Source organism: Camarhynchus parvulus, unplaced genomic scaffold (genome assembly GCF_901933205.1).
Source record: "Camarhynchus parvulus unplaced genomic scaffold, STF_HiC, whole genome shotgun sequence".
Lineage (NCBI taxonomy): Eukaryota > Metazoa > Chordata > Aves > Passeriformes > Thraupidae > Camarhynchus > Camarhynchus parvulus.
The window spans coordinates 63,591-187,063 of NW_022148402.1; the positions used below are offsets into that span (position 1 = coordinate 63,591).

Consider the following 123,473-nt stretch of genomic DNA (forward strand, 5'->3'; position numbering starts at 1 on the left):
GTTTATACTGGTCTAGATTGGTTTATACTGGGACAGACTGGTTTATACTGGCCTGTACTGGGGCATATTGGGCCAAAGTAGGTTATATTGGTTTGGACAGGGATGGGTTGGGTTATACTGGGCCGATCTGATTTATACTGGTCTAGATTGGTATATACTGGAACAAACTGGATTATCCTGGTCTGGAGTGGAGTATATTGGGACGAAGTACTGGTTTATACTGGTCTAGATTGGTACGTACTGGGACAAACTGGCTTATACTGGTCTAGATTGGTATATACTGGGACAAACTCTTTTATACTGGGACAAACTGGTCTATACTGGTCTGGAGTGGAGTATACTGGGCCAAACTGGTCTATACTGGTCTGAACTGGGACATACTGGGCCAAAGTACTGGTTTGGACTGGGATGGGTTGGGTTATACTGGGACAAACTGGGATATACTGGGCTAAACTGGGTTATACAGTCCCAGACTGGGATGGACGGGAATATAGTGCATGAAATCAGTTTATACTGGTTTGGACTGGGATATACTGGAAACGTGAGGGGAGAAAATGGGCGGGAAAACGTGAAGGGAGAAAAAGGGCGGGGAAAACGTGAGGGGAGAAAAAAATGGGCGGGAAAACGTGAGGGGAGAAAATGGGCGGGAAAACGTGAGGGGACAAAATGGGCGGGGAAAACGTGAGGGGAGAAAATGGGCGGGAAAAACGTGAGGGAAAGGAAAGGGGAAAAACGTGAGGGGAGAAAATGGGCGGGAAAACGTGAGGGGACAAAAATGGGCGGGGAAACGTGAGGGGAGAAAATGGGCGGGAAAACGTGAGGGGAAAAAATGGGCGGGGAAACGTGAGGGGAGAAATGGGCGGGGAAAACGTGAGGGGAGAAATGGGCGGGGAAAACGTGAGGGGAGAAAAGGGGCAGGGAAAACGTGAGGGGAGAAAAGGGGCGGGGAAAATGTGAGGGGAGAAATGGGCGGGAAAACGTGAGGGGAGAAAATGGACGGGGAAAACGTGAGGGGAGAAAAAGAGCAGAAAATGTGAGGGGAGAATGGGGGGGGTCAGTGAAAATAGGGGGGATCAATGCCAATTGAGGGGGGCAGTGACGCTGGGGGGGATCGATGAGACTTTTTCAGGGGGGTCGATGACATTGAGGGGGATCAATGACAGCTCGGGGGGATCAATGACAGCTCGGGGGGGGCGGTCAGTGACGATTTTTGCGGGATCAATATGGGCTCGGGAGGGGTCAGTGACGCCGGGGGGGGGTCGATATCAGCTCGGGGGGCGGCCATGGGGTTTTGGGGGGCCGTGGCGCTGGCGGCCGTGCTGGTTTTGGGGCGGGGGGGCCCCTTCCAGCTGCAGGAGACGCTGCGGGGGCTGCGGGGAGAGAACGCGCGGCTGGAGGGGACCCTGCGCAACCTGAGCCGGGCCCTGGGGGCTCTGCGGGCCCGCCTGAGGGACCCGCCCGGTGAGTGGAACCACAAAAAGCCCAAAATTCCCATCCTGATATCCCTCTGAACCCCTCAAGCCTGGTTGTGGGACACCCACTGTGAGCGGGACCCGAAAAATCTGCCCTGATATCCCTCTGAACCCCTCAACCCCGTCTGAGGGACCCCAGTGGTGAGTGGGACCCCAAAACCCACCCTGGCACCCCCAAACCAACCCCAAAACCCCCAAAACAACCCGAAACCCCTCCCGAACCCCCAAACCAACCCCTAAATCCCCAGAACAACCCTGAAAACCCCCCAAACCCACCCTGAACCCCCGAACCTACCCCAAACACCCCAAAACCCACCCTGAACCCCAAAACCAACCCCCAAAACAACCCCTAAACCCCCCCAAAGCACCCCCAACCAGCCCCTGAACCCCCAAACCAACGCCTAAATCCCCAGAACAACCCCAAACCCCCCCAAAACCCTCCTGAACGCCAAAAACAACCCCAAATCCCCCCAAAACACACCCTGACACCCCCAAACCAGCCCCAACCCCCCTAAACCCCCAAAGCAGCCCCAAATCCCCCCAAAAATCACCGTGACACCCCCAAACCAACCCCAAAATCCCCAAAACAACCCCCAAACCCAACCTGAGCCCCAAAACCAACCCCAAATCCCCCCACCCCCATCCCCCAAACCCCCCGAAACCCCCCAGATCCCCCCCCCCAAATCCCCCCGACCCCCCAAATCCCCCAACCCCAAATCCCCAAACCCCCAAATCCCCTGACCCCCCCAAATCCCCCCCCAAGCCCCCTCGACCCCCCCAAATCCCCCCGACCCCCCCAATCCCCCGAGCCCCCCCCAAACCCCCCCCAAATCTCCCCCAAATCCTCCCCAAACCCTCTGACCCCCCCAAATTCCCCAAACCCCCAAATCCTCCCTGACCCCCCCAGCAGCCCCCAAATCCCCCCTGAACCCCCCAACCACCCCAAATCTCCCCCCGACCCCCAAAACCCCCCCCGACCCCCCAAACCCCCCCAAACCAGCCCCTAATCCCCCAAAACTGCCCCCAAATCCCTCCTGAACCCCCAAACCAAGCACAAATCCCCAAATCCCCCTGAGCCCCCAAACTCTCCCCCGACCCCCCAAAACCCCCCAAAACCACCCTGCCCCCCCCAAAACGCCCCCCAAACCCCCTCCTGAACCCCCAAACCAACCCCCCGACCCCCCCCAAATCCCCCCAAATCCTCCCCTGACCCCCAAATCCCCCCAAAACCCCCTGACCCCCAAATCCCCCTGACCCCCAAATCTCCCCCCCAAATCCTCCCCTGACCCCCCAAAATCCCCCCTGAGCCCCCCAAATCCCCCCAACCCCCAAACCCCCCAAATCCCCCTGACCCCCAAATCCCCCAAATCCCCCCGCCCCAGCCCCCAAAATCCCCCCTGAGCCCCCCAAATCCCCCCAAACCCCTGACCCCCCAAAACCCCCCCCCAAAATCTCCCCAAATCCCCCTGAGCCCCCCAAATCCCCCCAAATCCTCCCCTGACCCCCCAAAATCCCCCCAAAACCCCTGACCCCCCAAATCCCCCCCCTGAGCCCCCCAAATCCCCCCCTGAGCCCCCCCAAATCCCCCCCAAGCCCCCCCTGACCCCCCAAAATTCCCCCCAAAATCTCCCCAAAATCCCCTCTGACCCCCCAAACCCCCAGAACCCCCCCAAATCCCCCCCCCTGACCCCCCAAACCCCCCCGTGCCCCCCCAGACGTGGCCTGGACCCAGGAGCCCCCCCCGGCCGAGCAGCCCCCCCCGTGTGCCCGGGGCTCCCCCTCGGGCGCCCCCCAAATTCCCCCCGGGACCCCCAAACTGGGGGGGCTCCTGCTGGGGCTGGGGGCGCTGCTGCTGCTGCTGCTCTGAGACCCCCCAAAAAAAGGTACCGGGGCATTTGGGGGTTTTGAGTGGAATTTTGGGGTTTTTTTGGGGGGATTCTGTGGGGGTTTGGGGGGATTTTGGGTGGATTTGAGGGGGTTTTGGGGGTTTTTTTTTTTGGGATTTTGGGGTTTTTTGAGTGGATTTTTTGGGGGTTTTATTTGGGATTTTGTGGGGGTTTGGGGGGATTTTGGGTGGATTTGAGGGGTTTTGGGGGTTTTTTTTGGGATTTTGGGGTTTTTTGAGTGGATTTTTGGGGTTTTTTTGGGGATTTTGTGGGGTTTTGGGGGGATTTTGGGTGGATTTGAGGGGGTTTTGGGGGTTTTTTTTTTTGGGATTTTGGGGTTTTTTGAGTGGATTTTTTGGGGTTTTATTTGGGATTTTGTGGGGGTTTGGGGGGATTTTGGGTGGATTTGAGGGGGTTTGGGGGTTTTTTTGGGGATTTTGGAGCGGTTTAGAGTGGATTTTTTGGGGGATTTTTTGGGGGGATTTTGTGGGGGTTTGGGGGGTTTTTGGGTGGATTTGAGTGGGTTTGGGGGGTTTTTTTTTGGGAATTTTGGAGCGGTTTTGAGTGGATTTTTGGGGGATTTTTGGGGGGTTTTGTGAGGGTTTTGGGAGGATTTTTGGGGAATTTTGGGGGGATTTCAGTGGATTTTGAGTGGGTTGGGTGGGTTGAGGGGATTTTGAGAGGATTTTGGAGGGTTTGGGGGGAGATTTGGGGGGCTTGAGTGGGTTTTGGGGGAGTTTGGAGAATTTGAGCGAGTTTGGGGGGTTTTGAGTGGATTTGGGGGGGTGGAGTGGATTTTTTGGGGATTTTGGGGGTTGGGGGGATATTGGGGTGATTTTGAGGAAATTGGAGTGGGTTTGGGGCGGTTGAGGGGACTTTGGGAGATTTTGGGGAATTTTTGGGGGATTTGAGTGGATTTTAGGGAGTTTGGGGGAATTTTGGGGGGTGGAGTGGATTTTTTGGGGATTTTGGGGTGACTTTGAGGAAATTGGAGTGGGTTTGGGGCGGTTGAGGGGATTTTGGGAGATTTGGGGGAATTTTGGGGGGATTTGATTGGGTTTGGGGGGTTGAGGGGATTTTGAGAGGATTTTGGGGTGTTTGGGGGGAGATTTGGGCGGTTTTCAGTGGGTTTGGGGGACTTGAGTGGGTTTTGGGGGGTTGGGGAATTTTAGGAGATTTTGGGGGGTTTGAAGTGGATTTTGGGGTGGGTTTTGGGGGGGATTGAGTGGATTTGGGGTTTTTTGGGGGATTCTAGGGGGGGACTTGGCGAAATTTTAGGAGAATTTGAGTTTGGGGATTTTGTGTGGGTTTTGGGGGATTTTGAGGGGATTTTGGAATTTTTTGGGGGCGTTCTGAATGGATTTGGGGCATTGGGATATTTTTGGGGAGTGTTTGGTGGATTTTGGGGGCGTCTGGGATTTTTTGGGGGGATTTGGAGAGGATTTGGGAGGTTTGGGATTTTCTTTTTGGGTTTGGATTGGATTCCAAGGGTTTGGGGTTGATTTTTGGGAAATTTTGAGGGGATTTTACCTTTTTTGGGGGGGGGGGGGGTGGTTTCGATTGAATTTGGGAGGGGTTTGGGAAGGTCGTGCCCCTCCCCCTCATTAATTAACCTCCCTATTAATTATGGCGGGAAAATGGGGCAATCAATGCATCCCTCGGCAGGGATTTTTGGGGGGTCCCAGGGGGATTTTGGGGGGTCTGGGGTGATTTTTGGGGGTCCTAGGGGGATTTTGGGGGATTTTGGGGGTCCCAGGAGGATTTTGGGGGTCCCAGGGGGATTTTGGGGGTCCCAGGAGGATTTTGGGGGTCCCAGGGGGTGTCTGGGGTGATTCTGGGGGGTCCCAGGAGGATTTTGGGTGGGTTTTGGGGGATTTTGGGGGGTCCCAGGGGGATTTTGGGGGTCCCAGGAGGATTTTGGGGGTCCCAGGGGGATTTTAGGTGATTTTGGGGAGGTTTTGGGGGTCCCAGGAGGATTTGGGGGATTTTGGGGGTCCCAGGGGGATTTTGGGGCTCCCAGGAGGATTTTGGGGGACTTGGGAGGATTTTGGGGGTCCCAGGGGATTTTGGGGGTCTGGGGGGTTTTGGGGGGTCCCAGGAGGATTTTGGGGGGGTCCCAGGAGGATTTTGGGGTGTCTGGGGTGATTCTGGGGAGTCCCAGGAGGATTTTGGGGGATCCCAGGTGGATTTTGGGGCTCCCAGGAGAATTTTGGGGGTCCCAGGAGGATTTTGGGGGGTCCCAGGAGGATTTTGGGGGTCTGGGGAGGATTTTGGGGGCCCCAGGAGAACTTTGGGGGTCCCAGGTGGATTTTGGGGGGTCCCAGGAGGATTTTGGGGGCCCCAGGAGGATTTTGGGGGTCCCAGGAGGATTTTGGGGTCCCAGGAGGATTTTGGGGGGTCTGGGGGGGTTTTGGGGGTCCCAGGAGGATTTTGGGGGTCCCAGGGGGATTTTAGGTGATTTTGGGGAGGTTTTGGGGGTCCCAGGAGGATCTGGGGATTTTGGGGGTCCCAGGAGGATTTTGGGGGGACTGGGGAGGATTTTGGGGGTCCCAGGAGGATTTTGGGGGGTCTGGAGGGGTTTTGGGGGGTCCTAGGAGGATTTTGGGGGATTTTGGGGGTCCCAGGAGGATTTTGGGGTGTCTGGGGTGATTCTGGGGGGTCCCAGGAGGATTTTGGGTGGGTTTTGGGGGATTTTGGGGGTCCCAGGAGGATTTGGGGGTCCCAGGGGGATTTTGGGGGGACTGGGGAGGATTTTGGGGATCCCAGGAGGATTTTGGGGGGTCCCAGGAGGATTTTGGGGGTCCCAGGAGGATTTGGGGGCTCCCAGGTGGATTTTGGGTGGGTTTTGGGGGATTTTGGGGGTCACAGGGGGGATTTTGGGGGGTCCCAGGAGGATTTTGGGGGTCCCAGGAGGATTTTGGGGGTCCCAGGGGGATTTTGGGGGTCCCAGGAGGATTTTGGGGGGTCTGGAGGGGTTTTGGGGGGTCCCAGGGGGATTCTGGGGGGTCCCAGGAGGATTTTGGGGGGTCTGGGGAGGATTTTGGGGGTCCCAGGAGGATTTTGGGGTGTCTGGGGTGATTCTGGGGGGTCCCAGGAGGATCTGGGGGATTTTGGGGGGGGGGTCTCTCCTTGACCCTCCCCCCTCTCTCCACAGGCCGTGCCCACCGTGCCCCTCCCCCACAGCCGGGGATCCCCAAAATTCACCCGAAACCGCCCCAAAACGGCCGCCCCTCCCCCAGGCGATGCGAGGACCCCTCCCCTAATTAAACCTTAATGAGCTTTAATTGAGCCCGGAGTCTTCCTCCTTTGATCGCTCGTTTTTGGGGTAAAATTCAACGTTTATTGCTCATTTTTAATCAAAAATTCAATATTTTATTGCTCGTTTTTGGGGTGAAATTCAACATTTATTGCTCATCTTTAATCAAAAATTCAATATTTTATTGTTTTTGCGGTGAAATTCAATGTTTTATTGCTCATTATTAATCAAAAGTTCAATATTTTATTGCTCATTTTTAATCAAAAATTTAATATTTTATTGCTCGTTTTTGGGGTAAAATTCAATGTTTTATTGCTCATTTTTAATCAAAAATTCAATATTTTATTGCTCATTTTTGGGGTAAAATTCAATATTTTATTGCTCATTTTTGGGGTAAAATTCAATATTTTATTGCTCATTTTTAATCAAAAATTCAATATTTTATTGCTCATTTTTGGGGTAAAATCCGACATTTTATTGCACATTATTAATGAAAAATTCAATATTTTATTGCTCGTTTTTGGGGTAAAATTCGACATTTTATTGCACATTATTAATGAAAAATTCAATATTTTATTGCTCATTTTTAATGAAAAATTCAATATTTCATTGCTCATTTTTGGGGTAAAATTCAATATTTTATTCTTCTATTTTTAAGGTAAAATTGGACATTTATTGCTCATTTTTGGGGTAAAATTTAACTTTTTTTTTCTCATTTTTGGGGTAAATTTGGACATTTTGTTGGGGTAAAATCCGACATTTTATTGCTCGTTTTTGAGATAAAATTGGACATTTTATTCTTCTATTTTTAGGGTAAAATTCGACATTGTTTTGCTCATTTTTGGGGTAAAATTCGACATTTTCTTGGGGTAAAATTCAACATTTTGTTGCTCATTTTTGGGGTAAAACTCGACATTTTTTGCTCATTTCTGAGATAAATTTGAACCTTTTATTCTTCAATTCTTAGGGTAAAATTGGACTTTTTTTCTCATTTTTGGGGTAAATTTGGCCATTTTACTGGGGTAAAATTCGACATCTTATTGCTCATTTTTGGGGGAAAATTTGATATTTTTGGGGGCAGAATTTAATATTTTATTGCTCTTTTTGGGGGTTAAATTTTGACGTTTATTGCTCATTTTTGGGGGTAAAATTCGACATTTTTTTCTCATTTTTGGGGTAAAATTGGAGATTTTATTGGACTGGTTTATACTGGGAGGGACTGGGGGAACCGGTTTGGATTGATCGGGACTGGTTCGGACTGGTTTGTACTGGTCCATACTGGTTTATACTGGTTCCTACTGGTCCAAACTGGTTTTTATTGGTCCATACTGGTTTTTACTGGTTTGGACTGGTTTATACTGGTCCATACTGGTTCTTACTGGTCCATACTGGTTTATACTGGTCTACATTGGTTTATACTGGTTCATACTGGTCCATACTGCTCCGTACTGGTTTATACTGGTTTATACTGGTCCATACTGGTTTTTACTGGTTTTTACTGGTCCATACTGGTCTGTACTGGTCCATACCGGTCCATACTGGATCCTACTGGTCCATACTGGTCTGTACTGGTTTTTACTGGTCCATACTGGTCTGTACTGGTTTTTACTGGTCCATACTGGTCTGTACTGGTTTTTACTGGTCCATACTGGTCCATACTGGTCCATACTGGTTCTTACTGGTCCATACTGGTCTGTACTGGTTCCTACTGGCCCATACTGGTTTTTGCTGGTTTATACTGGTCTGTACTGGTCCATACTGGTCCATACTGGTCTGTACTGGTTTTTACTGGTCCGTACTGGTCCATACTGGTTTATACTGGTTTATACTGGTCCGTACTGGTCCGCACCGGTTTCTTTGCCCAGCGTCGGCCCCTCCCCCCCTTCTTTGTCCCCTCCCCCTTCTTTGGCCCCTCCCCCCGCCCTGATCCGCTCTGATCCCCCCCGGCCCCTCCCCCCCCATCCCAGTCCGTCCCAGTTCGTCCCAGTTCAGCCCAGTTCAGCCCAGTCCGTCCCAGTTCAGCCCAGCCCGGGACGGGAACGGCCGCGGGAGAGGGGAGGGGGCTGCAGGTGAGGGGGGGAGGGGCGGCAATGGGGGTGGGGGAGGGGAAAGGGGGGAAATGGGGGTGGGGGAGGGGCTGGGAGGGGAAAAGGGTGGGGGAAAAAGGGGGTTTAGGGGTGGGGGGAAAGGGGGGATTTGAGGTGGGGGAGGGGCGGGAGAGGTGAGGGGGGAGGGGCTGCAGGTGAGGGGGTGGGGGGGGGAAAAATGGGGGGTTGGGGAGGGGTGGGGGAGGGGCTGGAATGGGGGAAAAGGGGGTGGGGGGAGGGGAAGGGAGAGGGGATTTGGGGGAGGGGGCTGCAGGTGAGGGGGGGAGGGGCGCGATCGCGGAGGTGGGGGGAAGGGGAGGGGGGGAGGGGATTTGAGGTGGGGGAGGGGTGGGAGAGGGGAGGGGGAGGGATTTGGGGGTTGGGGGAGGGAAAACGGGGGAGAAAAGGGGGTGGGGGAGGGGCGGGGTGGGGGGAGGGGCTGCAGGTGAGGGGGGGGGGGCGCGATCGCGGAGGTGGGGGGAGGGGCGGGACAGGTGGGGGGAGGGGATTTGGGGGTGGGGAGGGAAACGGGGGAGAAAAAGGGTGTGGGGGAGGGAAGGATGGGGGGAGGGGCGGCAGGTGAGAGCGGAGGGGGAAATGGGGTGGGGGAGGGGTGGGACAGGTGAGGGGGGAGGGGCGGGAGGGGAAGGGGTGGGGGGAGGGAAAAGAAAAGGGATTTGGGGTGGGGGAGGGGCGGGCGAGAGGAGGGGGGGGGGAAAAGGGATTTGGGGTGGGGGAGGGGAAGGGGGGAGGAAATGAGGGGGAGGGGCTGCAAACGAGGGGGTGGGGGAGGGGCGGGAGAGGTGGGGGGGGGGGGGGGAATGGGGGGTGGGGGAGGGGCAGAAGGGGGAAAGGGGTGGGGGAGGGGAAATGGGGGCAGGGGCTGCCGGTGAGGGGGAGGAGTGGGGGATTTGGGGTGGGGGAGGGGCAGGAGGGGAAAAAGGGGTGGGGGAGGGGTCACAGGGTGGGGGAGGGGCCAGAGAGGTGGGGGAGGGGTTGCAAGGTGGGGGAGGGGTCGCAGCGGTGGGGGAGGGGTCACAGGGTGGGGGAGGGGTTACAGAGGGTGGGGAGGGGTTACAGAGGGTGGGGGAGGGGTCACAGGGTGGGGGAGGGGTCCCATAGGTCCTGACCCCTTCCCCCCCCCCCCCCCCTCCCCCCCCTTTTCGCAGCCGCCCGGACGCCGCCCCCTCCCCACCCCTGGGCTCATTAATTATTCACTCATTCCCCCCCTCATTAATTATTCATTAATGGCCCCGCCCCTCCCCCTCCTCATCCTCCTCCTCCTGCGGCCGCCGCCGCCCCTCCCCCCTCCGGCCCCCTCCGCTTCCTCTGCACGCCCCTCCCCCCCCAAGGACAAGGGGGCGTGGCCTGGCCGGGCGTGGGCTTGGAAGGGGGCGGGGCTTGGGGGGGAGGGGCGGGGCGATGCCGGGAGGAGGAGGGGGGGGAGGGGGAGGGGCGGGGCCGCTGAGGGCCCTGCAGGAAATGCGGGAGCAGCGGCTGCGCGAGCTGCAGGTGAGGGGGCGGGGCCTAAAGGGGCGGGGCCGGGGCCACATGGGGAGGGGCTAAGGTGGGCGGGGCTGAGACTAAAGGGGGAGGGGTTAAAGGGGAGGCGGTTAAAAGAATGGGGGAGGGGTTGAAAGGGGTGGGGGAGGGGCTTAAAGGGGCAGAGTTAAGTGGGCGGGGTTTAAGAGTTGGGATGAAAAGAATGGGGGAGGGGTTTAAAGGGTTGGGGGGTGGGGCTTAAAAGGGTGGGGGGTGGATTACAGATGAGGGGGAGGGGCTAAAGGGGGAGGAGCTAAAGGGGGCGGGGCTAAAGGGGGAGTGGCTAAAGGAAAGGGGGTTAAGGGGGAGGGGTTTAAAGGGGAGGGGTTAAAAGGGTGGGGCAATTTTGGGGTGATTTTGGGGCGATTTTTGGGATTTTTTGGGTGATTTTTGGCTGATTTTTTTGGGTGACTTTGCGGTGATTTTTGGCTGATTTTTGGGATTTTTTGGGTGATTTTTGGGGTGATTTTTGGCTGATTTTTGGGATTTTTTGGGGTGATTTTTGGGGTGATTTTTGGGATGATTTTTTGGGATTTTTTGGGTGGTTTTTGGCTGATTTTTGGGATTTTTTTGGGTTATTTTTCGGGTGATTTTTGGGATGATTTTTTGGGCTGACTTTGGGGTGATTTTTGGCTGATTTTTGCGATTTTTTGGGTGATTTTTGGCTGATTTTTGGGATTTTTTGGGTGATTTTTGGGCTGATTTTTGCTGATTTTTGGGATTTTTTTGGGGTTATTTTTGGGGTGATTTTTTGGGATGATTTTGGCGGATTTTTGGCTGATTTTTGGGTTTTTGGGGTGATTTTTTGGGGTGATTTTTTGGCTGATTTTTGGGATTTTTGGGGTGATTTTGGGGTGATTTTGGGATGATTTTTTGATTTTTGGGGTGGTTTTGGCTGATTTTGGGATTTTTTGGGTTATTTTTTCGGGTGATTTTGGGTGTTTTTGGGCTGACTTTGGGGTGATTTTTGTTGATTTTTGGGTTTTTTTTGGGTTTTTGGGTGATTTTTGGGCTGATTTTTGGGCTGATTTTTGGGATTTTTTTGGGGTTATTTTTGGGGTGATTTTTGGGATGATTTTGCGGTGAGTTTTGGCTGATTTTTGGGATTTTTTGGGTGATTTTTGGGCTGATTTTTGGCTGATTTTTGGGATTTTTTTGGGGTGATTTTTGGGGTGAAGTTTGGGATTTTTGGGGGTGATTTTTGGCTGATTTTTGGGATTTTTGTGGGGTGATTTTTGGGCTGATTTTTGGCTGATTCTGGGGGTGATTTTTGGTGTAATTTTGAGCTAATTTTGGGGCCGATTTTTTGGGGTAATTTCGGGTGGTTTTGGGCAGAGCCGGAACGTGTCCGGGCTGCGCGAGGCCCTGCAGAGGAAAATCGAGGCCCTGGAGCTGCAGCTGCGTCTCCATGGCAACGGCTCCCATCACCACGGCAACCACCACAGTCACCACGGCAACCACCAGGAGAAGCATCCCCACGGTTTCCATGGCAACCACCACGAGGAGAAGCATCCCCACGGTCTCCACGGCAACCACCACGATCACCACGGCAACCACCACCACGAGAAGCACGGGGACCACGCCGAGCATCACGGTTACCACGGCAACCACCACCACCACCACCACCACCAGGAGAAGCATCCCCACGATCACCATGGCAACCACCATGAGGAGAAGCACAGGGACCACCACGACGGTCACCATGGCAACCACCACCCCCACCACCCCCACCACCACGAAGCATCCGCACGGTCTCCATGGCGACCACGACGGTCGCCATGGCAACCAGCACCACCAGGAGACGCACGGGGACCACCTGAGCGGTCGCCACGGCGACCGCCATCACAGTCACCATGGCGACCACGACGGTCACCATGGAGACCACCGTGAGAAGCACGGGGACCACCACGACGGTCACCATGGCAACCACCACGAGAAGCATCCGCATGGTTTCCATGGCAACCACGACAACGACGACGACGATGATGAAGAGAAGCATCCCCACGGTCTCCATGGCAACCACGGCGGTCTCCATGGCAACCACCAGCACGAGGAGAAGCACGGGGAGCACCACGACGGTCACCATGGCAACCACCACCACGAGAAGCATCCCCACGGTTTCCATGGCAACGACGACGATCTCCACGGCAACCACCACCACGAGAAGCATCCCCACGGTTTCCATGACAACCTCAACAGTCTCCATGGCAACCACCACCAGGAGAAGCATCCCCACGGTCTCCATGGCAACCACGCCCCCCACGATCACCACGGCGACCGCGAGAAGGACCACGGCGACCGCCCCGACGGTTTCCATGGCAACCAGCATCACCCCCTTGGTTACCACGGCAACCGCGCCAAGGCCGCCGACCCCGCCCAGCCCCACGGTTACCATGGCAACCGCAGCGGCATCCTCCATAACAACCACCCGCCCGGTCTCCATGGCAACGGCAAACCCGGCAACCGGCTGGAGGGCGGTAACCATGGCAACCGGCATCCGCTCCACGGCAACCACTACAGTAACCATGGCAACCGCCGCCGGTTTGGGGATTTTGGGGGGGATTTTGGGATTTTGGGGGAAATTTGGGGGATTTTTGGGATCAAGATTTTTGGGAATTTTGGGATCTTTGGGGGATTTTGGGGATTTGGGGATTTTGGGGGGATTTTTTGGGGGGTTTTGGGAGAATTTTGGGGGAAATTTGGGGGAAATTTGAGATCAAGATTTTTGGGGATTTTGGGATCTTTTTGGGATTTGGGGGGTTTGGGGGAATTTTTGGGTTTTGGGGTTTCTTGGGATTTTGGGGTCTTTGGGATTGGGATTTTTGGGGTGAATTTGGGGCCATTTGGGTGAATTTGGGGAAGAAATTGGGGAAGAAATTGGGATTCTTGGGATTGGAATTTTGGGGAGAAATTTTGGGCAAATTTGAGGGGAATTTGGGGACATTTGAGAGGAAATTTGGGAGAGAATTTGGGTGAATTTTGGGTCAAATTTGGCCAGATTTGGGGGTCGACATGGATGTGAATTTGGAGAATTTGGGTGAAATTTTGGGGGATTTTAGGGGACAATTTTGGGGGTGAATTTGGGGTGAATTTGGGGGAATTTGGGACCCCTGGGATTGGGATTTTAGGGGATAAATTCGGGGTGTATTTTGAGTGAATTTGGGGAGATTTGGAGCTCTTAGGATTGAGATTTCCGGGGGGACAAATTTGAGGGAATTTGGGGGGATTTGAGATTTATGGGATTCAGATTTTAGGGGACAAATTTGGGGCAGAATTTCATCATATTTAGGGCGATTTTGGGGCAAATTTCAACGGATTTTAGTAGAAAATTGAGCGAATTTTGGGGCAAATTTCAGCATAAATTTCAATTTTTATTCTGAATTTTTTCCATTTTTCCCCCCATGTTGGGAATTGGGAATTTGAGGGGAGATTTGGGAGGGAGAATTTGGGGCAAATTTGAGGGAATTTTGGGGGAATTTGGGTCTCCTGGGATGGGGATTTTGAGGCAAATTTGGGGTAAATTTAGGGGAATTTTGAGGCGGAATTTGGGTGAATTTGGGGCCAAATTTGGAGGAGTTTGGGGGAGAATTTGGGGAGAATTTGCGTACTCGTATTGACACTTTTTGAGGGTGAAATTTCATCGTATTTCGGCATATTTGGGGCAAAATTTCGGGGCAAATTCCAGGATAAATTTCAATTTTCATTCCGAATTTTTCTGATTTTTCCCCCAGCTTCCGGGGCGGTTTCCGCGTGTCCTTCCCCCTGCGCACCAATTACATGTTCGCGAGTTCGGAACTTGGGCGCGGGTCCGCTGTGCAATGTGGGCGGCTTGTGGGGCCCCAACTTGGGCACCCCTTCTGGGGATCTTGCGGGCAAATTTGGGGCAAATTTAGGGCTGCTCTCTTGGGCGGCCTTTCGGCTGCTCGTCGATGACCAGGTACCGGGGATTTGGGGGTTTTTGGGGGGATTTTTTGAGATTTTTTTGTGGGATTTTTTGGGGGATTTTTGTCAAATTTTTTAGGGCAATTTTTGGGCAAATTTTGTGGGGATTTTCGTGGATATTTTTGGGGATTTTTTGGGAAAATTTTGGGGTTTTTTGAATTTTTTTCGGAATTTTTGGGAATTTTTCGCGCATTTTTGGGAATTTTTGGGATTTTTTTTGAGATTTTTGGAAATTTTTTACGCGGATTTTTGGGGAACTTTTGGGATTTTTTGCGGGGCTTTTTTGGGATTTTTTGGGATTTTTTTTTTTTGAGATTTTTTGTGGAATTTTTGTGGAATTTTGGGATTTTTTGAAAGGATTTTTGGGGAATTTTTGAGATTTTTTTTGCGGAATTTTTGGGGATTTTTGGGGGGGATTTTTTTGGGATTTTTGGGAATTTTTTGGGGATTTTTGGGATTTTTGGAATTTGTTTTGAGGATTTTTTGGGATTTTTGGGAATTTTTGGGAATTTTTGGGGGATTTTCTGGGATTTTTTGGGGAATTTTTTGCAGAATTTTTGGGGTTTTTTGGGAATTTTTCGCGGAATTTTTGGGAATTTTTTGGGGATTTTTTTGGGAATTTTTGGGATTTTTTTTGAGATTTTTGGAAATTTTTTAAAGGGATTTTTGGGAACTTTTTGGGATTTTTTTGCGGGATTTTTTGGGATTTTTTGGGATTTTTTTTTTTTGGAGATTTTTTGTGGAATTTTTGTGGAATTTTTGAAATTTTTAAAGGGATTTTTGGGAATATTTTGAGATTTTTTTTTGAGGAATTTTTTGGGGGATTTTTGGGGGATTTTTTGGGATTTTTTGGAATTTGTTTTGAGGGTTTTTTTTTGCAGAATTTTTTGGGACTTCTGAGAATTTTTGGGGGATTTTTTGGGATTTTTTGGGAATTTTTTGAGATTTTTTGTGGAATTTTGGGGAGATTTTGGGGGAATTTTTAAAGGATTTTTTGCGGAATTTTTGGGAATTTTTTGGGAATTTTTTTGGGAATTTTTTGGGATTTTTTGTGAGGTTTTTTGGAAATTTTTAAAGGGATTTTTGGGAACTTTTTGGGATTTTTTGGGGGATTTTTTGAGATTTTTTGGGATTTTTTTTTTTTTTGAGATTTTTTGTGGAATTTTTCTGGAATTTTTTGAAATTTTTAAAGGGATTTTTGGGAATTTTTTGATATCTTTTTGCGGAATTTTTTTGAGATTTTTTGTGGGATTTTTTGGGAATTTTGGGGGAATTTTTTGAGATTTTTTTGCGGATTTTTTGGGGATTTTTTGCGGAATTTTTGGGAATTTTTTGGGAATTTTTGGGGGATTTTTTGGGAATTTGTAAAGGATTTTTTGGGGATTTTTTTGAGATTTTTTGTGGATATTTTTGGAATTTTTTTTGAGGTTTTTTTTGCAGAATTATTTGGGACTTTTGAGAATTTTTGGGGAATTTTTTGGGATTTTTTGGGAATTTTTTGAGATTTTTTGTGGAATTTTGGGGGATTTTTGGGAATTTTTGGGGGATTTTTTGGAAATTTTTAAAGGGATTTTTGGGAAATTTTTGGGATTTTTTGCAGGATTTTTTTGGGATTTTTTGTGGGTTTTTTTTGAGATTTTTTGTGGAATTTTTGTGGAATTTTTAAAGGGATTTTTGGGAATTTTTTGATATATTTTTGCGGAATTTTTTGAGGTTTTTTTGCAGAATTTTTGGGAAAATTGGGGGGATTTTTATGATTTTTTTTTGAGATTTTTTGCGGGATTTTTTGGGATTTTTGGGGAATTTTTTGAGATTTTTTTCGGATTTTTTGTGGAATTTTTTGAAATTTTTAAAGGGATTTTTGGGAATTTTTTGATATCTTTTTGCGGAATTTTTTTGAGATTTTTGTGCGATTTTTTGGGAATTTTGGGGGATTTTTCGGTAATTTTTTGAGATTTTTTGCGGGATTTTTTGGGATTTTTGGGGAATTTTTTGAGATTTTTTGCGGATTTTTTGGGGGATTTTCTGGGATTTTTTGGGGAGATTTTTTGCAGAATTTTTGGGATTTTTTGGGAATTTTTGGGGAATTTTGGGGGATTTTTGGGAAGTTTTGGGATTTTTGGGGAATTTTTTTTGTGGGATTTTTTGGGAAATTTTTTGAGATTCTTTGTGGATCTTTTTTTTGGGGGAGAAATTTTTAAAGGGATTTTTTGTGGAATTTTTGGGGGATTTCTTGGGAATTTTTTGAGGTTTTTTTGCAGAATTTTTTGGGATTTTTTGGGAATTTTTAAAGGGGTTTTTGGGGAATTCTTAAAGGGATTTTTGGGCAATTTTTTGAGATTTTTTGCGGCTTTTTTGGGGAATTTTTAAAGGGATTTTTGGGGAATTTTAAAAGGGATTTTTTGCGGGATTTTTTTGGAATTTTTTTTGAGATTTTTTGCGGGATTTTTTGGGGGATTTTTTAAAAGTATTTTTTGGGATTTTTTTCAGATTTTTTGGGGAATGTTTAAATGGATTTTTTAGGGAATTTTTGCAGATTTTTTGAGAGTCTTTTGGGGTCACCTGGGCGGGGTTTTTGGGATAATTCCGGGATAATTTGGGATATTTCGATGCTGTTTTTTGGGTTAATTTTGGGTTAATTTGTGATTTTTTCTGTCCCCCCAGGCGGTGGCGCTGTCGCTGTCCCCCGCCCCGGGCAGGTGGCAGCACCTCTGTGTCACCTGGGCGGCCTCGGGGGGCACCTGGAGGAGTTTCCAGGACGGGATCCCCCGCGGGAGGGGGGAGGGGCTCGCCCCGGGCCACCCCCTGAGACCGCACGGGGTGCTGGTGCTGGGCCAGGAGCAGGTGAGCGAACACGTGGGAGCTCAGGTGTGCCCAGGTGTGTGCCCAGGTGTGAGCTCAGGTGTGTCTGAGTGTGCCCCAGGTGTGTCTGAGTGTGACTCTGAGTGTGCCCAGGTGTGTCTGAGTGTGCCCCAGGTGTGTCTGAGTGTGACTCTGAGTGTGCCCAGGTGTGCCCAGGTGTGCCTGAGTGTGCCCCAGCTGTGTCTGAGTGTGCGCAGGTGTGCCCAGGTGTGTTACCTGTGCCCTTGAGACCGCACGGGGTGCTGGTGCTGGGCCAGGAGCAGGTGAGGGAACAGGTGTGCCCAGGTGTGCCCAGGTGTGCCCAGGTGTGAGCTCAGGTGTGTCTGAGTGTGCCCAGGTGTGCTCAGGTGTGTCTCAGTGTGCCCAGGTGTGAGCTCAGGTGTGCCCAGGTGTGCCCAGGTGTGAGCTCAGGTGTGCCCAGGTGTGCCTGAGTGTGACTCTGAGGGTGCCCAGGTGTGCCTGAGTGTGCCCAGGTGTGCCCAGGTGTGCCCAGGTGTGAGCTCAGGTGTGTCTGAGTGTGCCCCAGGTGTGTCTCAGTGTGCCCAGGTGTGCCCAGGTGTGAGCTCAGGTGTGTCTGAGTGTGCCCCAGCTGTGTCTGAGTGTGCGCAGGTGTGCCCAGGTGTGTTACCTGTGCCCTTGAGACCGCACGGGGTGCTGGTGCTGGGCCAGGAGCAGGTGAGGGAACAGGTGGGAGCTCAGGTGTGCTCAGGTGTGTCTCAGTGTGCCCAGGTGTGCCCAGGTGTGTCTCAGTGTGCCCAGGTGTGCCTGAGTGTGACTCTGAGTGTGCCCAGGTGTGAGCTCAGGTGTGTCTGAGTGTGCCCAGTTGTGTCTGAGTGTGCCCAGGTGTCCCCAGGTGTCTCTGCGTGAGCCCAGGTGTGCTCACGTGTGTCCAAATGTGCTCAGGTGTGACTGTGGGTGTGCCCAGGTGTGCCCAGATGTGTCCCCAGGTGTGTCCCCTGTCCCCAGGTGTCCCCAGGTGTGCCCACGTGTGCCCAGGTGTGAGCTCAGGTGTGCCCAGGTGTGCCCAGGTGTGAGCTCAGGTGTGCCCAGGTGTGCCCAGGTGTGTCTGAATGTGCTCAGGTGTGACTGTGGGTGTGCTCAGGTGTGCCCAGATGTGCCCAGGTGTGTCTCAGGTGTGCCCAGGCGTGTCCCCTGTCCCCAGGTGTGTCACCTGTCCCCAGGTGTGCCCAGGTGTCTCTGAGTGAGCCCAGGTGTGCTCAGGTGTGTCTGAATGTGCTCAGGTGTGACTGTGGGTGTGCCCAGGTGTGTCCCCAGGTGTGTCACCTGTCTCACCTGTGTCCCCAGGTATCTCTGAGTGAGCCCAGGTGTGCCCAGGTGTGACTCTCTGTGTGCCCAGGTGTGCCTGAGTGTGCGCAGGTATGTGCCCAGGTGTGCCCAGTTGTGTCTGAGTGTGCCCAGGTGTGCCCAGATGTGCTCAGGTGTGTCCCCAGGTATCTCTGAGTGAGCCCAGGTGTGACTGTGGGTGTGCCCAGGTGTCCCCAGGTGTGCTCAGGTGTGCCCAGGTGTGAGCTCAGTGTGTGCCCAGGTGTGTGCCCAGGTGTGTCTGAGTGTGCTCAGGTGTGCCCAGGTGTGAACTCAGGTGTGTCTGAGTGTGCCCAGGTGTGAGCTCAGGTGTGCCCAGGTGTGTCTGAGTGTGACTCTTGAGTGTGCCCAGGTGTGCCCAGGTGTGCCCAGGTGTGTCCGCAGGTGTCCCCAGGTGTGCCCAGGTGTGTCCCCAGGGTATGTCCCCTGTCTCACCTGTGTCCCCTGCCGTTCCAGGACACCCTCGGCGGCCGTTTCGACGCCACGCAGGCGTTCGTGGGCGACCTGGCCGAGCTGCACCTGTGGAGCCGCGCGCTGGCCCCGCCCGAGGTGGCGGCGCTGGCCAGGTGCGCCTCACCTGCCCGCGGGGACCTGCTGGCCTGGGCCCAGGCGGGGCTGGAGCTGCACGGCGGCGTCACCACGCTGCCCTTTGACCCCTGCACCTGAGCACACCTGGAGCACACCTGGAGCACACCTGGGACATCCAACAACTCACCTGAGAACTCACCCGGAACACCTGAGGACCCCAAAACCCACCTGAGATACACCTGAGATACACCTGGACTACACCTGGGACACCTGAGAGATCCAAAAACTCACCTGAGAACTCACCTGGAACACCTGAGGACCCCAAAACCCACCTGAGATACACCTGAGATACACCTGGACAACACCTGGACTACACCTGGGACACCTGAGAGATCCAAAAACTCACCTGAGAACTCACCTGGAACCCCAAAACTCACCTGAGAACTCACCTGGGGGCGTCACCACGCTGCCCTTCGACCCCTGCACCTGAGAGACACCTGGACAACACCTGGGACATCCAAAAACCCCCCTGAGATACATTTGGGACATCCAACAACTCACCTGAGAACTCACCTGGAACCCCAAACCTCACCTGAGAACTCACCTGGGGCATCACCACGCTGCCCTTCGACCCTTGTACCTGAGAGACACCTGAGAGACACCTGAGATACACCTGGACCACACCTGGACCACACCTGGGACACCTGAGAGATCCAAAAACTCACCTGAGAACTCACCTGGAACCCCTGAGAGCATCTGGACACACCTGGAACACACCTGGAGGTGTCACCACCCTGCCCTTCGACCCTTGTACCTGAGAGACACAGAAACTCACCTGAGATACACCTGAGATACACCTGAGAGACACCTGGACACACCTGGGACACACCTGGGACACCTGAGAGATCCAGAAGCTCACCTGAGAACTCACCTGGAACCCCAAAACTCACCTGAGAACTCACCTGGAACACCTGAGAGCATCTGGACACACCTGGAACACACCTGGAGGTGTCACCACCCTGCCCTTTGACCCTTTACCTGAGAGACACCTGGACCACACCTGGGACATCCAAAAACTCACCTGGAGGACTCACCTGGAACACCTGGAAATCACCTGACAGATCCAAAATTCACCTTAGAGACCCAAAACTCACCTGAGAACTCACCTGGAACACCTGAGAACCCCAAAACTCACCTGAGATACACCCGGGACACACCTGGGACACACCTGGACAACACCTGAGAACTCACCTGGAACCCCAAACCTCACCTGAGAACTCACCTGGGGGGTCACCACGCTGCCCTTCGACCCCTGCACCTGAGAGACACCTGAGAGACACCTGAGATACACCTGAGATACACCTGAGATACACCTGGACCACACCTGGACCACACCTGGGACACCTGAGAGATCCAAAAACTCACCTGAGAACTCACCTGGAACCCCAAACCTCACCTGAGAACTCACCTGGGGGCATCACCACGCTACCCTTCGACCCCTGCACCTGAGAGACACCTGGACAACACCTGGGACACACCTGGGACATCCAACAACCCCCCTGAGATACATCTGGGACATCCAACAACTCACCTGAGAACTCACCTGGAACCCCAAAACTCACCTGAGAACTCACCTGGAACACCTGAGAGCACCTGGACACACCTGGAACACACCTGGAGGTGTCACCACCCTGCCCTTTGACCCTTTTACCTGAGAGACACCGAAACTCACCTGAGAGACACCTGAGAGACACCTGGACACACCTGGGACCCCAAAACTCACCTGAGACACACCTGGACACACCTGGAACCCCAAAACTCACCTGGGACACACCTGGGACACACCTGGGACCCCAAAACTCACCTGGGACACACCTGGGACACACCTGGGCACACCTGGGCACACCTGGGACACACCTGGGCACACCTGGGCACACCTGGGACCCCAAACCTCACCTGGGCACAGCTGGGACACCCCAAACCTCACCTGGGCACAGCTGGGACCCCAAACCTCACCTGGGCACACCTGGACACACCTGGGACACACCTGGGCACAGCTGGGACACACCTGGGACACACCTGGACACACCTGGACACACCTGGGACACACCTGGGCACACCTGGGCACACCTGGGACACACCTGGGCACACCTGGGACACACCTGGACACACCTGGGACACACCTGGGCACACCTGGACACACCTGGGACACACCTGGGCACACCTGGGCACACCTGGGCACACCTGGCGCTGCCCCCACCCGCCCCTCCCCCCTCCCCGACGTCTCCCGGCTCCGTCAGCGCCCCTCCAGTGTCGCCTCTGGTGTTAATGAGACAGAGCGTGGATTAATAAACCGTTAATTAATAAACCATGGGTTAATACATGACGGGTTAATAAACGATGAGTTAATAAATGAGGAATTAATAAATGATGAGTTAATAAATGATGAAATAATAAATGATGACTTAATAAATGATGAGTTAATAACTAATGAATTAATAAATGATGAGTTAATAAATGATGAGTTTTAATAAATGATGACTTAATAAATGATGAGTTAATAAATGATGAATTAATAAATGACTTAATAAATGATGAGTTAATAACTAATGAATTAATAAATGATGAGTTAATAAATGATGAGTTAATAACTGATGAGTTAGTAAATGATGAGTTAATAAATGATGAGTTAATAAATCACGAATTAATAAATGATGAGTTAATAAATGATGAAATAATAAATGATGAATTAATAAATGATGAATTAATAACTGATGACTTAATAAATGATGAGTTAATAAATGATGAGTTATTAAAATAAAAGCAAACAAAATAAAAAAATAAAATAATAAAATAATAAAATGAAAAGCTTCCAAAAAATTAGAAAAACACGAAAATGAAAATGAAATTCTAAATCACTTAAAATTTAAAAAAATGAAGTTAATTAAAAATAAACGAAAAACAAAATAAAAACCGCGCAGTGCTGGAAGGGGAAATGCCGTAAAAACCCCGGCCCCTCCCAGCGCTGCCCAATGCCCCCAAAATTGGCCCAAATTTGCCCCAAAATTTCCCCCCAGAATTTCCCCAACCCCTCCCGAATTCCCAAAGAAAATTCCGGAATTTTCGCAGTTTTGGGTTTTTTATTTTGGGGTCATAAATAAAGGGGGGGGGGGGAGGGGCCGGGACCCCCTGGAGCCCCAAACTGGGGGGGAAATTCCCAAATTTGGGGGATTTTTGGGGAATTTTGGGGAATTTTGGGATTCCTGGGGGGATTTTTGGGAGGATTTTGGGGGATTTTGAGATTCCCATTGGGAATTTTGGAGGGAATTTTGGGATTTTTGGGGAATTTGGGGATTCCCAAGGGGGAAATTTTGGGGCTCCCAAAGGGAATTTTGGGAGGAATTTTGGGAATTTTTGGGTCTCAGGGGGATTTTTTGGGATTTTGGGGAAGAATTTGGGGTTCCCAAAGGGAATTTGAGGGCTCCCAGGTGGAATTTTCAGGGGAATTTTGGGGATTTTTGGGAATTTTGTGGCTCCCAGGGAGGATTTTTGGAAATTTTGGGGATTTTTCGGGGATTCCCAGGTGGAATTCTGGGAGGAATTTTGGGGCTCCCAAAGAAAATTTGGGGATTTTTGGGAAGAAATTTGGGGATTTGGGGGGGAATTTTGGGGATTTTTGGGAATTTTGGGAATTCCCAGGGGGAAATTTTGGGGCTCCCAAAGGGAATTTTGGAAATTCTGAGATTCCAGGGATGAAATTTCGGGGGGAATTTTGGGGATCCGGGGGAAAAATTTGGGGAATTTTGGGGCTCCAAGGCTGAAATTTGGGGAATTTTTTGGATTCCCAGCGGTGAAATTTTGGATATTTTTAGGAATTCTGCGGCTCCCATGATGAAATTTGAGGAATTTTGGGACTCCAGGGCTGAAATTTTGGAAATTTTGGGAATTTTCGGATTCCCGGGGCTGAAATTTTGGGAATTTTGGGGCTCCCGGAGCCTCTTGGTCCTTTCCCAGTCCGGAGGAATTTTGGAGGAAATTCCCCCAAATTTTTTGGGGGGAATTTTTGGGAGATTCCAGGTGGGAATTCCGGGGGTCCCGCCCCCTTTGGTTTTTTGGGGAATTTTTCCGTTTTTTTAGGGATTTTCCGGCTTTTTCTTGACCGAAATTCGCTTTTTCCGCGCCGCCAGCATCTCGTAGAAGGGATCCACGCTCACCGCCGCCCTGCGGGGAAATTCGGGAGTTTTTGTGAATTTTTTGTGGATTTTTTGTGATTTTTTGGTGAAATTTTTGGGGATTTTTTGTGAATTTTTGTGGTTTTTGGAGAATTTTTTGTGATTTTTTTGGGGGTGAATTTTTGGTGAAATTTTGGTGATTTTGTGGGTGAATTTTTGGGAATTTTTTGGTGAATTTTTCAGGGAATTTTTTGTGATTTTTTGGGTGAATTTTTTGGTGAATTTTTTGGTGAAATTTTGGTGATTTTTTTGGGAATTTTTTCTAAAATTGTTGTGAATTTTTAATGATTTTTTTGTGAATTTTTTGGGGTTTTTTTGCTGATTTTTTGGTGGATTCTTTCGTGAATGTTTTGTGATTTTTTTGTGAATTTTTTGTGATTTTTGGTGAATTTTTTGCGAATTTTTTTGTGATTTTTTTTGCAAAATTTTTGTGACATTTTTGTGAATTTTTTTGTGAATTTTTGTGAATTTTTGGTGAAATTTTTGTGATTTTTTGGGGGAATTTTTGGTGAATTTTTGGTGAAATTTTTGTGAATTTTTTGGTGACTTTTTGAGACATTTTTGTGATTTTTTTGTGAATTTTTTGTGAATTTTTTGTGAATTTTATGTGAATTTTTGGGGATTTTTTGTGATTTCTGTGACATTTTTGTGATTTTTGTGTGAATTTTTTGCGAATTTTTTGTGAATTTTGGGGGAATTTTTCGTGAATTTTTTGGTGATTTTTGGTGAATTTTTTGTGAAATTTTGGTGAAATTTTTGTGATTTTTTTTTTATTTTCTTGGTGAATTTTTGGTAAATTTTTTGTGAAATTTTTGTGATTTTTGGGGAATTTTTGGTGAATTTTTGAATTTTTTGGGGAATTTTTGGTGAATTTTTGGTGAAATTCTTGTGATTTTCTTGGTGACTTTTTGGGAATTTTTTGTGAATTTTTTGGTTATTTTTTTGTCATTTTCTTGGTGATTTTTTTGGTGACTTTTTTGTGAATTTTTTGGTTAAATTTTTTGGTGAATTTTTGGTGAATTTTTTGTGAATTTTTTTGTGAATTTTTGGTGAAATTTTTTGGTGAATTTTTTGTGAATTTTTTTGTGAATTTTGGTGAATTTTTCGGTGAATTTTTTGTGATTTTTTGGTGAATTTTTTGTGAATTTTTTGCGATTTTTTGTGAAATTTTTATGATTTTTTGCTGAATTTTTTGTGATTTTTTGGTGATTTTTTTGTGTATTTTTCGCGATTTTTTGCTGATTTTTTTGCGTTTTTTGGTGAATTTTTGGTGAAATTTTTGTGATTTTTTTGGTGAATTTTTTAGGACTATTTTGTGAATTTTTGGTGAATTTTTTGGTGATTTTTGGTGAATTTTTTGTGAAATTTTGGTGAAAATTTTGTGATTTTTTTGGTGAATTTTTGGTGTATTTTTTGCGAATTTTTTTGTGAATTTTTTTTATTTTCTTGGTGAATTTTTGGTAAATTTTTTGTGAAATTTTTGTGATTTTTGGGGGAATTTTTGGTGAATTTTTGGTGTATTTTTTGTGAATTTTTGGTGAAATTCTTGTGATTTTCTTGGTGACCTTTTGGGAATTTTTTGTGAATTTTTTGGTTATTTTTTTGTCATTTTCTTGGTGATTTTTTTGGTGACTTTTTTGTGAAATTTTTGGTTAAATTTTTTGGTGATTTTTTGTGAAATTTTTGCGACTTTTTTTGGTGAAATTTTTTGGTGAATTTTTTGTGAATTTTTGGTGAATTTTTCGGTGAATTTTTTGCGAATTTTTTATGATTTTTTGGTGAATTTTTTGTGAATTTTTTGCGATTTTTTTTGTGAAATTTTTATGATTTTTTGCTGAATTTTTTGTGATTTTTTGGTGATTTTTTTGTGTATTTTTCGCGATTTTTTGCTGGATTTTTTGCGATTTTTTTGGTGAATTTTTGGTGAAATTTTTGTGATTTTTTCTGTGAATTTTTTAGGACTATTTTGTGACTTTTTGGTGAATTTTTGGGTGTTTTTGTGCGTCTCACTGGATGGATTTGATCCACTCGTCCTTCTGCTCGCGCGTGGGCGCCGAGATGCGGTACACCACGTGGTTCCCCTCCACCACCCGCCCGTCCGCCTCCGTCTTGCACGCCTTGATCAGCTGCCCCTTGTTGTTGGGGATGTAGAGCTCGAAGCAGTGCTGGGAAATTCGGGAAAAACCAGTGAAAACCAGTACAAACCAGTACAAACCAGTTTGGGAAAAACTGGGAGTTGTGGGACCAAAAATGTGGCGAAAAAAGGGGAGAAATGGGGGAGATTTGGGATCTTAAAATGGTCTGGAAAGGGTTAAAAACCAGTACAAACCAGTTTGAGAAAAACTCGGAGTTGTGGGACCAAAAATGCGCCGGAAAAATGGAAGAAAAATGGATGAAAAATGGAGGAAAAATGGAGGAAATTAAGGGAAAATCGGGGAGATTTGGGAATTTGAAATGGTCTGGAAAGGGTTAAAAACCAGTACAAACCAGTACAAACCAGTTTGGGAAAAACTCGGAGTTGTGGGACCAAAAATGCGGTGAAAAAAGGGGAGAAATGGGGGAGATTTGGGATCTTAAAATGGTCTGGAAAGGGTTAAAAAGTACAAACCAGTTTGAGAAAAACTGGGAGTTGTGGGACCAAAAATGCGCCGGAAAAATGGAAGAAAAATGGAAGAAAAAATGGAGGAAAAATGGAGGAAAATAGGGGAAAATCGGGGAGATTTGGGACCTTAAAATGGTCTGGAAAGGGTTAAAAACCAGTGAAAACCAGTAAAAACCAGTTTGGGAAAAACGTGGGATTTTGGGACCAAAAATGCGGAATGGAAGAAAAAAATGGAAAAAATGGAGGAAAAATGGAGGAAAAATGGAGGAAAAATGGGGGAAAATGGGGAGATTTGGGACCTTAAAATGGTCTGGAAAGGGTTAAAAACCAGAAAAACCAGTACAAACCAGTTTGGGAAAAACTGGGAGTTGTGGGATCAAAAATGCGGCGGAAAAATGGAAAAAAAATGGAGGAAAAATGGAGGAAAAATTGAAGGAAAAAGGAGGAAAAACGGAGATTTGGGAATTTGAAATGGTCTGGAAAGGGTTAAAAACCAGTACAAACCAGTACAAACCAGTACAAACCAGTTTGGGAAAAATTGGGAGTTGTGGGACCAAAAATGCGGTAGAAAAATGGAGGAAAAAAGGAGAAAAATGGGGAAAATGGGGGAGATTTGGGAATTTGAAATGGTCTGGAAAGGGTTAAAACCCAGTACAAACCAGTACAGACCAGTACAGACCAGTACAAACCAGTACAAACCAGTACAAACCAGTACAGACCAGTACAGACCGGTTTGGGAAAAAAGTGGAAAAATTTGGGAGTCATGGGATAAAAACCAGGGCAGGAAAATGGGTGAAAAATGGGAATTTTGGGGGCGTTCTTGGGGAATTTTGGAGGAATTTTGGGGGAATTGGGGGAGAAATTGGGGGAATTTGGGGGAATTTTGGGGAATTTTGGGGAATTTTTGGGCTGATTTTGGTGATTTTTTGGAACAATTTTTGGAGGATTTTTGGGTCATTTAGGGGTAATTTTTAGTTGATTTTTGGGGTAATTTTGGGGTAATTTTGGGCTGATTTTGGGCTGATTTTTGGGCAGATTTTGGTGATTTTTTGGAATAATTTTTTGGAGGATTTTTGGTCATTTTGGGGTAATTTTTAGTTGATTTTTGGGGCGATTTTGGTTGATTTTGGGTTGATTTTTGGGCTGATTTTGGGGTGATTATTTGGGGCGTATTTTGGGCTGATTTTGGTGATTTTCTGGAATAATTTTTTGGAGGATTTTTGGGTCATTTTGGGTAATTTTTAGTTGATTTTTGGGGCTATTTTGGGGTAATTTGGGGCTGATTTTGGGGAATTTTTGGGCTGATTTTGGTTGATTTTGGGCTGATTATTTGGGGCGTATTTTGGGCTGATTTTGGAGATTTTCTGGAATAATTTTTGGAGGATATTTGGGTCATTTTGGGGTAATTTTTAGTTGATTTTTGGGGTAATTTGGGGCTGATTTTGGGGAATTTTTGGGCTGATTTTGGTGCTTTTTTGGAACAATTTTTTAGAGGATTTTTGGGTCATTTAGGGGTAATTTTTAGTTGATTTTTGGGGTAATTCTGGGGTAATTTTGGTTGATTTTGGGGAATTTTTGGGCTGATTTTGGGCTGATTTATGGGGCGTATTTTGGGCTGATTTTGGCGATTTTTTGGAATAATTTTTGGAGGACTTTTGTGTCATTTTGGGGTAATTTTTAGTTGATTTTTGGGGTAATTTGGGGCTGATTTTGGGGAATTTTTGGAATAATTTTTTGGAGGATTTTTGGGTCATTTTGGGTAATTTTTAGTTGATTTTTGGGGTAATTTTGGGCTGATTTTGGGCTGATTTTGGGGAATTTTTGGGCTGATTTTGGTTGATTTTGGGCTGATTATTTGGGGCGTATTTTGGGCTGATTTTGGAGATTTTCTGGAATAATTTTTGGAGGATTTTTGGGTCATTTTGGGGTAATTTTTAGTTGATTTATGGGGTAATTTTAGGGAATTTTTGGGCTGATTTTGGGCCGATTTTTGGGGCGTATTTTGGGGCTGATTTTGGTGATTTTTGGAATAATTTTTGGACGATTTTGGGGGCATTTTGGGCTCATTCTGGTGATTTTTTGGAATAATTGTTTGGAGGATTTTTGGGTCATTTTGGGGTAATTTTTAGTTGATGTTTGGGGTATTTTTGGGTTGATTTTGGGGAATTTTTGGGCTGATTTTTGGGCTGATTTTGGTTGATTTTGGGCCGATTATTTGGGGCGTATTTTGGGCTGATTTTTGGGGTGATTTTGCGGTAATTTTGGAGAATTTTTGGGCTGATTTTTGGGGCATATTTTGGGCTGATTTTGGTGATTTTTTTGGAACAATTTTTGGAGGATTTTTGGGTCATTTAGGGGTAATTTTTAGTTGATTTTTGGGGCAATTTTGGGGTAATTTTGGGCTGATTTTGGGCTGATTTTTGGGCTGATTTTGGTGATTTTTTGGAACAATTTTTTGGAGGATTTTTGGTCATTTTGGGGTAATTTTTAGTTGATTTTTGGGGCGATTTTGGGCAGATTTTGCTGATTTTTTGGAATAATTTTTTGGAGGATTTTTGGTCATTTTGGTGTAATTTTTAGTTGATTTTTGGGGCGATTTTGGGCTGATTTTTGGGCTGATTTTCGTTGATTTTGGGCTGATTTTTGGGGCGTATTTTGGGCTAATTTTGGTGATTTTTTGGAATAATTTTTTGGAGGATTTTTGGTCATTTTGGAGTAATTTTTAGTTGTTTTTTGCGGTAATTTTAGGGAATTTTTGAGCTGATTTTGGGCCGATTTTTGGGGCGTATTTTGGGGCGATTTTGGTGATTTTTGGAATAATTTTTGGACGATTTTGGGGTCATTTTGGGCTCATTCTGGTGCTTTTTTGGAATAATTGTTTGGAGGATTTTTGGGTCATTTTGGGGTAATTTTTAGTTGATTTTTGGGGTAATTTTGGGGTAATTTTGGGCTGATTTTGGGCTGATTTTTGGGCTGATTTTGGTTGATTTTGGGGTGATTTTTGGGGCATGTTTTGGGCTAATTTTGGTGATTTTTTGGAATAATTTTTGGAGGATTTTTGGGTCATTTTGGGGTAATTTTTAGTTGATTTTTGGGGCGATTTTGGGCTGATTTTTGGGCTGATTTTGGTTGATTTTGGGCTGATAATTTGGGGAAATTTGGGGCTGATTTTGGTGATTTTTTGGAATAATTTTTGGAGGATTTTTGTGTCATTTAGGGGTAATTTTTAGTTGATTTATGGGGTAATTTTGGGGTAATTTTGGGGAATTTTTGGGCTGATTTTGGGCCGATTTTTGGGGCGCATTTTGGGCTGATTTTGGTGATTTTTTGGAATAATTGTTTGGAGGATTTTTGGGTCATTTAGGGGTAATTTTTAGTTGATGTTTGGGGTAATTTTGGGGTAATTTTGGGGAATTTTTGGGCTGATTTTTGGGCTGATTTTGGTTGATTTTGGGCCGATTATTTGGGGCATATTTTGGGCTGATTTTGGTGATTTTTTGGAATAATTTTTGGAGGATTTTTGGTCATTTTGGGGTAATTTTTAGTTGATTTTTGGGCTGATTTTGAGCCGATTTTTGGGGCATATTTTGGGGCTGATTTTGGTGATTTTTGGAATAATTTCTGGATGATTTTGGGATCATTTTGGGCCAATTTTGGGGACTTTTTAGTTGATTTTTGGGCTGATTTTGGGGTGGAATATTTTGGGGTTTTTGGTGATTTTTTGGAACAATTTTTGGGCTGATTTTGGGGTCATTTTGGGGCTGATTTTGGTGATTTTTTGGAACAATTTTTGGGCTGATTTTGGGGTCATTTTGGGGTAATTTTGGTGCTTTTTGGGGTTTCCTCTCTCACCGGTTTGCGCGGATCTCGACCTCGCGGATGCTCAGGTTCTCCAGGGGGATGATCCCACGCGGCTCCTTGTCCTGCAAATTCCAACATTTTGGGACATTTTGGGAAACTTTCTGGAATTTTGGGGATTTTTTGGGAAATTTTGAGAATTTTAGGGGGAAATTTGGGGGAGTTTTGGGAATTTTGGGGGAAATTCGGGGGATTTTGGCGCAAATTCCACCTCGGGGATGATCCCTCCCAGCTCCTGAAAATTTGGGAATTTTGGGGGGAATTTGGGGATTTTTGGAGAATTTGGGGAGGTTTTGGGGAATTCCGGGAACATTTGGGGTTTTTTTGGGAAATTTGGGATCCCAGGAGGGATTTTTGGAGAATTTGGGGGATTTTGGGGCAAATTCCGCATCAGAGAGAATCCCTCGCCGCTCCTTGGCTTGAAATTCCAGAATTTTGGAAAATTTGTGGATTTTTGTTTTGGAAATTTTGGGAATTTTTGGGCATTTTGGGGCAGATTTGGGGGATTTTGGGGCTCCCAAGGCGGAATTTGGAATTTTTGGGGTGAATTTGGGGATTTTGGTGCTCCCAAGGTGGAATTTGGGGTTTTTGGGGTGAATTTGGGGATTTTGGGGCTCTCACTGTGGTGCACTCCAAGCAGTAGAGGCAGATTTGGGATTTTGGGTGAATTTGGGGTGAATTTTGGGTGAATTTTGGATGTTTTTTGGGATAATTTGGGTTGGATTTGGGTATTTTTGGGGTCCCAAGGTGGAATTTGGGATTTTCCCCCCTGTAGAGGCAGATTTGGGTTTTTTGGGGTTTAATTTTATGTTTTTTTGGGGCTGATCTTTGGGGTGAATTTTTTTTCCCCTGGATGACCCAAGTAGTAGAGTGCAGATTTGGGTTTTTTTTTTTTGAATTTTAAGTGTTTTTGGGGCAGATTTTTGTTTTTTTTTTTTTTTTTTTTTGTGAATTTGTCCCTTTTGTCTCCCCCCCCCGCCTCCCGTGTGAGGCAGATTTGGGTTTTTTTTCGTGATTTTCTTTTTGCCCCGTTTCGTGTTTGTTAGGATTTTGGTGCTCCCAAGGTGAAATTTGGGTTTTTTGGGGTGAATTTGGGGGATTTTGGGGCTCTCACCGTGGTGTACTCGAAGTAGTAGAGGCAGATTTGGGATTTTTGGGTGTAATTTGGGGTGAATTTTGGGGGATTTTGGGTGAATTTTGGATGTTTTTTGGGTAATTTGGGGTGGTTTTTGGGTATTTTTGGGGTCCCAAGGCGGAATTTGGGGTTTTTGGGGTGAATCTGGGGGATTTTGGGGCTCTCACCGTGGTGTACTCGAAGTAGTAGAGGCAGTTGTCGGTCAGGATGAACCAGCGGCGCTTCCACGTCTTCACCCGCCCGCCTGGGGGATTTGGGGCAAATTTGGGGGATTTTGGGAAATTTGGGGGAAAATCTGGGATTTTGGGGGGGTTTTAGGAGGATTTGGGGGGGTTCTGTGGATTTTGGGGGAAATTTGGGAGATTTTTGGGAAATTTGGGGAATTTTGGGGGGGATTTTGGGGATGTTTTGGGAATTTGGGGGAAATCTGGGAGATTTTGGGAAATTTGGGGGATTTTTTTTGGAATTTTGGGAAATTTTTGGAGGATTTTTGGAGATTTTTTGGGAATTTGGGGGAAATTCGGAGATTTTGGGAAATTTGGGGTGAATTTTGGGAATTTTTTTAAGGAGATTTTTGGGAATTTGGGGAAATTGGGAGATTTTGGGAAATTTGGGGAATTTTTTTTGGAATTTTGGGAAATTTTTTAGAGGATTTTTGGAGATTCTTTGGGGGGGAATTTGGGGGGAAATTGGGGAGATTTGGGATTTTTGTGGAGAGTTTTGTGAATTTTGGGAGATTTTTTTGGGAATTCAGGGGAAATTTTGGGAGATTCTTTGGGATTTGGAAAAGGATTAGGGGGAAATTGGAAATATTGAAATTTTGGGCGGAATTTTGGGGGAATTTGAGGAATTTGGGGGAAATTTGGGATTTTGGGGGAATTTTGGGGGATTTGGGGAAATTTGGAGAAATTTTGGGGGAATTTTGGGGAAATTTGGGGGATTTTGGGGGAATTTTGGGGGGAATTTTGAATTTTTGGGGGGTCCCCAGCACTCACCTCCTGAAGGAATTTGGGGAAATTTGGGGAAATTTGAAGAATTTTTTGAAATTTGGGGAAAATTTGCAGAGATTTTGGGGGATTTTTTTTTAATTTTGGGGGATTTGGGGAGAGTTTGGGGAAAAATTGAGGAAAAAAATTGAAGAATTTGGGGAATTTGGGGAGAATTTGGGGAAAATTTTGAGAAATTTGGGGAATTTTGAGGGAAATTTGGGGGAATTTTGGAGGAAATTTGAGGAATTTTTTGGAATTTGGGGGATTTTGGGGGAATTTTGGGAGAATTTCATGGAATTTGGGGATTTTTAGGGAAGAAAAGAAAGAAAAAGACAAAAAATCCATTAAAATTCAGTAAAACCAAACTGGGAGAGACTGGGGGGAACTGGGAGGGGGCGTGGCCACGAGAGGTGGGCGTGGCCATGCGAGGTGGGCGTGGCCAGGGAGTGTCCCACCCACATCAACCCCATCAATGGTCAGAAAATGCCCAAAATTTGGAATTTTGGGGTAATTTTGAGTGGGATTTTTGGGCGTGGCCAGGTGTGGGTGTGGCCCAGGTGTGGTGGGCGCGGCCTAGGTGAGATGGGCGTGGCCAGGCTCACGCCCCACCCACTTTTTGCTACATTCAAACCCTATAAAACAAAAAAAAATCCCTAAAAATTGGAATTTTTGGCGTCATTTGAGAGGGATTTTGGGGGCGTGGCCAGGTGTGGGTGTGGCCCAGGTGTGGTGGGCGTGGCTCGGGTGTGGTGGGCGTGGCCAAGGGAATTCTCCCACCTACATTAACCCCATAAATGGTGAAAAAATACCCCCCAAAATTGGAATTTTCATCTATTTCCACTGGGATTTTGGGGGGCGTGGCCAGATGAGGGCATGGCCCAAATGTGGTGGGCGTGGCCATGGCCAAGCCCCACCCACTTTGAGCCACATAAAACTTTAATAAATACCTGAAAATTGCGATTTAAAACCTTTAAAAATGCCCCAAAATTTTAAATTTCTCAGTATTTTGAGTAAGATTTTGGGGGCGTGGCCAGCTGAGGGCGTGGCCCAGGCGAGGTGGGCGTGGCCAGGGTCATGCCCCGCCCACTCCTAACCACATTCAAGCCCCATAAAAACAAAAAAAATCCCAAAAATTGGAAAATTTGAGTTTTTTGAGCGGGGTTTTTTGGGCGTGGCCAGCTGAGGGCGTGGCCCGGGTGAGGTGGGCGTGGTCACTGTCATGCCCCGCCCACTCCTAACCACATTCAAGCCCCAATAAAACAAAAAAAATCCCAAAAATTGGAAATTTTGAGTATTTTGAGCGGGGTTTTTGGGCGTGGCCAGGTGAGGGCGTGGCCCAGGTGCGGTGGGCGTGGTCACTGTCATGCCCCGCCCACTCCCAACCACATTCAAGCCCCATAAAAATGAAAAAAATCCCAAAAATTGGAAAATTTGACTTTTTTGAGCGGGGTTTTTTGGGCGTGGCCAGACGAGGGCGTGGCCCAGGTGCGGTGGGCGTGGTCACGGTCATGCCCCGCCCACTGCTAACAACATTCAAGCCCCATAAAAACAAAAAAAATCCCAAAAATTGGAAATTTTGAGTTTTTTGAGCGGGGTTTTTTGGGCGTGGCCAGGTGAGGGCGTGGGGCCCAGGTGTCCGACGCGGGGGCGTGTCAAGAACGTGCCCCACCCACTTTTAGCCATATTGAAGCCCCATAAAACCTAAAAAGCCCCAAAATTGGAAATTTTGACTTTTTTGAGCGGGGTTTTTTGGGCGTGGCCAGACGAGGGCATGGCCCAGGTGCAGTGGGCGTGGTCACGGTCATGCCCCGCCCACTCCCAACCACATTCAAGCCCCATAAAATCTAAAAAAAATCCCAAAAATCGGAAATTTTGAGTATTTTGAGCGGGGGTTTTTGGGCGTGGCCAGGTGAGGGCGTGGCCCAGGTGAGGCGTGTCCAGACGCGGGGGCACTGTCAGAGCGCCCCGCCCACTTTCAACCATATTTAAGCCCCATAAAACACAAAAAAAACCCAAAATTGGAAAATTTGAGTTTTTTGAGTGGGGTTTTTTGGGCGTGGCCAGGCGAGGGCGTGGCCAGTGGGAGGTGGGCGTGTCCCGGGCGCGGGGGCGTGGCAAGCCCGCGCCCACTCCCTTTCAGCCACATTTAAGCCCCATAAAAACAAAAAAAGCCCCAAAATTGGAAATTTTGAGTTTTTGGCGTGGGTTTTTTGGCGTGGCCAGGCGGGGCGTGGCCCAGGTGAGGTGGGCGTGGTCAGTGTCATGCCCCCGCCCACTCCCAACCACATTCAAGCCCCATAAAAACAAAAAAAGCCCAAAAATTGAAAATTTTGAGTTTTTGAGCGGGGGCTTTTGTGGGCGGGGCGTGGCCAATGGGCTGAATGGGCGTGGCCCGGGCGAGGGGGCGTGGTCACGGACGTGCCCCGCCCACTTCTAACCACATTCAAGCCCCATAAAACCTAAAAAATCCCAAAAATCGGAAATTTTGAGTTTTTTGTGTGGGTTTTTGGGCGTGGCCAGGCGAGGGCGTGGCCCGGGGGAGGTGGGCGTGGTCCCGGCGCGGCGCGCGTCTTACCCAGCTTCAGCAGCCAGCCCTAATCCCGGAAATGAAGAAGGTTACTATGCGTGAGGTTGTTGCCGTCGGCCCCCCGGGATCTTGAAGGGGCGCCGTGGGCGGGCTTACCAGCAGCAGGTTCTGCGTTCGGGGTTGAAGCAAATTGGTAAATTGCTGTCGTCGGGGGTTGGGAATCGGCCAGGTTTTTCGGGGAAAAATTCGGGGTTTTGGGGGGAAAATTTGGGGATTTTTCGGGGGGAAAAATTGGGATTTTTGGGGGGGAGAATTTTTGGGATTTGGGGGGGAAATTAGGATTTTTGAGGGAAAAATTGGGGATTTTTGTGGGGAAATTGGGATTCTTGGGGGAAAAATTGGGATTTTGGGGAGGAAAATTGGGATTTTGGGAGAATTTTTGGGGGTTTTGGGGGAGTTTTTTGGGATTTGGGGGGAATTCAGGGGAATTTTGGGAGAACTTAAGGGGATTCGGGGAGAATTTTTGGGAATTTTGGGGGAAAATTTGGGGATTTGGGGGGAATTTGGGAAGAATTTGGGAATTTTGTGGGAATTTGGTGGAGTTATTGGGGATTTTGGGGGGAATTATTGGGAATTGGGGGAAATTTGGGGAAATTTTGGGAATTTTGGGGGAAGTTGTGTGGAATTTGGGAGAATTTTGAGGGGATTTTTGGGTCATTTGAGGATTTTGGGGGGAATTTCATCACAAATGTGACCACGCCCACTCAGACCACACCCCCTGACCACACCCTCATAAGCCACACCCACAATTCATCATCTTAACCCAACCACGCCCCCAAACCCCTCCCAACCACCCCAAATTTTCCCAATTTTTTCCACTTTTTAACCCCAAAATCGCCGTTTTTTCGCCTTTTTCTCCCCAAATTTCACCCTTAATGTGACCACGCCCACCCAGACCACACCCTCATAGGCCACGCCCCCAAATAATCATCTAAACCAAACCACGCCCCACAAACCCCTCCCAACCACCCCAAATTTTCCCAAATTTTTTCACACTTTTTAACCCCAAAATCGCCGTTTTTTCACTTTTTTCTCCCCAAATTTCACCCCTATGGTGACCACACCCACTCAGACAACACACAATGACCACACCCTCATAGGCCACACCCCCAACTCCACTTCTTGGCCACACCCACCCCAAACCACGCCCCAAACCCCTCCCCAACCACCCCAAAACTTCCCAATTTTTTCACATTTTTAACCCCAAAATCGCCTTTTCACCTTGTTCTCCCCAAATTTCACCCTAAATGTGACCACGCCCACCCAGACCACACCCTCATAAGCCACGCCCCAAATAATCATCTAGACCAAACCACGCCCCCAAATCCCCCCAACCACCCCAAAATTTCCCATTTTTTTTCCATTTTTAACCCCAAAATCACCCGTTTTTTCACCTTGTTCTCCCCAAATTTCACCCCTATGGTGACCACGCCCACCCACAGGACCACACGCCTCATAGGCCACACCCCCAACGCACTCACTCTAAACCAAACCACGCCCCCAAACCCCTCCCAACCACCCCAAATCTTTCCCAATTATTTCTGACATTTTAACCCCAAAATCGCGTTTTCGTTCCGTTTTTCCTCCCCAAATTTCCCCGCCAATCCTCTCCCCAGGCCCGGCCCCCCGCCCCGGACCCACCCACCCTCACGCCAGCTCTTCCCAGGCAGGTTCAGCCCCAAAATCGTTGATTTGTCAGCTTTTTCTTCCAGCCTAGCGCTTCGGCGCGGCACTCCCTAGGCCACACGCTCAAGGTTGTCCACGCCTTTCCTTTGAGCCACACCCACACAAGCCCCAACCCACTCCCACCACCCCAAACTTTCAGTTTCTGCATTTTAACCCCAAGTATGCACAGTTTTGGCCCATTTTTCTCCCTGTCCCACCCTAAATGTTGTCCCTGTCCCACCCAGGTCCACGCTTTCATAGTCACCCCCAAGTATCTTCTAAACCAAACCAGTTCACGTGCCCTCCCCCCAGTTTTTCCCAAGTTTTTTTCCACGTGTACCCAGAAGTGCCCCAGGTGTGTTTCTTTGAGCTCCTCAGTGTTCCCTATGGTGTGCACCCCAGGTCTTCCCTTAGTATGCCACACTTATATCATCTATCCCAAACACCCACAAACCCCCCCAAACCCCCAAATTTCTCCCAATTTTTTCCACGTTTTTAACCCCAAAATGTGTTCAAAGCCTTTGTTCTCCCAAATTTCACCCAAAATGTGCCCCTAGCTCCACCCGTACCACACCTCATAGTGCCACGCCCTATAATCATCTAAACCATCCCACGTCCCCAAACCCCCCTCTATCCCAAAACTCTTTTTTTCACATTTTTAACCCCCAAAATACCAAGCTTTTAAGCCTTTTTCTCCCCAATTTCTCCCCTATGGTGACCACCACTCAGACACACACAGACCACACCTAGTCCCATCCCCCTCCACTTCAGCCCACCCCCCAAACCACGTCCGCAACCCTCCCCAACCACCCCAAATTTTCCCAATTATTTCTGCATTTTTAACCCCAAAATGTGGGTTTTTGAGCTTTTCCTCCCCACAATTTGCCCCCGCCCCCCGGCCCCTCGGCCCCCCTGGCGCTTTCCTCTCTCCCCAGGCGCGGCCCCGCCGCTGATGCTCATGCGGGCAGTAAGCCCGGATGCCGGTTACTGTCCGCAACTGGGCTGCGCCCGTGGGTTGTGCAGGCAGTGTGAATACACATGTATCGACCCGGTTGTCACACGGGTAATAACACAGGTGTGTACAGGTGTGGCCAGGTGTGTCCCTGTCCCCCAATTGTGTCCCTTTGCCACCCAGGTGTGTTTTCACCTTTCTACGTGGTGTTTCTGTGAGTTCAGGTGGGTCCCAGGTGTGCCAGGGCCACATGGGTGTACCAGGTGTACCAGGTGTGCCCAGGTGTGCCCAGGTGTGCCCGGTGTGTCCCAGGTGTACGTCCAGTGTTCCCAGGTGTACCCAGTGTGCCCAGGTGTGTCCCAGGTGAGTCCCAGGTGTGCACAGGAGTAAGTGCCCAGGTGTGCCCAGCTGTGTTCAGTGTGAGTACCAGGTGTGTCCCAGGTGTGTCCAGGTAGAGTCCCAGGTGAGTCAAGTCGTCCACGCCCACAGGCCAGCTGTGTCCAGGTGGCCTAGGGGTTTTATCCCAGGTGTGTTTGTTTGAGCTCAGGTGTGCCCAGGTGTGTCCCAGGTGATGCCCAGGTGTGTCCCAGGTGTGTTTGTTTGAGCTCAGGTGTGCCCAGGTGTGTCCCAGGTGTGTCCCAGGTGTGCCCAGGTGTGTCCCCAGGTGTGTCCCAGGTGTGTCCCCATGGGTCCCCAGGTGTGTCCCAGGGTGTCCCCAGGTGTCCCACACCCCAGGTGATCTCACCTGGCGCCTGCACCAGGTTCAGATGGGTGAACTTCGTGCACTGAGTCCCGCGAGGTGGAGGACACCCAGGTTAAACTCCTCCCTAATGGGCGGGGCGGGCTGTCAATCACCCCACGACACTTCCCCTCCATCAATCACCCATGCCACCAGCCCAGTCAGGTCCCTATCCAATCATCCCTGGCCGCCCACATATGCAACAGCCCAGTCCAGCACCTTGTCAATCATCCCTGGCCACTTGTCAATCACACACTTTTAGCAGCCCAGTCCTGCCCCTGTCCAATCATCCTGGCCACACCCACTCTGTCATTCACCCAGCTGTATCCAGCCTGCCCCTGCCAATCATCCCTGACAAACCCCGCCCACACAGGGCAATGCCTGGAGAGAGCCACGCCCACCCACTTGGCTTCAATCATAATGGATCTAGACTTGGCCACACCCACATGTTGGACTAAACCCCGCCCATTGGTTGTCAAAATCATCCTCCCCAGTCCCTCCCAGTAGCTCCCAGTCCCTCTTTAACTCCCACCCTCCTTCCCACGGTCCCTCCCAGATTCTTCCCCAGTTTGTCCCAGTCCATCCCAATCCGTCCCAGTCCTCCCAGTCCCCTTTAACCCCTCCCACTCCCTCCCAGTCCATCCCTGTCTCTCCCAGTCTGTCCCAGTCCTCAGTGGGCGTGGTCGCGGTCATGCCCCGCCCACTCCCAACCGCCATTCAAGCCCCATGAGGTCAAAAAAATCCCAAAAATCGGAAATTTTGAGTATTTTGAGCGGGGTTTTTTGGGCGTGGCCAGGTGAGGGCGTGGCCCAGGTGAGGTGGGCGTGGTCACTGTCATGCCCCGCCCACTCCCAACCACATTCAAGCTCCATAAACACAAAAAATCCCAAAAATTGGAAAATTTGAGTTTTTGAGCGGGGTTTTTTGGGCGTGGCCAGGCGAGGGCGTGGCCAGTGGGAGGTGGGCGTGTCCCGGGCGCGGGGGGCGTGGCAAAGAACGTGCCCCACCCACTTTCAGCCATATTTAAGCCCCATAAAACCTAAAAAAGCCCCAAAATTGGAAATTTTGACTTTTTTGAGTGGGTTTTTTTGGGCGTGGCCAGACGAGGGCGTGGCCCAGGCGAGGTGGGCGTGGCCAGGGTCATGCCCCGCCCACTCCTAACCACATTCAAGCCCCATAAAAACAAAAAAAAAGCCCCAAAATTGGAAATTTTGAGTTTTTTGAGCGGGGCTTTTTTTGGGCGTGGCCAGGTGAGGGCGTGGCCCGGGCGAGGTGGGCGTGGTCACGGTCATGCCCCGCCCACTGCTAACAACATTCAAGCTCCATAAAAACTAAAAAATCCCAAAAATCGGAAATTTTGAGTTTTTTTGTGCGGGGTTTTTTGGGCGTGGCCAGGCGAGGGCGTGGCCAATGGGAGGTGGGCGTGTCCCGGGCGCGGTGGGCGGGGCTTACCCAGCTTGAGCAGCCAGCCCTCGCGGTCGGGGTTGAAGAAGGTGTGCGTGAGGTCGTTGCCGTCGTCCTCGGGGATCTTGAAGGGCTCCGAGCGGATGCTCTCGTACAGGTTCTGCCATTCGGGGCGAATTCCGGCAAATTCGGGAAAATTCCGGGGTTTGGGGGGAAAATTTGGGATTTTTCGGGGGGAAAAATTGGGGATTTTGGGGGGAAAAATTGGGGATTTTGGGGGGAAAAATTGGGATTTTTTGGGGAGAATTTTTGGGATTTGGAAATTAGGATTTTTGAGGGAAAAATTGGGGATTTTTGTGGGGAAATTGGGATTCTTTGGGGAAAAATTGGGATTTTGGGGAGGAAAATTGGGATTTTGGGGAGAATTTTGGGGGTTTGGGGGGGGTTTTTTTTTGGGATTTGGGGAAATTCAGGGGAATTTTGGGAGAACTTAAGGGGATTCGGGGAGAATTTTTGGGAATTTTGGGGGAAAATTTGGGGATTTGGGGGGAATTTGGGAAGAATTTGGGAATTTTGTGGGAATTTGGTGGAGTTTTTGGGGATTTTGGGGGGAATTATTGGGAATTGGGGGGGAAATTTGGGGAAATTTTGGGAATTTTGGGGGAAGTTGTGTGGAATTTGGGAGAATTTTGAGGGGATTTTTGGGTCATTTGAGGATTTTGGGGGGAATTTCATCACAAATGTGACCACGCCCACTCAGACCACACCTCCTGACCACACCCTCATAAGCCACACCCACAATTCATCATCTTAACCAAACCACGCCCCCAAACCCCTCCCAACCACCCCAAATTTTCCCAATTTTTTCGCATTTTTAACCCCAAAATCACCGTTTTTTCGCCTTTTTCTCCCCAAATTTCACCCCTATGGTGACCACGCCCACCCAGACCACACCCTCATAAGCCACACCCCCAAATAATCATCTAGACCAAACCACGCCCCCAAATCCCCCCAACCACCCCAAAATTTTCCCAATTTTTTCCACCCCAAAATCACCGCTTTTTCCCCTTTTTCTCCCCAAATTTCACCCCTAATGGTGACCACGCCCACTCAGACAACACACAAGGACCACACCCTAACATTTTTTTTTTTTTTTTTTTTTTTTTTTTTTTTTTTTTTTTTTTTTTTTTTTTCTTTTTTTTAAAAACTAAGGCCCACACCCCCAACTCCCAATCCACTTCTCGGCCAACCCACCCCAAACAAAAAACCCCCGCGCCCAACCACACACCAAGCCACACCAGCAAACACGCCCCAAACCCTCCCAACCACCCCAAAACTTCCCAATTTTTTCACACTTTTAACCCCAAAATCGCCGCTTTTACCTTTTTCTCCCCCAAATTTCACCCTAAATGTGACCACGCCCACCCAGACCACACCCTCATAGGCCACGCCCCCCAATAATCATCTAAACCAAACCACGCCCCAAACCCCCCCAACCACCCCAAATTTTCCCATTTTTTTCCATTTTTAACCCCAAAATCGCTGTTTTTTCACCTTTTTCTCCCCAAATTTCACCCTAAATGTGACCACGCCCACCCAGACCACACCCTCATAGGCCACGCCCCAACCACCCCTCCACTCTAAACCAAACCACGCCCCAAACCCCCCCCACCACCCCCAAACTTTCCCAATTATTTCTGCATTTTTTAACCCCAAAATCGCGCTTTTTTTTTCCTCCCCAAATTTCCCCCCCCCCCCCCCCCCCCCCCCCCCCCCCCCCCCCCCCCCCCCATTTTCCCCCGCCCCCCAATCCTCTCCCCAGGCCCGGCCCCGCCCCCCGGCCCCGCCCACCCCTGAGCAGCTCCTCGGGCAGGTCGCCGCCGTCGTTGATGCCGCGGTTCATGGCCACGGAGCGCTCGGCCGAGGGCTTGTCGCGCACGTTGGGGTTGTGCAGGCTCGTGTTGAGCATGATCACGGCGAACGACAGCACGTAACACGTGTCTGACACGGGTAACACAGGTGTGCACAGGTGTGGCACAGGTGTGTCCCTGTCCCACCCAATTGTGTCCCTGTGCCACCCAGGTGTGGCTTTGTGTCACCCCAAGTGTGTTTCTGGGAGTTCAGGTGTGGCCCCAGGTGTGTCCCAGGTGTGTACCAGGTGTGCCCAGGTGTGTCCCAGGTGTGCCCAGGTGTGCCCCAGGTGTGTTTGTATGAGCCCAGGTGTGTCACAGGTGTGTCCCAGGTGTGCACAGGTGTGTCCCAGGTGCCCAGTGTGTCACAGGTGTGTCCCAGGTGTGCCCAGGTGTCCCCAGGTGTGTCCCAGGTGTCCCAGGTGTGTCCCAGGTGTCCCAGGTGTTCCAGGTGTGCCCAGGTGTGTCCCAGGTGTGTTTGTTTGAGTTGTGCCCAGGTGTGTCCCAGTGTGCACAGGTGTGCCCAGGTGTGTTTGAGCTCAGTGTGCCCAGGTGTCCCAGGTGTGTCCCACGTGTGCCCAGGTGTGTCCCAGGTGTCAAACGCTAGGGTTGTGCAGGCTCGTGTTGAGCATGATCACGGAACCCAGCACGCAACACGGTTTGACACGGGTACAGGTGTGCACAGGTCACAGGTGTGTCCTCCACCCAGGTGTGCTTGTGTCACCCCCATGTGTTTGTGTGACTTTCCCAGTGCCATTCCCAGGTGTGTCCCAGGTGTCCCCCCAGGTGTGTTTGTGTGAGTCAGGTGTGTCATGTGTCATGTGTCCCAGGTGCACAGGTGCCCAGGTGTGCCCAGGTGTGTACCGGTGTACACAGGTATGGCCCAGGTGTGCCCAGGTTTCCAGTGTATACCCCAGGTGTGCAGGTGTGTCCCAGGTGTCAGTGATTACCCGGGTGTGCCCAGGTGTACCCATGTGCCAGGTCTCACCCTGTGCAGGTGTCCCAACACGTGTACCCGGGTGACACGCCACAGGCAGGCATACGCTTCAACGCCCATCATCCGACGATCTTCAGCGCCTCCCCCGGCAGCCGGAAACTCCACAGGAACTGCCTGGAACGTTCCGGAAAGAATCACACCTGGCCTTACCTGAACCAAACGCACCTGGGACATCCCCAACCCACCTGAGAGCCCCCCCCAGGTCACTCTCAGGTGCCCCAAACCCCCCCAGGTGTGACCCAGGTGTGCCCAGGTGTGTTCCCATCATCCCCAGGTGTGCCCAGGTGTGTCCCCATCATCCCCAGGTGTGTCCCAGGTGTGTCCCAGGTGTGCCCAGGTGTGGTCCCATCCCCAGGTGTGTCCAGTGTGTCCCAGGTGTGCCCAGGTGTGTCCCCATCGTGCCCCCAGGTGTGTGTCCCAGGTTCCCAGTGTCCCAGGTGTCCCCACCCCAGGTGTTCTCAGCTGTTCCCACATCCCCAGTGCCCGTGTACCAGGTTGTCCAGGTGCCCCCCGGTGAACTCGTCGCACCAGGTTCAAGTCGGTGAACTTTCGAGCCAGCTGAGGACACCCAGGTTAAACTCCTCCCTAATGGGCGGGGCCGGGCTGTCAATCACCCCCGGCCACGCCCACTCCATCAATCACCCATGCACCAGCCCAGTCCAGTCCCTATCAATCATCCCTGGCCACGCCCACATATGCAACAGCCCAGTCCAGCACCTTGTCAATCATCCCTGGCCACGCCCACACTGTCAATCACACTTTTAGCAGCCCAGTCCTGCCCCTGTCAATCATCCCTGGCCACACCCACTCTGTCATTCACCCATTTAACAGCTCAGCCCTGCCCCTGCCAATCATCCCTGACAAGCCACGCCCACACAGGGCAATGCCTGGAGAGGCCACGCCCACCCCTTGTCAATCATAATGGATCTAGACTTGGCCACACCCACATGTTGGACTAAACCCCGCCCATTGGTTGTCAATCATCACTCCCCAGTCCCTCCCAGTAGCTCCCAGTCCCTCTTTAACTCCACCCACTCCCTTCCAGTCCCTCCCAGTCCATCCCAGTTTGTCCCAGTCCATCCCAATCCGTCCCAGTCCCTCCCAGTCCCCCTTTAACCCCTCCCACTCCCTCCCAGTCCATCCCTGTCTCTCCCAGTCTGTCCCAGTCCTCCTTTAACCCCTCCCAATCCCCTCCCAGTCCATCCCAGTTTGTCCCAGTCCCCTCCCAGTCCCTCCCAATCCCCTCCCAGTTTGTCCCAGTCCGTCCCAGTTTGTCCCAGTCCCTCCCAGTCCGTCCCAGTCGCACCTCTCCCCCAGGTAATCCCCGATGGCGGTTTTGTTGAGCCCCTCCCAGTCCCTCCCAGTCCATCCCAGTCCATCCCAGTCCATTCCCAGTCCCTCCCAGTCCCTCCCAGTCCCTCCCAGTCCATCCCAGTCCATTCCCAGTCCCTCCCAGTCCGTCCCAGTCGCACCTCTCCCCCAGGTAATCCCCGATGGCGGTTTTGTTGAGCCCCTCTCCCCTTGTAGCGGGCGTCCAGCCCCCAGTCTCCTCCGCTGCGTGTGCCAGCAGCTCCTGCTCCACCAGGAACTGGATCCCCTGCAGAAACACCCAATTCCCCCAAAAATTCCCAAATTCCCCCAAAAATTCCCAAAAATTCCCACCCAAAAACCCAAAAATTCCCGCCCAAAAACCCCCAAATTCCCATTGTTTACCATGAAAATCGGCTTTTTTTACACTGAAAATCGGTAAAAATTCACGTTTTTGAGCCTCAAAACGCCCCAAAGTTCCCCCAAAATTCCTTAAAATTCCCCTCACAATTCTCACCAAATTCCCCAAAATTCCCCAAAAATTCCCACCCAAAATCCCCAAAAATTCCCCCCAAAATCCACAAAAATTCTCAAAATCCCCCACCCAAAAAACCAACAATTCCCACACAAAACCCCCAAAATTCCCATCAGATTCCCTTGAAATTCAAAAAATTTCACCCCAAATTCCCCCGAAAAATCCCCTCAAAATTTAAAAAAAATTCCCAAAACTTTCTCCCCAAATTCCCAAAAACTACCCCCAAAATCCAAAAAAAAATCCTCCAATATTTTCCAGAAAATCCCCAAAAAATTCCCCAAAAATTCCACCCAAAATTCCCTGGAAAATTAAAAAAAATCCCCCAAATGTTCCCAAAATTCGCTGAGATTTTCCCCAAATTCCCACGCAAATTCTTCCAAAAATTCCCCAAAATTCCTTAAAATTCCCCTCAAAATTCTCACCAAATTCCCCAAAATTCCCCTGAAATTCCCAAATACCCCCAAATTTTCCTTAAATTCCTCAGAAAATTCCCAAAATTCAAAAAAATTCTCCCCAAAATCCCCCGAAAATTCCACCCAAAATTCCCTGGAAAATTCAAAAAAAAAAAAAAACCCAAAATTTCGCCAAAATTTCCCCAAAATTCCCAAATTTCCCCCAAAATCCCCAAAATTCCCAAATTTTCCCCAAAATCCCCAAATTTTCCCAAATCTCACCTTTTTTGGGTCCATGTTGAATTTCTTGCGGCCCATCCCCATCTTGCGGTTCCGCTGCAGCGTCTTGCTGGAAATTCCCACAAATTTGGGGGATTTTTTGGGAATTTTGGGGATTTTTGTGAATTTTTTGGAATTTATTTGGGAAATTTTCAGAATTTTGGGGTAAAAAAATGGGAATTTGGGGGGAATTTTTGTGATTTTTGGGGAATTTTTGAGGAATTTTGGGGGTCCCAATTGGGAGTTCGGGGGGGAAATTTGGGGCTGAATTGGGGAATTTTGGGGGAAATTTTTGGGAATATTTTTGGGGAATTTTGGGGAAAATTTTGGGGAATTTTAGGGAATGTTTTTGGGGAATTTTGGGGAATGTTTTTGGGGAATTTTGGGGAATATTTTTGGCAATCTGGGGGTGAAAAATCAGAATTTTTGGGAATCTGGGGGAAATTTGGGGGATTTTTTGGGGGGTATTTTGGGGAATTTTAAAACTATTTTTGGGGATATTTTCAGGATATTTTTGAGATATTTTTGGAATACTTTTGAGATTTTTTGGGGGATAAATTTGGGATTTTTTGGGATATTTTGGGGGTATTTTTTTGGCTATTTTGGGTGTATTTTGGATGAGTTTTTGGTGTGTTTTGGGAAATACTTTGGGGCTACTTTTGGCATAAATTTGAAATACTTTTGAGATATTTTCGGAATATTTTTGGAATACATTTGGAATATTTTTGGGATTCTTTTGGCGATTTTTTTGGGATAAATTTGGGATATTTTTGGAATATTTTCGGGGTATTTTGGGGGCATTTTTGGGGTATTTTGGATGAGTTTTTGGCGTGTTTTGGGGAATATTTTGTGGCTATTTTTGGAATATTTTTGGAATAAATGTGGAATAGTTTTGAGTTATTTCTGGGATATTTCTGGGACATTTTTGGGATATTTCTCGGACTATTGTGGGATATTTTTGGGGCTGTTTTGGGGCTGTTTTGGGGCTGGTTTTGGGGCTGTTTTGGGGCAGTTTTGGGACTTTTTTTGGGGCTGTTTTTGGGGCTGTTTTTGGGGTGTTTTGGGGCTCTTTTGGGGCTGTTTTGGGGCTGTTTTTAGGGGCTGTTTTTGGGGCTGTTTTTGGGGTGTTTTGGGGCTGTTTTGGGACATTTTTGGGGCTGTTTTTGGGGCTGTTTTTGGGGCTGTTTTTGGGGCTGTTTTTGGGGCTGTTTTGGGGCATTTTTGGGGCTGTTTTTGGGGCTGTTTTGGGGCAGTTTTGGGACTTTTTTTGGGGCTGTTTTTGGGGCTGTTTTGGGGCTGTTTTGGGGCAGTTTTGGGACTTTTTTTGGGGCTGTTTTTGGGGCTGTTTTTGGGGTGTTTTGGGGCTCTTTTGGGGCTGTTTTGGGGCTGTTTTTGGGGCTGTTTTGGGGCTGTTTTGGGGCTGTTTTTAGGGCTGTTTTTGGGGCTGTTTTTGGGGCTTTTTTGGGGCTGGTTTTGGGGCTGTTTTGGGGCTGTTTTGGGGCATTTTTGGGGCTGTTTTTGGGGGCTGTTTTGGGGCTGGTTTTGGGGCTGTTTTGGGGCTGGTTTTGGGGCTGTTTTTGGGGGCTGTTTTGGGGCTGGTTTTGGGGGTGTTTTGGGGCTGTTTTGGGGCTTTTTGGGGCTGTTTTGGGGCTGTTTTGGGGCTGTTTTTGGGGCTGTTTTGGGGCTGTTTTGGGGGCTGTTTTGGGACATTTTTGGGGCTGTTTTGGGGCTGTTTTGGGGCTGTTTTGGGGCTGGTTTTGGGGTGTTTTGGGGCTGTTTTGGGACATTTTTGGGGGCTGTTTTGGGGGTGTTTTTGGGGCTGTTTTGGGGCTGTTTTGGGGGCTGTTTTTGGGGCTGTTTTGGGGGCTGTTTTGGGGTGTTTTGGGGCTGTTTTGGGGCTGTTTTTGGGGCGTTTTGGGGGCTGTTTTGGGGGCTGTTTTGGGGCTGTTTTGGGGTGTTTTGGGGCTGTTTTGGGGGCTGTTTTGGGGCTGTTTTTTGGGGCTGTTTTGGGGCTGTTTTGGGGGTTTTTTTGGGGCTGTTTTGGGGCTTTTTTGGGGTGTTTTGGGGCTGTTTTGGGGCTGTTTTGGGGCTGTTTTGGGGCTGTTTTGGGGCTGTTTTTGGGGTTTTGGGGCTGTTTTGGGGTGTTTTTGGGGCTGTTTTGGGGGGGCTGTTTTGGGGCTGTTTTGGGGTGTTTTGGGGCTGTTTTTGGGGTGTTTTTGGGGCTGTTTTGGGGCTGTTTTGGGGCTGTTTTGGGGTGTTTTGGGGCTGTTTTTGGGGTGTTTTGGGGCTGTTTTTGGGGTGTTTTGGGGCTTTTTTGGGGTGTTTTTGGGGCTGTTTTGGGGCTGTTTTTGGGGTGTTTTGGGGCTGTTTTTGGGGGCTGTTTTTGGGGGCTGTTTTGTTTTTGGGGCTGTTTTTGGGGTGTTTTGGGGCTGTTTTTGGGGTGTTTTGGGGGCTGTTTTTGGGGCTGTTTTGGGGGGTTTTTGGGGGCTGTTTTTTTTGGGGCTGTTTTGGGGTGTTTTGGGGCTGTTTTGGGGCTGTTTTGGGACTGTTTTTAAGGCTGTTTTTGGGGCTGTTTTGGGGCTGTTTTTGGGGTGTTTTGGGGCTGTTTTTAAGGCTGTTTTTGGGGTGTTTTTGGGGTGTTTTGGGTGCCTTGGGGCTGCCCTCTTTTTGGGGTTTTGGGGCTCTTTTGGGGCCCTTTTGGGACTGTTTTAAGGCTGATTGGCCTGGCTGTTTTGGTGTTTGGGGCTGTTTTTAAGGCTGCTTTGGGTGATCTCCCCCAGCAGCTTTTGCTACCTGCTCTCGCGGCGCCGAGTGGACTCGCTGGGCCTCGCGAGCTCCTCCCGGGAGCAGGTCCCCGCGGCACTGCGGGCACACCTGGCGCTGAGCAGGGCACACCTGGCACACCTGGGCACAGCTGGGCACACCTGGCGCTGAGCAGGGCACACCTGGGCACACCTGGGCACAGCTGGGCACAGCCTGGGCACAGCTGGGCACATCCCTGGCACACCTGGGCATACCTGGGCACACCTGGCACTGAGCACGGCACACCTGGGCACACCTGGGCACACCTGGGCACAGCTGGGCACAGCTGGGCACAGCTGGGCACACCTGGCACTGAGCAGGGCACACCTGGGCACAGCTGGGCACACCTGGCACACCTGGGCACACCTGGGCACACCTGGGCACATCCCTGGCACATCCCTGGCACATCCCTGGCACATCCCTGGCACACCTGGGCACACCTGGGCACAGCTGGGCACAGCTGGGCACAGCTGGGCACATCCCTAGCACACCTGGGCATACTTGGGCACACCTGGCACTGAGCAGGGCACAGCTGGGCACAGCTGGGCACACCTGGGCGCAGCTGGGCACACCTGGCACTGAGCAGGGCAGACCTGGCACACCTGGGCACATCCCTGGCACACCTGGCACACCTGGGCACATCCCTGGCACACCTGGGCACACCTGGCACTGAGCAGGGCACACCTGGCACACCTGGGCACACCTGGGCACACCTGGCACTGAGCAGGGCACACCTGGCACACCCGGGCACAGCTGGGCACAGCTGGGCACATCCCTGGCACACCTGGGCACAGCTGGGCACAGCTGGGCACAGCCCCAGCCCCAGGGGATGCCCCCCAGGAGCTCCAGTCTGGGCAATGAGGAGCCCTGGCCACGCCCACATCATGTCTGGCCACGCCCACATCATGTCTGGCCATGCCCACATCACACCTGGGCACACCTGGGCACACCTGGGCACAGCCCGTGCCCAATTGGAGCCACCCCAGGAACTCCGCTCTGGAGGATCTGGATCCCTGGCCACGCCCACATCATGTCTGGCCACGCCCACATCACACCGGGGCACACCTGGATCCAGCCCAGCAACTCCAATCTGGGGGAATTGGATCCCTGGCCACGCCCACAGCACATCTGGCCACGCCCACAGCACACGTGGACGCGCCCACCACTCCCTGACCACGCCCACCTCACACTCGAGCAGACCCACACACTTCTGGCCACGCCCACCTCACCCCGACCACGCCCACCCAGCCATGACCACGCCCATTTCACACCTGGCCTTGCTTTCATTGACCACGCCCCTTCTCCAATCAAGCCCCGCCCCCTCATACAGCCTCACCTCACCCTCTCACTGGCCACGCCCCATTTCATATAAAGAAGTTGGGGCGTGGTTGACATAAAGGGGCGTGGCCTTTCCTAATAACAAGTGGCTCGTTCCAGAGGGGTGTGGCCTGAGTTGCATTGGCGAGAGGGCGTGGCTTCATCCAAAGATGGGGGCGTGGTTTGGTATAAGGGGCGTGGTCGCGCCAAAGGGGGCCTGACCACACCCCCCTCATTAAATAAACTGACCCCGCCTCCTTCTAAATTCGCCCCGCCCACCCACGTGACCCACCCCGCCCCATTTTCCCGCCTCGCCCATCACGTGACCGCTCCTCGCTCCGCCATTGGCCGGCGCCTCACGAACCTCCCCGGCCCCCCCCCCTTTCCCCTCACGTTCCCCTCACGATTTTCCCGCCCGGCCCCGTGCCCGCCCCGGTTCCCGCCGCGGTTCCCGCCCCGGTTCCCGCCGCCCTCAGCGGCCTCACCGTAAACTCCGTCCTCCATGGCGGCCCCGGGGCCGCTCGCTCGGCCGCGGCCGCTCCGCTGCTCCCGCCTCGCTCCGCCCGCTCCGCCCGCCCCGCCGGGCCCGGGCCCGCTCCGGCTCCGCCACACGGCGGCTCCCGCCCTTCAAGCGCCGCCACCGCCAATCAGCGCGGCGCTGAGGGTGAGTGACGCGCGGCTCGGCCAATGGGAGGCAGAGGAAGGAGGGATTAATGTGCTAACGAATGAGAACGCGCGGCGGTGTGATTGGCGGCGGTTTGTACCAATCATGAAGTTGAAAGGCGGGGCGGTGTTGTTCTCATATGATTGACATCCAACTCAGTCAATAGCAAAGGGGGTTTGCTGAAGGGGCGGGTCTTCACGCTTTGATCGCCGTTTGCTGCTTGCTTATTAATATTAATGAAACTTATTAATATTAATGAGGTTTCCTGGCGTTCTGCGGGTCCTTTCCGGATTCCAAATGTCCCAAATTCCCCCGAAATGTCCCCAAATGTCTCCAAACCCCACCAAATTACCCAAAATTCCCACAGAATTGCCCCAAAATGGCCCAGATTTCCCAAAATAATCCGAAAATGGACCCATATTTCCTAAACTCCCACAAAAAGGCCCCAAAATTCCCCAAAACGCCCAAATTCCCCAAATTCCCACAATGTAATCCCCAAAAGATCCCAAATTCCCAAACTTTTCCCAAAGTAACCCCAAAATGTCTCAAAATACCCCAAATTCCCGTTTTTCACGCTTGGTTTTTATTGGAAAGAGCGAAATTCCCGTAAAAATTCGCATGCGGGGGGCGGGGCCAGACCGAGGGGCGGGGCTTGAGCCTGAGAGGGGGTTTAAAGGCAGGGGCGTGGCCACCGCGCCAGGGGCGTGGTTTGATCGCAAACGGGGCGTGGCCACGGCCGGGGTGGGGTGGAGGCGTGGTCTGGGCTGGGTGAGGGGTGGGGTTTTGTGGGAGGGGCTGAAGGGGGCGGGGTTTTGTAAAGGGGCGGGGTTTTGGCTAAGGGGGCGGGGCCTGGGGGGGCTCCCGATGATCCCAGCCCCCCCCAGGGGCGGTGGGGAACTGGGAGGGACTGGGAGGGACTGGGACTGGTCCGAACTGGTCCAGACTGGTCCAGACTGGTCCAAACTGGTCCAGGGAACTGGGACAAACTGGGACAAACTGGTCCATACTGGTCTGAACTGGTCCGAACTGGTCCAAACTGGTCCAGACTGGTCCAGGGAACTGGGACAAACTGGGACAAACTGGTCCAGACTGGTCCAGGGAAGCTGGGAGTTACTGGTCCAGACTGTTCCATACTGGTCCAAACTGGTCCGAACTGGTTCAGATTGGTCCAGGATAACTGGGAGTTACTGGTCCAAACTGGTCCAGGGAAACTGGGACGAACTGGTCGAAACTGGTATTGGGAAACTGGGGGATACTGGTCCCATATCAGGCAGTGAACTGGTCTGGACTGGTCCAAACTGGTCCTGGGAAACTGGGACAAACTGGTCCGAACTGGTCCAGACTGGTGTTGGAAAACTGGGCAATACTGGTCCAGGGAAACTGGGAGTTACTGGTGCAAACTGGTCCAGGGAAACTGGTCCAAACTGGTCCGTACTGGTCCAGGATAACTGGGAGTTACTGGTGCAAACTGGTCCAGGGAAACTGAGGCATACTGGTCCCGTATCAGGCAGTGACCTGGTCCAAACTGGTCCAAACTGGTCCAGACTGGTCCATACTGATCCGTACTGGTCCGTACTGGTCCGTACTGGTCCAGACTGGTGGGGGCATCCCGGGGGTCCCAACCCCCCATTTAAGGCACTGGGACCCCCCGGGGCTTAGGGGGGGGAGGGGAAAATGGGGCAAAATTTGGGAGAATTTTGGGGGAAATGTGGGGCAAAATTCGGGTGAAATTTGGGTGAAATTTGGGGCAAATTTGGGAGAATTTTGGGGGATTTTGGGTGAAATTTGGGGCAAAATTCGAGTGAAATTTGGGGGAAATTTGGGGCAAAATTTGGGTGAATTTTGGGTGATTTTGTGGTGAATTTTAGGGCTGAATTTTTGGGTAATTGGGGGCTGATTTTGGACGAATTTTGGGCTGATTGTGGGATGAATTTAGAGTGAATTTCGGGGTGATTTTGGCCTGATTTGGGGGTGAATTTAGGGTTAATTTAGAGTGAATTTTGGGGGATTTTGTGGTGAATTTTAGGGCTGAATTTTGGGGTGATTTTGGGGTGATTTTGGGGTGAATTTAGAGTGAATTTTGGGCTGATTTTGGGGTGATTTTGGGGTGAATTTAGAGTGAATTTGGGGTGATTTTGGGCTGATTTGGGGGTAATTTTGGGGTTAATTTAGAGTGAATTTTGGGGTAATTTTGGGGTGAATTTGGAGTGAATTTTGGGGTAATTTTGGGGTGAATTTAGAGTGAATTTTGGGGTAATTTTGGGGTGAATTTGGAGTGAATTTGGGGGGGAATTTGGGTGAATTTTGGGGGTGGGTGAATTTAGGGAGTTTTGGGGTAATTTTGGGGTGAATTTTGGGGTAATTTTGGGATGAATTTGGAGTGAGTTTTGATTTTGGGGTGATTTTGGGGTGAATTTAGAGTGAATTTTGAGGTGATTTTGGGGTGAATTTAGAGTGAATTTTGGGGTGATTTTGGGATGAATTTAGAGCTGAGTTTTGAGCTGATTTTGGGGTGAATTTAGAGTGAATTTGGGGCTGATTTTGAGGTGAATTTAGGGTGAATTTAGAGTGAATTTTGGGCTGATTTTGGGATGAATTTAGAGTGAGTTTTGAGCTGATTTTGGGGTGAATTTAGAGTGAATTTTGGGCTGATTTTGGGGTGAATTTAGAGTGAATTTGGGGCTGATTTTGGGGTGAATTTAGAGTGAGTTTTGGGGTAATTTTGGGGTGAATTTGGAGTGAATTTTGGGGTGATTTTGGGATGAATTTGGAGTGAATTTTGGGCTGATTTTGGGGTGAATTTAGAGTGAATTTGGGGCTGATTTTGGGATGAATTTGGAGTGAATTTTGGGGTAATTTTGGGATGAATTTAGAGTGAGTTTTGGGCTGATTTTGGGGTGATGAATTTTTTGGGGTGAATTTAGAGTGAATTTTTGGGCTGATTTTGGGTGATTTTGGGTGATTTGGGGCTGAATTTCGCCGCTTTCAGCCCCCCTAGACCGGGGTGGTTTTCCTGTTGAGGGTCCCGGTGCCCCCCCCGGGGGTCTCCGCCCCTCCCCCCGCCCCTCCCCCCCCCTGCAGCGTCAGGAAGGCCCCGGGGGGGGGGGGGGGAGGGGCGGGGCCGGGCGTGCCGGGCGGGGCCGAGGGGGGGAGGGGCGCCGCCCCCGGGGGCGGGGGAGGGGGGGACGAAGCCACGCCCACGCCGGGCGGGGGGAGGGGCCCTTCCCCCCCGGCCCCTCCCCCCCTGCTCAGGGTGTACATGGAGATCTCGGCCGGGGGGGGAGGGGACGACGAGGATTTCCCGCGCTGCTGGGGTGGGGGCGGGGAGGGGTCACGTGACTTGCCGCTGGAGCGCGAGCCCGAGCGGGAGCGGCGGCGCGGGGGGCGTGGCCTGGACAGAGGGGGCGGGGCTTGTCGGGGTAAGAGCGGCGGCGGGGGCGGGGCCGGGGGAGGGGGCGGGGCTTTGCGGTGGCGCTCGATGTAGAGATTGACGGCGAGCACGCCGATGGCCTCGGCCAGGATGAAGGACACGCCCCCGAAATAGAAGCTCCACCCATAGGAGTAGGGGGAGGGGCGGCGCTCCCCGTCCCGCCGGGGGGGGGAGGGGAGGCCCCCGGCCGACCCCTCCCCCCCGGCGTTGGCCGAGATGTAAACGATGACGCCGATGATGTTGGACAGGCCTGGCGGGGAAGGGGTTAAAAAAGTTAATTTAGGCTTGGGCGGGGGGATTAAAAAAAAAAAAAATTAATTGAAAAAATCAATTTTTTCCAAACGGATTTTTAAAAATTTTTAAGAACTTTTGTTCTCAAACTTCGTTTAAAAAATACATTTTTAAAATTCATTTTTAAAAAGTTTCAAAATTATTCTCAACATTCGTTTAAAAAAGAAATTTTTAAAATTCATTTTTAAAAAGTTTCAAAATTATTCTCAACATTCGTTTAAAAATAAATTTTTAAAATTCATTTTAAAAAAGTTTCAAAATTATTCTCAACATTCGTTTAAAAAAGAAATTTTTAAAATTAATTTTTAAAAAGTTTCAAAGTTATTCTCAACATTCGTTTAAAAAATAAATTTTTAAATTCATTTTAAAAAAGTTTCAAAATTATTCTCAACATTCGTTTAAAAAAGAAATTTTTAAAATTAATTTTTAAAAAGTTTCAAAATTATTCTCAACATTCGTTTAAAAAAGAAATTTTTAAAATTCATTTTTAAAAAGTTTCAAAATTATTCTCAACATTCGTTTAAAAAGAAAATTTTTAAAATTAATTTTAAAAAGTTTCAAAATTATTCTCAACATTCGTTTAAAAAATAAATTTTTAAAATTCATTTTAAAAAGTTTAACAATTATTCTCAACATTCGTTTAAAAAAGAAATTTTTAAAATTCATTTAAAGAACAATTAAACAAATGAATCCAAAAGTAATTCAAATAATGTTCAAAATCGTTTTTAAAATGAATTTTTGAAAATGTTTTTTAAAATGACATGTTAAGGATTGATTTTAAAACTACTTTAAAAATGAATTTTAAACTTAATTAAAAATTTAAGATAAATTTACAAATTAGTTTAAAATTTATTTTTTAAATTCATTTAAAAATTAAAATAAGTTTAAAATTCTATTTTAAAATTAATTAGCAAATTTTTAAAATAAATGTAAAATTTAATTTAAAACTTACTTTTAAAATTAAAACTCAAAAGTTAAATTTAAAAAGTAATTTAAAATAATTTTAAATTGAATTTAAAAATTAAACTATTTATTTTGTTTTCAGAAATTAATTGAAATTAATTTACCTTTTAAATTAAATTAACTTCAACTAGGATTTTAAAAAGTTAATTGAAATAAATGTAATTTCAAAAATAAATGAAATTAAATCGTCCTTTAAAAAAATAAATAATTTCTTAAAAATTACTTTAAATTCATTTAATATTCAAAATTGCGTTTCATTAAATTAAATTTCATTTTAAAAAAGAATATCAGTTTTGGGATAATTGGATGGATTTGGGGATGGATTTTGGGGATAATTGGATGGATTTTGGGGATGGATTTTGGGATAATTTGATAGATTTTGGGGGATGGATTTTGGGGATAATTGGATGGATTTTGGGGACGGGTTTTTGAGATAATATCATGGATTTTGGGGGTGGATTTTGGGGATAATTTGATGGATAATTGGATGGATTTGGGGATGGATTTTGGGGATAATTGGATGGATTTTGGGGATGGATTTTTGGGGGTGGGTTTTGGGGATAATTTGATGGATAATTGGATGGATTTTGGGGATGGATTTTGGGGATAATTGGATGGATTTAGGGATGGGTTTTGGGGATGGATTTGGGGATTTTAACCCCTCGCTCACCCGCAGCCACGAAGAGGATGCCGGGACGGATTTGGGGATGGATTTTTGGGATAATTGGATGGGTTTTGGGGATGGGTTTTGGGGATAATTTGATGGATTTTGGGGGATGGATTTTTGGGGGTGGGTTTGGGGGATAATTTGATGGATAATTGGATGGATTTTGGGGATGGATTTTGGGGATAATTTGATGGATTTTGGGGATGGATTTTTGGGGGTGGGTTTTGGGGATAATTTGATGGATAATTGGATGGATTTTGGGGATGGATTTTGGGATAATTTGATGGATTTGGGGATGGGTTTGGGGGATAATTTGATGGATAATTGGATAGATTTTGGGGATGGATTTTGGGGATAATTGGATGGATTTGGGGATGGATTTTTGGGATAATATGATGGATAATTGGATGGATTTTGGGGATGGATTTTTGGGATAATTTGATGGATAATTGGACGGATTTGGGGATGGATTTTTGGGATAATTGGATGGATTTTGGGGATGGGTTTTGAGATAATATCATGGATTTTGGGGATGGATTTTGGGGATAATTGGATGGATTTTGGGGATGGATTTTTGGGATAATATGATGGATAATTGGATGGATTTTGGGGATGGATTTTTGGGATAATTTGATGGATAATTGGACGGATTTGGGGATGGATTTTTGGGATAATTGGATGGGTTTTTGGGGATGGGTTTTGGGATAATTTGATGGATAATTGGATGGATTTTGGGGATGGATTTTGGGGATAAATTGATAGATTTTGAGAATGGGTTTTTGGGATAATTGGATGGATTTGGGGATGGGTTTGGGGGATAATTTGATGGATAATTGGATGGATTTGGGGATGGATTTTGGGGATAATTGGATGGATTTGGGGATGGGTTTTGGGGATAATTGGATGGATTTTGGGGATTTTAACCCCTCGCTCACCCGCAGCCATGAAGAGGATGCCGGGACGGATTTGGGGATGGATTTTTGGGATAATTGGATGGGGTTTTTGGGGATGGGTTTTGGGGATAATTTGATGGATTTTGGGGACGGGTTTTTGAGATAATATCATGGATTTTGGGGGTGGATTTTGGGGATAATTTGATGGATAATTGGATGGATTTGGGGATGGATTTTGGGGATAATTGGATGGATTTTGGGGATGGATTTTGGGGATAATTTGATGGATTTTGAGGATGGGTTTTTGGGATAATTTGATGGATTTGGGGATGGGTTTGGGGGATAATTTGATGGATAATTGGATGGATTTTGGGGATGGATTTTGGGATAATTTGATGGATTTGGGGATGGGTTTGGGGGATAATTTGATGGATAATTGGATGGATTTTGGGGATGGATTTTGGGATAATTTGATAGATTTTGAGAATGGGTTTTTGGGATAATTTGATGGATTTGGGGATGGGTTTGGGGGATAATTTGATGGATAATTTGATGGATTTGGGGATGGATTTTGGGGATAATTGGATGGATTTAGGGATGGGTTTTGGGGATGGATTTGGGGATTTTAACCCCTCGCTCACCCGCAGCCACGAAGAGGATGCCGGCGCCGAGCACCAGGCTGGTCCTGGCGCGCCGCAGCCGCGAGGCCGCCACGCAGAGCCCGCCCAGCAGCAGCAGCACCGCGCTCAGGATCGGGAAAATGCTCGAGGCCCGGACCACGCCTACGCAGAGAAAACGGCCAATCAGGGCTCGCGAGAGACCCGCGGCGGCCAATGGGGACGCTGGGAGCGGGCGGCCAATCGGGGGAGGGTTTGGGAGTCGTGACCAATCAGGGAGCAGTAATGGAGGTCAGTCTGGGAGTTCTGACCAATCAGAGTGCAGTAATGGAGGTCAGTCTGGGAGTTCTGACCAATCGCGGCTCAGCGTTGGAAAGGGATCTGGGAGCTCTGACCAATCAGAGTGCAGTAATGGAGGTCAGTCTGGGAGCTCTGACCAATCAGAGTGCAGTAATGGAGGTCAGTCTGGGAGTTCTGACCAATCGCAGCTCAGCGTTGGAAAGGGATCTGGTCTGGGAGTTCTGACCAATCAGAACCCAGCAATTGAGGGAGGGCTGGGAGTTCTGACCAATCAGAGTGTAGCAATGGAAATGGATTTGGTCTGGGAGTTCCGACCAATCAGGGTGCGGCGTTGGAAAGGGATCTGGGAGTTCTGACCAATCAGAGCGCAGCAATGGGGGAGGATCTGATCTGGGAGCTCTGACCAATCAGGGACCAGCAATGGAGGGAGATCTGTTATCTCCGGCCAATCAGAGCCCGGGGGCTGGGAGCCAATCAGGGAGCCAGGCGTGGTTGCCATGGTAACGCGAGGCTGGGTGCCAGGCTGTTACCATGGCAACAGCCGTGGCAGCACTGGGACAGTTGCCAGGACGGCCACAGGGTTGTTGCCATGGCAACAGCTGGGCCGGGAGGACGCTGGGAGCGTTGCCATGGCAACGGCAGCAGCATCGCTGGCGCGGTTGCCATGGAAACGCATGGCTGGGTACCAGGCCGTCTCCATGGCAGCGGGACGATGCTGGGAGCGTTGCCATGGAAACAGAAGCCAGGGTTCGGTTCCCGCGGTTACACAGGACAAAGGTGGAGGTGGCACGGTCGCCATGGTGACGGTGTCCCCGTTGCCATGGTAACTCACGCAGCAGGCACTGGTGACAATGAGGTGACAGTGACACAGTTGCCATGGTGACAGTGACACGGTTGCCATGGGGACAGTGACACGGTTGCCATGGTGACAGTGACACGGTTGCCATGGGTACGGTGTCCCGTTGCCATGGTAACTCACGCAGCAGGTACTCGGGGCTGTGATGGTGACAATGACAATGACACGGTTGCCATGGTGACAGTGACACGGTTGCCATGGTGACAGTGTCCCCGTTGCCATGGTAACTCACGCAGCAGGCACTGGGGACAATGAGGTGACAGTGACACAGTTGCCATGGGGACAGTGTCCCGTTGCCATGGTAACTCACGCAGCAGGTACTCGGGGCTGTCGTGGTGACAATGACAATGACACAGTTGCCATGGTGACAGTGACACGGTTGCCATGGTGACAGTGACACGGTCGCCATGGGGACGGTGTCCCCGTTGCCATGGTAACTCACGCAGCAGGTACTCGGCGCTGTCGTGGTCGTACTCGAGGTCCTCGGGGAAGTGATTGATGCGCAGGCACAGCCCCCGCTTGAGCCCTGGGGACATCGGGGACATCGGGGACATCACTGGGGACGTTGGGGACATCGGGGACATTGGGGACATTGGGGACATCGGGGACATTGGGGGGGATTGGGAACATTGGGGGGATTGGGGACATTGGGGACATCGGGGACATTGGGGACATTGGGGGGATTGGGGACATTGGGGACATTGGGGACATCGGGGACATCACTGGGGACGTTGGGGACATCGGGGACATTGGGGACATTGGGGGGATTGGGGACATTGGGGACATTGGGGACGTTGGGGGGGATTGGGAACATTGGGGGGATTGGGAACATTGGGGACATTGGGGGGTTGGGAACAATTGGCCACAAAGTGTCCCCAAAGTGCCCCCAATGCCACCACCAGAGCCACCAATGTCCCCAGTGATGTCACCAATGTCCTCAACCATGTCAGGTGTGTCCCCAAGAGTGTCACCGATGTCTCCAACCCCATCCCAGGTGCCACCAACCCTCCCAAACCATGTCCCCAATGTCCCCAGTGATGTTCCTGGTGCCACCAACCCCATCCCAGATGCCACCAACTCCCCTGAACCCCATCCCAGGTGCTACCAACCCTCCCGAACACGTCCCCAGTGATGTCCTTGGTGTCCCCAACCCCATCCCAAATGCCACCAACCCCATCCCAGGTGCCACCAACCCCATCCCAGGTGCCACCAAGCCCCACCACAGTGTCACCAACCCCATCCCAGATGCCACCAACCCCATCCCAGATGCCACCAACCCCATCCCAGGTGCCACCAACCCCATCCCAAATGCCACCAACCCCATCCCAGATGCCACCATCCCCATCCCAGGTGTCACCAAGCCCCATCACAGTGTCACCAACCCCATCCCAGATGCCACCAACCCCATCCCAGGTGTCACCAAGCCCCACCACAGTGTCACCAACCCCATCTCAGGTGCCACCAACCCCATCCCAGGTGCCACCAACCCCATCCCAGATGCCACCAACCCCATCCCAGGTGTCACCAACCCCATCCCAAATGCCACCAACCCCATCCCAGGTGCCCCCAAGCCCCACCACAGTGTCACCAACCCCATCCCAGATGCCACCAACCCCATCCCAGATGCCACCAACCCCATCCCAGGTGCCACCAAGCCCCACCACAGTGTCACCAACCCCATCCGAGATGGCACCAACCCCATCCCAGGTGCCACCAACCCCATCCCAGGTGCCCCCAAGCCCCGCCACAGTGTCACCAACCCCATCCGAGATGGCACCAACCCCATCCCAGGTGCCACCAACCCCATCCCAGGTGCCCCCAAGCCCCGCCACAGTGTCACCAACCCCATCCCAGGTGTCACCAACCCCATCCCAGGTGCCACCAACCCCATCCCAGATGCCACCAACTCCCCTGAACCCCATCCCAGATGCCACCAACCCCATCCCAGATGCCACCAACCCCATCCCAGATGCCACCATCCCCATCCCAGGTGTCACCAAGCCCCATCACAGTGTCACCAACCCCATCCCAGATGCCACCAACCCCATCCCAGGTGCCCCCAACCCCATCCCAGGTGCCACCAACTGTCCTGAACCCCATCCCAGGTGCCACCAACCCCATCCCAGGTGCCCCCAAGCCCCGCCACAGTGTCACCTTCGAGGCAGCAGACCCTCCAGAGGCCGGAGTGGGTGAGCCCGCCGTGCGCCATGGCCATGGAGGTGCCCACGCTGGTGACGTTGCCGCCGGTGGCGTTGCAGACGCGGGCGCGCGCGTAGGCGGACAGCCAGTAGTCGGTGCCGATGGCGATGGCCATGAGGCCGAAGGCCGCGAAGGCGCCCACGGCCGTCAGCAGCACCTGCGCCCCCCGCTCGCACCACAGCGCCCCTCCCCCCGCCCCGGCCCCGCCCCCATCCCAGCGCTTCAGGGACCCCCACAGCGGGGGGAGGGGCCGCGAGGGGGGGGCGGACGAGGGGGAGGGGCTGCGGGGGGAGGGGGGGGCGGAGGGGGAGGGGCCGGCGGTGGCTCCGCCCCCTCCCCCGCCCGCCGAGGCCCCGCCCCTTCCCCACAGGGTGAGGATGCCCAGGGTGGGGGAGGGGTTAGAGGGGGGGAGGGGTTAAAAAAAAGGGGGGGGGGGGGGAGGGGATTTAGGGGCTGGGGGAGGGGATTTGGGGATTTTGTGGCGATTTGGGGGAGGTTTGGGGGGGTTTAGGGGTGGGGGAGGGGCTGTTTAGAGGAGTTTTGGGGGTCCCCGGATTTTGGGGGGGCGCAGGTGCTGTGGGGGAGGGGCTCTTCGCTCTCGGCCAATCAGCTGTGGAGAAATGGGGGTGGGGGGAGGGGTCTTTAATGAGCCCCAACCCCCCCCCCCCGAAATAATGGGGTGTCCCAAAAGGGGGGGGGGGGGGGGGGAAATTGGGGAGGGGTCCGGGATCGCCCCTCCCCCTCCGAGGCACGGGAAACCCCCCAGGGGCGCCCGAAACCCCCCCCAGGACCCCCCAAAATCTCCTCAAGGCCCCCCCAGGACCCCCTAAAATCCCCTCGGGACGCCCAGCACACCCCAAAACCCCCTCCTGGACCCCCAAAATCCCCTAAATTTCCCCCAAAACCCCTCCAGGATCCCCAAAACGCCCCCAACATCCGCCCGGGATCCCCCAGGACCCCCCAAAAATCCTCCCAGGCCCCCCTAAAACACCCCCAGGACCCCTTAAAATCACCCCAAAATCTGCCCGGGACCCCCCAAAATCCCCCTCAAGACCCCCCCCGGCTCCCCCTAAACCGCCCCCAAATCCCTCCCCCCCCCAAACCCATCCAGGACCCCCCCAGGACCCCCCCAAATCCTCCCGGACCCCCCAAAAACGCCCCCAGGACCCCCCAAAATCCCCTCAAGACCCCCAAACCTCCCTCAAAACCCCCTCTGGACCCCCCCAAAACGCCCCCAAAATCCCCCCCAGGACCCCCCAAATCCCCCCCAGGACCCCCCCAAAACCCCCCGCCCCCCCCTTTACCTCCTGCCGGCCCCAATTCTCGCCGTTCTCACCCCAAATTTTTTGGGGCTCCCGCCTCCGATTTTCGCCTTCCCGGCCTCGGTCTCGGGGGGTCCCCACCCCAATTTCGGGTGCGGATTTTGGGGTTCCGAGCCCAAATTTCGCGGTCCCGGCTCCGATTTTGGGGCTCCCCCCTAATCGGGGGATTTTTGGGGGATTTTTGGGGGATTTTTTGGGGGATTTTGGGGCGATTTTTGGGGTTCCCCGGGGGGGGTTTTTAAGGATTTTGGGCGATTTTTGGGGCGATTTTCGGGGATTTTTAAGGGGGGATTTTGGGGTTCCCCGGGGGGGATTTTTTGATTTTTGGGCTTCCTGAGGGGATTTTTGGGGATTTTTGGGGATTTTGGGGATTTTGGGGGGGTCCCGGGGGGGTCCCCGCCGCCGGTGCCGGTCCCGGGTTCGGCTGCGACGTTTGGGGGGGGGGGGGGGGGGGGGGATGGGGGGGAAGGGGGAGGGGCCTGGAAGGTTCTGCGGTGACGTCAGAGGGGGCGGGGCTAAGCAATGAGGGGTTTGAGGGTCTGAGCCCCGCCCCCCCGCGGGGGTTTCCATGGTAACGGGGATGCGGCGCCGTCTCCTTGGCAACGCGGAGGCCACGCCCACTCCAGGGCTAGGCCACGCCCCCAAACGAAGCCACGCCCCCATAGAGCCTCCCCAGGCACTAATTAACCCCCAGAGCACCTTAATTAACCCCCAGACCACCCTAATTAACTCCCCCAGGCACTAATTAACCCCCAGACCACCCTAATTAACTCCCCCAGGCACCAATTAACCCTTCCGGCACTAATTAACTCCCAGACCACCCTAATTAACTCCCCCAGGCACTAATTAAAACCCCCAGGCACTAACTAACCCCTCAGGCACTAATTATCCCTTAGACCACCCTAATTAACTCCCCCAGGCACCAATTAACTCCCAGACCACCCTAATTAACTCCCCCAGGCACTAATTAAACCGCCCAGGCACTAATTAACCCCTCAGGCACTAATTATCCCATAGACCACCCTAATTAACTCCCCCAGGCACCAATTAACCCTTCCGGCACTAATGAACTCCCAGACCACCCTAATTAACTCCCCCAGGCACTAATTAACCCCCCAGGGCACTAATTAACCCCTTCAGACACTAATTAAGACCGTCAGTCTCTAATTACCCCTCGAAATTGTCTGATTAAGCTCCCAGGCATTAATTAAGCTCCCCAGGCCTAATTAACCCCCAGTTCCTAATTAACCCTTTCAGGACCACCCTAATTAGCCCCCTCCAGGCACTAATTAACCCCCCCAGCCCCTAATTAACCCCCCAATCAAGCCCCCAGGCACTAATTAACCCCTCAAACACCCCCTAATTAATCTCCCAGGCACTAATTAACCCCCAATCAAGCCCCTTCATTAAATTCCCAGGGGTTTGGGGGGGAATTTTTGAGTTCCCAGTTTAATTTTGGGGTTCCCAGTTTGATTTTGGGGTTCCCAGTTTGATTTTGGGGTTCCCAGTTTGAATTTTTCCATTCCCAGTTTAATTTTAGGCTTCCAAAGTGAATTTTGGGGTTTCCACGTAAATTTTGGGGTTCCCAGTTTAATTTTGGGGTTCCCAGTTTAATTTTTTCGTTCCCAGTTTGATTTTTGCGTTCCCAGTTTGATTTTGGGGTTCCCAGTTTAATTTTGGGGTTCCCAGTTTAATTTTTTCGTTCCCAGTTTGATTTTTTCGTTCCCAGTTTGATTTTGGGGTTCCCAGTTTAATTTTGGGGTTCCCAGTTTAATTTTTTCATTCCCAGTTTGAATTTTTCCATTCCCAGTTTGATTTTGGGGTTTCCCAGTTGGATTTTTTCATTCCCAGTTTGATTTTTTCGTTCCCAGTTTGATTTTTGCATTTCCCAGTTTAATTTTTTGGCGTTCCCATTTTAATTTTCAAATCCTTTATTGAGGTCGCGTGATCCCTTATTTACATATCGTTTACATATCATACAGCGCCGGGAAGGGGGCGGAGCCTCGGCCCCTCCCCCACATCCCTTCCCCCCCCCAATTTTTTTTTTTTTTTTTGGCTTTTTTTACCCCTCCCCCTCCCATTTAATTAACTAATTAATTTATTAATTATTATATTTTTGGGGAGGGGGAAGGGGTCGCTACATATCGGAGCCGTTTTATTGCCACAGAAATTCAGGGGGGCGGAGCCTCCCCAAAGCCCCTCCCCCACCCCAGCCCCTCCCCCCCTCCCCTCCCCCACCCCCCAAACTGGACCCAGAGCCCCTCCCCCACCCCCCGGGGCGGATTCAGAGGTCACGGGGACACCCTGGGAAATGTGGGCGGAGCCAAAATGGCGGGAAAAGCCCGGGTGGGGTCACGTGACCCCCCCCGAGTGGGTCTGGGGGTGTTTGAGGGGACAAAATGGCCGCCGAGGCGATCGTTGTCTCTCATTGGCTGATTCTAGATGGACAAAATGGCCACCAGGGCGATCCTTATCTCTCATTGGCTGATTCTGCCCAATCAAGATGGTCACCGAGGTGATCCTTGTCTCTCATTGGGTGATTCTAGATGGACAAGATGGCTGCCAGGGCGATCCTGGTCTCCCATTGGTTGATTCTATATGGACAAAATGGCCGCCGAGGTGATCCTTGTCTCTCATTGGCTGATTCTGCCCATCCAAAATGGCCGCTAAGGTGATCCTTGTCTCCCATTGGCTGCTGCTGGCAGGACAAAATGGCTGCCGAGTCAAAATGGCTGCCAGGGCGATCCTTGTCCCTCATTGGCTGTCGCCGACAGAACAAAATGGCTGCCAAGCCAAGATGGCCGCCAGGCCAAGATGGCCACCAGGCCAAGATGGCCGCCAAGCCAAGATGGCCACCAGGCCAAGATGGCCGCCAAGCCAAGATGGCCACCAGGCCAAGATGGCCGCCCAGCCCATCCTCGTCCCTCATCGGCTCCTGCCGCCGATCCAAAATGGCCGCCCAGCCCATCCTGGCTTCTGATTGGCTGCTGCTGCCTGGCCAAGATGGCGACCAATAAACAACCGCTGAGGTGGCGGCTGATGACGTCATCAAGATGGCAGAAGGGGTGGGGCCCAGGTGTCCCAAAATGGCTCCAGGTGTGCCCAGGTGTGCCCAGGTGTGCCCAGGTGTGTCCCCATGTCCCCCATGCATGCCCAGCTGTGCCCAGCTGTGCCCAGGTGCGTCCCACGTGACCCAGGTGTGCCCAGGTGTGCCCAGGTGTGTCCCCATGTCCCCCAGGTGTGTCCCCAAGCCCTTTTCACGCCCCCAGGTGTATCCCAGGTGTACCCCAGATTACCCAGGTGTGCCCAGGTGTGTCCCCAAATCCCTCTGGCTGTGTCCCCAAGCCCTTTTCGCACCCCCAGCTGTATCCCACACCCCATAGATGCCCCCAGGTGTGCCCAGGTGTGCCCAGGTGTGCCCAGGTGTGCCCAGGTGTGTTCTCCAGCCCCCCCAGGTGTGCCCAGGTGCCCCCAGGTGTGTCCCCAAGCCCTTTTCAGACCCCCAGGTGTATCGCACGTGTATCCTGGGTGTATCCCATGCCCCGTAGATGTCCCCAGGTGTCCCCAGGTGCGCCCAGGTGTGCCCAGGTGTGCCCAGGTGCCCCCAGGTGTATCCCAGATGTCCCCAGGTGTGCCCAGGTGTATCCCAGGTGTATCCCAGATGTCCCCAGGTGTGCCCAGGTGCCCAGGTGTTTCCCAGATTACCCAGGTGTGCCCAGGTGCGTTCTCCAGCCCCCCCAGCTGTGTCCCCGTGTCCCCCAGGTGTGTCCCCAAGCCCTTTTCAGACCCCCAGGTGTATCCCACACCCCCAGGTGCCCCCAGGTGTGCCCAGATGCCCCCAGGTGCCCCCAGGTGTGCCCCCAAATCCCTCTGGCTGTGTCCCCAAGCCCTTTTCACACCCCCAGGTGTATCCCACACCCCCAGGTGCCCCCAGGTGCCCCCAGGTGCGCCCGGGCGCGCCCTAGCAGGGCGAGGTGGACAGGTGCGGGTGCGGGGGGGGTCTCTGGGGGGTACTTGATGGCCGGCGGGTAGTTCTGGGTCATCTGGATGGACACGTCCGAGGAGGCGTCCGAGGGGCTGCGGGCGCGCGGCCACGCCCGCGGCTGCAGGAACTGCCCCGAGAGCCCCGAGCAGGTGCTGAGGCGGGGCCGCAGCAGGTGGGGCGGGGCCCGGCACAGCTCCTCCTCCGCGTAGCGCTTGGTGAACAGGTACACCGACATCACACCTGCGCCCTGCGGGGGAGAAAGGAACAGCTGGTCACAGCTGAGTGACAGGTGACACACCTGTGTCACACCTGAGTGACACCTGAGTGACACCTGAGTGACAGGTGACACACCTGTGTCACACCTGAGTGACACCTGAGTGACACCTGAGTGACAAGTGACACACCTGCGTCACACCTGTGTCACACCTGAGTACACCGACATCACACCTGCGCCCTGCGGGGGAGAAAGGGACAGCTGGTCACACCTGAGTGACAGGTGACACACCTGTGTCACACCTGGGTCACACCTGGGTCACACCTGAGTCACACCTGAGTGACAGGTGACACACCTGTGTCACACCTGAGTGACACCTGAGTGACACCTGAGTGACAGGTGACACACCTGCGTCACACCTGTGTCACACCTGAGTGACAGGTGACACACCTGTGTCACACCTGTGTCACACCTGAGTACACTGACATCACACCTGCGCCCTGTGGGGGAGAAAGGGACACCTGGGTCACACCTGTGACACACCTGGGTCACACCTGAGTGACAGGTGACACACCTGTGTCACACCTGTGTCACACCTGGGTCACACCTGGGTCACACCTGAGTGACAGGTGACACACCTGCGTCACACCTGTGTCACACCTGAGTACACCGACATCACACCTGCGCCCTGCGGGGGAGAAAGGGACAGCTGGTCACACCTGAGTGACAGGTGACACACCTGTGTCACACCTGTGTCACACCTGAGTACACCGACATCACACCCATGCCCTGCACGGGGAGAAAGGGACAGCTGGGTCACACCTGTGTCACACCTGAGTGACACCTGAGTGACACCTGAGTGACAGGTGACACACCTGTGTCACACCTGTGTCACACCTGTGTCACACCTGAGTGACAGGTGACACACCTGAGTGACACCTGAGTGACAGGTGACACACCTGTGTCACACCTGGGTCACACCTGGGTCACACCTGTGTCACACCTGAGTACACCGACATCACACCCATGCCCTGCACGGGGAGAAAGGGACAGCTGGGCCACACCTGTGTCACACCTGAGTGACACCTGAGTGACAGGTGACACACCTGTGTCACACCTGTGTCACACCTGGGTCACACCTGGGTCACACCTGAGTGACACCTGAGTGACACCTGAGTGACAGGTGACACACCTGTGTCACACCTGTGTCACACCTGAGTACACCGACATCACACCTGCGCCCTGCGGGGGGAGAAAGGGACACCTGGGTCACACCTGTGACACACCTGGGTCACACCTGAGTGACACCTGAGTGACAGGTGACACACCTGGGTCACACCTGAGTGACTCCTGTCACACCTGAGTGACACCTGTCACACCTGAGTCACACCTGAGTGACACCTGTCAAACCTGTGTCACACCTGAGTGACAGGTGACACACCTGAGTCACACCTGAGTGACACCTGTTACACATTGATTTCTATTGAGGGGGTGTGGCTTAACCCCAATTGATTTTTACAGAGGGGCGTGGCTTAACTCCTATTTATTTCTACAGAGGGGGCGTGGCTTAAACCCCCATTGATTTTTATTGAGGGGGCGTGGCTTAAACCCCATTGATTTCTACAGCGGAGGCGTGGCTTAAACCCCATTGAATTCTACAGAGGGGGCGTGGCTTAAACCCCTATTGAGTTCTACAGCGGGGGCGTGGCTTAAACCCCATTGGGTTCTGCAGAGGGGGCGTGGCTTAAACCCCCATTGATTTCTACCGAGGGGGCGTGGTTTAAAAATCACATTTTTCATCGTAAAAATGACTTTTTTTCTCCTAAAACTCCAGTTTTTCACCCCAAAATCCCATTTTTTCACCCCAAAACCCCCTTTTTTTTCTTAAAGCCCTGATTTGAGAAAACCTGATTTTTTTCCATGGTTTTTTGGGTATAAAAATCGCATTTTTTTCCCATAAAAATGACTTTTCTGTGTGCGTGTAATAATGCCATTTTTTGCCGTAAAACCTCAAATTTTTCACCTAAAATTCCCATTTTTTTCACCCAAAACCTCAATTTTTTCATGTAAAAATCCCTTTTTGTTCCTTAAAGTCCTGATTTGAGAAAATCTGATTTTTCCATGGGTTTTTTTGGGTATAAAAATCCAATTTTTTTCCCGCATTAAAGCGACCTTTCATTTTTGCCATAAAAATCTCATTTTTGGACGTAAAACCTCAATTTTTTCACCCAAACCCTCCATTCTTTTTTCACCTAAAATCCCATTTTCCCCCCTGAATTTCCTAGTTTGGGAAAACCTGATTTTTTTCCCATGATTTTTCGATGTAAAATTCACTTTTTTTTTTTTTGGCATAAAAATCACATTTTTTATCGTAAAAACGTCATTTTTTCACCTAAAATCACCATTTTTTCACCCAAAACCTCAATTTTTTCACCTAAAAATCCCTTTTTTTTCCCCCTTGAAGTCCTGATTTGAGAAAATCTGATTTTTCCATGGTTTTTTTTGGGTATAAAAATCCAATTTTTTTCCCGCATTAAAGCGACCTTTCATTTTTGCCATAAAAATCTCATTTTTGGACGTAAAACCTCAATTTTTTCACCCAAACCCTCCATTCTTTTTTCACCTAAAATCCCATTTTCCCCCCTGAATTTCCTAGTTTGGGAAAACCTGATTTTTTTCCCATGATTTTTCGATGTAAAATTCACTTTTTTTTTTTTTGGCATAAAAATCACATTTTTTATCGTAAAAACGTCATTTTTTCACCTAAAATCACCATTTTTTCACCCAAAACCTCAATTTTTTCACCTAAAAATCCCTTTTTTTTCCCCCTTGAAGTCCTGATTTGAGAAAATCTGATTTTTCCATGGTTTTTTTGGGGTATAAAAATCCAATTTTTTCCCCGCATTAAAGCGACCTTTCATTTTTGCCATGAAAATCTCATTTTTGGACGTAAAATCTCCATTTTTTCCCCCAAAATCTCTTTTTTTTAACCTAAAATCCCATTTCCCCCCCTGATTTTCCTAGTTTGGGAAAACCTGATTTTTTCCCACGATTTTTCGATGTAAAATTCACTCTTTTTTTTTTGGCGTAAAAATCGCATTTTCTATCGTAGAAACGTCATTTTTTCACCTAGAAACGTCATTTTTTCACCTAGAAACTCCATTTTTTTTCCCCTAAAAATCGGGGATTTTGGTTTTTTTGGGGACTGACCTCTTTGAGGAGGAAGGAGGAGGCGGCGAAGGCGAAGCTCCACCCGTAGCGGTACTGGAAGTACTGCTCGGAGCCGCCCGGGCGGTTCATCACCTCGTCGTTGATGCTGGAGATGTAGAGAACCAACCCCACCACCAGCGACAGGCCTGCGGGAGGAGAAGGTTCCGGAAAATTCCGGGAAATTTTGGGGGGGAAAATGTAAAAAAAAAAAAAAAAAAAATTGGGGGGAAAATGGGGAAAAAATTGGGGGAGAAATGAAAAAAAAAATGGGGGGAAATTATAAAAAAAAAGGGGAAATGGGGAAAAACGAAAAAGAAAATGGGGGGAAATGAAAAAAAATGGGGGGGAAATAAAAAAAATAGGGGGTAAAATGAAAAAAATTGGGGGGAAATGGGAAAAAAAAGGGGGGGAAATGAAAAAAAATGGGGGAAATGAAAAAAAAGGGGGAAAAAAAAAAAAAAAGGGGGAAATGAAAAAAATGGGGGGAAATGAAGAAAAATGAAGGAAAATAAAAAAATGGGGGGAAAATGGGAAAAAAATGGGGGGAAATGAAAAAAATGGGGGAAATAAAAAAAAATGAGGGGAAAATAAAAAAATTGGGGAAAACCGAAAAAAAATGGGGGAAAATGAAGAAAAATGAAGGAAAATAAAAAAATTGGGGGGAAATGGGAAAAAATGGGGGAAAATGGCCAAAAATGGGGAAAATGTGGGGATTTGAGAGGGAGAAATGAGAGTTTGAGGAAGGTTTGGGGGGAAATTTGGATAATTCTGGGAAATTCCGGAAAATTCTGGGAAATTCCAGGAAATTTGGGGGGAAAAATGGGGGAAAAAAGGCAAAAAATGGGGGGGAAATGAAAAAACAAATGGGGGGAAATGAAAAAACAAATGGGGGGAAAACGAGAAAAAAATGGGGGGAAATGAGAAAAAAATGGGGGGAAATAAGAAAAAGGGGGAGAAATGAAAAAATAAAGGAGGAAAATGAAAAAAAAAATGGAGGAAATAGCCAAAAACGGGGGAAATTTGGGGATTTAAGAGGGCGAAATGAGAGTTTGAGGAGGGGTTTGGGGGGAAATTTGGGAACATTGGGAAATTTGGGAAAATTTGGGTGGATTTGGGTCCATTTTGGGTGGATTTGGGTCCATTTTGGGGGATTTTGGTCACTTTTGGGGCTCCCATTCTAAAGAAGCCAATGAAGACCAATGGATGGAACGGGTGGTCCGGGGCTGATTTTGGTGCAGATTTTTGGGGGAAAATCTGAATTTTTGGGGGTTTTCTGATTTTGGGGAACTCTCTGGATGCATTGTGGGGGATTTTGAACCAGTTTTGGGTGGATTTGAGTCAATTTTGGGTGGATTTGAGTCAATTTCGGGTGATTTGAGCCAATTTTGGGTCCCCACTCTAAAGAAGCCAATGAAGACCAATGGATGGGACGGGGGGTCCAGGGCTGATTTTGGTGCAGATTTTTGGGGGAAAATCTGAATTTTTTGGGGTTTTCTGATTTTGGGGAATCCCAGGGGGTCTCTGAGTCCATTCTGGGGGGATTTGAGCCAATTTTGGGTGGATTTGGGTCAGTTTGGGGCTTCCACTCTAAAGAAGCCATTGAAGACCAATGGATGGGACGGGTGGTCCGGGGCTGATTTTGGTGCAGATTTTTGGGGGAAAATCCGAATTTTTGGGGGTTTTCCGATTTTGGGGAACTCTCTGGGTGCATTTTGAGGGATTTTGAGCCAATTTTGGGTGGATTTGAGCCAATTTTGGGGCCCCACTCTAAAGAAGCCATTGAAGACCAATGGATGGGACGGGAGGTCCGGGGCTGATTTTGGTGCAGATTTTTGGGGGAAAATCCGATTTTTTTGGGGTTTTTTGCTTTCGGGGGGGTCTCCCTCACCCGAGAGGATGAAGAAGATGCCCGAGACGAAGGCCAGGAGGGTCCTCTGGGGCCGGATGTGCCCCACGTTGCTGATGACGAAGGCGGTGAAGACGAGGAAGAGGCTGACCATGGGGAAGGGCGTGGCCGTCCGCACCGTCTCTGGGGGGGACCAAAAATTGTCAGGAATTCCCCAAAATCCACCCCAAATCCACCCCAAATCCACCCCAAATCCACCCCAAGAGCTTTGGGAAACTCCTCCAAAAAATCCGGAATTTTCAGGCCACAAAAAACCAAAAAAATACTAAAAAAAACCTCAAAAAAAACCCCCAATGTTGTCTCAAAATCCTCCGAAATCGTCCCAAAATTCACCCCAAATTTCTACCAAATCCACCCTGAGAGCCTCGGGAAAGTCTCCTAAAAAATTCAGACATTTCAGGCCACAGAAAACTCCAAAAAAACCCCAAAAAACCCCAAATTGTATCAAAATTCACCTAAATCCTCCCCAAATTCACCTCAAAATTTCCCAAAATTTCCCCCCAAATTCCACCCCAAATCCACCCCGAGAGCTTCGGGAAACTCCTCCCAAAAATCCGGAATTTTCAGACCACAAAAAAACCTAAAAACCCCCAAAATCTGTCCCAGAATTCCCCTCAGTTCTCCCCAAATTCCCCTCAAAATTTCCTCCGAATTTCCCCAAATTCAGCCCAGGATCCCCCCCAAAGTTCCACAACTTCAAAAACCTCAAAATCTGCCCCGAAATTCCCAAAAAAGTCCCCAAATTCCCAAAAATTCCCCCCAAAATTCCCCAAAACTCCCCCAGAATTCTCAAAATCCTCCCAAATTCCCAAAAATTCCCCCTAATTCCCAAAAATTCACCCAAAATTCCCAAAAATTCCCCCAAAACTTCCCAATAATTCCCAAAAATTGCCCAAAATTCCCAATAAAATTCTCCCAAAATTCCCGCCAAATCCCCTCAAAATTCTCAATAAATCCCAATAATTTTCCAAAAATTCCCCCCAAATTCCTCCAAAATTCTCAAAATTTTAAAAAATTCCCCAAATTTCCCAATAAATCTCCAAAATTCCCCTAAAATTCCCCAAAATTAACCCCAAATTTCCCCAAATTCTGGGAATTCCTGAAAATTTCCCCCAAATTTCCCAATAATTAAAAACAAATTCATCCAGAATTCCACCCCCAAAATTCCAAAAATTCCCTCAAAAATTCTCCAAATTCCTCCAAATTTCCCAAAATTTCCCCAAAATTCCCCAAATTCCCCTCACTGAGGATGTTTTCGGTGTTTTCCGTGACCAAGTTCAGCTCCGGCTCCAGGAAATATTCGGAGGCCACGCAGCGCCCCTTCTCCCGCCCTGGAAAATTAGCATAAATTATCATAAATTAGCATAAACCAGCACCAAAATAATGCAAAATTACCCCCAAGTTATTATCCTAAAATTATCCCAAAATTATCCCCAAATTATCCTAAAATTAGCCCAAAATTACACAAAAAATATCCCAAAATTATCCAAAAATTAACCCAAAAATTACCCCAAAATTACACAAAAATTATCCCAAAAATTATCCTAAAATTAACCCAAAAATTACCCCAAAATTACACAAAAATTAACCCAAAGTTAACTCAAAAATTATCCCAAAATTAACCCCAAAATTATCCCAAAATTATACAAAAATTATCCCAAAAGTGATCCTAAAACCATCCAAAAATTACACCAAAATTATCCTCAAATTATCCCCAAATTACCCCACCAAACTCATATTATCAATTATTATCCTTACAAAAAAAATTATCCCAAAAATTATCCTAAAATCATCCAAAATGTCACAAAAATCATCCTAAAATTATCCCAAATTACAGAAAAATTACCCCAAAATTATCCTAAAATTATCCCCAAAATTATCCCCAAATTATCCCAAAATTATACAAAAATTACCCCAAAATTAACCCAAAATTAACTCAAAAATTATCCCAAAATTACACAAAAATTATCCCAAAAATCTCCTAAAATCATCCAAAATGTCACAAAAATAATCCTAAAATTATCCCAAATTACAGAAAAATTACCCCAAAATTATCCCTAAAATTATCCCCAAATTATCCAAAAATTAACCCAAAATTTATCCCAAAATTACACAAAATTATCCCAAAATTACCCCAAAATTATCCCAAAATTACACAAAAATTAACCCAAAATTATCCTAAAATCATCCAAAAATTTGACAAAAATCATCCTGAAATTATCCCAAATTACACAAAAATTATCTCAAATTATCCCAAAATTATTTTCGGGTTCTACCTGCGAAGAAGCAGACGCGCCAGAGGCCGGAAAATCCCCCCAAAAATTCAATTTATTTCAGCTTCTAACCCCCATATCTCCGCCATTTTTCCTCCTATCGACCCCAAATTTTTTGTATGGATCCCAAATTTTTCCCGGATATTTTGGGGAATTTTTGGGATTTTTTTGGGCCCAGAAATATACCATGAAAATTCAATTTATTTCCCCTTCAAACCCCCATATCTCCCCCATTTTTCCTCCTATCGACCCCAAAATTTTTGTATGGATCCCCGATTTTTCGCGGATATTTTGGGGAATTTTTGGAATTTTTTTGGGCCCAGAAATATACCATGAAAATTCAATTTATTTTCCCTTTAAACCTCCGTATCTCCCCCATTTTTCCTCCTATCGACCCCAAATTTTTTTTGCGTGGATCCCAAATTTTTCCCGGATATTTTGGGGAATTTTTGGGATTTTTTTGGGCCTAGAAATATACCATGAAAATTCAATTTATTTTCCCTTCTAACCCCCATATCTCGGCCATTTTTCCTCCTATCGACCCCAAATTTTTGGGGAATATTTTTTTGGGATAATTACAGAGAATCAGCCCCACCAGAGCCCTGAAAATACCTTGAAATTACCCCCAGAAAATTCAATTTATTTCAGCTTCTAACCCCCATATCTCCCCCATTTTTCCTCCTATCGACCCCAAATTTTTTTGCATGGATCCCAAATTTTTCCCGGATATTTTGGGGAATTTTTGGGATTTTTTTGGGCCCAGAAATAGACCATGAAAATTCAATTTATTTCCCCTTTAAACCCCCATATCTCCCCCATTTTTCCTCCTATCGACCCCAAATTTTTTTTGCACGGATCCCCGATTTTTCTCGGGTATTTTGGGGAATTTTTGGGTTCTACCTGCGAAGAAGCAGACGCGCCAGAGGCCGGAAAATCCCCCCAAAAATTCAATTTATTTCGCTTCTAACCCCCATATCTCGGCCATTTGTCCTCCTATCGACCCCAAATTTTTGGGGAATATTTTTTTGGGATAATTACAGAGAATCGGCCCCACCAGAGCCCTGAAAATACCTTGAAATTACCCCCAAAAAATTCAATTTATTTCAGCTTCTAACCCCCATATCTCCCCCATTTTTCCTCCTGTCGACCCCAAATTTTTTTGTACGGATCCCCAATTTTTCCCGGATATTTTGGGGAATTTTTGGGATTTTTTTGGGCCCAGAAATAGACCATGAAAATTCAATTTATTTTCCCTTTAAACCTCCGTATCTCCCCCATTTTTCCTCCTATCGACCCCAAATTTTTTTGTACGGATCCCCGATTTTTCGCGGATATTTTGGGGAATTTTTGGGGTGCTACCTGCGAAGAAGCAGACGCGCCAGAGGCCGGAAAATCCCATAAAAATTCAATTTATTTCCGCTTCTAAACCCCATATCTCGGCCATTTGTCCTCCTATCGACCCCAAATTTTTGGGGAATATTTTTTTGGGATAATTACAGAGAATCAGCCCCACCAGAGCCCTGAAAATACCTTGAAATTACCCCCAGAAAATTCAATTTATTTCAGCTTCTAACCCCCATATCTCCCCCATTTTTCCTCCTATCGACCCCAAATTTTTTTTACGGATCCCCGATTTTTCCCGGATATTTTGGGGAATTTTTGGGATTTTTTTGGGCCCAGAAATAGACCATGAAAATTCAATTTATTTTCCCTTTAAACCTCCATATCTCCCCATCTTTTCCTCCTATCGACCCCCAAATTTTTTGGCGGGGGATCCCCCCGATTTTTGCGGGATATTTTGGGGAATTTTCCGGTTCTACCTGCGAAGAAGCAGACGCGCCAGAGGCCGGCGTGCAGCGCCATGCGCACCTCGGTGCTCTGGTTCTGCGGGGACACGACGCCCTCCTCCATGTAGAGCCAATAATCCGTGGAGACGGCGATGCCCACGAGGAGCAGCCCGCAGGCCCCGAACACGCTGCTCAGCAGCGTCAGCGCCCGCGAGCTGCACGAGCTCATCCTGGGAACTGCAAATTCCAGAAATTTCGGGAATTTTCCCGCTTTTTTTTGGGAATTTTTACGAATTTTTTTCGATTTTTTACGGATTTTTTTTAGGGAGTTTTTTGGGGAGTGTTGGAGCGATGCGGGCATGAAGGGGTTAAAAATGGGAGGGGGAAGGTGGGTGAGAAGGAAATTTGGGATTTTGGGGGATTTTTTTTTTTTTAGGGAATTTTGGGGGGATTTTTTGGGGATTTTTAGGGGTTTTAAAGGAGCAGTTGAGGACAGAGAGGAGGAGGGATGTGGGGGAGACAAGTGGGGAGGAAGGGGTTAAAAATGGGCGGGAAGTGGCTGGGAATGCTCGAGGAGGGAAATTGGAGATTTTTTGGGGAATTTTGGGGAATTTTTGGGGAATTTTTGGGGAATTTTTGGAGATTTTTTGTGGTGTTGGGGGGATATGGGCGCGGGCACGAAAGGGTTAAAAGGTACGGGACGATTTGCATGGGAAGTTTTTGGGGAGATTTGAAGGAATTTTAGGAATTTGTCAGGAATTTTGGGGGGATTTTTTTCAAAGGATTTTTGGGGGATATTTTGGGGAATTTTTGGAGGATTGTTTGGGAATTTCTTTGAAATTTTTTTTGGATTTTTGAGGATTTTTTTGGGATTTTTTTGGGTGATTTTGGGGCAGTTTGGGGTCGATGCCCCGAACACGCTGCTCAGCAGCGTCAGCGCCCGCGAGCTGCACGAGCTCATCCTGGGAACTGCAAATTCCAGAAATTTCGGGAATTTTCCCGCTTTTTTAGGAATTTTTACGAATTTTTTTCGATTTTTTACGGATTTTTTAGGGAGTTTTTTGGGGAGTGTTGGAGCGATGCGGGCATGAAGGGGTTAAAAATGGGCGGGGGAAGAGGCTGGGAAGGAAATTTGGGGTTTTTTGGGATTTTTTTATTTTTAGGGAATTTTTTGGGATTTTGGGGTGATTTTTAGGTGATTTTAAGGAGCAGTTGCGGAGGAAGGGAATGGGGGAGTGATGTGGGCATGAAGGGGTTAAAAGTGGGTGGGAAAGGATCGGGAATGGTTGGGATGGGAAATTTGGGAATTTGGGGAATTTTTTGGGATTTTTGGTGATTTTTGGAGGATTTTTTGTGGGAATTTTGGGGGAGTTTTTAAAGGAGGATTTTTGGGGGTTTTTGGGGGATTTTAGGTGATTTTTGGGGATTTTTTTTGGGGGGATTTTTGCGAGGATTTTTGGGGAATTTTGGGGGATTTTTGGAGGATTTTTTGGGGAATTTTTTGGGGATTTTTGGTGATTTTTGGAGGATTTTGGGGGGAATTTTGGGGGGATTTTTGGAGGATTTTTGGGGGTTTTGGGGGATTTTTGGTGATTTTTGGAGGATTTTTTGGGAATTTTGGGGGGATTTTTGGAGGATTTTTGGGGGAATTTTTTGTGGGGATTTTTGGGGATTTTTGGAGGATTTTGGGGGGAATTTTGGGGGGATTTTTGGAGGATTTTTTGGGGAATTTTTGGGGGATTTTTGGTGATTTTTTGAGGATTTTTGGGGGAATTTTGGGGGATTTTTGGAGGATTTTTGGGGGATTTTTGGGGGGTTTTTGGAGGATTTTTTGGGGAATTTTTTTGGTTTTTGGTGATTTTTGGAGGATTTTTGGGAATTTTGGGGGGGATTTTTGGAGGAATTTTTGGGGGAATTTTTTGGGGATTTTTGGTGATTTTTGGAGGATTTTTTGGGGGAATTTTGAGGGGGATTTTTGGAGGATTTTTTGGGGGTTTTGGGGGGATTTTTGGTGATTTTTGAGGATTTTTGGGGAATTTTGGGGGGATTTTTGGAGGATTTTTGGGGATTTTTGGGGGATTTTTGGTGATTTTTGGAGGATTTTTGGGGGGATTTTTGGAGGATTTTTTGGGGGTTTTTGGGGGATTTTTGGTGATTTTTGGAGCATTTTTGGGGAATTTTGGGGGATTTTTGGAGGATTTTTTGGGAATTTTTGGGGGATTTTTGGTGATTTTTGGAGCATTTTGGGGGAATTTTGGGGGGATTTTTGGAGGATTTTTGGGGGTTTTTGGGGGATTTTTGGTGATTTTTGGAGGATTTTTGGGGGAATTTTTGGGGATTTTGGAGGATTTTTTGGGGAATTTTGGGGGAATTTTTGGAGGATTTTTGGGGGAATTTTTTTGGGATTTTTGGTGATTTTTGGAGGATTTTTGGGGGAATTTTGGGGGGATTTTTGGGGGATTTTTGGAGGATTTTTTGGGAATTTTGGGGGGATTTTTGGAGGATTTTTTGGGGGGTTTTTGGGGGGATTTTTGGTGATTTTTTTGAGGATTTTTTGGGGATTTTTTGGGGATTTTTGGAGGATTTTTTGGGGAATTTTGGAGGATTTTTTGGTGATTTTTGGAGGATTTTTTGGGGAATTTTTGGAGGATTTTTGGGGGAATTTTTGGAGGATTTTTGGTGATTTTGGGGCAGGCTTGGGGGAGTGTCACGGACACAAAAGGGTTCAACTGGAAGATTTGGATGGGAAGGGCCGGGATGGGAATTTGGGATCATTTTCCAGGAATTTTTGGGGAATTTTTGGGGAATTTTTTGGGGGGAATTTTTTGGGGAATTTTGGGGGAGATGATTTTTTTTTGGAATTTTTTGGGGTGATTTTGGGGGATTTTGGGATCCATGCCCACCAGGAGCAGCCCGCAGGCCCCGAACACGCTGCTCAGCTCATCCTGGGAACTGGAAATTTGGGAATTTCGGGAATTTGGGGGAAATTTTCCCCGATTTTTTACGCTTTTTTTTTTCCCCCCCGATTTTTTGGGGGGTTTTTAAGTTTTTGGGGTTTTTTTCGGGGTATATTGGAGCGATGCGGGGACGAAGGGGTTAAAAGTGGGCGGGGAAGTGGCTGGGAATGATGGGCGAAGAAAATTTGGGAATTTTTCTGGAATTTTATGGGGATTTTTTCCCCATTTTTCCCTTTTCTCCCCCAATTTTTGGGGGGTTTTGGGGGCGGTTTTTTGGGGTGTATTGGAGCGATGCGGGCGGGAAGGGGTTAAAAGTGGGCGGGGCTGGGAATGCGGGAAGTTTTGGGGACGATCTGAAGGAATTTTGGGAGTTTTTGGGGAAATTTTGGGGTTTTTTGGGGAGTTTTTGGGAATTTTGGGGCAATTTTTGGAGGTTTTGGGGCCGTTTTGGGGGATACGGGAGAGCGCTGTGGGCATGAAAGGGTTAAAAGGGAATTTTGGGGATTTTGGGGATTTTGGGATAATTTTGGGAAGTTTCAAGAGGTCAGAGAAAAATTTTGGGGAGATTTGGAGGGAATTCGGGGGGATTTGGGAAAATTTGGGGGATTTTTAGGGGGAATTTGGGGGCAAAATTTGGGAAAATTTTGGGGGGATTTTTGGGGAATTTGGGAAAATTTTGGGGGGAATTTGGAGGGAAAATTTTGGGGGGATTTTTGGGGGGAATTTGGGGGACTTTGGAGGAAATTTTGGGGCATTTTGTGTAATTTTGTTCGGTTTTGGGGAGGGAATTTGGGGGGAAATGGTAAAAACCGGGGGAAATTGGGGAAAAGGGGTTGGGAGGGGATTTGGGGGAAATTTTGGGGTTGGATTTGAGGAATTTTGGGGAAGACTTGGGAGATTTGGGGATTTTGGGGTTGAATTTGGGGGATTTTGGGGGAATTTTAGGGAAGATTTTGGAGTTGAATTTTGGGGAATTTGGGGTTGGATTTGGGGAGAATTTTGGGGATTTTGGGGTTGAAGTTGGGGGGAAATTTGGGTCGGATTTGCGGAATTTTGGGGTTGGATTTGGGGGTATATTTGGGGTCATTTGGGGGATTTTTGGGTCGGATTTGCGGAATTTTGGAGGATTTGGGGGTTGGATTTTTGGGGGTGAATTTGGGGCAATTTTGGGATTTGATTTGGGGAATTTTGGGGCAATTTTGGGGTTGAATTTGGGGGATTTGGGGGAATTCTGGAGGATTTTGGGGTGGGATTTTGGATTGAATTTGGAGGATTTTGGGGGGAAAATTTTGGGTCGGATTTGGGAGAATTTTGGGGGAATTTGGGGGAAGATTTTGGAGTTGAATTTGGGGGAATTTTGGAGTTGAATTTTGGGGATTTTGGGGTTGGATTTGGGGAGAATTTGGGGGGATTTTGGGGTTGAAGTTGTGGGGAAATTCTGGGTTGGATTTGGAGGATCTTGGGGTTGGATTTGGGGGTAAATTTGGGGTCATTTGGGGGATTTTGGGAGGAAATTTTGGGGTTGAATTTGGGGGATTTTTGGGTTGGATTGGGAGGATTTTGCAGTTGAATTTGGAGGAATTTTGAGGATTTTGGGGTTGAATTTGGGGCAATTTTGAGATTTGATTGGGGGGAATTTTGGGTTGGATTTGGGGCAATTTTGGTGTTGAATTTGGGAGGATTTGGGGTTGAATTTGGGGCAATTTTGGGGTTGAATTTGGGGCAATTTTGGGGTTGGATTTGGGGCAATTTTGGGGTTGGATTTGGGGGGATTTGGGGGGAAATTGGGACAATTTTGGGGCTGGAACTGGGAGGAAATTTTGGGTTGGATTTGGAGGATTTCGGGGTTGGATTTGTGGGAATTTTTGGGGTTATTTGGGGATAAATTCGGGGCGATTTTGGGTTGATTTTGGGGGATTTTGGGACAAAGGGACCCCCCCGCAACTCGGACCTTTCCCACGCCCCTCCCCCTCCCCAAAATCCCCAAAATTTCCCCAAAATCGCCCAAATTTCCCCCCCCCCCCCCCCCCCCCTCACCCGCTCACGGCGTCGTCGCTGCCCCGCGGGCCGGGGGCGCCATCGGGACGGACAGACGGACACGGGGATCGGGGGGGGGACAGACGGACGCGGAGGGGGACGGAGGAAGGACAGACGGACACGCGGGGATGCGGGAAGGACGCGCGGAAGGACAGACGGACACGCGCGGGGGGGGAGGGGAGGGGAAATCAAGGACAAAACGGGGAAGGATGCGGGGACGGACGGACAGACGGACGCGGGGATGGGGGGACGGGAGGGGGGGGGGAATGAAGGACAGACGGACACGCGAGGGATGCGGGCGGGGATGGAGGACGGACAGACGGACAGACGGGCGGCGGGACGCGGGCGGAGGACAGAAGGACGGGGGGGGACAGACGGACGCGGGTTTTGGTGGCGGGGAAGGAAGGAAGGACAGACGGACGCGGGGATGCGGGGATGGAGGAGGGGGACGGACGGACGGACAGACGGACGGACAGGGAGGGGGATGCGGGGAGGGATGAGGGGAGGGACAGACGGACACCGGGGGGGGGGGGATGGACAGAAGGACGCGCGGACGGACAGACGGACAGAGAGAGAGAGGGGAAAGGGACGCGGGGATGATGTGGGGGGCAAGGACGGACGGACAGACAGACACGGGGACGGAGGGACGCGGGGACGGGAGAGGGAAGGACGGACGGACACGGGGGATGCGGAGGGGATGAAGGACGGACAGACGGACACGGGGGATGCGGGGGCGGGGAGGGATGAAGGACGGACGGACGGACAGAGGGATGCGGAGGGGATGAAGGACAGACGGACACGGGGGATGTGGGGGGGGGATGAAGGACAGACGGACACGGGGGATGTGGGGGGGGATGAAGGACGGACAGACGGACACGGGGGATGCAGAGGGGACGGACGGACGGACACGGGGGATGTGGGGGGGATGAAGGACGGACAGACGGACACGGGGGATGCGGAGGGGATGAAGGACAGACGGACACGGGGGATGTGGGGGGGGATGAAGGACAGACGGACACGGGGATGCGGGGGATGAAGGACGGACAGACGGACACGGGGGATGCGGGGGATGGAGGATGCGGGGACGGACGGAGGGAAGGACAGACGGACAGAAGGATGCGGGGAAGGACAGGCGGACGCGGCGGGCGGATGGATGGATGGACGGACGGACAGACAGACGGACGGACAGACGGACGGACGGACGCCGGGGCCGCCGCTTTTCCCCGGGCGCTGCTGCGGCGGCGGGGCCGGGCCGGAGCGCGGGACGGACAAACGGACGCGGGGGGGGATGGGGGGGGATGGGGGGGATGGGGGGATGGGCACCAAACCCCCCGCGGCCACCGCGTGACGTCACCGCGGCCGCTCTTAAAGGGACCGCGCGCGTTTGAAAGGGGCGGCCCCTCCCCCCAGCCAGGGGAAACTAGAAACAAAAATAAAAATGAAAAATAAAAAAAAATAAAATAAAAATGAAAAATAAAATAAAATAAAATAAAATAAAATAAAATAAAATAAAATACAAAATAAAACATAACATAAAACACAAAATAAAATATAAAATAAAAAAAAAAAAAATATAAAATAAAAAAATAAAAAATATAAAATAAAATATAAAATATAAAATAAAAAATACAAAATATAAAATAAAAAATTAAAAATATAAAATAAAATATAAAATAAAAAAATAAAATAATATAAAATAAAATAAAATATAAAAGAAAATAAAATAAAGTAAAATAAAATAAAATATAAAATCAAATAAATTAAAATAAAGTAATAAAAAAAATAAAATATATAATAAAAATATTAAAATAAAATAAAATAAAAATTACAAAAAATAAAATACATTAAAATAAAGTAATAAAATAAAGTATATAATAAAATAAAATATGTAATAAAATAAAATAATAAAATAAAAATAAAAAACAAAACAAAATAAATTAAAATGAAGTAATAAAATAAAATAAAATATAAAGTAAAAGAAAATAAAAAATAAAATAAAATAAACAATTTATAAAATAAAATAAAATAAAACAATTTATAAAATAAAATAATAAATATCAAATAAAATAATATAAAATAAAACATACAATAAAATAATAAAAAATAAAATAAAATATAAAATAAAAATTGCGGAATTTTGGGGTTAAAAAATGAATTTTAAAAGGTAAAAAAAATAGAGAACAAAACAATAAAATTTTAAAAAAAAATTGTAAAATTCACACCCCCAAAATCCCAATTTTTCTCCCCCAAAAGTCCAAAATTTCTGCCCCCAAAAATCCCAAAATTCCCTCCCCTAAAAATTCTCTTTTTTTCCCCAAAAAATCTTAAAATTTGCCCCTCAAAATTCCCAAATTTCACTTTCAAAAATCGGAAATTTTTTTCCTCAAAAAAGCCCAAAATTTCCTCCCCGAAATCTCAACATTTCCCCCCAAAAATCCCAAATTTCCCCCTCCGAAAATCGCAAATTTTCCCCCTTCAAAAAATTCCAAATTTTCCCCCCAAAATCCCCCAAAATCCTCCCCAAAAAAATCCCCAATTTTCCCCTTAAAAAAAATCCCAAATTTTCCCCCAAAATTCCCCAAATTCCTCCCCAAAAATTCCCAATTTTCCCCCCAAATTTCCTCCCCCAAAAATCCCAAATTTTCTCCCCAAAAATCCCAAAATTCCTCCCCAAAAATTCCCAAAATTGAAAATTCCTCCCCAAAAATTTCCAAATTTTCCCCCCAAAACTCCCAAAGTTCTTCCCCAAAAATTCCCAATTTTCCCCCCAAAATATCGCAAATTTTCCTCCAAAAATTCCCAAATTTTCCCCCAAAAATCCCAAATTTTCCCCTTCAAAAAAATCCCAAATTTCCCCCAAAAATCCCCCCAAATTCCCATTCTCCAAAATTCTTCCCCAAAAAATTCCCAATTTTCCCCAAAAATTCCCAAAATTCTTCCCCCAAAAATTCTCAATTTTCCCCTAAAAAAAAAATCGCAAATTTCCCCAAAACCAGTCCAAACCAGCCCAAACCAGTTCCTCCCAGTATAAACCAGTCCAAAAACCAGCCAACCCGGATCCAAACCAGTCCCTCCCCAGTCCACCACTTCAAACCAGTACCACATCCACCGAAACTTAGTCCCCCCAATCCCCAAACCAGTTCCTCCCACCCCCGCTCCACCCGAACCAGTATAGACCAGTATAGACCAGTATAAACCAGTATAAACCAGTATAGACCAGTATAAACCAGTATAAACCAGCCCAAACCAGTATAAACCAGTATAAACCTGTCCCAACCACTCCAAACCAGTATAAACCGTCCAACGTCCCTCACCCCCCCACACTCCCAGTACCAGTCCTGTTTTGCCCATCCCACCCCCAACCCCCCCACCACCCCAAACCAGTCCCCCCTCCTCTCCCGTTACGAGGGGAGGCGGGGCTTGATGAATGGGCGGGGCTTGGTGAAAGGGGAGGGGCTTGAAGAGGGGGAGGGGCTTAAAGAGGCCCCGCCCCTCGGCGCCGCCCCTCGGGCTCAGTTCTCCACGGCGGCTGCGGGGAAAGAAAATCCCAAAATTGACGGATTTGGCCTCAAATTTCTCCCGGCAAAAAAAATCCCCGAAATTTCTCCCTAAAATCCCCCAAATTCCCAAATTTCTCCTCGAATTCCTCCCCCAAAATTTCTTCCCAAAATCCCCAAATTTCTCCCCCAAAACCCCACACCCAAAATTCCCAAATTTCTCCCCAAAATGCCAAATTTTCATCCTGGGACCCCAAAATTCCCTCTCAGGACTCTGAAGTACCCAAAATTCTCAAACTTCTCTCCCCCAAATCCCGAATTTTCTTCCCAAATTCCCAAAATTTCTCCCTCGAAATCCCAAATTTCCCTCTTGAGAACCCAAAATCCCCCAAATTTTCCAAATTTCTCCCCAGAATTCTCCAAATTTCCCCCCAAATCTCAATTTTTTGAATCAAAATTTCTGCCCCAAATTCTCCTCAATTTCCCCCGCGAAATTTTTCCCGAAAATTCCCAATTTCCCCCCGAATTTGCAAATTTTCTCCCGAACTCCCCGAATTTCCCCAGCACTCTCAATTTTACCCCCAGAATTCCCAATTTCCCCAGAAATTCCCAAATTTTTCCCCCAAATCCCCAATTTTTTCCCAAGCTTCCCCAATTTTTCCCGAAATTCCCAAATTTCCCCCAAAACTCCGAATTTCCCCCCAAATTCCCAATTCTTTCCCCATTCTTCCCCTCAAACTTCCCAAATTCCCTCCAAAATTCCTTAAAATTTCCCCCAAACTTCCCAAATTTTGCCCAAAACTCTCAATTTCCCCCCCAAAATTTCCCAGTTTTGCCTCCAAACTTCCCAATGTCCCAGTTTTTTCCCCAAATTCCCAAATGTGGCCCCCAAAATTCCCATTTTTCTCCCCAAAATTCCCGGTTTCCCCCAGACCCACCCAGGCCCTCAGGGGGCGCCACCGCCGCCGCCGGGGCCCCCTCGGGGCCGCTCTGGCCGCTCAACTCGTTGGTCGGCGTCTCCTGCAACAAAATGGCGGCGCTCACCCTCCGATTGGCCAATCCCGCCGTCAATCAACCCCGATCTATCGGCGCGGGCCAATCACCTGATCGAAGAGGTGCACGGTGACGTCATCGAAGAAGGACACAGCCTTGCGCTTCCGGTTGGAGCTCAGTCCCACTTCCGGCGGGCGCCGCGGAGGTTTCAGGAGGCCGCGGAGGCCGCGGCCGCTCCAGGTGGAAACCACGAGCGGGACCGGCCCCGGTGAGGCCCCCTCGGCGTCCGGAGCTTCCTCCGCGTCCTCCGCGTCCTCGTCGGGCTCGTCCGGAGCTCCCCGGGCCGCGTCGGGGCCGCCCCAGCGCGGCGGGAGCGGCCGCAGGGCCAGAGGCGGCAGCGGCAGCGAGAGGCGGGAGGCCTTGGCTGAGGGGGAAAAGGGCGGGAAACGGGGAAAATGGGAAAATGGGGGAAAATGAGGGGAAAATGAGGGGAAAGTGTGGGAAAAAGGGGGTTAAAATGAGGGGAAATAAAGGAAAATGAGAGAAATTGAGGGGAAAATGAGAGAAAAATGCGGGGGGGAGAAATGGGGGGAAAGTGAGGGGAAAAGTGAGGGGAAAATAGGGTTAAAATGAGGGGAAATAAAGGAAAATGAGAGAAATTGGGGGAAAATGAGAGAAATTGGGGGGAAATGGGGGAAAATGAGAGAAAAATGGGAGAAATTGAGGAAAAATCAGGGGCAATGAGGGAAAAGGGCGGGGAAATGGGGGAAATAAAGGAAAAATGATAGAAAATGGGGAAAAAATGAGGGGAAATGAGAGAAAAGGGGGGGAAATGAGGGGGCAATGAGAGAAAAGCGGGGAAAGGGGGAAATTGAGAGGAAATAAAGGAAGAATGAGATGAATTGGGTGAATGCGGGAAAATTGAGGGGAAATTGAGGGAAAAATGAGAGAAAATGAGTGGAAGGGGGGGAATAAAGGAAAAATGAGAGAAATTGGGGAAAGTGGGAAAAAATCAGGGAAAAGTAAGAGAAAAATGGGGTCAATTGAGGAAAAATGAGGGAAAAGGGGGAAAATCAGAGGAAATTCCCCCCAAAATCCTTCCAAAGTTTCCCCCTAAAATTCTCCCCAAAATCCTCGAATTCCCCCCCAAAACCTCCAAATTTGCCCCCAAAATCCTCCCCGAAATCCCGGAGTTTTCCCCAAAATCCCCCGAAATTCCCCCCCCCCACCAAATCCCCAGATTTCCCCCAAGACCCCCGAATTTCCCCCAAAATTTTTCCTCCAAAATTTTCCCCAAATCCCCACATTTCCCCAAAAATCCCGAAAATTTTCCCCCAAATCCCTCCCCGAACCCTCCAAATTTTCTCCAAAATCCCCAAAATTTCCCCCCAAACCTCCCTCAAAACCCCCAATTTTTTTCCCCAAAACCCCCAAATTTTCTCCCAAATCCCCGAATTTTCACCCAAAAACCCAAATTTTCGCTCCAACTTCCCCCAATTTTTTTTTCCCCAAATTTCCCAATTTTTCCCAAAATCCCCCAATTTTCCCCCAAACCTCCCCTCCCCCACCTCGGATCTCGGCGCTGCTCTCCCGGGGGGTGGGGGCGGGGCCGCGCGCGGCTCCCTCGGTGGCTCCGCCTCCTCCTCCTCCTCCTGCGGCCACGCCCCCAGCCTGGCCACGCCCCTCCGCTGCCTCGGTCCCGCCCACTGGTTTGGCCGCGCCCTCTGCCTTGGCCACGCCCCCTGCCGTGGCCACGCCCCCCGCGCGGGGCCGCAGGAGGTGGCGCGAGACGCCCTCGGTCAGGGACACCTGGAGGCGCTCCTGGCACACCTGGGACACACCTGGGGACACCTGGGGGGGCGGGGACACACCTGGGGACAGCCCCGAGCTCAGTGACACACCTGGGGTCACCTGGGAAACACCTGGGGACAGCCCCGAGGTCACCTGCGACACACCTGGGGACACCTGGAGGGGCGGGGTCACACCTGGGGACACCTGGGTCACACCCGAGGTCACCTGCGACACACCTGGGGACACCTGGGGGGGCGGGGACACTCCTGGGGACAGCCCCGAGATCACCTGCGACACACCTGGGGTCACCTGTGACACACCTGGAGACAGCCCCGGGGTCTGGGACACACCTGGGGTCACACCTGGGGACACCTGCGACACACCGGGGGACAGCTCCGAGGTCACCTGGGGGGGCGGGGTCACACCTGGGGTCTCCGCCCCACCCCCACCGCGCAGATTTGGGGCCGTTTCGGGCCTTTTTGGGGACATTTCTGGGGACGTTATTGGGGACATTTCGGGGTTTTCTGGGGACATTTCGGGGTTTTCTGGGGACATTTCGAGGTTTTTTGGGGACATTTCGGGGTTTTTGGGGACATTTCGGGGTTTTTCGGGGGACATTTCGAGGTTTTTTGGGGCCGTTTCTGGGGCCATCTTGGGATGGTCCGGGAAGTTCCTCGGGGATGTTTTTGGGGACATTTCGAGGTTTTTTGGGACCGTTTCGAGGTTTTTTGGGGACATTTCCGGGGACATTTTTGGGGCCGTCTCCAGGTGGTTTGCGGACATTTCTGGATCCATTTCTGGAGACATTTTTGGGGACATTTTGAGGATTTTTGGGGACGTTTCTGGCGACGTTTCCGGGGATGTCTCGGAATGTTCCAGGGACCCCACTGGGGACGTTTTTGGGGACATTTCGTGGCTTTTTGGAGCCATTTTTGGGGCCATTTCGAGGTTTTTTGGGGACATTTCTGGGGACATTTTTGGGGACATCTCGGATTGTCCCAGGGAGCTCCTCGGGGACATTTTTGGGGCCATTTCGGGGTTTTTTGGGGACCCTCTTGCGGACATTTTTGGGGACATCTCGGGATGTCCCAGGGAGCTCCTTGGGGACATTTTTGGGGACATTTCGAGGTTTTTTGGGGACATTTCTGGGGACCCTCTCTGTGTCATTTTTGGGGACATCTTGAGGTTTTTTGGGGACACTCCTGGGGATCCTCTCTGGGATATTTTGAGGATTTTTGGGGACATTTTGGGGCTTTTTGGGGACATTTTTTGGGATGTTTCTGGGGACCCCCTTAGGGACATTTTTGGGGACATTTCGAGGTTTTTTGGGGACATTTCGAGGTTTTTTGGAGCCGTTTTTGGGGATGCCCTCGGGGACATTTTTGGGGACATTTCGTGGCTTTTTTGGGACATTTTTGGGGACATTTGTGGGGAGATTTCGTGGCATTTTGGGGACATCTCCAGGTGCCTCCTCGGGGACATTTTTGGGGACATTTCGTGGCTTTTTGGGGACATTTTCGGGGCCACCTCGGGGTGTTTTGGGGACCTTTTTGGGGACCCCCTGGAGGACTTTGGGGACATTTTCGGGGCCACCTCGGGGCGTTTCGGGGACATTTTTGGGGACGGCTCCCGCTGTCGCCTCGGGGACATTTTCGGACATTTTCGGGGCCACCTCGGGGCATTTTGGGGACATGTTCGGGGCCACCTCGCGGCGTTTCCTCGGGGACCCCCTGGCCCTCCTTGGGGACCTCATTGGGGACTTGGGGCTCCTCCTTGGGGACACTTTTGGGGACACTTTTGGTGACATTTGGGACATTGGGCACCCCCTTGGGGACATCGGGGACCCCCTTGGGGACATCGGGGACCCACTTGGGGACATTTGGGACATCGGGGACCCCCTTGGGGACCCCTCTGGGGACATTTGGGGACACCCCCCCCCTGTGGTGCCACCCAGGGGGTCCCCGGGGGTGTCCCCAAGGGGGTCCCCAGCTTCTGGTGGCCTTGGTGGCATCTCTGGTGGCCTTGGGGACATCTCTGGTGGCCTTAGGGACAGTTCTGGTGGCCTTGGGGACATGTCCGGTGGCCTTGGAGACATGTCCGGTGGCCTTGGTGGCATCTCTGGTGGCCTTGGGGACACTTCTGGTGGCCTTGGGGACAGTTCCGGTGGCCTTGGTGGCATCTCTGGTGGCCTTGGGGACATGTCCGGTGGCCTTGGAGACATGTCCGGTGGCCTTGGTGGCATCTCTGGTGGCCTTGGGGACACTTCTGGTGGCCTTGGGGACAGTTCCGGTGGCCTTGGGGACAGCTCTGGTGGCCTTGGGGACACTTCTAGTGGCCTTGGTGGCATCTCTGGTGGCCTTGGTGGCATCTCTGGTGGCCTTGGGGACACTTCTGGTGGCCTTGGGGACAGCTCTGGTGGCCTTGGGGACACTTCTGGTGGCCTTGGTGGCATCTCTGGTGGCCTTGGGGACAGTTCCGGTGGCCTTGGGGACAGCTCTGGTGGCCTTGGTGGCATCTCTGGTGGCCTTGGGGACAGTTCTGGTGACCTTGGGGACAGCTCTGGTGGCCTTGGGGACATGGCCGGGGTCAAAGGGGCCGTCCCTCGTCCCCAAGGTGCCACCGCCGGTGACAACGGCGACGTCCTGGGGGGCACCGGGGGCGGCTCCGGGGTCAGTGTCCGGTCTTGACCCAACGATGACCGGTCTGGGGTCAATGTCCGGTCTGGGGTCAATGTCCGGTCTGGGGTCAATGTCCGGTTTTGTCCCCAAGGTGCCACCTCTGGTGACAAAGGTGACGATGACCCATCTTGACCCAACGGTGACCGGTCTTGGGCCAATGTCCGGTCTTGGGCCAATGTCCGGTCTTGGGTCAATGTCTGGTTCTGACCCAATGGTGACCGGTCTTGACCCAACGATGACCGGTCTTGGGCCAATGTCCAGTCTTGACCCAACGATGACCGGTCTTGGGTCAATGTTGAGTCTTGGGCCAACAATGACCGGTCTTGACCCAACGATGACCGGTCTTGGGTCAATGTTGAGTCTTGGGCCAACAATGACCGGTCTTGACCCAACGATGACCGGTCTTTGGTTAATGACCGATCTTGGGTCATCGATGACCGGTCTTGGCTCAATGTCCGGTCCTGACCCAACGATGGCCGGTCCGGACCCAACAGTGACCGGTCCTGGGTCAACAATGTCCGGTCTTGGCTCAATGACCGGTTCTGACCCAACAGTGACCGGTCCTGGGTCAACGATGACCGGTTCAGGGCCAGTGTCCGGTCTTGAACCAACAGTGACTGGTCTTGGCTCAACGGTGGCCGGTCTTGGGTCAATGATGACCAATCTTGGGTCAACGGTGACCGGTCTTGGGTCAATGATGACCAATCTTGGGTCAACGGTGACCGGTCTTGGGTCAATGTCCGGCCTTGTCCCCGTGCTGGTCATTTCCAGTGACAATGGCGACGTCCCTTGGGCCGTTGACCTTTCTTGACCCAACGATGTCCAGTTTTGTCCCCAAGGTGCCGTCTCTGGTGACAAAGGTGACAATGACCCATCTTGACCCAACAGTGACCGGTCTTGGGTCAACGTCCGGCCCTGACCCCACGGGGTCATCTCAAGGGTCAATGGCGACGTCCCTTGGGCCGTTGACCGGTCTTGACCCAACGGTGACCGGTCTTGGGTCAACGATGTCCAATGTTGTCCCCAAGGTGCCAAGTCCAGTGACAATGGTGACAATGACCGCTCTTGACCCAAGGATGACCGATCGTGACCCAACGATGACCTGTCCTGGGTCAATGTCCGGTCCTGACCCAATGGTGACCGATCGTGACCCAACGATGACCTGTCCTGGGTCAATGTCCGGTCCTGACCCAATGGTGACCTGTCTTGGGTCAATGTCCGGCCTCGTCCCCACGGGGTCATCTCAAGGGACAACGGCGACGTCCCTTGGGCCGTTGACCTTTCTTGACCCGGCAATGTCCGGTCTTGGGCCAATGACCACTCTTGACCCAACGGTGACCGGTCTTGAGCCAGTGATGTCCGGTTTTGTCCCCAAGGTGCCAACTCCAGTGACAGCGGTGACAATGTCCGCTCTTGACCCAATGATGACCGCTCTTGGGTTGATGACCGGTCCTGGGTCAACAATGATTGGTCCTGGGTCAACGATGACCGGTCTTGGGTCAATGTCTGGTGTTCGGTCAATGATGACCGCTCTTGACCCAACAATGACCGTTCGTGGGTCAATGTCCGCTCTTGACCCAATGATGACCGCTCTTGGGTCAATGTCTGGTCTTGGGTCAATGTCCGGTCTTGACCCAATGTTGACTGATCTTGACCCAGCGATGAGTGGTCTTGGGTCAATGTCCAGTTTTGACCCAACGATGACCGATCTTGACCCAACAATGACCGGTCCTGGGTCAATGACCGCTCTTGACCCAACGATGACCGCTCTTGGGTCAATGTCCACTCTTGGCTCAACGATGACCGCTCTTGACCCAACGATGACCGCTCTTGGCTCAACGATGACCGCTCTTGGGTCAATGTCCACTCTTGACCCAACATTGACCTCTCTTGACCCAACGCTGGCCGCTCTTCCCTCAACGACCACTCCCGACCCAACGTCCGTCCCCTCCCCCACTCCGGGGGTGACAACGCCGCCACCGCGGGCGGCTCTTTGGTCGCCTCCGATGACGTCACCGCCGCCGCCGATGACGTCACCGCTGACGTCATCGCCGCCCCGTGCTCCTCCAACCGCACGAAGAACTCCGACGCGCCCGAGGGGCTCCGAGCCCCCAGCACGGGCAGCACCCCCGGCGGGGACAGCTTGGGGACGTCGTCGGTGCCGCCGCCGCGGCGACACCGGCCGCGCTCCCAGAGGCACTTCGAGGGCAGGCCGCCCCCGCGTCCTGCGTCACCGTCAGCACGTCCCGGCGTCCGGCAGCGCGTCCAGCAGCGGGAACGGCGACGCCGGCGGCGGCACGGGCGGCGCTGCTGGTTGTGGTGGTGGTGGTGGCACCGGGATGTCCCCAGGCGGCGGCGTTGGGGACGTTTGGGGACAGGCCAGCAGCGAGGACAGGCGGGCGTGGAGCTGCTCCAGCGTGGGGCGCTGGGCGGGCGGCAAGCGGCACGACTGCAGGAGGGCGAACCTGGGGACATTGGGGACATTGGGGACGTTGGGGACATTTCAGCGATTTGGGGACATTGGGGACATTGGGGACGTTGGGGACATTGGGGACATTGAGAACATTTCAGCGATTTGGGGACATTGGGGACGTTGGGGACATTGGGGACATTGGGGACATTGAGAGGATTTGGGACATTTGGGGCATTGGGGACGTTGGGGACATTTGGGGACATTTGGGACATTGGGGACATTGGGAGGATTTGGGGACATTTGGGACATTTGGGGCATTGGGGACATTGGGAGGATTTGGGGACATTTGGGGATTTTGGGACATTGGGGACATTGGGGGAATTGGTGACATTTGGGGCCATCAGGAAGAGATTCCCCCGATTTCCCCCCAAATCTTTGATTTCCCCCCAAATGTCCCCAATCCCCTCAACGTCCCCAATGTCCCCAATGTCCCCAATGTCCCTGATGTCCCCAACCCCCCCGCTGTCCCTGCTGTCCCCGCTGTCCCTGCTGTCCCCCCTGTCCCCCGCTGTCCCCGCTGTCTCCGTTGTCCCCAATGTCCCCCCTCTCCCCCGCTGTCCCCATTGTCCCCCCTCTCCCCCGGGCTGTCCCCGCAGTCCCCATTGTCCCCTGCTGTCCCCCCTCTCCCCCGCTGTCCCCTGGCTGTCCCCTGTCCCCGCTGTCCCCTGGGCTGTCCCCCCTCTCCCCCGCTGTCCCCATTGTCACCCCTGTCCCCCGCGCTGTCCCCACTCTCCCCACTGTCCCTGCTGTCCCCTCAGTCCCCGCTGTCCCTGCTGTCCCCATTGTCCCCCCTCTCCCCGGGCTGTCCCTGCAGTCCCTGCTGTCCCCAATGTCCCCCCTGTCCCCGCTGTCCCCAATGTCCCCCCTGTCCCCGCTGTCCCCGGCTGTCCCTGGCTGTCCCGATTGTCCCCCCTCCCCCGCTGTACCCCCCTGTCCCCCGCTGTCCCCTGGCTGTCCCCAATGTCCCCAATGTCCCTGCTGTCCCTCACTGTCCCCGCAGTCCCCTGGCTGTCCCCGCTGTCCCCTGGCTGTCCCCGCTGCCCCATTGTCCCCCCTGTCCCCCGCTGTCCCTGCTGTCCCCACTCTCCCCAATGTCCCCACTCTCCCCCGCTGTCCCCGCTGTCTCTGTTGTCCCCAATGTCCCCCCCTCTCCCCGCTGTCCCCCATTGTCCCCCGCTGTCCCCAATGTCCCCATTGTCCCCCGCTGTCCCCCCTGTCCCCTGCTGTCCCCATTGTCCCCCGCTGTCCGCCCTGTCCCCGCTGTCCCCATTGTCCCCCCCGTCCCCCGCTGTCCCCATTGTCCCCCGCTGTCCCCCGCTGTCCCCATTGTCCCCCGCTGTCCCCCGCTGTCCCCGCAGTCCCCGCTGTCCCCTGGCTGTCCCCATTGTCCCCCCTGTCCCCCGCTGTCCCCATTGTCCCCCTGTCCCCCCCTCTGTCCCCACTCTCCCCGGTCCCTGCTGTCCCCCTGTCCCCATTGTCCCCCCTGTCCCCATTGTCCCCATTGTCCCCCCTCTCCCCCCACTGTCCCCGGCTGTCCCCCGGACTGTCCCCGCTGTCCCCATTGTCCCCCCTGTCCCCCTGGCTGTCCCCCCTGTCCCTGCTGTCCCCATTGTCCCCCCTGTCCCCCCCTGTCCCCCGCTGTCCCCCGGCTGTCCCCCGCTGTCCCATTGTCCCCCTGTCCCCCTGGCTGTCCCCCTGTCCCCGCTGTCCCCATTGTCCCCCTGTCCCCCGCTGTCCCCCCATTGTCCCCCTGCTGTCCCCGCTGTCCCCGCTGTCCCCCCCTGTCCCCCGCTGTCCCCGTTGTCCCCCATTGTCCCCCTGCTGTCCCCGCTGTCCCCGCTGTCCCCATTGTCCCCACTCTCCCCCGCTGTCCCCATTGTCCCCCCTCTCCCCTGCTGTCCCTGCTGTCCCCATTGTCCCCACTCTCCCCGCTGTCCCCATTGTCCCCCGCTGTCCCCCGCGCTGTCCCCGCTTTGTCCCCCGCTGTCCCCGCGCTCACCATGCCGCCGGCAGCGCCCCCCGCGGGGCAGTTCCGGCGCTCGGCGCCGCCGCAGCCGCCCCAGGAGCTGCAGGTCCGACAGGTGGGGGAGGGGCTGAGCCCCCCACTCCAGGAGCTCCCACAGGGTCACGCCCAGGGCCCTGCGGTGACATCGGTGTCACCAGTGTCACCATTGTCACCATTGTCACCAGTGTCACCATTGTCACCATTGTCACACCATTGTCACCATTGTCACACCAGTGTCACCATTGTCACCATTGTCACATTATTGTCACCAATGTCACATTATTGTCACATTATTGTCACCATTGTCACCTCCCACAGGGTCACGCCCAGGGCCCTGCGGGGACACCGGTGTCACCATTGTCACCATTGTCACCATTGTCACCAGTGTCACATTATTGTCACCATTGTCACACCAGTGTCACCATTGTCACCATTGTCACCAATGTCACATTATTGTCACCATTGTCACACCAGTGTCACCATTGTCACCATTGTCACCTCCCACAGGGTCACGCCCAGGGCCCTGCGGGGACACCGGTGTCACCAGTGTCACCATTGTCACCATTGTCACCAGTGTCACATTATTGTCACCATTGTCACACCAGTGTCACATTATTGTCACCATTGTCACACCAGTGTCACCAGTGTCACATTATTGTCACCAATGTCACATTATTGTCACATTATTGTCACCATTGTCACCATTGTCACCATTGTCACATTATTGTCACCAGTGTCACCTCCCACAGGGTCCCTGGGGCCCTGCTGTGAACATCGGTGTCACCATTGTCACCATTGTCACCATTGTCACCAGTGTCACATTATTGTCACCATTGTCACACCAGTGTCACCATTGTCACCATTGTCACCTCCCACAGGGTCACGCCCAGGGCCCTGCGGGGACACCGGTGTCACCAGTGTCACCATTGTCACCATTGTCACCAGTGTCACATTATTGTCACCATTGTCACACCAGTGTCACATTATTGTCACCATTGTCACACCAGTGTCACCAGTGTCACATTATTGTCACCAATGTCACATTATTGTCACATTATTGTCACCATTGTCACCATTGTCACCAGTGTCACATTATTGTCACCATTGTCACACCAGTGTCACCATTGTCACCAGTGTCACCTCCCACAGGGTCACGCCCAGGGCCCTGCGGGGACATCGGTGTCACCATTGTCACCATTGTCACCATTGTCACCATTGTCACATTATTGTCACCATTGTCACACCATTGTCACCATTGCCACCATTGTCACCTCCCACAGGGTCACGCCCAGGGCCCTGCGGGGACATCGGTGTCACCATTGTCACATTATTGTCACCATTGTCACACCAGTGTCACCTCCCACAGGGTCACGCCCAGGGCCCTGCGGGGACATCGGTGTCACCATTGTCACACCAGTGTCACCATTGTCACATTATTGTCACACCAGTGTCACCATTGTCACCATTGTCACCAGTGTCACATTATTGTCACCATTGTCACACCAGTGTCACCAGTGTCACATTATTGTCACCAATGTCACATTATTGTCACATTATTGTCACCATTGTCACCATTGTCACCAGTGTCACATTATTGTCACCATTGTCACACCAGTGTCACCATTGTCACCATTGTCACCTCCCACAGGGTCACGCCCAGGGCCCTGCGGGGACACCGGTGTCACCATTGTCACATTATTGTCACCATTGTCACACCAATGTCACACCAGTGTCACCATTGTCACCATTGTCACACCAGTGTCACCAGTGTCACATTATTGTCACCAATGTCACATTATTGTCACATTATTGTCACCATTGTCACCATTGTCACCATTGTCACATTATTGTCACATTATTGTCACCATTGTCACCATTGTCACCATTGTCACCATTGTCACACCAGTGTCACACCAGTGTCACCATTGTCACCATTGTCACACCAGTGTCACCAGTGTCACATTATTGTCACCAATGTCACATTATTGTCACATTATTGTCACCATTGTCACCATTGTCACCATTGTCACATTATTGTCACATTATTGTCACCATTGTCACCATTGTCACCATTGTCACATTATTGTCACACCAGTGTCACCATTGTCACCATTGTCACCATTGTCACCATTGTCACACCAGTGTCACCAGTGTCACACCAGTGTCACCATTGTCACCATTGTCACCATTGTCACACCAGTGTCACCATTGTCACCTCCCACAGGGTCACACCCAGGGCCCTGCGGGGACATCGGTGTCACCGGGGCCACCTCAGTGTCACCATTGTCACCATTGTCACCAGTGTCACCAGTGTCACACCAGTGTCACCATTGTCACACCACTGTCACCATTGTCACACCAATGTCACCATTGTCACCATTGTCACCAGTGTCACCTCCCACAGGGTCACGCCCAGGGCCCTGCGGGGACATCGGTGTCACCATTGTCACACCAGTGTCACCATTGTCACATTATTGTCACACCAGTGTCACCATTGTCACCATTGTCACATTATTGTCACCATTGTCACACCAGTGTCACCAGTGTCACATTATTGTCACACCAGTTTCACCATTGTCACCAATGTCACCATTGTCACATTATTGTCACATTATTGTCACCAGTGTCACCAGGGCCACCATTGTCACCAGTGTCACCTCCCACAGGGTCACGCCCAGGGCCCTGCGGGGACACGGGTGTCACCGGGGCCACCTCAGTGTCACCAGTGTCACCAGTGTCACCATTGTCACCAGTGTCACACCAGTGTCACCATTGCCACCATTGTCACCTCCCACAGGGTCACGGCCAGGGCCCTGCGGGCACACGGGTGTCACCATTGTCACCATTGTCACCATTGTCACACCAGTGTCACCATTGTCACCATTGTCACCTCCCCTGGGTCACGCCCAGGGCCCTGAGGGGACACCGGTGTCACCAGGGCCACCTCAGTGTCACCGGGGCCACCATTGCCACCCCTCAGTGTCACCAATGTCACCATTGTCATCATTGTCACCATTGTCCCCTCCCCCAGTCACCCTGATGTCCCCAATGTCCCCAACACCCTGAGTGTCCCCAAATGTCCCAAATCCCCCCCAATGTCCCCAAATGTCCCCAGTGTCCCCAAATGTCCCCAATGTCCCCAAATCCCCAAATGTCCCCAATCCCCTGAGTGTCCCCAGTCCCCCCAATGTCCCCAACTGTCACCAATGTCCCCAATGTCCCCAAAATCCCAAATATCCCCAATGTCCCCAATCCCCCCGATGTCCCCAATGTCCCCAATGTCCTATTCCCCTGTCCCTCCCCGTGTCCCCAAAATTGTCCCCGATGTCCCCAATCCCCCCAGTGTCCCTAATGTCCCCAACAATCCCCCGTTCCCAATGTCCCCAACCCCCACCCCCAATGTCCCCCAATGTCCCAAATGTCCCCAAACCCCTGGTGTCCCCAACCCCCATGTCCCCAATCCCCCCAATGTCCCCAATGTCCCCAATCCCCCCAATGCCCCCCAATGTCCCAAATGTCCCCAAATGTCCCAAATGTCCCCAAACCCCTGGTGTCCCCAAATGTCCCCAATGTCCCCAAATGTCCCCAATGTCCCCAATGTCCCCAGTGTCCCCTAATCCCCCAATTCCCCAAATCCCCAAATGTCCCCGTGTCCCCAATGTCCCCATGCCCCCAATGTCCCCAAATGTCCCCAATGTCCCCAATGTCCCCAATCCCCCCAGTGTCCCCCCAATGTCCCCAAATGTCCCCACCCCTCAATGTCCCCAATGTCCCCAAATCCCCAGTGTCCCCAGTGTCCCCCAATGTCCCCAATGTCCCCAATGCCCCCAATGTCCCCAAATCCCCAGTGTCCCCAGTGTCCCCTAATCCCCAATGTCCCCATGTCCCCATTCCCCAGTGTCCCCAACCCCAAATGTCCCCAATCCCCTGAGTGTCCCCAGTCCCCCCATGTCCCCCTGTCACCAATCCCCATGTCCCCGTCCCCCACCTTCCCCTCCCCTCCCTGTCCCCTTCCCCATGTCCCCATCCCCATATCCCAAATGTCCCCAAATGCCACAAATTCCCCCAAAATTGTCCCCAACGTCCCCAATGTCCCCAAAGTCCCAAATCCCCCAAAATCCCCCCAAGCCCCCAAAGTCCCAAACCCTCCAATCCACTCAATGTCCCCAAATGTCCCCAATGTCCCCAATCCCCTCAATGTCCCCAATCCCCTCAATGTCCCCAATGTCCCCAACGTCCCAAATGTCCCCAATGTCCCCAATGTCCCCAAATCCCCCAGTGTCCCCAATCCCCTCAATGTCCCCAATGTCCCCAATGCCCCCAATGTCCCCAATGTCCCCAATGTCCCCAATGTCCCCAATCCCCCCAGTGTCCCCAATCCCCAAATGTCCCCACGTCCCCAATGTCCCCAATGTCCCCCATGTCCCCCAATGTCCCCAATGTCCCCAATGTCCCCAATCCCCCAATGTCCCCAATGTCCCCAATGTCCCCAAATCCCCCCAATGTCCCCAATCCCCCCAATGTCCCCAGTGTCCCCAATCCCCCGATGTCCCAAATGTCCCCAGTGTCCCCAATCCCCCCGATGTCCCAAATGTCCCCAGTGTACCCAATGTCCCCAAATCCCCTCAATGTCCCCAATGTCCCCAATCCCCTCAATGTCCCCAGTCCCCAATCCCCCGTGTCCCCAACCCCAATGTCCCCAGTGTCCCCAATGTCCCCAATCCCCCGTGTCCCCTAATCCCCCAATGTCCCCAAATGTCCCCAATGTCCCCAATGTCCCCAAATGTCCCCAATGTCCCCAATGTCCCCAATCCCCCCAGTGTCCCCAATGTCCCCAAATGTCCCCAATCCCCTCAATGTCCCCAATGTCCCCAAATCCCCCAGTGTCCCCAGTGTCCCCAATGTCCCCAATGTCCCCAATGCCCCCAATGTCCCCAAATCCCCCAGTGTCCCCAGTGTCCCCAATCCCCCCAATGTCCCCAAATGTCCCCAAATGTCCCCAGTGTCCCCAAACCCCAATGTCCCCCCCGAGTGTCCCCAGTCCCCCCAATGTCCCCAACTGTCACCAATGTCCCCAATGTCCCCAGTGTCCCCAACATCCCAAATATCCCAAATGTCCCCAATCCCCCTGATGTCCCCAATGTCCCCAATGTCCCCAAATGTCCCCAATGTCCCCGATGTCCCCAAATGTCCCCAATGTCCCCGATGTCCCCAGTGTCCCCCAATGTCCCCAATGTCCCAAATGTCCCCAAACCCCCTGAGTGTCCCCAAATGTCCCCAATGTCCCCAATGTCCCCAATGTCCCCAATGTCCCCAATGTCCCAAATGTCCCCAATCCCCCTGATGTCCCCAATGTCCCCAATGTCCCCAAATGTCCCCAATGTCCCCGATGTCCCCAGTGTCCCCCAATGTCCCCAATGTCCCAAATGTCCCCAAACCCCTTGAGTGTCCCCAATGTCCCCAATGTCCCCCAATGTCCCCAATCCCCCCAATATCCCCAAATGTCCCCAATGTCCCCCAATGTCCCCTCGATGTCCCCCAATGTCCCCAATGCCCCCAATGTCCCCAATCCCCCCAGTGTCCCCAATGTCCCCAATCCCCCAATGTCCCCTAATCCCCCATGTCCCCAATGTCCCCAAATGTCCCCAGTGTCCCCAATGTCCCCAATGTCCCCAAATGTCCCCAGTGTCCCCAATGTCCCCAGTGTCCCCAATCCCCCCAATGTCCCCAATGTCCCCAAATGTCCCCAATCCCCCCAGTGTCCCCAAATCCCCCAATCCCCCCAATGTCCCCAGTGTCCCCAATCCCCTCAATGTCCCCAATGTCCCCAACGTCCCAAATGTCCCCAATGTCCCCAAATCCCCCAGTGTCCCCAATCCCCCCAATGTCCCCAATGCCCCCCAATGTCCCCAATGTCCCCAAATGTCCCCAATGTCCCCAATCCCCCCAGTGTCCCCAATGTCCCCAAATGTCCCCAATCCCCCCGATGTCCCCAAATGTCCCCAGTGTCCCCAATGCCCCCAGTGTCCCCAATCCCCCCAGTGTCCCCGGTGTCCCCCACACCAGACGTTGCTCTCGGGGCTCTGCCGCGGCGCCACCCGCAGCGTCCCCCGGGGTCCCTTTGTCACCAGCTCCGGGGCCACCCAGCGCAGCGGCACCAGGGCGCGCCCGGGGGTCACGTAGTAATCCTCCTGAAACCGGGGGGAAATCGCCAAAATTCGGCCAATTCCGGAAAATTCCGGGAATCCTGCCAAATTCCGGCCGAATTCCGGCCACATTCCGGCGAAATTCCGTTAAAATTCACCCCCAAAAAATCCCCCCCCCGAATCCTCGCCAAAATCTCCCCTCCCCACCCTGAAAAACGTACCCGAAATTTCCCCCAAAATTCCCTCAAAATCCCCCCCAAATCCCCCAAAATTAACAAAATTCCCAGGAGTTTCTGCAAAATTCTGGTGGAATTTTGTAGAAGCTGCATCAAAATTCCCCAGAAATTCTCCCATTTTCTGGTGCTCCTGATGTCCCCAGATTCTCCGGATTTCCGGAATTTCCAAAATTCCCCAAATTTCACGAAATTCCCGTGAAATTCCAGTGGAATTTTGGAGAAATGACGCAAAAATTCCACCAAAATGTCTTTAAAATTTCCCCCAAATTCCACAATTTTCTGATGTCTCCAAACTCCCCAAACGCCCCAAATTCTCCGGAATTTGCTAAATTTTACAAATTCCACAAAATTCCCATGGAATTCCAGCAAAATTTCACAAAAAATTCCCTCAAAATCCCCTAAAATTCCCCAAATCCCAGAACTTCCCGCAAAATTTCTCAGAATTCCCTTAAAACCTCCCCCAAATCTGCCAAAATCCTCTCACATTTCCCCCAAAAATCCCCTTTAAAATTACCCTAAATCCCCCAAAATTTCCCTAAAAATTGCCCCAAATTTCCTCGAAAATTTCCTCCAAAATTTCCACAAAATCCCCCAAATTTCCTCAAAAAATTCCTCCCGAAGTTCTCCCAAAATCCCCCAAAATTCCCTCAAAATTCCCCCAAAATCCCCGGAAAAAATCCCAATTTTCCCCCAAATTGCCCAAAATCCCCGTTTTTCGGCCCAAACCCACCCTGTAGTGGGCGGGCCCCAGGCCGTAGTCGCCGATCCGCTCCGTCAGCTCCGAGGTCAGCAGAACGTTCCGGAGAGCCAGGTCGCTGGTTTGGGGTGAAAACAGCAAATTTTGGGAAAAAACACAAAAAATTGGGGGGAAAAAAAGTGAAAATTTGGGGGAAAAAAGTGAAAATTTGGGGGAAAAAAGTGAAAATGTCACAGGAAAATGGTGACATGTTGGTGACAAATCGTGAAAATTCGAGGTGAAATCGCAAAATTGGGGCGGGGGGGGAATCCCAAGATTTTTGGAGGAAAATGTGAAATTTTGGGCTGAAATCTCAGGATTTTGGGAAAAGACTCAAAAATTGGGAAAATTGGGAAAAATCCCAAAGTTTTGGGGAAGAAAATGGTGACATTTTGGTGAAAAATCGTGAAAATTTGGGGGGAAATGTGAAATTTTTTGGGTGAAATCACAAAATTTTGGGGGAAAATTGTGAAGTTTTTGGGAAATTTGTGAGATTTTGGGGAAAATATGAAGTTTTGGGGGAAAAAAATTCAATATTTTGGTGAAAACCCCATCAGCTCCGAGGTCAGCAGAAAATTCCGGAGAGCCAGGTCGCTGGTTTGGGGAGAAAATCGCAAATTTTGGGAAAAAACCACAAAAATTGGGAAAAAAAAGTGAAAATTTGGGGGGAAAAAAGTGAAAATTTCAGGGGAAAGTGATGAATGGGAATTTTGGATTTTTGTGTCGATTTTGGGGTGAATTCTGTATTTTTTGGGTACCTGTGGATGAATCTTAATGGGATTTTAATGGGAATTTTAATGGGAATTTTAATGGGAATTTTGAATTTTTATGGGACTTTTGATGGGATTTTTGATGGGATTTTCATGGGGATTTTGGATTTTTTGGGGGGATTTTTATGGGATTTTAAGTGGGATTTTTAATTGGAATTTTTGATCTTAATGGAATTTTTTGCGGGGAATTTCGTATTTTTTGGGGATTCTGGATTTTCTATGATTCTGTCCAGATTTTGGGCTGAATTCCGGGGTTTTTGGGTACCTGTGGATGAATCTTAATGGGATTTTAATGGGAATTTTAATGGGAATTTTAATGGGAATTTTGATGGGGGTTTTATGGGATTTTCAGGGGGATTTCGGATTTGCTGGGGGGCGGGTTTGGGGGGATTTTAATGGGAATTTTAATCGGAATTTTTAATTTTTATGGGATTTTCATGGGGATTTTGGATTTTTTGGGGGGAATTTAATGGGATTTTAATGGGGATTTTTGGGTGAATTGTAATGGGATTTTAAGTGGGATTTTTATGGGATTTTTGATGGGATTTTAATGGGATTTTCATAGGGGATTTTGGATTTTTTGGGGGGATTTTAATGGGATTTTAAGTGGGATTTTTATAGGATTTTTGATGGGATTTTTATGGGATTTTTGGGGGGAATTTAATGGGATTTTACTGGGATTTTTGGGTGTATTTTAATGGGATTTTAAGTGTGATTTTAAATTGGAATTTTTGATTTTAATGGAATTTTTTGCGGGGAATTCGTATTTTTTGGGGATTCCTGGATTTTCCCACGATTGTGCCCAGGATTTGGGGCGAATTCTGTGTTTTTGGGGTACCTGTGGACGAATCCGTGGCGGTGCAGGTGCCGCAGCCCCCGCGTCACCTCCAGGGCCAGGCGCTGCAGGGTCCCCAAATCCCGGGGAGGGGGCGGGGCGGGAGGGGAAGCCCCGCCCACGGCCCCGCCCACAGCCCCGCCCCCGGCCCCGCCCCCGGCCCCGCCCTGCCCCCGCTGGGCCCGCAGGTAACGCTTCAGGTCACCCTAAAGGGGAGAAAACCCGCAGGATTTACCCCAAAAAACCCCGAAATTAAACCCAAAAAAACCCCTAAAATAATGCAAAAACACCCCAAAAAACTACCCCAAAAACCCCAAAATTAAACAAAAACACCCCAAAATTAAACCCAAAAAATCTCCTAAAATAATGCAAAAACATTAAAAACCCCCCAAAACCCCCAAAACCCCAAAAATTAAACCCAAAAAACCCCCTAAAAAAAGCAAAAACACCCCAAAAAACTACCCCAAAAAAAACCCCAAATTAATGCAAAATTACACCCCAAAAATCCCAAATTACCCCAAAATTACCCAAAAAATCACCCCAAAACCCCTACATGGATCTGGATCCCAAAATCCCTCAATTTCCACCCAAAATTTCCCCCAAACCCTTCCAGGACCCCCCCAAAAATTCCCAAAGTCTCCAAAAATTTCCCCAAAATTCCCCCAAAATTTACCAAAAATCCAAAACCAAAACTTCCCCAAAATTCCCTTTTTTCCCCTCCCAAAATCGGAATTTTGAACCCCAAAATCTCATTTCTTCCGCCCAAAATCCCAATTTCACACCCCAAAATTCGCTTTTTCCCTCCCAAAATTCCCTTCTTCCCACACAAAATTTGGATTTTCCCACACAAAGTTTCCATTTTCCCCCCCAAAATCCCAATTTTACACCCCAAAATCCCATTTTTCCCCACCCAAAATTCCATTTTTTCCCACCCAAAATTCCATTTTTTCCCCTCAAAAATCCCAATTCTACACCCCAAAATTCCCTTCTTTCCACCCGGAGTTCTGATTTCCCACCCAAAATTCCCAGTTTTCCACCCAAAATTCTGATTTTTTCCCCCTCAAAATCCCAATTTTACACCCCAAAATCCCGATTTTTTCTAGCCCAAAATCCTCTTTTTTTCCACCCCAAAATTTGGATTTTTCCCCACAAAGTTTCCATTTTCCCTCCCAAAATCCCAATTTTCCACCCTAAAATCCCATTTTTCCATCCAAAACTCCCGAATTTTCCCCCAAAATCCCAATTTTCCACCCCAAAATTTTATTTTTCCACCCCAAAATTTTGATTTCCCCTCCCAAAATTCCATTTTTCCCCCTCAAAATCCCAATTTTCCACCCCAAAATCCTCTTTTTTTCCACCCCAAAATTTGGATTTTCCCACACAAAGTTTCCATTTTCCCTCCCGGAATCCCAATTTTCCACCCCAAAATTCCGTTTTTTCCACCCAGAACTCCCGAATTTTCCCCCAAAATCCCAATTTTCCATCCAAAACTCCCATTTTCCCCCCAAAATCCCAATTTTCCACCCCAAAATTCCATTTTTTCCACCCAAAACTCCCGAATTTTCCCCCAAAATCCCAATTTTCCAGCCCAAAATTCCATTTTTTCCACCCAAAACTCCCATTTTCCACCCCAAAATCCCAATTTTCCACCCCAAAATTCCGTTTTTCCACCCAAAACTCCCGAATTTTCCCCCAAAATCCTGTTTTTCCGTCCAAAACTCCCATTTTCCACCCCAAAATCCCACTTTCCCCCAAAATCCCAATTTTCCACCCCAAAATTCCGTTTTTTCACCCAAAACTCCCGAATTTCCCCCCAAAATCCCAATTTTCCACCCCAAAATTCTGTTTTTTCCACCCAAAACTCCCGAATTTTCCCTCCCAAAATCCCAATTTTCCACCCCAAAATCCCATTTTTCCACCCCAAAATTTTGATTTCCCCTCCCAAAATTCCATTTTTCCCCCTCAAAATCCCAATTTTCCACCCCAAAATCCTCTTTTTTCCACCCCAAAATTTGGATTTTCCCACACAAAGCTTTCCATTTTCCCCCCGAATCCCAATTTTCCACCCCAAAATTCCGTTTTTTCCACCCAAAACTCCCGAATTTTCCCCCAAAATCCCGTTTTTCCACCCAAAACTCCCGAATTTTCCCCCAAAATCCCGTTTTTCCATCCAAAACTCCCATTTTGCACCCCAAAATTCCATTTTTTCCACCCAAAACTCCCGAATTTTCCCCCAAAATCCTGTTTTTCCACCCCAAACTCCCATTTTCCCCCAAAATCCCGTTTTTCCACGCAAAACTCCCGAATTTTCCAGCCCAAAATTCCGTTTTTTCCATCCAAAACTCCCATTTTCCACCCCAAAATCCCATTTTCCCCCCAAAATTCCAATTTTCCACCCAAAACTCCCGAATTTCCCCCCAAAATCCCAATTTTCCAGCCCAAAATTCCGTTTTTCCACCCAAAACTCCCGAATTTCCCCCAAAATCCCAATTTTCCACCCCAAAATTCCGTTTTTTCCACCCAAAACTCCCATTTTCCACCCCAAAATCCCAATTTTCCACCCCAAAATTCCGTTTTTTCCACCCAAAACTCCCATTTTCCCCAAAATCCCTTTCTCAGTCCAAAATTCCCATTTTCCACCCAAAACTCCCAATTTTCCCCCCAAAAATCCCAATTTTCCACCCCAAAATTCCATTTTTTCCATCCAAAACTCCCGAATTTTCCCCCAAAATCCTGTTTTTCCATCCAAAACTCCCATTTTCCACCCCAAAATTCCATTTTTCCACCCAAAACTCCCGAATTTCCCCCCAAAATCCCAATTTTCCAGCCCAAAATTCCGTTTTTCCACCCAAAACTCCCGAATTTTCCCCCAAAATCCCAATTTTCCACCCCAAAATTCCTTTTTCCACCCAAAACTCCCGAATTTTCCCCAAAATCCCAATTTTCCACCCCAAAACTCCCTTTTTTCCACCCAAAAGTCCCATTTTCCCCCCAAAATCCCAATTTTCCACCCCAAAATTCCGTTTTTTCCACCCAAAACTCCCATTTTCCACCCCCAAAATCCCAATTTTCCACCCCAAAATTCCGTTTTTTCCACCCAAAACTCCCATTTTCCACCCCAAAATTCCGTTTTTTCCACCCCAAACTCCCGAATTTTCCCCCAAAATCCCAATTTTCCACCCCAAAATTCCCTTTTTTCCGCCCCAAACTCCCGAATTTTCCCGAACTCGCCCGGATTTGCCCCAAAGCGGCGCTCACCAGCTGGCAGTACTCCCAGACGAGCAGCAGGGGGCGCTCCCGGCAGCCGCCCAGGCAGCGCAGCAGGTTCGGGTGGCGCAGGCTCCTGGGGAGACCCAAAAACCCCGAATTTCACCCAAAATCCGGCTCAAAATCCACCCAATTCCGGCCCAAATACGGCCCAAAATCCACCCAAAATTCCACACAAAAACCCCCAATTTCACCCAAAATTCCAGACCAAAAACCCCGAATTTCACCCAAAATCCGGCTCAAAATCCACCCAAAATTCCACACAAAAACCCCCGAATTTCACCCAAAATTCAAGACCAAAAATCCCGAATTTCACCCAAAATCCGGCTCAAAATTCCACCCAATTCCGGCCCAAACACGGCCCAAAATCCACCCAAAATTCCACACAAAAAAACCCCAATTTCACCCAAAATTCCGGCACAAAAATCCCGAATTTCACCCAAAATCCGGCTCACAAATCCCAATTCTGGCCCCAATACGGCCCAAAATCCACCCAAAATTCCAGACCAAAAACCCGAATTTCACCCAAAATCCGGCTCAAAATTCACCCAATTCCGGCACAAAATCCGGACAAAATTTCAGACAAAAAAACCCCAAATTTCACCCAAAATCCGGCACAAAATACCTCAAATTCCACCCCAAAAAAATCCCAAATTTCACCCAAAATCAGGCTCAAAATCCACACAAATTCCATTTTGAGGGTCATTTTAGGTCATTTTGGGCGGTTTTGGGTCATTTTTGGGCCATTTTGGGTCATTCAGGGTATTTTTGGGTCATTTTGGGGTGGTTTTGGGTATTTTTTGGACATTTTTGGGTGGTTTTGAGTAATTTTTGGGACATTTTGGGGTCATTTTTGGTCGTTTTGGGTATTTTTGGGCCATTTTGGGGTGGTTTGGGGGTATTTTTTTGGACATTTGGGTCATTTTCGGGTGGTTTGGGGTCACTTTTGGGTCTTTTTGGGTCATTTTGGGGTGGTTTTTGGTCATTTTGGGTCATTTTGAGGTTATTTTGGGTATTTTTGGGTCATTTTGGGCCATTCTTTTTTTGGGTCATTTTTGGGTAATTTTTGGGTCATTTTGGGTCATTTGGTTTTTGGGCCATTTTGGGGCATTTTGGGTCATTTTTTGAGTCATTTTTGGGCCATTTAGGGTCATTTAGGGTGCGTATTTTTGGGTCATTTTGCGTTATTTTTCATCATTTTGGCATTCTTCAGTCATTTTTGGGCGCTTTTTTGGGTTTTTTGGGCCATTTTGGGCGTATTTTGGGCCATTTTTGGGTCATTTAGGGGTGTTTTTGGAGTCACTTTTGGGCCATTTTGGGGGCCATTTTTTTTTTTTGAGTAATTTTTTGGACATTTGGGTCATTTTCGGGTGGTTTGGGGTCACTTTTGGGTCTTTTTGGGTCATTTTGGGTGATTTATGGTATTTTTGGGTCATTTTTGGGCCATTTTAGGGTGCTTTTGGGTCATTTTTTGGACATTTTGGGGTGGTTTTGGGTCATTTTGGGGTCATTTTGGGCGATTTTGGGTCATTTTGGGCCATTTTGGGCCATTTTGGGTCACTTTTGGGCGGTTTTGGGTCATCTTTGGGTGATTTTGGGTCATTTTTGGGTGATTTTGGGCCATTTTGGGGTGGTTTGGGTCATTTTGGGTCATTTTGGGGTGATTTTGGGTATTTTTGGGTCATTTTTGGGTCATTTTGGATCATTTAGGGTATTTTTGGGACATTTTGTGGTGGTTTTGGGTCAGTTTTGGGTCATTTTTGGGCCATTTTGGGTCATTTTGGGGCGGTTTTGAGTCATTTTTGGGTCATTTTGGGTGATTTATGGTATTTTTTGGGTCATTTAGGGGTGTTTTTGAGTCACTTTTGGGCCATTTTTGGGCCATTTTGGGGTGCTTTTGAGTAATTTTTTGGACATTTGGGTCATTTTCGGGTGGTTTGGGGTCACTTTTGGGTGATTTATGGTATTTTTGGGTCATTTTGGGGTGGTTTTGAGTCATTTTGGGTCATTTTTGGGCCATTTTAGGGTGCTTTTGGGTTATTTTTTGGACATTTTGGGCGGTTTTGGGTCATTTTGGGGTCATTTTTGGGCGATTTTGAGTCATTTTTGGGCCACTTAGGGTCATTTAGGGTATTTTTGAGCCATTTTTGGGTGGTTTTGAGTCATTTTTGGGCCATTTTGGGCCATTTTGGGCCATTTTGGGTCTTTGTGGGTCATTTTGGTGTGGGTTTGAGTAATTTTGGGGACATTTTGGGGTCATTTTCGGGCGGTTTTGGGTATTTTTGGGTCATTTTGGGGTTGTTTGGGGGTATTTTTTTGGACATTTGGGTCATTTTCGGGTGGTTTGGGGTCACTTTTGGGTCTTTTTGGGTCATTTTGGGGTGGTTTTTGGTCATTTTGTGTCATTTTGAGGTGATTTTGGGTATTTTTGGGTCATTTTTGGGCCATTCTGGGTATTTTTGGGTCATTTTTGGGTCATTTTTGGGTCATTTTGGATCATTTCGGGTATTTTTGGGCCATTTTTGGGACATTTTGGGGTGGTTTTGGGTCATTTTTGGGTCATTTTTGGGCCATTTTAGGGTGCTTTTGGGTCATTTTTTGGTCATTTTGGGGTGGTTTTGGGTATTTTTTGGACATTTTGGGGTGGTTTTGGGTATTTTTTGGACATTTTTGGGACATTTTTGGATGGTTTTGGGTATTTTGGGTCATTTTGGGCCATTTTAGGGTGCTTTTGGGTCATTTTTTGGTCATTTTGGGTCATTTTGGGGCGGTTTTGAGTCATTTTTGGGTCATTTTGGGTGATTTATGGTATTTTTGGGTTATTTTGGGGCGGTTTTGAGTAATTTTTGGGCCATTTTGGGTCATTTCTGGGTCATTTAGGGTTTTGAGTCACTTTTGGGCCATTTTTGGGCCATTTTGGGGTGCTTTTGAGTAATTTTTTGGACATTTGGGTCATTTTCGGGTGGTTTGGGGTCACTTTTGGGTCTTTTTGGGTCATTTTGGGTGATTTATGGTATTTTTGGGTCATTTTTGGGCCATTTTAGGGTGCTTTTGGGTCATTTTTTGGACATTTTGGGGTGGTTTTGGGTCATTTTGGGGTCATTTTTGGGCGATTTTGAGTCATTTTTGGGCCACTTAGGGTCATTTAGGGTGTTTTTGAGCCATTTTTGGGTGGTTTTGAGTCATTTTTGGGCCATTTTGGGCCATTTTAGGTCACTTTTGGGCGGTTTTGGGTCATCTTTGGGTGATTTTGAGTCATTTTGGGGTGATTTTAGGCCATTTTGGGGTGGTTTTGGGTCATTTTTGGGCCATTTTGGGTCATTTAGGGTATTTTTGGGCCATTTTGGGCCATTTTAGGTCAGTTTTGGGCAGTTTTGGGTCATTTTGGGTGATTTTGAGTCATTTTGGGCGATTTAGAGTCATTTTTGGGCCATTTAGGGTCATTTAGGGTATTTTTGGGTCATTTTTGGGCGATTTTGGGCCAATTTAGGTCAGTTTTGGGCCATTTTGGGTCATTTTTGGGTCAATATGGGCCATTCTGGGGTGTATTTTAGGGCAGTTATTTGGGTCATCTTTTGGCGGAATGGGTCATTTTTGGGGTCATTTTGGGCCATTCTGAGTCATTTTGGGAACGATTTTGGGTCATAAAGGGTATAAAAGGGGCTTTTGGGCCATTTTAGGTCAGCTTTGGGCCAATTTTATTTTTGGGTTTTTCGTATTTTTGGGTAAAAAATTTTGGGCCATTCGAATATTTTTGGGAAAAATAGGTCAGTTTTGGGCTTTTTGGGTCATCTTTGGGTGATTTCGAGTATTTTTAGATTTAGGGGTTTTTGGGCCATTTGGGCCTTTATGGTTTTGGGCCATTTTGGGTCATTTTTGGGCCATTTAGTAGTTTTGGGGTTTTGGGTTTTTGGGTATTTTGGGGTTTTGGGCCATTTTGGTTTTGGGCCATTTGGGGTTCATTTTGGGCCATTTTAGGTCATTTTGGGGCGTTTGGCCTTTTGGCGGTTTTGGGCATTTGGGTTGGCTTTTGGGCAAATCCTGGGGCTTGAGAAATGGGCGGTAGTGGCCCTTAGAACACCTGGGCGGGCGGGCCCCCGCCTCGGCCAGGATACTGGGAAACCGAAAAAAATGGGGGAGCGGCAAAAGGGAAACGGGTCAGAAATGGGAAAAAAAGGGTTAGAAATGGGAAAAATGGGTTAGAAATGGGAAAAAGGTAGAAATGGGAAAAAAGGGGTTAGAAATGGGAAAAAAAGGGGTCAGAAATGGGAAAAAAGGGTTAGAAATGGGAAAAAAAGGGGTTAGAAATTAAAAAAACGGGTTAGAAATGGGAAAAATATGGGTTAGAAATGGGAAAAAACGGGTTAAAATGGAAAAAAATATGGGTTAGAAATGGGAAAAAACGGGTCAGAAATGGGAAAAAAAATGGGTTAGAAATGGGAAAAAAAGGGGTCAGAAATGGAAAAAATTGGGTTAGAAATGGGAAAAACAGGTTAGAAATGGGAAAAAAAGGGGTTAGAAATGAAAAAAGTGGGTTAGAAATGAAAAAAATGGGTGAGTAATTAAAAAATTGGGTTAGAAATTAAAAAATTGGGTTAGAAATTTAAAAAATGGATTAGAAATTTAAAAATTGGGTTAGAAATGAAAAAAATATGGGTTAGAAATGAAAAAATGGGTAAGAAATAAGAAAAAATGGGTTAGAAATAAAAAAACGGGTTAGAAATGAAAAAAATGGATTAGAAATTTAAAAAATTGGGTTAGAAATTAAAAAAAAAGGGTTAGAAATAAAAAAATCAGTTAGAAATGAAAAAAATGGGTTAGAAATTAAAAAAATGGGTAAGAAATTAAAAAAATATGGGTGAGAAATAAAAAAAATGGGTGAGAAATAAAAAAAGGGTTAAAAAAAAAAAGGGATTTCAAATGCAAAAATTCTGTGAAAAATCCTTAAAAAATCCCACTAAAAATGACTTTAAAAATCTCACTAAAAATTCCCCCCAAAATCCCATCAAAAAAAAAAACCTCATTAAAAATCCCATTAAAAACACAAAAAAACCCCACAATTCAGCGGGAAAACAGAAAGCAGCAAAAACCCCGCTGGAAACGGGGAAAAAATGGGTCAGAAATGAAAAAAATAGGATTTAAAACTGAAAAATTCCATTTAAAATCCTTAAAAAATCCCATTAAAGAGAAATAAAAAATCCTGTTAGAAACAAAAAAAAAAGGGATTTAAAATGAAAAAAAATTCTCTGAAAAATCCTTAAAAAAATCCCATTAAAAACTCCCCCCAAAATCCCATTAAAAAGAAACAAAAATTCATTAAAAATCCCATTAAAAGCACAAAAACCCTCCAAAAATCCCACCAAAAATCCCATTAAAAACACCCCAAAAATCTCATTAAAAATCCGTTTAAAAATCCCATTAAAATGCCCCAAAGCTCCCCCCAAAAAACCCCAAAAAATCCCATTAAAAACATAAAAATTCCCAATAAAAACCCCACTAAAATCTCACAAAAAACTCCCCAAAATCCCATTAAAAACCCCCTAAAAATCTCATTAAAAATCAAAAAACCCCCTCATTAAAAATCCCATTAAAAGCACAAAACCCCTCCCAAAAATCCCAGTAAAAACCCCCCAAAAATTCCTTTAAAAATTAAAAAAATCTCCAATTAAAAATTTAAAAACCTCCATTAAAAATCTCCCCAAAAACCAATTAAACCTCCCAAAAACCCCATTAAAAAAACCAAAAAATCTCATTAAAAATCCGCTCAAAAATCCCGTTAAAATGCCCGAAAGCTCCCCCAAAAACCAAAAAATCCCACTAAAAAAACCCCAAAATCCCATTAAAAATATAAAAAAATCCCACTAAAAATCTCATTAAAAACACCCCAAAAATCTCATTAAAAATCCGTTTAAAAATCCCATTAAAATGCCCAAAAGCTCCCCCAAAAACCCCAAAAAATCCCATTAAATTCCCCCCAAAATCCCATTAAAAATATAAAAAATACTCATTAAAAAACCCATTAAAAATATAAAAAATACTCATTAAAAATCCCATTAAAAATATAAAAAATACTCATTTCAAAACCCATTAAAAATATAAAAAATACTCATTAAAAATCCCATTAAAAATATAAAAAACCCTTATAAAAGCCCCACTAAAAATCACCCAAAAAACCCCAAAAAATCCCATTAAAAACCCCAAAAATCATAAAAATCCCATTAAAAATCAAAAAAATCCCGACAAATCCCCCCAAATGTTCCCGAAATTCCCAAATTTTCCTCAAAAATTCCCAAATTTCCCCCAAATTTCCCCCAAAATTGGGAATTTGGACCTTTCCGAACCAGGCGGTGCCGATCTCCTGCAGGAGGCTCAGCTGCCCCGGGGGAGCTGCGACACAAAAATTCCCAGTTTTCCACCCAAAATTCCCATTTTTCCACCCAAAATTCTGAATTTTCCACCCAAAATTCCCAGTTTTCCATCCCAAAATTCTGAATTTTCCACCCAAAATTCCCAGTTTTCCATCCCAAATTCCCATTTTTGCACCCAAAATTCCCAATTTTCCACCCAAAATTCCAAATTTTCCACCCAAAATTCTGAATTTTCCACCCAAAATTCCCAGTTTTCCATCCCAAATTCCCATTTTTCCACCCAAAATTCCCATTTTTCCACCCAAAATTCCCAGTTTTCCACCCAAAATCCCGAATTTTCCACCCAAAATTCCCATTTTTCCACCCAAAATTCCCATTTTTGCACCCAAAATTTGAAAATTTCCACCCCAAATTCCCAATTTTCCACCCAAAATTCCCATTTTTCCACCCAAAATTCCCAGTTTTGCACCCAAAATTTGAAAATTTCCACCCCAAATTCCCAATTTTCCACCCAAAATTCCCATTTTTGCACCCAAAATTCTGAATTTTCCACCCAAAATTCTGAATTTTCCACCCAAAATTCCCATTTTTCCACCCAAAATTTGAAAATTTCCACCCAAAATCCCTAATTTTCCACCCCAAATTCCCATTTTTCCACCCAAAATTCTGAATTTTCCACCCCAAATTCCCATTTTTCCACCCAAAATTCCCAGTTTTGCACCCAAAATTTGAAAATTTCCACCCAAAATTCCCAGTTTTCCACCCAAAATCCCGAATTTTCAACCCAAAATTCTGAATTTTCCACTCAAAATTCCCATTTTTCCACCCAAAATTCTGAATTTTCCACTTAAAATTCCCATTTTTCCACCCAAAATTCTGAATTTTCCACTCAAAATTCCCATTTTTCCACTTAAAATTCCCATTTTTCCACCCCAAATTCCCAATTTTCCACCCAAAATCCCCATTTTTCCACCCAAAATTCTGAATTTTCCACCCAAAATTCCCAGTTTTCCACCTAAAATCCCGAATTTTCCACCCAAAATTCCGATTTTTCCACCCAAAATTCCGAATTTTCCACCCAAAATTCCCATTTTTCCACCCAAAATTCCCATTTTTCCACCCAAAATTCTGAATTTTCCACCCCAAATTTGGAATTTTCCACCCAAAATTCCCATTTTTCCAGCCAAAATTCCCATTTTTCCACCCCAAATTCCCAATTTTCCACCCAAAATTCCCATTTTTGCACCCAAAATTCCCATTTTTCCACCCAAAATTCAGAATTTTCCACTCAAAATTCCCATTTTTCCACCCAAATTCCCAATTTTCCACCCAAAATCCCCAATTTTCCACCCAAAATCCCCATTTTTCCACCCAAAATTCCCAATTTTCCACCCAAAATCCCGAATTTTCCACCCAAAATTCCCAATTTTCCACCCAAAATTCCCATTTTTCCACCCAAAATTCTGAATTTTCCACTCAAAATTCCGAATTTTCCACCCAAAATTCCCAGTTTTGCACCCAAAATTTGAAAATTTCCACCCCAAATTCCCAATTTTCCACCCCAAATTCCCAATTTTCCACCCAAAATTCCAAATTTTCCACTCAAAATTCCCATTTTTCCACCCAAAATTCTGAATTTTCCACTCAAAATTCCCATTTTTGCACCCCAAATTCCCATTTTTCCACCCAAAATTCTGAATTTTCCACCCCAAATTCCCATTTTTCCACCCAAAATTCCCATTTTTCCACCCAAAATTCCCAATTTTCCACCCAAAATTCCCAGTTTTCCACCCAAAATTCCCAGTTTTCCACTTAAAATCCCGAATTTTCCACCCAAAATTCCCAGTTTTCCACCCAAAATCCCGAATTTTCCACCCAAAATTCCGAATTTTCCACCCAAAATTCCCATTTTTACACCCAAAATTCCCAGTTTTCCACCCAAAATCCCGAATTTTCCACCCAAAATCCCGAATTTTCCACACAAAATTCCCATTTTTCCACCCAAAATTCTGAATTTTCCACCCAAAATTCCCAGTTTTGCACACAAAATTTGAAAATTTCCACCCCAAATTCCCAATTTTCCACCCAAAATTCCCATTTTTGCACCCAAAATTCCGAATTTTCCACCCAAAATTCCCAGTTTTGCACCCAAAATTCAGAATTCTCCACACAAAATTCCCATTTTTCCACCCCAAATTCCCAGTTTTGCACCCAAAATTTGAAAATTTCCACCCCAAATTCCCAATTTTCCACTCAAAATTCCCATTTTTCCACCCAAAATTCCGAATTTTCCACCCAAAATTCCGAATTTTCCACCCAAAATTCCCAGTTTTGCACACAAAATTTGAAAATTTCCACCCAAAATTCCCATTTTTCCACCCAAAATTCCCATTTTTCCACCCCAAATTCCCATTTTTCCACCCAAAATTTCGAATTTTCCACCCAAAATTCCGAATTTTCCACCCAAAATTCCCATTTTTCCACCCAAAATTTCAGGGTTTGCACCCAAAATTTGAAAATTTCCACCCCAAATTCCCAGTTTTGCACCCAAAATTCTGAATTTTCCACTCAAAATTCTGAATTTTCCACCCAAAATTTGAAAATTTCCACCCAAAATTCTCATTTTCCCCCCACTTTTCCTCCAATTTCCCCCAATTTTTCCTCCCAAATTTTCCCATTTTTCTCCCCAATTTTTCCTCCCATTTCCCCCCCAATTTTCCCATTTTCCCTCCAATTTCCCCCCAATTTTTCCTCCCAACTTTTCCTCCAATTTTTTCCCCAAATTCACATTTTTCTCCCCAATTTCCACCGCAATTTTTCCCCATTTTTCCTCCCAAATTCTCCCAATTTTCCCCAATTTTTTTCCCAAATTTTCCCACTTTTCCCCCCAATTTTTTCCCCAAATTCCCATTTTTCTCCCCATTTTCCCTCCCAAATTCTCCTCCATTTCCCCCCAGTTTTCCTCCCATTTTCCCCCAATTTTCCCCAAATTTCCCCATTTTTCTCCCCAATTTTTCCCCCCAATTTTTTCCCATTTTTCCCCCTTTTTCCCCCAATTTTTTCCCAAATTTTCCCACTTTTTCCTCCATTTTCCCCCCATTTCCCCCAAATCCCCAATTTCCCCTTTTGCTCCAATTTTCCCCATTTTCCCAAACTCCATTTTTCCCCATTTTCCCCCATTTCCCCCCAATTTTTTCCCCAAATGCCCAATTTTCCCCATTTTCCCTTTTTTCCCCATTTCCCCCATTTCCCCCATTTCACCAAAATTTTCCCCAAATTTTCCCAAATTCCCATTTTCCCCCAATTTCCCCTTTTCCTCCATTTTTCCCCATTTCCCCAAACTCCAATTTTCCCCATTTTTCCCCAATTCCCATTTCCCCCAGTTTTTTCCCCAAATTCCCATTTTTCCCCATTTCCCCCCAATTTTTCCAAATTCCCAATTTCCCCCATTTTCCCCCATTTCACCCAAATTTTCCCCAAATTTTCCCAAATTCCCATTTCCCCCCATTTTCCCAAATTCCCATTTCTCCCCTCTTTGCCCAAATTCCTATTTTCCCCATTTTCCCCATTTTTTCCCCTTTTTGCCCAAATTCCCATTTTCCCATTTTCCCCCATTTCCCCCCCAATTTTCCCAAATCCCATTTTTTTTCCCCAAATTTTCCCCCATATTCCCCCATTTTCCCCCATTTTCCCAAATTCCATTTTCCCCAACATTTTTCCCAAATTCCAATTTTCCCCAATTTTCCCATTTCCCCATTTTTCCCCAATTTTCCCCATTTTCCTCCAAATTTTCCCATTTTCCCCACTTTTCCCCAAATCCCCATTTTCCCCCCATTTTTGCCCAAATTCCCATTTTTTTCCCCAATTTTTCCCCGCCCCAATTCCCATTTTCCCCATTTTCCCCAATTTTCCCCATTTTTTTCCCAAATCCCATTTTTCCCCATTTTCCCCCAAATTTTCCCCATATTTCCCCAAAGTTTCCGTTTTTCCCCAAATTTTCCCCCATTTCCCCAAATTCCCATTTTGCTCCAATTTTCCCCATTTTCCCAAACTTCAATTTTCCCCATTTTTCCCCATTTTCCCTCATTTTTCCCAAATTCCCATTTCCCCCATTTCGCCCAAATTTTCCCCAAATTTTCCCATTTCCCCAATTTCCCGTTTTTCCCAATTTCCCCAAATCCCCATTTTCCCCAATTTCCCGTTTTCCCCAAATCCCCATTTTCCCATTTCTCCCCTCTTTTCCTAAATTCCTATTTTCCCAATTTTCCCCATTTTTTCCCCCCATTTTGCCCAAATTCCCATTTTCCCATTTTCCCCCATTTCCCCCCCAATTTTCCCAAATCCCCAATTTTCCCAAAAACCCATTTTTCCCCATTTTCCCCATTTCCCCCAAATTTTCCCCAAATTCCCATTTTGCTCCAATTTTCCCCATTTTCCCAAACTCCATTTTCCCTCATTTTTCCCCAATTCCCATTTCCCCCATTTCGCCCAAATTTTCCCCAAATTTTCCCATTTTCCCCCATTTTGCCCAAATTTTCCCCATTTTCCCCAAATTTTCCCATTTTCCCATTTCTCCCCTTTTTTCCCAAATTCCTATTTTCCCAATTTTCCCCATTTTTTCCCCAAATTCCCATTTTCCTTTTCCCATTTTCCCCCATTTCCCCATTTTCCCCAAATTCCCATTTTGCTCCAATTTTCCCCATTTTCCCTCATTTTTCCCAAATTCCCCTTTTCCCCCATTTCGCCCAAATTTCCCCATTTCCCCCAATTTTTTTCCCAATTTCCCCCAAATTTTCCCCGTTTTTCCCAAATTCCCGCTCTTTTGCCCCGTTCCGTACCCGGCGGCGGCTCCAGGGGCACCACGAACACCTCGGCCCGGGGCGGGGAAAATTCCCCCGAAAATTCCCCGGAATCCTCGGCCCCGTCCGGGCTCTGCAGCTCCTGTGGTGGAACATTCCGGAACATTCGGGAATTTCAGGAAAATTCGGCATTTTGGGGAATTTTTTGGGGATTTTTTTGAGATTTTTTGGGGAATTTTTTGGGGAATTTTTGGGGGATTTTGAGATGAATTCCCCGGAATCCTCGGCCCCGTCCGGGCTCTCCAGATCCTGCGGTGGAACATTCCGGAACATTCGGGAAATTTACAGAAAATTCGGCATTTTGGGGGATTTTTGGGGATTTTTTGGGATTTTTTGAGATTTTTTGGGGATTTTTTGAGGAATTTTTGGGGGATTTTTTGGGGAATTTTTGGGGGATTTTGAGATGAATTCCCCGGAATCCTCGGCCCCGTCCAGGCTCTCCAGATCCTGTGGTGGAACATTCCGGAAAATTCGGGAAATTTCCAGAAAATTCGGGATTTTTTGGGAGTTTTTGGGTTTTTTGGGGGTTTTTTTTTGGGAATTTTTTTGGAGATTTTTTTGGGGGGATTTTGGGGAATTTTTTGGGTGAATTTTTTGGGTGAATTTTTTTGGGAATTTTCGAGGTGAATTCCCCGGACTCCTCGTCCCCATCTGGGCTCTGCAGCTCCTGAGATGGAAAATTCCGGAAATTTGGGAATTTTGGGGATTTCAGGATTTTGGGGGAATTTTTGAGTTTAAATTGGGGATTTTTGGGTGAATTTTTGGGGATTTTTTGGGGATTTTTGGGTAAATTTTTGGGGATTTTTGGGTGAATTTTTGGGGATTTTTCCGGGATTTTTGGGGTGAATTTTTGGGGATTTTTGGGGCATTTTTGGGGGCAAATTTAGGGATGTTTTGGGTGAATTTTTGGGGTAAATTTGGGGATTTTGGGGGCGAATGTTTGGGTAAATTTGGGGATTTTTTGGGGATTTTTGGGGGATTTTTGGGGCCAATTTTTGGGTTTAAATTGGGGATTTTTGGGTGAATTTTTGGGGATTTTTTCGGGATTTTTGGGGTGAATTTTTGGGTAAATTTGGGGATTTTTGGAGTAGATTTTTCAGGATTTTTTGGGTGAATTTTTGGGTTTAAATTGGGGATTTTTGGGTGAATTTTTGGGTGAATTTCTGGGTAAATTTGGGGATTTTGGGGCGGATTTTTTGGGGATTTTTGGGGTGAATCTGGGGGGTTTTGGGGCTCACCTTGAAGCCGAGGTCGCAGCGCTTGCAGCACAGGCAGGTGAGGAGGAGGAGGACGAAGGCCACGAGCCCCGAGCACGAGAGCAGCAGCGCGGCCGAGGGGGGACCCGCGGGGGGCGAGCCTGGAATGGGGTGAAAAACGGGGAAATTGGGAAAAATTGGGGAAAAAATGGGGAAAAATGGGGAAAAAATGGGGAAAAATGGGAGAAAAATTGGGGAAAATTGGGAAAAAATGAGGGGAAAAATTGGGGAAAAATGGGGAAAAATTGGGGAAAAAATGGGGAAAAAATGGGGGAAAATTGGGGAAAAATGGGAGCAAAATTGGGGAAAATTGGGAAAAAATTGAGGGGAAAATTGGGGAAAAAATGGGGGGAAATGGGGAAAAATTGGGAAAAAATGGGGAAAAAATGGGGAAAATTGGGGAAAAAATGGGGAAAAATTGGGGAAAATTGGGAAAAAAATGAGGGGAAAAATGGGGAAAAAATGGGAAAAAATGGGGGAAAAATTGGGGAAAAATGGGGAAAAATGGGGAAAAATTGGGGAAAAATGAAAAAAAAATTGGGGGAAAATTGGGGAAAAATGGGGAAAAATGGGAGAAAAATTGGGGAAAATTGGGAAAAAAATGAGGGGAAAATTGGGGAAAAAATGGGGGGAAATGGGGAAAAATTGGGGAAAAATGGGGAAAAATTGGGGAAAAAATGGGGAAAAAATGGGGAAAAAAGGGATTTTGGGGGGGTGGGAGGGACAGACGGACACGGGACAGACGGACACGGGACAGACGGACACGGGACAGACGGACACGGCGCCAAAAGGCTCCAAAGGCCCAACAGAAGCCAATAATCAATACTGACTGGTAGCTGATAATCAATCAATACCCAATAGCCAATAATCAACATTCGCTGGCTGATAATCAATAGTCGATAGCCGATAGCCAATCAATAGCCAATAGTCAGTACCTGATAGCCAATAATCAATAGCTCATCGCTGATAACCAATACCCAATAACCAATAATCAATCAATACCCAATAGCCAATAATCAGCATTCGCTAGCTGATAATTAATAGCTGATAGCTGATAATCAATAGCCAATAATCAATACTGACAGCTGATAATCAATGCCTGATAGCCAATAATCAATAGCTCATAGCTGATAACCAATACCCAATAACCAATAATCAATCAATATCCAATAGCCAATAATCAATCAATACCCAATAGCCAACAATCAATACCTGAAGGCCGATAACCAATGACTGATAGCTGATAATCAATCAATACCCGATAGCAGACAATCAATACCCACTAACCAATCATTACCCAATAGCCAATAACCATTCAATAACCGAGAGCTGATAATCAATCGATACCTGCTAGCTGATAATCAATACCCGATAGCCAGAACCAATACCCAGAAGCCAATAACCAATCAATACCCGATAGCCGATAATCAATACCTGATAATGGATCCCCGATAACCGATACCCAATACCTGATAATTGATCCCGGAAAACCAAGAATCGATCCCTGATAAGCAATACCCGATAATCGATAATCAATAACCAATAATCAATAATCAATAATCGATCACTCACCGCGGGCCGGGGGCGCCCCAATCGCTCCGGGCGCTCCCAGCGAGGCCCCATAATCGATCCCCGATAGCCGATAATCAATACCCGATAACCAATAACCAATAATCAATAATCGATAATCAATAATCGATAACCGATAATCGATCACTCACCGCGGGCCGGGGGCGCCCCCAGCACTCCAGGTGGTCCCAGCGCAGCCCGAAAATCGATCCCCAATAACCGATAATCAATACCCGATAACCAATAATCAATAATCGATAACCGATAATCAATAACCGATAATCGATCACTCACCGCGGGCCGGGGGCGCCCCCAGCGCTCCGGGCGCTCCCAGCGAGGCCATGGCCGCCAGTAGGGGGGGGAGGGGCCAGAGGGGGCGGGGCCAAAGAGGGAGGGACCGCGGAGGCCCCGCCCCCTTCATGGCCAGGCCCCGCCCCTTTGGGGGAGGGGTCAGAGGGGAGGGGCCGGGAGGGGAGGGCGGGGCATGGGGGGAATTGGGGGGAAAATTGGGGAAAAATTGGGGGAAAAATGGGGAATTTGGGGAAATTGGGGGAAATTTGGGGGAAATTGGGAAAAATGGGGAAAATTTAGGAAAAAATGGGGGGAAAATTGGGAAAAAATGAGGGGAAATTGGGGAGAAAAAGAGAAAAAATGGGGGAAAAAAGAGGAAAATGAAGAGGGAAAATGGAAGGAAAATGGGGAAATTTAGGGGAAAAATGGGGGAAAAATGGGGAAAATGAGGGAAATCAAATGGGGGGAAAATGAGGGAAATTTAGGGAAAAATTTGAGAAAATAAAGAGGAAAAATGGGGGAAAAAAATGGGACTAAATGGGGGAAAAGTGGGAGGAAGTTAGGGGGGAAAAAAGAGGAAAAATTCGGGAAAATTGAGGAGAAAAAAAGAGAAAAGTTAGGAAAAAAGTGGGGCAAATGGGGAAAATTAGGGGGGAAAGTTAGGGAGGAAAATGGGAATTAAATGGGGGAAAAAGGAGGGAAATAAATGGGGGAAATGGGGAAAAAAGGAGAAAATAATGAGGAAAAAATGGGGGAAATTTGGGGAAAATTAGGGAAAAATGGGGTAAAAGTGGGGAAAAAAGGAGGGAAAAGGGGAGAGAAAATGGGAAAAAAGGGAATTAAATTAGGGAAAATCAGGGGGAAAAAAGGAGGAAAAAATGGGGGGAAATTGGGAAAAATTAGGGGAAAAAGGAGGAAAAATTGGGGAAAATTGGGAAAAAGGAGAAAAAATGGGGAAAATTCGGGAGAAAGAGAGGAACAAATAGGGAAAAATATGGGGGCAAAGAGGAAAAAATGAGGGAAAAAAGAAGAAAGATGGGGAAAAAAAGGGGGAAAAATGGGAATTAAATGGGAGGAAAATGAGGACAAATGGGAATTAAATAGGGAAAAAAGGGAAAATGGGAAACGAAGGAGGGAGAAAATGGGGGAATTACGGGGAAAAGGGAGGAAAAATGGGAATTTATGGAGGAGGAAATGGGGAAAACTGGGAAAAAAGGAGAATAAAAGGTGGAAAAATGCAGGAAAAATCGGGAAAAAAGGGAGGATTTGTGAGGGAGAAAGGAGGGAAAATCGGGGGAGAATGGAGGGAAAATGGGGCAAAACGGGGCAAAAAAGGGAATTTAGGGCGGGGTTTAAGGGGGAATTTCAGAGGCAAAAAAGGCGAATTTTAGGGAGGGGAAAAACGAGGGGAAAACGGGAAAAATAAGGCAAAAAAAAAAAAAGAAAGAGGAAACCCGGGAATTGCGGGAGGGGGAGGGGGGGGATTCAGGGGAGGGGGGACAAAGGGGGGGGTGGAAAAAAGGGGAGGGGGCGGCGCTAAAAGGTGGGGGGGGTCCCGGGGGGTCCCCGGGTGCGGAGGCGGCGGCGGCGCCGCTGTCGCGACCGATCGCGACCGACGGCGACCCCCCCCCAACCCCCCGGCCCCCCCCGCGCTCGGCGCCGCCGATGGTCCCGCCCAGCCCGGAGCCGGCGCTGATTGGATAAAGCTGCTGTCAATCAACGCCGCAAAGGGAGGGGCGGGGCGCTCGGAGGCGTTGTCATGGCAACAGGGGATGGGGATGGAGATTTTGGGGGGTTTTGTGTTATTTTGTTTCAAATTTGGGGAATTTTTGGCGGAATTTTGTGACGCTCGGAGGGGTTTTGGGGGAATTTTGGGATATTGAGAGGTGTAGGGGATTTTGAGCGGGTTTGGGTGGAAGTTTTGGAGTTTTTGGGTTTTTTGGGAGGATTGGAGGGAATTTCTTTGGTGATTTTTTGGACACCGGGCGGGATTTTAGGGGATTTGAGGGATATTGCGGGGTCTGAAGGGATTTTGGGGGGTTTTGGGCGGCAGTTTTGGCGGTTTTTAGGACATTGAGGGAGGTACACGGAGCTACACCCCCGGGACGTCCAGGGACGCATCTGGACAGATGCGCGAGCCCTCAATGTCCCCTAAAAATGCCCCAAATGCCCCAAATTCACCCCAAAATCCATCCGCTCCCCCTTGGAGGACCCCGCTCTCCCCCCCACCCTCAGGGATAAAATGGCGGCGCCCCGCGCGGCCTCCCCTCATCTCTATGGTCTTCCCACCCCGATCCCCTATTGGTCGACACCGCCCCCGCTGCTCGCTCTGATTGGCTATCAGTGCAAAATTGGGCGTGGCATATTCTTTGGAGTATATAAAGCGACGCTGGCGAATTCGCCCCTCTTTCCGTGCCCGCGAACGCGGCGCAGCTGAGGTGAGGGCGGAAGAGCCGCCGGTACCGGGGATCCCTCCGGTGCTCCCCCCGCCTCTCCCGGAGCCTTCCCGGTGCTACCGGGCCCTGCCGGGGATTTACCGGGAGCGGCGGCATCGCTTTAAGGCGAGACTGAGACCTCGGCAAGGCTCTGTGGCCCGCGCAAAGCTCTGAGGGCGCATGCGCGGCGCTTGCGCATCTTAGCGGGCGGGGCTGGCGCGCATGCGTAGAGCGCGCCACGTGGTGGGGGGGAGCTGGAAATTTGGGAATTTCGGGAAAATTTTGGGAATTTTATGGAATTTTGGGATTGAGACATATCGCGATATGGCCCCGCAGCTGTCGCCATGCCCGTGGCCCGGAGCTGGGTGTGTCGTAAGACCTACGTGACCCCGCGGCGCCCCTTTGAGAAGTCGCGGCTCGACCAGGAGCTGAAACTGATCGGTAAGACTGAGATAAAAATGGGAATTTTTTGGGGATTTGTGAGGGGAAAAAATGCGAATTGTGGTAATTATGAGGGGAAAAAAATTAGGTTTTGTAGGGATTTTGGGGTTTCCGGGGAAAAAAATCAGATTTTAGGGGGGTTTGGGGAAAAAATGGGATTTTTGGGGGGAAAAAAGGATTTAGCAGGGGAAATAAGGTATAGGGGAGAAAAAAGGGAATTTTAAAGGGGCAAGTAAGGAGGAAAAATTCGGGTTTTGAGGGGAAAATGAGGAAAAAAGATGGTTTTGAGGTAAGAAATTGAGTTTCAGGGGAAAACGATGAAATTTTAGGGGGGGGAAAACACAGATTTTAAGAGAAAAAAAGACAAATTGTGAGGGAAAAGGTCGATTTTTTGTGGATAAAAATTCGGATTTCTGTGGGGAAAAAACTTTTTTGTGGGAAAAAGGGTTGGGACATCCTGGATTTTCCCAAAATTTGGCGAGTTTAGAGGAATTTTCCCGGTTTTTAGGAGAGTATGGGCTGCTGGAAAAAAAGTCAAATAATGAGGGAAAAAATTGTTATTTTTGGGTTAAAACTGGGATTTTGTGGGGAAAAAATGGTTGTGTGTGGGAAAAAGTGCTGGGGAGGGTTGGGAATTGCCGGAATTTGGGGAATTTTGAGGCGTTTCCCCGGTTTTCAGGGGAGTACGGGCTGCGGGGAAAAAAGTCAAATCATGAGGGGAAAAATTGTTATTTTTGGGTTAAAACACGGGTTTTTTGTGGTGAAAAAAGGGTTTTCTGTGGGGAAAAGGGTTGGGAATTATCGGATTTTCCCGGAATTTGGGGGATTTTGAGGAATTTTCCTGGTTTTCAGGGCAGTACGGGCTGCGGGAAAAGAAGTTAAATCATGAGGGAAAAGAATCGATTTTTTGGGTGAAAACACGGGTTTTTGTGGGTGAAAAAAGGGTTTTTTGTGGGGAAAAGGGCTGGGGAGGGTTGGGAATTGCCGGAATTTGGGGGATTTTGTGGCATTTTCCCGGTTTTCAGGGGAGTACGGGCTGCGGGGATAAGAAGTCAAATTATGAGGGAAAAGTTCATTATTTTTGGGTTAAAACCCGGATTTTTGTGGGGAAAACACGGTTTTTTGTGGGGAAAAGTACTGGGGAGGGTTGGGAATTGCCGGAATTTGGGAATTTTGAGGGGTTTTCCCTGTTTTTAGGGGAGTACGGGCTGCGGGGAGAAAAGTCTAATTATGAGGGAAAAAATTGTTATTTTTGGGTTAAAACCGGGATTTTTGTGGGGAAAAAAGGGTTTTCTGTGGGGAAAAGGGTTGGGAATTGTCGGATTTTCCCGGAATTTGGGGAATTTTGAGGGGTTTTCCCGGTTTTCAGGGCAGTACGGGCTGCGGGAAAAGAAGTTAAATCATGAGGGAAAAGAATCGATTTTTTGGGTGAAAACACGGATTTTTGTAGGGAAAAAAGGGGTTTTTGTGGGAAAAAGTGCTGGGGAGGGTTGGGAATTGCCGGAATTTGGGAATTTTGAGGCGTTTTCTCCGTTTTTAGGGGAGTACGGGCTGCGGGGATAAAAGTCAAATTATGAGGGAAAAGTTCATTATTTTTGGGTTAAAACCAGGATTTTTGTGGGGAAAAAACGTTTTTTTGTGGGAAAAAGTGCTGG

At 48.9% G+C, this 123,473-nt stretch overlaps 5 protein-coding genes and 1 pseudogene across 5 annotated transcripts; 1 reads left to right on the forward strand and 5 right to left on the reverse strand.

The window, feature by feature from the left end:
* Positions 1 to 10,162: 10,162 nt before the first annotated feature.
* LOC115916720 (histidine-rich glycoprotein-like) lies at positions 10,163 to 16,730 on the forward strand. The gene is made up of 4 exons (XM_030970459.1): positions 10,163 to 10,213; positions 11,579 to 12,762; positions 13,975 to 14,180; positions 16,722 to 16,730. The coding sequence occupies exons 2-4, from the start codon at positions 11,652 to 11,654 to the stop codon at positions 16,728 to 16,730; spliced, it is 1,326 nt and encodes a 441-aa protein (XP_030826319.1). The 5' UTR covers positions 10,163 to 10,213; positions 11,579 to 11,651.
* A 5,514-nt stretch (positions 16,731 to 22,244) lies between these two features.
* On the reverse strand, positions 22,245 to 48,946 carry LOC115916721 (annotated as a pseudogene).
* Positions 48,947 to 48,990: 44 nt separating this feature from the next.
* LOC115916722 (voltage-dependent calcium channel gamma-8 subunit-like) lies at positions 48,991 to 63,771 on the reverse strand. The gene is made up of 8 exons (XM_030970460.1): positions 63,626 to 63,771; positions 59,437 to 59,762; positions 57,725 to 57,808; positions 56,151 to 56,291; positions 52,663 to 52,945; positions 50,701 to 50,860; positions 50,273 to 50,354; positions 48,991 to 49,226 (listed from the first exon to the last, which is right to left on the reverse strand). The coding sequence occupies exons 1-8, from the start codon at positions 63,769 to 63,771 to the stop codon at positions 48,991 to 48,993; spliced, it is 1,458 nt and encodes a 485-aa protein (XP_030826320.1).
* A 993-nt stretch (positions 63,772 to 64,764) lies between these two features.
* Positions 64,765 to 79,305, reverse strand: CACNG7 (calcium voltage-gated channel auxiliary subunit gamma 7). Its single transcript, XM_030970465.1, is given in 7 exon segments — positions 64,765 to 64,800; positions 64,802 to 65,035; positions 68,213 to 68,358; positions 70,101 to 70,241; positions 71,363 to 71,449; positions 74,212 to 74,415; positions 79,173 to 79,305. Coding segments are annotated over 6 exon segments (840 nt in total). The 5' UTR covers positions 74,408 to 74,415; positions 79,173 to 79,305.
* A 3,270-nt stretch (positions 79,306 to 82,575) lies between these two features.
* LOC115916723 (nascent polypeptide-associated complex subunit alpha, muscle-specific form-like) lies at positions 82,576 to 105,913 on the reverse strand. The gene is made up of 12 exons (XM_030970461.1): positions 105,903 to 105,913; positions 104,591 to 104,675; positions 101,336 to 101,538; positions 99,722 to 99,806; positions 98,673 to 98,800; positions 92,604 to 92,743; positions 86,754 to 90,596; positions 85,774 to 86,388; positions 85,231 to 85,533; positions 83,773 to 84,086; positions 83,608 to 83,689; positions 82,576 to 82,701 (listed from the first exon to the last, which is right to left on the reverse strand). Exons 1-12 carry the CDS (start codon positions 105,911 to 105,913, stop codon positions 82,685 to 82,687), a joined length of 5,826 nt encoding a protein of 1,941 aa, XP_030826321.1. The 3' UTR covers positions 82,576 to 82,684.
* A 2,758-nt stretch (positions 105,914 to 108,671) lies between these two features.
* On the reverse strand, positions 108,672 to 121,494 carry LOC115916724 (serine/threonine-protein kinase LMTK3-like). Its single transcript, XM_030970462.1, has 6 exons — positions 121,480 to 121,494; positions 118,946 to 119,087; positions 117,065 to 117,183; positions 115,806 to 115,908; positions 110,931 to 110,986; positions 108,672 to 108,713 (listed from the first exon to the last, which is right to left on the reverse strand). The coding sequence occupies exons 1-6, from the start codon at positions 121,492 to 121,494 to the stop codon at positions 108,672 to 108,674; spliced, it is 477 nt and encodes a 158-aa protein (XP_030826322.1).
* Between the last annotated feature and the right edge of the window lie 1,979 nt (positions 121,495 to 123,473).

What these genes read in the sequence shown, in the direction of transcription:
- LOC115916723 (XM_030970461.1), bottom strand. An exon ending in CTCGAAATGTCCCCAAAAAT is followed by an intron (nt 86,389 to 86,753) that starts GTCCCTAAGGGG and finishes TCGAAATGGCCC; the next exon opens with CAAAAATGGCTCCAAAAAGC. An exon ending in GACCCCGGGGCTGTCTCCAG is followed by an intron (nt 85,534 to 85,773) that starts GTGTGTCACAGG and finishes GGCTGTCCCCAG; the next exon opens with GTGTGTCCCCGCCCCCCCAG.
- LOC115916724 (XM_030970462.1), bottom strand. An exon ending in GCTGCGACCTCGGCTTCAAG is followed by an intron (nt 115,909 to 117,064) that starts GTGAGCCCCAAA and finishes GTTCCACCACAG; the next exon opens with GAGCTGCAGAGCCCGGACGG. An exon ending in GCCCCTGGAGCCGCCGCCGG is followed by an intron (nt 110,987 to 115,805) that starts GTACGGAACGGG and finishes TTTGTGTCGCAG; the next exon opens with CTCCCCCGGGGCAGCTGAGC.
- LOC115916722 (XM_030970460.1), bottom strand. Translation starts at nt 63,771, where the DNA reads ATGGGCTGGGCGGCCATTTTGGATCGGCGGCAGGAGCCGATGAGGGAC. An exon ending in CAGCGCCGAGTACCTGCTGC is followed by an intron (nt 56,292 to 57,724) that starts GTGAGTTACCAT and finishes TTCTCTGCGTAG; the next exon opens with GCGTGGTCCGGGCCTCGAGC. An exon ending in CTCCCAGTTATCCTGGACCA is followed by an intron (nt 50,355 to 50,700) that starts GTACGGACCAGT and finishes TCCCTGGACCAG; the next exon opens with TCTGGACCAGTTTGTCCCAG.
- LOC115916720 (XM_030970459.1), top strand. Translation starts at nt 11,652, where the DNA reads ATGGCAACGGCTCCCATCACCACGGCAACCACCACAGTCACCACGGCA. An exon ending in GCTCCACGGCAACCACTACA is followed by an intron (nt 12,763 to 13,974) that starts GTAACCATGGCA and finishes TTTTTCCCCCAG; the next exon opens with CTTCCGGGGCGGTTTCCGCG.